Genomic DNA, 144179 nt, shown 5'->3' on the forward strand with positions numbered 1-144179 from the left:
AGCGTTATTTTAATGCTTCACTGAACTCAGTTCTGCTCTGTTAGAAAAACAGTTATATGCAAATGTTTGGGGACGCCTGGTGAAATCATAATGTTCTGTAGATGTTTGTAAGTGAAAACTCTGTAATATTTAATGAAACTGAAATCCTCCTCTGAATGTAATTGTAAATATGAGTTTATATGTGAAAGTGGTTGAGTTGAAGGTTGTAATTAGAGTGTGATTTTTACTGCATCACTGAAGTCATTTGTGCTGTGTTAGAAATAAGGGAAATGAAACTGTGTGTGTGTGTGTGTGTCCTAGCTCCGACCCGCCCCACCCTCACAGTCCTGCCCTCCTCCAGTCTGGGGCAGGGGAAGACCACACTGGTGTGTTTGGCCAACAAGGGCTTCCCCTCAGACTGGAAGCTGAGCTGGAAGGTGGGTGGAAACCCTCTGACCTCTGGGTTGAGCTGGAGCAGCACCCTGACCCTCCAGGAGGACGAGTGGATGAAGAAGACAGTGACCTGTGAGGCCACCAAAGGAGGCCAGACTACTGTCAGTGAAACACTGAAGAGAGATCAGTGCACTGGACAGTGAGGGTCCACACCTGTGTTGGAGCTGATAGGGCTCCTCTTCATCTTCAGTGTGTTCAAACATGTCTCTGATTAATGCTCAGATCTTCACATCAGCTTCTGGAGCAGCTCAGTACAGAGTTACACTCTCTATATATACACTCTTACACTGTTTGTTGATTATTGTTCCTGCTCTAACCCTATCCCTGGCCTATCTTTCTTTTAAAAATGTTATATTCATTTGTAAAAAATAAAGCTTTGAAAGATCTGTAACTGTTCATTTTTTGGCTCTATTAGTAACTCTAATGTGTTTAATAAAAGTTCAGACTTCCCAAATGTTCTCTCATCATAAAAAGTAAGAAATATGATCAATGGCCTACGACCAGAAAATAATATTGACATCAGTTAATTGATGAGAGTTAAAAGGTCTCCCTATTTTGAAATTCTGTCTAGTGCAGACCTGGCCACTGTATGGCCCCCGGGCCACATCCAGGCCTTTGTCTGTTTCTCCTCCGGCTGCGTGAGGTCAGTGCTAATTATAAGCGTACTCAGGATAAGATGTAAAATATCCTTTGCCAATCAATTAGAGATTCACACAGGACACACCCCTCTTCCTACCTGCAGCCACAACATGTCTGTTGTTTAAATCCTACACCTAAATACTAAGGTTACTGTGGCCATTTATGATCCTATCAGCTGCCAGCTGTCCTTAACAACTATGTAGGCATCTCCCCCTAGAAATTAAACATAAATCAGTGAACATTATGCAAGAACTACAACCAAACTGCTTTTATTTTGAAGAGGTTGCTTATTCCAGGTCACATAAGTCGTACATTCTTGCATGTGTGAGTGTATAGGAGAGATGTGAATCAGCTGTTAGCTCACAAAAAATGTCAGCTCATGATACAAAAACAAAGGTTGATACAGAATGTAGGGTTTTTAACAACACATTGAGTTCTAAGTATTTTACTAATGTCAAAGTCAAAGTCTCTGTTTAAGGATTACAACTTGAATCCCCATTACAAGACTAAACATGCAGAGAAATACAATTTCTCTTTGGCTCTGGACGAGAGCTATGATGTCCATGACACTATGCAGTTGCTCATCTTTGTACGTGGAATCACAAAAGACTTTGATATTACAGAGGAGCTGGCAGCAATGGGACAGACTGGCAGGTGTTACAATTGATGACTGCAACCTGATATCATGGCTGAAACGTACCTATGCTACTAAAAGACCACACCAGCTAAAACATACATTTAACTACGTTTAACTTGATATGCGTCCCCTAGACCACAGATATCATTGTTAAGGGAAAGTGGTGTGTAACATTTCTGAAGAATAAAATGACTCTCACATATCCTTAGGCCCTTGTGAACACTGACTACTGAATGGATCTAGGCAAGGCAAGGTGAGTTTATTTATAGAGCACTTTCATGCAAAAGCAATTCAAAGTGCTTTATAGAAAAAAAAACTGTTAAATTAAAAGAAAGAATACAAATCATAAAAGTCCAATAAATCAATAAAAATATTGCAATAAAAGGAAATAAATAAAAAGAGTAACAGAACATCTGTGTGATCATCTGACAGATGAATACCGATTTATGATGATGCCTTTTGGCCTCCAAGTGGCACCAGCCACATTTCAGTATAAGGTAGGTGGATGATAACATACCAGACACAGCCTTTGTCATGAATGACGTCTCTGATAAATGTATGGGTGAATCTTTAAATTGCAGCCCACTGTAAGCAGCCCACAGAGTAAGTGCCTGTTTAATAATTAGTAAGAAAATAGAAGTACAGAAGAAATAAAGAGTATGTTAGAATATGTACATGGTTATTACCAAGTTTCCTATGTTGTTTATTTACTGTATTGTGAAGACAGGCGATGGAAAAGAATCTCCGCAGACACGGTTAAAGGTGTAAATACACATACACAGAACAGTGAACATCTTTTAATGCTGCACTTAAGACCCTATGTTTAAAATATACGTCAGCTACAAACGTTTTAAACATACATTAAACTAAAGTACCTGTTAATTGCCATACACAAAGTTAAGTTAAGATAAAGTAAATTGTATGTTAAGAGAAGTAATGATTAAGTGGATGTTATCTTCCCACATGGGTACGACAGGGCATATGCATCAAGATTGTTTTCCCTTTTTCCTGCTTACACCCACACAATAGATTTTCTTCATATATCACCCCTCTTATATAAGGTGCTTTTAAAGACCCAGAAAATAAATGAGAGCTCTGCTGACTTTAAACTTTTAGCAGGGAACCGGTATGTTCTGAAATTAAACTAAACACCCTGTGTGGTGTAAATGTAGCTTAAACTCTCTTCTTTCTTCAAAGCAACCACTACGTGTGGTGTTAGTATAGCTTAGGTAATCTAAAGTGAAGCTCTTTAATAATAATAATAATAATAATAATAATACATTTTATTTATAAAGTCAATATAAATAAAACAAAATTAAGACACAGGACAAAATATATCAAAGGACAAACAGGGCAGTACAAAAAGATACAAAACAACTCAGACAAAAAGTAAAACAAGGGTGCACAGAGGCTAACGAGCAGCATCAAGCCGCAGGGTTAAACTGAGTCCCAAGATTGAGAGTCATTGCTGTAGATGTATTAATGGCTGGTAGCCGGAAGTGGAATAGTACCAGAGTCCACAAACACGAGGAGCACATCCTCCATCCCAAGAGCCTTTTGAACATTTTGAAATGTGAGGGAAAGAAGTATTGTTTGGTGGGAGTGGACATGTTCCCCAAATGGGTGGAATGTTTCCCCTCCAGCAAGAAAGATGCACAGGCTGTGGCAAAGATTCTAGTGCAACACATTATTCCACATTGGGGTATTCCCCGACACAATCCCTGTGGGAAGACTCATTCCACCATGGTTAAAAGAGCTTGAAAGCTGGTGGGTGGACGTAGCTAGGTCCCAGGGGCAGTTTCAGAGCACCAAATGAGTGACCAATGGAGATTCAATGTGAGCACCTTCTTCTAAGACCCTCCCACATGTGAAATTTGTTTCAGAAGTCAAAATCAAAGAGAAGCAAAGAGAGATACCAGAAGCAAAGGACCTTACCCGAAAAAAAAAAAAAAAAAAAATATATATATATATATATAATTTACCACCATGCCAACTGTGAAGGCATCAAATGTAACAGCTTTTTCACCATTGATCTTGTACTAAGACACAACAGAATGCGGATGAAGCAACTGTACAGAGTACTCTCTGACCGCAACTCAGAAGGGGTCAAGGAGCAAAGAGTCCAGTATGTACAGGTAGGTGTTCAATACTGCAGTCTACTCCACAGCACAAGTCTATCTTTCTGTACCACTTACATTCAGAAAGATTTTTTCATAGAGAATGTTTCAAATGGATTCCTCAGACCGTCCACATGAATATATTTATATAGATGAAGCTGGGTTCAATCTCACCAAAAGGAGGAGGAGAAGCAGGAACGTGATTGGTCAACAAGCCATTGTTGCAGTCCCTGGCCAGTGTGGTGGCAATGTCAAGTTATGTGCTGCCATCAGCAATCATGGGGTTCTCCACCATCATGCCACATTGGGGCCATACAACACTCACCATCTCTTGGCATTTTTGAGTGATCTTTCATATATTGTGTTAGGGAGTGAGCAGCAGGATCATGAACACACAGGGCATACTGTCTATGTCATTGTGTGAGACAATGTGAGTTTTCACCATGACGTCCAGGTCAGACAATGGTTCAATATCAACCAAGATTTCCTAAATGTTTATCTTCCACCATACTCCCCTTTCCTCAACCCAACAGAGGAGTTCTGTCCTGTAATGACATAGGGGCTATGGAAGTGTCCTGTAATGACATAGAGGTAGATGCATGCCAAGCATGGATCCGGCATACTAGGAGTTATTTCCCACACTGCCTGGCCAGGGAGAATGTGGCTTGTGATGTAGATGAAGTCCTGTGGCCTGACCCAGCACATCGACATGATGCTGCATCATTTGTACACAGTACATAAATACTCATTTTTGTTAAACAAGAGTTTTGTTTTGAAACTGCATTTTCCTTTGTGGATATTATTTCTACAGCTTCATGATCTGATCATTATGTTTTCCTTTTTTTTTGGTGTTGTGTATGATGACTATTCAGTGCTGTTTTTCATTTTGATTGACTCGAGGCTTGATTTGACAGCATTGTTTGGTTTTGAGCACTGCTTGAATGGTTTTGAGGTAATAGCTTGATTTGCTGGAAGAGTCAGAGGTTTGGTGAATTTAGTGTGTAGGTTTTGTGTTTATAGTTTGGAGAAATGGATGCATGGTTTCAGGAAATGTGTCTTGGCAATTGAGAAAATCTGTAATAAAGATTAGATTTTAAAAAGTTCAAATGTCAGAGATAAAATTTCATCATTCACACAATGTTCCTTTTTAAAAACATTTGGAGTGTATATTTGTATATTTGGAGTGACAACCATTGTCAGAGCTATGGAAGAGCAAGCTTATTTTGATATGAATCTGTAGTGTGTTGTGGGTCTGAGTGAGATTTGGAGGAGGAATTAGATTAACCCTTTGGCTGAGGCCTACATTGGTAATGCAGTCTGTGTAAACAGTATTTAAATGACTACAATTGTCACAAACTCTATTTAAAAAATGTAACTTGAGGGGTACAGTTTGGGTACAAACTTTACAAAAAAAATGTAGATGAGTGTTTGTGCATGTTATGTTTGTAAAATTTTGAGGTATTTGTGTTGTGTGTCTGTGGAGTGTGCACTGATTGTGTTGTTTGTGAAGTGTGCAGTATGTGTTTGTGATTTGTTTGTGTTATGTGCATTGTTTGTGTAGTGTGCTGTGGTTTTGAGGTGATTGTGTTTTGTGTAGTGTGCAGTGTTTGTGTGGTGTATGTTTGTGCAGTTTGCAGTGATTGTAGAGTGTGCAATGTTTATGTGGTGTGTGTCTGTGTTATTTGCTGTGTTTGGATTATTATGTTTAGTTTGTGATGAAGTCAAGTGGCATTGATTATCACCAAGATGGTGGACACATAATACACCCTAACATTGAATACTATTAAATAAGAACATACAGATATTGGAGTACTTACCTCTGGTCCTATAGGGGTAGACACGCTGCTGGGTGAGCCTTTCTCTGGTGGCTAGAAGTTTCCATGATTGTCCTGGGTAAGGTTGGAGGGGTAATCACCTGAAAGAAACCTATAGGAAAGAGAAAGAGTAATTAACCCTCTGAAGTCAGAAGCCTTTCAGCAATGTCTGGGGTGATGTAACATGCCTTGACATTTTAACAAATTTCACCTACCTAAAAATGTCTGTTCCCAAAAACTTACACATGCTAATATTCAGCACAAACCCAGTAACAAAAATATACGACAAATATGTATGTCAGTCTTCAGTTTTTTGTTCATTTCCACACGTTGTGTTGTGGTCATAATCCTGCTGGACTAGCATGTTATTATCATATGAATATGAATGGATGGGGGTCTGTGTCTGTGCCTATAGCAACAACCAGAGGGTCCAGTCAGATTAATTTGGCTCTCTGATCCAGCAAACTAACAGCACAGCAGTGATTGTAGAACACTTGTGTGACGTGGTCCAAAACATTGTAAAAGCACAAGAGGAAAGGGGGAAGATTTCCAGAGACAGGCAGTGAAGCAGGAACAGAGGTATGGCTCACTGCAACACATATTTGGACTAATGCAATCAGAAATGCAGTGCAACCAAAGCGAGTTTTCAGCAGGGTAAAATGAAGCACTGGAAGTGTAAGCAGACAAGGACATTTGAGAAACCTCTCCTTCATCTCTCTGAATAAATAACATGATTTGTGTTAGTGAGACCTTTGCTAATTGTGACCAGTGCTGAGAGGAAGGCTCTTTTAACAGCATCTTATGGTAACGGTTCTTTTGCTTATCAAGATAAGTTAAGTTTCATATCTTCAGTGAATGAAAGCAACTGTGGAGAACTCCACCATGACTCTTCTAGTGTATGTCAGGCTGTAGCAGAAATATATTCATGCCATCTGGAGCCATAGATTTTTTGGAAGTTGTTAGCCTGTTTACAGTTTTTTTTTTCCATTTCCTTCAATGGAGGCACTGCTTTCAACAAGCATGGCAATCCTGTTCAAGCTGTGTCCGAGTTTTACAGCCACACTTGGTGATTCATATTTGTCCGTGTCTTTGTGGTAACCAGCTGTGTGCTTAACTGCACTGACTATGTACTTGAAATGTTAAGGAAGATTGAGATCTTTAACACATTTAAGAGGTGTAAACTCTTGTGTGCATATAAGAAGTCATCTAAGCTCCCTGAGCTTTTGAATGTATTCATGCATTTTATGTGTGATCCATACTTATTATACAGATGCATTCCAAACACAATAATACACTGGTCATTCTTGACTACAAGTGACACTTTATCTTGATTCATGGCATTTTTAAGTTTCCAAACATCAGTTACACCTGATGAGGGAGGTGTTGTGAAAGAGCACAGACTCAGGACTCTGTTTTTTCCAGGTTTAGGTTTGGTTCCTCCTAGATTGAATTTGCATAATTTAACATGTCCCACAATGTTTTCTTTGAAAACAATCCCTGGCAGTATATACAAGAAATGAAATCTTCACCTTCTGAGAGTGATTTTTGTAACTTGAGAAGAATAAGTTTTCCTTTCCCTGCTTTCAACACATCAGAATTGTGCTCAAAATTACTTTTGTTATGCACATACTTTAATTGCTTTTGCCTTTCTCTGGAAGACTTAGTGCCTTTGCTACCTCTATTTCATTGGAATGTTTACACTCCAGGTGTCTTGCAAGTTTTGAAAAAGCTAAGCCACATAACAAGCAATGCTGTTTTTTGTAGTACATTCTCCCAGCATTACTCTTTTTGCTTATAGCATGAATACCCACAAAGTGAGTAGTTCTTTCTTGGTCAACAAATGACGTAGTGTCAGAAGGAAGTGAATCATGGATGAGAGAGAGCTGAGTGCTCCTTACTAGAGCTGTGATATATGACCTACATATCAGAGTTTGGATCATCTCTGTAAAGGGCTGGTTAACCTGTACATGTAATGTCTTAACACCTGTTCACAAAGTTGTGGTATGACTGACAAAGCACTCTACAATGAGAATAGTCTGGAGCTTAGCTTGGAGTTACAAATTAAACAGCGGACAAAGCCACTGATGTGCTTTCATCGCTGGCATCAGATGCAGATAGAGCAGAATTGCCAGATTATTTAGGGAGAGTTTGGTATCTTTCACCACTTGGCCAAGAACCACCTACTACTGCAGGAAAAGAAAATTGACTGAAACACAGAAGGACCAGTTGTAAGTCGTGTATTTTGTATTTTGGCATGACGTGTAGGAAGAAGCAGTTTTTGATTCACATCAGAGCTTCACAAGAGCCAGAACAAAACCACACATAGACAGATAGCCAGGCACAGGCAGAATACTGACAGTCAGGCCAGCTTAATGCACAGAAGGTATCAGACTGTCTACTTATGGGTGGAGTGTCTGTGGCTGAGACTAATCATCACTCACAAACAGAGCTAAAATGAAAAACTAGGCTTAAATTAAATATTTTAAAGAAAATTATACATTTATGAGAAGATATACAATTTTGGGGAAATAAGTATTTTGAAAGAAATATAAACATGAAGAGAGGTCACATTAATATGGGCTTTAAGAGACTATAAATGACAACAGTGAGCCACTTGAAGCAGGTCACAGCAGCTCTCTTCACTTGTAGCAGTAGGTGAAGGAGACGCCTACTGTGTTTGAGGACTCTAATGACTGGATGATTGGACACATCATTTTCCTGTTTATACCTCTAGATATAGCCCTTCTGGGCTGTAGAGTATTTCATTGGCTGGGTCTCAGTTTTTCCTTGTTTCCACTTTACCATTTTTTGCAATAAAATCCAGTTACTCACATCTGTCTCTAGCATTTTCTTTCTAGCATTCATTTAAAACTAGGTTATATATTCATGGATTTTGCAAATTACTGGCAGATCGCATGCTCACCCTAGAAATAAGAATCAGGGGAAAGCTGCACTAGCCCTTCCCTTACAGACTGAATATCATTTCTTTTGAGCTTATTTTTTCTTACACAAACTACATTTACAGAAACTAAGCTTAAATATGAAAATAGTGAACCATTATGTAGTTTACACATAAATATATTTCAGTTTCAGCTATTTATTAATGCTTAAATTAAATAGTAATTTTTTCGAGGTCACATGACCACCACTTGCTGCTTCATGTACCACTAGTTGTACCCGTACCACCCCAGACAGTGAGGATATATTGGTCCACTGGTGTAAAATTGTTGACTGTAATCACTGACTGTAAACCACTGCTGGCCCACCATCGAACCACTAAGATTACTGTCCTGTACATTCATCCATTCATCCATTCATTCATTATCTGTAACCGCTTATCCAGTTCAGGGTCGAGGAGGGTCCAGAGCCTACCTGGAATCATTGGGCGCAAGGCGGGAATACACCCTGGAGGGGGCACCAGTCCATCACAGGGCAACACAGACACACATTCACTCACACATACAGACACTTTTTTGAGGCGTCAATCCCCCTACCAACGTGTGTTTTTGGATTGTGGGAGGAAACCGGAGCACCCAGAGGAAACCCACGCGGACACGGGGAGAACACACCAACTCCTCAAAGACAGTCACCTGGAGCGGGAATCAAAGCCACAACCTCCAGGCCCCTGGAGCTGTGTGACTGCGACACTACCTGCTGCACCACCGTGCCGCCCTCTGTCCTGTACAGGATATAACTTTTTTCATATACACATACATATTTTAAACTCAAAGAGACTTTTACTCTGGAAAACAAACTAATACAAATATTATTAACAAATATGAGATATATAATAATGCCTGATATAAAATGATTATGTTCAAAATGTTGATACTGTCCTAGATTAATATTATTTACTAATCTAATTTATAAAGAATAACGACATAATCAAATGAAGGAAAAATGTGTAAATTGGACTGTAAATGGAAAATGCAGTAGTATGTCTAAAATTCTGTTTAATCACCTGTGGTCCGCCCAGAAAATGCTGTGCAAAACATCAGTGGACCTCCAATTTTGCCCTCAGTGGGCCAAATGTGGTCCACCCTCTCCTTGCTATCAGGGACAGTTTGAGAACCACTGGATTTGAGTAAAACCACACAATTGACTAACTTTATTAGTTTGAGGTTGCACTGATTTGATACAATACTACAGCCATTTCAGATTATTTTTGAGGTACAAAGTATTATTAATAGACAGGACGTGCCAAGGAAAACTAGTGATTAGACTACCTTACTTAGATATTTAAGCAAAATCATACATTGACATACTTTTTACATATAGTAAACCTGTTCTGTCATATTTTTGATTATATAAGTTTATGATAAAAATGTTTTAACAGACGCCAAACCAACAGCTGCCAAACACTGCAAATTGACACATTTTTTGTCCAACAGAAGAATATAAAAACCCTACATACAAATACACCTGTGGATATGAGGATATTAATGGCTGACTAGGCAGTACATGCAAGTGAACAACTCCCTGCTGTGCCACCTGAATACAAAATTGCCATGCATGGTATTGACATCGGCAGTTGACATAAAGAGTGACCTAGTTAGCCTATATGAGCTCTATTCTCACTCTTATTATCCTTCCAAGATATCAGTCCTGAGATAACTTCAAATGACCACAATGAGCTGCAGCACTACCATTACTATTTCAATCACTATATGGATATGAAAGCAATTTTAAATACCTCCAAGTCAGAAGCACTGTGGCTGATAACAGGACTAGAACTTGAGTGGCTTTTATGTACCGTATTATGGAAGCAAATCTGTCCCATCACACTTTGAAATATTACCACCTTTGAAATTGTAGCACTGAATTTGTTTTGCACTGGAATTATGCATAGAACCCGTGAATTTCAAGAACACATTTTCACTGTTATTATTCAAGGTTAATAAATTCAGATAAAAAAATTCAAGCTCAAAAAAATTCAAACAATATATTTTGAAGTTGCTCAAATCCGGTAAACAAAATTCAGATACCAAAATACGACTTACAAATTCAGATACACATCTGGGACACCAAGGATGAGCAATCGATTCATTTGGATTTTCTCTTTCACCTTAAATGCTGCACTATTTGCATTCTGTCGCCGCTAGATGGCAAAATACGAACACAACTTCCACATCGTGGAAAAACTACACATTTAGATTATTCCGCGGATATTATCTCTTTATTTTCAAAGTGTCTCAAAAATCTGAAAGGTTCACTAAAGACACAATATAACAGACTATTGATATCCTGAAGACGAAGAAATTTTTTACATTTTTAAAAAATAAGTGCTACAAATTCAAAGGTGGTAATATTTCAAAATCCGATGAGACAGATTTGCTTCCGTACCGTATCCATCACGTCAGCATTGTCTTCACATGCAGGCTACAGAGATTTCAAACACCACAGTTAAATGTTTCAATAAACATATCGCTCAAGTACATCATTACAAATTCAACTAGATCCTCAGTGACATCAGTCATGAAGTAACATGTGCTGTAGTTCAGAAACACTGTCTGTATGTTGACCTGTGAGTACTTATTCATGACAGCACACATAGGATCTGTGGCCTTAAGCCTATGATGAGTGATACCCAGTGTCCTGTGGTTGTCACACCCCAACGTTTGGAACCAGTACCCAAGCTGAGATTGTTGGAAACCGTTGGTTGGTTAACACCCCCTTAAGTAAATGTAGAGTTTCACCTTAAACATTGACGCAGTTTCATTTAGGTGCTTGTGGCTACTGCAACATTTAAGTTGGAACTGGAAATTGTAATTAAAGTTGTAAAATAAGCAAATGTATTCAGCTTCATATAACGGAGTTGATGTGTGATAATGTGATTGGTACCTTACATTTAGCTTCATTAAAACTCTCTCAGTAAAAGAACATGATTAGGGAGTGAATATGCTAGAGTAGATGAGCAGGACAGGGGGCATGATCACAGAATGGATGTTGTTAAGTGATATATGAATATATTATCTCTTTTGCATAAAATGATTTTTGAATGGATGTACTGAATATAACTGTTTAAATAATGCCTTCTTGGCCTCCAGTGGGCAGCAGCAACATTTCAGGAGGAGACTAATTAAAAAAATACTAAATATGGCCATTGGTCTGAATAATAAAACAATCCATATCTTTAGGGAACTCTCACAGAAACTCATGTGGCTGAACTGGACATCCATCTGGAGAAAGATCTGCACATCTCTGGACTTACATCTTGGACTCTCTTAATGAGGTGTGTGTGTGTGTGTGTGTGTGTGTGTGTGTGTGTGTGTGTGTGTGTGTGGAGGTGTGTGTTAGTGAGGTGTGTGTCTCTCCTCCACAGAGTGTGTTATTGTGTGTGGAGGTGTGTGTTAGTGAGGTGTCTCTCCTCCACAGAGTGTGTTATTGTGTGTATCATCCTCCCCCTCAGCACCTGCAGTAGGGTACAGCTGCAGCAGTGCAGTCTCTGACTGAGGGAGGTTTTTGTACGACTCTATTTCACTGTGTGAACACTGGTCCACTGTGATCACTCTGACAGTAATAATCTCCTGCATCTTCAGTCTGGATGTTACTGATGGTCAGAGTGAAGACAGATCCAGATCCACTGCCACTGAAACGATATGAAATACCTGACTGTCTCCTGTTAGCCAAGTAGATCAGGCGTTTAGGAGCTTCTCCAGATTTCTGCTGATACCAGGTAAGATAGTCACCATTAGAATCAGTGTAGACATTAGAGCTGGTTCTACAGTTGATGGTGACTGATTGTCCTGTAGAAACAGTTTTCACTGGAGGAGTCTGAGTCACAGTCACCTGACCACTGGATCCTAAAAGAAAATTAAATAAAATGTGTAAACAAATTGTAATAATAATAATAATAAAACACTTTACAATAAACTTCGACCCTGAAATGGAAAAGCGGGAAAAAAAGATGATAATATAATAATATAAGTTGAATTTTTATTTCATTTAAAAGTATATTTATTTTTTAAAAAATATAATTAAAATAATTAGGTTTAGGATTTCTTTTTAAGTTTTGTATTGAAGTTGATTTATATGAAATCAAAAGAACGATTTAAATTACAACTATTATCCTCATATTAGACATATAATATCTTCACAAAACATGTGTCTCACCTCTCGTCCAGAGCGCCAGTGTCCAGATGAAGATGGAGACCAAAGTCATGGTTGCTGTGGGTGAAGTTTGTGGGGCAGCAGCTCTCAGTCATGAAGTGTTAAACTCACAGGACTATAAACACTAGCAGAGCACTGAAGCATGGGCTCATGATGCAAAGTGGACCCTCTCTATGGAAATCATCTTTCTAACAACACTGAGGAAAGATCATCATATTTATTTGATATTGTTTGATCAAACATTTCTGCTCAGTGTGGAGTCTCATGTTTAAAATCCTAAACTCTAACTGTCTCTGCCTTTCATTTGAGGTTTTCTGCAGCTGCTACTGCGGCTCCATCTGTCTGGATCAGGGCTGGAGGACTTTTGGGTGGAGGAAACACAATGATAACAGTAAGAATCTTTTAAACTATTAATGAACGTTGAACAGTTTTCAACAGCAGCTCTAATTTTTACTGATTGAATTATTTATGAACACTTCTGATGAAAGTGAACATATAATCACCAACACAGAGAGTGGAGCATGTTTTTATTATTGTCATTAATTGGATCTGGTGTTAATATTAGTTGATATGATTGTATCTGTGATTGTAATTGGAATCTGAGATGAAAACATGTTTCTACATGTAGTTTTATACTTTTATATCAAGTGTTTGTCTGTTGTGGAAATACAAAAGAACAAAGTGTGTCCTGGGTTTAGATATTTTAATGTTTATAAAATAATCCTTGTTGAGAATCTGTAGCTTCTACAGTTTGGGAGTGTTTTCCATTATTAATAGCTGCAGAATCCATTAATATTGTGTTCTAGTTCAGAAATAGTGTGTGTAAAGGCTGAAGAGAGGGGTGTGTTTAGAGCAGGAGGTTTTTGTACGGCCAGTAAACGAGTTTGTATCACTGTGGTGGACTTTTGGTGGAGGAACAAAACTGGATGTTGGAAGTAAGTCCACTTTTACTCTTTATTCAAAAGGAATCTTTAATTAAAATGATTCTGGACAACAGTAGAGATGCACTTGATGATCTTCTGAATAAATGATAATCCAAATGTGAATGTATTTAATTAGAACTGCTCTGAAGTGTGGAGAGTGTGGAGCTTTAGGTTTCACCACCAGCTCCTGTTTCTGAACTGGATTTCTTTTCTTTAAAATACAAATATTTCCTAAAGGTTTCCTGTGAAGTGTTCAGTGATGACATTTCTTTTTAAAAAGATCAAATGTAAAGCTGGATTGTAGAGTCAGTGTTGGGTGATTAGAGCCGTTCTGTCTCCATCTGGACGCCACAATGTGGAGGTTATTATGAGCAGTGTTTTCTGTTCTAAAGCTTTGAAGACGTAGTACATGGAGACTGCAGCTTGATTTAGTTATTGATTATTTACTGTTTTGGAGGAAATCAAATCATGTTTTAAACTTTCACATCATGGGATGTGTGTAATGTTACAATTATAATGAATTAAATGAAAGAAATAGTTTTAAAAGTATTCTGAATGAAATGTATCTATTAATGTAATTGTAAATATTAGTTCATATTTGAAGCGGTTCAGTTTAAGGTTATAATTAGAGCGTTATTTTAATGCTTCACTGAACTCAGTTCTGCTCTGTTAGAAAAACAGTTATATGCAAATGTTTGGGGACGCCTGGTGAAATCATAATGTTCTGTAGATGTTTGTAAGTGAAAACTCTGTAATATTTAATGAAACTGAAATCCTCCTCTGAATGTAATTGTAAATATGAGTTTATTTGTGAAAGTGGTTGAGTTGAAGGTTGTAATTAGAGTGTGATTTTTACTGCATCACTGAAGTCATTTGTGCTGTGTTAGAAATAAGGGAAATGAAACTGTGTGTATGTGTGTGTGTGTGTGTGTGTGTGTGTGTCCTAGCTGTGACCCGCCCCACCCTCACAGTCCTGCCCTCCTCCAGTCTGGGGCAGAAGGAGACCACACTGGTGTGTTTGGCCAACAAGGGCTTCCCCTCAGACTGGAAGCTGAGCTGGAAGGTGGATGGAAACCCTCTGACCTCTGGGTTTAGTCAGAGTCCTGGGCTTCTGCAGAAGGACACTGGCCTCTACAGCTGGAGCAGCACCCTGACCCTCCAGGAGGACGAGTGGATGAAGAAGACAGTGGCCTGTGAGGCCACCAAAGGAGGCCAGACTACTGTCAGTGAAACACTGAAGGGAGATCAGTGCACTGGACAGTGAGGGTCCACACCTGTGTTGGAGCTGATAGAGCTCCTCTTCATCTTCAGTGTGTTCAAACATGTCTCTGATTAATGCTCAGATCTTCACATCAGCTTCTGGAGCAGCTCAGTACAGAGTTACACTCTCTATATATACACTCTTACACTGTTTGTTGATGATTTGTCTGTCTTCATCTGCAATTATTAATTTTTCTTTTTAACAAAACAATGCTACATTCTTTTAGGAAAATAAAGCATTTAAATCAACACAAAATGTGTGATTTTCCACTCTTTAAACTTTTACTGAAACAGGTGAGTGTTAATGTCCACTTTGAACTGACAGAAGGGGGAGACTGATAAAGTTATTTCAATAACTCACTAATTAATGAAAGTTCAGAATTCCTGAATGTTCCTTAACCATCAAAAGTGAGAAATATGATCAAACGCCAAAGACCAGAAAATAATAGTGATATAAATGAACAGATATCAGTTCAAAAGTCTGCTTCCCTCTGTTCTGAAATACATTTACTACCAGAGCCACAGGCTGTGCATTTACACAAATCTGTCTGCACACAGCTACCAGTCCTACAGCAACTACACCTTCTCACGTCAATCACAAACAGAGACTGAGTCGACTCCAAGAGTTCAGATTCTCTGAATGATTCACTAAGATTTGATCCTGACTCCCAGACACTTGTAGGATTGATTCTTTGGGAGTCGATTCCTCTTCATTAAATCTGTTCATTTTGACTCTATTCCACCACTCTCACTGTGTACAGAGACACTACTCAGCAGGACGGCTTTAGAACTATAATCTGAATATAATTGTGGATATTTCAGAGCAGTATCTGCCCCATGTCGTTAGAAAGAGTCGACAGAAATGAAGAGTTGACTCCAGACGTTTAAGAGCAGAATCTCCTCACACTCCTAAAAGAAAACCCTGTTTCTTCCCCATAATCCTTCAACACACTGGGGCTGGGTCTTTGTGCTGTGTGTAAAATGATTTCAGACTGTGACTCTAGAGCTGTCCTTCTTAGCAGCAGCTCTGTGAACAGAGAGAGGAGTGACCACAGCCCCAGAAACAGACGGAGCACTCTCCTGATTCTTATTAAGATTTTCTGTTTACAAATCAGAGATCAGATCACGGGTTGTTTTCCTTTTTCCTTTTTCCATTTAAACATGAAAATCAAATGGAGAAAAGGTACACAGACCCAACAAACATATAGCTGTAATTTAATTATGAATATAAGGGTCACACTTGTACAGACACAGAGTCTCGGGTTGTCCAGCCCTTTAATCTTGAGCAGTGTCTTGGTGAGGAATAAAATCTCAGTGATTCTTCATCATACAGTTCACTAAAAAGTACAATCTCTGTTGTTAAAATTGGGAGTAGCTGTAGATTCAGTGCGGTGCTGAGTGATGTGCTTGAGTGTGACTGACTGAAACAAGCTGAACATTTTTGGACAGATGCAGAATCATCATGAACCCCAGACAGACAGCTTTAAGGATGGATAGAAATGGACAGGTTTTGGAAGAAAAATGTTTCTAATATTATACAAAAACACACAGATTAAGAAGATCTAACTGTAGAAGAACTGACATAATGTTAGACCAGAGCAAAGGTCACTGTAGGTCAGTGGTGTAACATCATTACATTATTCGGTTAAGTTAATATTAACATTTAATTCAGTAAATTTACATGATGCAGTGTGAATAGATTAAAGAATGACGCTGAAAGTCAAGCTCTAATGTAATTAGTAACGGTGTGTAGAGCTTGTGAAGATTGTGTGTAGTGTGTACAGTGTGTTTATCTGCTGCTGCTCCTAGTGAGATACTCCATCTCCTGATGTAAATCCCTGTTCCACAGTGAGGAAAACTCCCCAAAGAGAGAACACTCTTCACTACTGTAGTGTTCTGGAGCTGATGAGTTCAGTTGAGTGCAGCTTTAGCAGCTGTTCACAGATCAGTGAGTGTTTCTGACTCAGAGCAGTTCCTCTACAGCTGAAGGAGGTTTTTGTACGACGCTCTAACACTGTGTGAACGGATAGCTGTAACCCTGCTGACAGTAATAATCTCCTGCATCTTCAGGCTTTACTCCAGTGATTTTTAGAGTAAAGTCTGTACCAGATCCACTCCCACTGAAATGATCTGAGACTCCAGACTGACGGGTGGATGCTCTATAGATCAGGAGTTTAGGAGCTTCTCCAGGTTTCTGCTGATACCAGACGAGCCAGTCACTGATGCTCTGACTGGATCTGCAGCTGATAGAAACAGTGTCTCCTGGAGAAACAGACTGAGATCCTGGAGAGTCATTATTATATCTCCAAAGGAACCTAATCAAATCAAATCAAATCAAATTTATTTATATAGCGCTTTTCACAACTGATGTTGTCACAAAGCAGCTTCACAGAATTCCAGTAAGACAAGATTTGACATGAAATGTAAAGACAAATGTAAAACCCTCAAGTGAGCAAGCCAGGGGCGACAGTGGCAAGGAAAAACTCCCCCAGCTGAGGAAGAAACCTTGGGAGGAACCAAGGCTCACAAGGGGTGACCCATCCTCCTCTGGTCAATCTACTGGTGATGATAGTTAGTAGTCCATGAGAACTTCAGTGTAGGGACAGCTTCAAGGCACTTGGTGGTTGCTGGAGCGTGGGCAGCTGGTCTGAAGCGTGGAGGAGGATCTCGACAGTCATCCATCAGTGTCCAGACAGACAGGTGGGCAGTCGTTTACTCGGAAAGATGTAAAGGGATGGAATTAGTTTTGGACTGTTTTGTGTTTGTAAAGTAGAAAATATGAAAATTTCCAGAGTGTGGCTAATGACTCCGGCAGATCTGACTATGACAGCATTAACTAAAAGGAGAGAACCAGGAGGACACACAGAAAACGGGAGCATCCTGAAACACTGGCATCCCTCCGCTCCACCGTCAACAAACCTGAGTGATCGCGAGAAGCGGCGGGACGACAGCACCAGCGTCTCAGTTTACTATAATTCCCTGTGTCCATGGACCCCCCGGATCTGCCGCCTTTATCTATGGGGGAGCATTAGCTACCAAATGATAAACTAAACAAATGAGTTTTTAGCCTACATTTGAAGATTGTGACTGTGTCTGAGTCCCGAACATTTTCTGGAAGATCATTCCAGAGTTGGGGGGCTTTATAAGAAAAGGCTCTTCCCCCAGCTGAGGCCTTCTGAATTCTGGGAACATTTAAAAATCCAGTATTCTGTGATCTGAGTGAACGTGGAGGCTCATAATAGGAAATTGTATCTTGAAGATATTCAGGAGCAAGCCCATGTAGAGCTTTATATGTTAATAACAAAATTTTGTAGTCAATGTGGAATTTAACGGGCAGCCAATGAAGTGATGATAGAACTGGGCTGATATGTTCAAATTTTCTAGTTTTAGTGAGGACCCTTGCTGCAGCATTTTGAACTAGTTGAAGTTTTCTTAAATTGCTGCTGGTGCATCCTGACAGTAGTGCGTTACAGTAGTCAAGCCTTGAAGTAATAAAGGCATGTACTAATGTTTCTGCGTCCTGGAGGGATAAGGCATTTCTAATCTTAGCAATATTGCGAAGATGTAAAAAAGCTGTCCTAGTGATACTACCTATGTGTTGATCAAATGATAAATCCGGGTCAATTATGACACCAAGATTTTTTGCTGCTGAACCAGGTTTAACTGGAAAGTTAGCTAGATTTAAAATTAAGTCTGATAATTTATTTCTTGTCACTTTTGGACCCAAAAGCAGGACCTCTGTTTTGTTGCTGTTTAGAAGGAGGAAGTTACGCAACATCCAGCCTTTCACGTCTTTTACACAGTCCTCTATTTTCTTTAATCTGTGTTTGTCATCGGGCTTGGCTGAAATATACAATTGTGTGTCGTCTGCGTAACAGTGAAAGTTAATGTCATGGTTTCTTATAACTGTGCCTAGCGGTAACATGTATAATGTAAATAATAATGGTCCTAAAATAGAGCCTTGTGGAATTCCAAATCTTACTTTAGAATAATTTGAATTTAGATTGTTTACTTTTACGAATTGATAACGTTCCGTTAAGTAAGATTTGAACCATAATAGGGCTGTCCCTGTGATTCCAACCATGTTTTCTAACCTTTCTATGAGAATATTGTGGTCTATTGTATCGAAGGCTGCGCTTAGGTCAAGAAGCACCAACAGGGATACGTGGCCTTGATCAGAGGCAAGAAGAAGATCATTTGTTATCTTGACTAGAGCTGTCTCTGTACTATGATGTTGCCTGAATCCAGATTGGAATTTTTCATATATATGATTCTTATGTAGATATGAACTAAGTTGTTGGGCCACAGCTTTTTCTAAGATCTTAGACAGAAATGGCAAATTAGAAATAGGCCTGTAATTAGACAGCGTACTAGCATCAAGATTTGGTTTCTTGATCATAGGTTTAATAGAGAGAGAGAAATATATATCAATGTTAAATTGTATACACACAAAAATAAAGCAATTCAATCTATTGTAATTTTAAAATGAAATAATTCAAGAAAGTGTTTCAATGTTGATCTTCAAAACTGAAATATAGCCCCACATTTCTACCTCTCGTCCAGAGAACCAGTGTCCAGATGAAGATGGAGACCAAAGTCATGGTTGCTGTGGGTGAAGTTTGTGGGGCAGCAGCTCTCAGTCATGAAGTGTTAAACTCACAGGACTATAAACACTAGCAGAGCACTGAAGCATGGGCTCATGATGCAAAGTGGACCCTCTCTATGGAAATGAATGTATTTCCTCTATTTTAGTGTATCATGAGGGGAATGTTAAAAATATAACTGAATTATTAGGAAAGAATATTATTTATAATATTTATATATATATATATATATATATATATTTATAATTAAATATAGACTACAAAAAATAACTATTTTAAACGTGCGTGCGTGCGTGTGTGTGTGTGTGTGTGTGTTTTGAAGGACAACTTATTTGAAGTTACCGAATGTAAAATGAGTCATTTGTCTTCACTGAATATTAAATGTGAATATTTTCATAAGCAGAAGCCACACAACTGTAATTTAATACTAGTGTCACAGTTGATCTGAGCTGTGTTACTGAGTAAATACACACAGTTTAATGTTCATTATGAAGAGTTTTTACAGTATTCCTTAAACTCACACACCACAGCTTTAAATCAGTGAAGAACATGTACTTTTCCTCTGAGGTAATGTTGAGCTTAGTGTTGTCCCTTATTTACTCATGGGCTACTGCATTTAGCTCATTCACTTCCAACACCAAATGATACGATCCAGATGTTACACATTTACAAGCACTGTGCTGAGAGGCCCTTGAGGGAATGTGTGGCCAGCTGTGCTCCATTAAGACTGCCTTCGTAGTCCACACTGGACCATGTGAATGTAACAGTGGATCCTAGTGAATGAACAGAACTGAGAGAAATGGAGCGGAGCTTGCAGACAGTGTTTAATGCTGTATATGGGTTTTCTGTTCATTAGCTCCAATGATGAAGCTTTCTGTGGCTTTACATTCCCCCTCCTCTCTGCAGCTGTCTGAGGGACCCTTCTCTTTGCTCTGTCTGCTGTCTGGATCCTCTCCACAGGGGGTGCTACTGATCTGGACATTGGACAGGTCACAGGTGAAGGAGGGGGTTCTGACCAGTGCAGAAAGAGGAGAATGGACACTAGAGTCACAGCAGCAGCCAGACCCTCAGCAAGGCACTCTGGGTAAGGGGGTAAGGTGTGTGTGGAGGTGTGTGTTAGTGAGGTGTGTGTCTCTCCTCCACAGAGTGAGTTATTGTGTGTGGAGGTGTGTGTTAGTGAGGTGTGTGTCTCTCCTCCACAGAGTGTGTTATTGTGTGTATCATCCTCCCCCTCAGCACCTGCAGTAGGGTGCAGCTGCAGCAGTGCAGTCTCTGACTGAGGGAGGTTTTTGTACGACTCTATTTCACTGTGTGAACCAGCTACCAGTGATACTGTGTTCACTTTGACAGTAATAATCTCCTGCATCTTCAGTCTGGACGTTACTGATGGTCAGAGTGAAGTCAGATCCAGATCCACTGCCACTGAAACGATCTGAAATACCTGACTGTCTAGTGTTAGTCCTGTAGATCAGGAGTTTAGGAGCTTCTCCAGGTTTCTGCTGATACCAGGCCACACACGGAGGGGAACATGCTGGTGAAGGGTTGAATTTACAGTTGATGGTGACTGATCGTCCTGTAGAAACTGTGTGTCCTGAAGGACTCTGAGTCACAGTCACCTGACCACTGGATCCTGAGAAACATAAATTAGATAAAAATCACATTGTAAATTGGAAATTTTAAAATATATAAGTTAATATGCAAATTATTAAATTATTAATTAAATTATTAAAATATGCTTTTCAATTTAAAAAATGATTTTCTATAATTAATGGTTTAGATTATTTTCATATTTATTACTTTATATTTTGCTCGTTTTTTTTTTTTTTTTTAATTATATGTGAATGTGTTTGTTCAGTTATGTCACCTCTCGTCCAGAGCGCCAGTGTCCAGATGAAGATGGAGACCAAAGTCATGGTTGCTGTGGGTGAAGTTTGTGGGGCAGCAGCTCTCAGTCATGAAGTGTTAAACTCACAGGACTATAAACACTAGCAGAGCACTGAAGCATGGGCTCATGATGCAAAGTGGACCCTCTCTATGGAAATGAGGAAAACTACCTACATTTTTTATTAATATCATGAATTAGCTGTGTATCATTAGTTCTTTCCACATTCAACTGAAAAAAAGAAATTAGAAAAAATATATATATTATTATTTTATTGTTCCTTCATTAATCTGGTGTCAAAAATCTAATAACGGGTGGTGATATGTATTTCTGTCTCTATGATCTGATCACAATGAACAAATGCAACAATAATGTAATTGAAGCTGAGGTCTCAGTGGGACGTGTCGTTGTAAAAGTGGATCCCAAAGAGCTCCAAGACAGAACTGACCACAGAGCTGCTCTCACCTGCTTCTACTGTAGAGTTTAAATTCTCCACAGAGCTGATATTTCTGTCTGTTCTCTGTTCAGTGTCCTGTTGCTGGACCTGAGACTTTACTGCACTGAAATAAAGCTTCAATCTGGACACTGTGTGTGTCCCTGAGTGAGTTTGACTGAATGAAACTGAACATCTGGTGAAAGTGCTGCTCTATTCTGGGAGAAAGAGGACGACTCAGGACTGTTCATGTAAATCTGAGTTTCACCTCACTGCTGTCTCTCTCTCTCTCTCTCTCTTTGCTTCATTAAATAATGAAGATTATTTCTGCATCTATAGATATTCCTCAAATTTTAGTTAGAGGAGGAGATGTTTAACCTTCAGAGAGTGCTGCTGGTTTGATAGACACTGATTCAATGTATAGTCAAGGCAGACTGTCCAGTGATAAGTGTTTAATGCAAGAAAAGGACACAGCTACAGTCACTCTCTGTGTGGGTAGGATGACCACTCTCTCCCATCAACACCAGCAGGAGGCTGGCCTGCATTTTTCAGCTGGGCAGTCACAGTTCTCCTGCAAGTGTACTGAGCTCTCCAGGAGCTATTTGTAAGCAATAGATCAAAAAGAAATAGTACTTGGCTTATCCTTTTCTCAATGACACATTATTGTTAAGAAATTTGGCTACATAAAAACAGCAAATTATATATATATATTTAAAGTACAAATAAAAAGTGTTGCAAACTAGAGATTAGTGACAATGTACCTTTTAATAATTTATATATTTTTTCATTATATGTTTGGAATAGGTTTACATTTCAGAGGAAGCATATCCTGATTTTGTTGTGTTTTGATTTTCATAAATGTTGTATAGCATTTTGCTTTACTGTATATTTTTGCTTTTTCAAGAGAGGTCAAAGTTCAGCGATGAGTGAAACAGCAGAGCATAGCAGATTAGAATTGGAGAGTGAGAGTTCAGTCTTGTTGAGTTCAGCCTCCCTGTTATATGTGTGCATGAATCCTGAAAGCTTTTTGAAAATGTAACTTCAACACCAAACTAGGAAGAATAATGCTGCAAAAAACAAGAACGCAGAGTCAGGTCTGTTCAAGGGTGCAACAAGAGCTTCCAAGGGATTATGGGCTGTGCCAGAGAGGTGTTTTATGGTGCTGAAGTTACCCTTAGGATAGCTATAGCACCTCCAAGACATGTATGTAGTTTATTTCAAGTTTTACGGTTTTAATGTGATAAATATAGTATAAAGTTGAATTTCATTCATTCATTCATTCATTCATTGTCTGTACCCCTTATCCAGTTCAAGTTGGTGGTGTGACCGAAGCCTACCCCGGCGCAGGGCAGGAACACATCCTAGAGGGTACACCTGTCCTTCACAGGGTGACACACACACACACACACAACACACACACACACATTCACTCACACCTATGGACACTTTTGAGTCACCAATCCACCTACCGATGTGTGTTTTTGGACCGTATGAGGAAACCAACGTGGACACAGGGAGAACACACTCCTCACAGAGCATCACCCAGAGCATGGTTTCAACCCACAACCTCCAGGTCCCTTAACCTGTGTTACTGTGACACTACCTGCTGCACCATTGTGCCGCCATAAATTTATATTTGTAAATATAAGTTAATATAAAAAAGAGGTGAAAATATGAAGCTAAAACAAATGAACTGAATAAGCCAATGGGAACAACACACATTGATCTTTTGACATTAAGTCCATGTCCTTAAATCCAGAGTGCATTTATTTTGTGACTTAGCTTCATGGAATCATTAGAGATTTCATAGAGGACAGTGTTTTACTAAATTAACATCCATGTGTAGACACTCAAACAAAAGGAATAGAGAGTAATGGTAAACCTAATGTTAATCAGACAAATGAAGGTGTAGAATGATTAGAGAGTGACGGTAAACCTGATGTTAATCAGTCTAATGAAGGTGTAGAAGGATTAGAGAGTGACGGTAAACCTGATGTTGATCAGTCTAATGAAAGTGTAGAAGGATTAGAGAGTGACGGTAAACGTGATGTTGATCAGACTAATGAAGGTGTAGAAGGATTAGAGAGTGACGGAAAACCTGATGTTAATCAGTCTAATGAAAGTGTAGAAGGATTAGAGAGTGACGGTGAACCTGATGTTGATCAGTCTAATGAAGGTGTAGAAGGATTAGAGAGTGACGGTAAACCTGATGTTGATCAGTCTAATGAAGGTGTAGAAGGATTAGAGAGTGACTGTAAACCTGATGTTAATCAGTCTAATGAAGGTGTAGAAGGATTAGAGAGTGACGGTAAACCTGATGTTAATCAGTCTAATGAAGGTATAGAAGGATTAGAGAGTGACGGTAAACCTGATGTTAATCAGTCTAATGAAGGTGTAGAAGCATTAGAGAGTGACGGTAAACCTGATGTTAATCAGTCTAATGAAGCTATAGAAGGATTAGAGAGTGACGGTAAACCTGATGTTAATCAGTCTAATGAAGGTGTAGAAGGATTAGAGAGTGACGGTAAACCTGATGTTAATCAGTCTAATGAAGGTGTAGAAGCATTAGAGAGTGACGGTAAACCTGATGTTAATCAGTCTAATGAAGCTATAGAAGGATTAGAGAGTGACGGTAAACCTGATGTTGATCAGTCTAATGAAGGTGTAGAAGGATTAGAGAGTGATGGTAAACCTGATGTTGATCAGTCTAATGAAGGTGTAGAAGGATTAGAGAGTGATGGTAAACCTGATGTTAATCAGTCTAATGAAGGTGTAGAAGGATTAGAGAATGATGGTAAACCTGATGTTGATCAGTCTAATGAAGGTGTAGAAGGATTAGAGAGTGACGGTAAACCTGATGTTGATCAGTCTAATGAAGGTGTAGAAGGATTAGAGAGTGACGATAATCCTGATGTTGATCAGTCTAATGAAGGTGTAGAAGGAATAGAGAGTGACGGTAAACCTGATGTTAATCAGTCTAATGAAAGTGTAGAAGGATTAGAGAGTGACGGTAAACCTGATGTTGATCAGTCTAATGAAGGTGTAGAAGGATTAGAGAATGATGGTAAACCTGATGTTGATCAGTCTAATGAAGGTGTAGAAGGATTAGAGAGTGACGGTAAACCTGATGTTGATCAGTCTAATGAAGGTGTAGAAGGATTAGAGAGTGACGATAATCCTGATGTTGATCAGTCTAATGAAGGTGTAGAAGGATTAGAGAGTGACGGTAAACCTGATGTTAATCAGTCTAATGAAGGTGTAGAAGGATTAGAGAGTGACGGTAAACCTGACGTTAATCAGTCTAATGAATGTGGAGAAGTATTAGAGAGTGACGATAATCCTGACGTTTATCAGTCTAATGAAGGTGTAGAAGGATTAGAGAATGATGGTAAACCTGATGTTGATCAGTCTAATGAAGGTGTAGAAGGATTAGAGAGTGACTGTAAACCTGATGTTAATCAGTCTAATGAAGGTGTAGAAGGATTAGAGAGTGACGGTAAACCTGACGTTAATCAGTCTAATTAATGTGGAGAAGTATTAGAGAGTGACGATAATCCTGACATTTATCAGTCTAATGAAGGTGTAGAAGGATTAGAGAATGATGGTAAACCTGATGTTGATCAGTGTAATGAAGGTGTAGAAGGATTAGAGAGTGACTGTAAACCTGATGTTAATCAGCCTAATGAAGGTGTAGAAGGATTAGAGAGTGACTGTAAACCTGATGTTAATCAGTCTAATGAAGGTGTAGAAGGATTAGAGAATGATGGTAAACCTGATGTTGATCAGTCTAATGAAGGTGTAGAAGGATTAGAGAGTGACGGTAAACCTGATGTTAATCAGTCTAATGAAGGTGTAGAAGGATTAGAGAGTGACTGTAAACCTGATGTTAATCAGTCTAATGAATGTGGAGAAGTATTAGAGAGTGACGATAATCCTGACGTTTATCAGTCTAATGAAGGTGTAGAAGGATTAGAGAATGATGGTAAACCTGATGTTGATCAGTCTAATGAAGGTGTAGAAGGATTAGAGAGTGACGGTAAACCTGATGTTGATCAGTCTAATGAAGGTGTAGAAGGATTAGAGAATGATGGTAAACCTGATGTTGATCAGTCTAATGAAGGTGTAGAAGGATTAGAGAGTGACGGTAAACCTGATGTTGATCAGTCTAATGAAGGTGTAGAAGGATTAGAGAGTGACGATAATCCTGATGTTGATCAGTCTAATGAAGGTGTAGAAGGATTAGAGAGTGACGGTAAACCTGATGTTAATCAGTCTAATGAAGGTGTAGAAGGATTAGAGAGTGACGGTAAACCTGACGTTAATCAGTCTAATGAATGTGGAGAAGTATTAGAGAGTGACGATAATCCTGACGTTTATCAGTCTAATGAAGGTGTAGAAGGATTAGAGAATGATGGTAAACCTGATGTTGATCAGTCTAATGAAGGTGTAGAAGGATTAGAGAGTGACTGTAAACCTGATGTTAATCAGTCTAATGAAGGTGTAGAAGGATTAGAGAGTGACGGTAAACCTGACGTTAATCAGTCTAATTAATGTGGAGAAGTATTAGAGAGTGACGATAATCCTGACATTTATCAGTCTAATGAAGGTGTAGAAGGATTAGAGAATGATGGTAAACCTGATGTTGATCAGTGTAATGAAGGTGTAGAAGGATTAGAGAGTGACTGTAAACCTGATGTTAATCAGCCTAATGAAGGTGTAGAAGGATTAGAGAGTGACTGTAAACCTGATGTTAATCAGTCTAATGAAGGTGTAGAAGGATTAGAGAATGATGGTAAACCTGATGTTGATCAGTCTAATGAAGGTGTAGAAGGATTAGAGAGTGACGGTAAACCTGATGTTAATCAGTCTAATGAAGGTGTAGAAGGATTAGAGAGTGACTGTAAACCTGATGTTAATCAGTCTAATGAATGTGGAGAAGTATTAGAGAGTGACGATAATCCTGACGTTTATCAGTCTAATGAAGGTGTAGAAGGATTAGAGAATGATGGTAAACCTGATGTTGATCAGTCTAATGAAGGTGTAGAAGGATTAGAGAGTGATGGTAAACCTGATGTTAATCAGTCTAATGAAGGTGTAGAAGGATTAGAGAGTGACGGTAAACCTGATGTTAATCAGTCTAATGAAGGTGTAGAAGGATTAGAGAGTGACGGTAAACCTGATGTTAATCAGTCTAATGAAGGTGTAGAAGGATTAGAGAGTGACGGTAAACCTGATGTTAATCAGTCTAATGAAGCTATAGAAGGATTAGAGAGTGACGGTAAACCTGATGTTAATCAGTCTAATGAAGGTGTAGAAGGATTAGAGAGTGACGGTAAACCTGATGTTAATCAGTCTAATGAAGGTGTAGAAGGATTAGAGAGTGACGGTAAACCTGATGTTAATCAGTCTAATGAAGGTGTAGAAGGATTAAAGAGTGACGGTAAACCTGACATTAATCAGTCTAATGAAGGTGTAGAAGGATTAGAGAGTGATGGTTAACCTGACATTAATCAGTCTAATGAAGGTGTAGAAGGATTAGAGAGTGACAGTAAACCTGATGTTAATCAGTCTAATGAAGGTGTAGAAGGATTAGAGAGTGACGGTAAACCTGATGTTAATCAGTCTAATGAAGGTGTAGAAGGATTAGAGAGTGACGATAATCCTGATGTTGATCAGTCTAATGAAGGTGTAGAAGGATTAGAGAGTGACGGTAAACCTGATGTTAATCAGTCTAATGAAGGTGTAGAAGGATTAGAGAGTGACGGTAAACCTGATGTTAATCAGTCTAATGAAGGTGTAGAAGGATTAGAGAGTGACGCTAAACCTGACATTAATCAGTCTAATGAAGGTGTAGAAGGATTAGAGAGTGATGGTTAACCTGACATTAATCAGTCTAATGAAGGTGTAGAAGGATTAGAGAGTGACGGTAAACCTGACGTTAATCAGTCTAATGAATGTGGAGAAGTATTAGAGAGTGACGATAATCCTGATGTTTATCAGTCTAATGAAGGTGTAGAAGGATTAGAGAGTGATGGTAAACCTGATGTTAATCAGTCTAATGAAGGTGTAGAAGGATTAGAGAGTGACAGTAAACCTGATGTTAATCAGTGTAATGAAGGTGTTCTAGAGAGGATTCCATGCACTGACTATTGTTTTGCTGGGGGACTTTATTGGTAATGACTGGGAAAATTGCAGAGGAGAGATTGGGAGGAACGGCCTGCCCGATCTGACCCTGAGTGGTGTGATGTTATTGGTCTTGTTTGCTAGTCATGGTTTGTCCATAACGAACAACATACTCAAACATAAGTCTGCTCATAAGTATACTTGGTACCAGAGCACCTTGGGCCAAAGGTCAATGATTGATTTTGTGGTCGTATTTTCTGATCTGGATCCATATGTTTTTGATACTCGGGAAAAGAGAGGGGCTGAGCTGTCAACTGATCACCATCTGTTGGTGAGTTGGATCCAATGACGGGGAAAGATGCCGGACAGACCTAGTAAGCCCAAATATATGCTGGGAAAAGCTGGCAGTGGACTCTGTCTGGATGGATTTCAACTCTCACCTCAGAGAGAACTTCTCACATGTTCTGGAGAAGGTAGGGAGAATGGAGCCTGAATGGACTCTGTTCCAGACTTTCATTGTGGAAGCAGCCGCATGTAGCTATGTTCATAAGCGTGTCGGTGCCTGTTATGGTGGCAACTCAAGAACCCACTGGTGGACACTGGGGGTGAGGGAAGCTGTCAAGCAGAAGAAGAAGGCTTTTCGGTCTTGGCTGGTTTAGGGAACTTCCGATTCTGCAGATGGGTACCGGCAAGCAAAAAGTGCTGCAGCTGTGGCAGTTGCTGAAGCAAAATCCAGAGCATGGGAGGAGTTTGGAGAGGCCATGGAAGATCACTACCAGGTGGCCTCAAAGAGGTTCTAGAAAACACTCAGCCAGCTCAGGAGGTGGAGAGGGGACACTGTCCAAGCGGTGCTCAGTAATGATGGTGAAACTAAACTTGACTGACAGACATGCCTCCTGTGCAGGAGGTAGGGCCAGAAGTTTCAGATCCCATTTCCTTGGCTGAAGTAACTGAGGTGGTGATGTGATGCAGTGGCAAAGCCCCAGGAGTAGATGAGATTTGCCCAGAGTCACTGAAGGCACTTGATACTGTGGAGCTGTCTTGGATGACATGCCTCTACAATATTGCATGGACCTCGGGAATGGTGCCTTTGGATTGGAAAACAGGGATAGTGGTTCCTGTTTTTAAAAAAAGTGGACCAGAGAAAGTGTGCCAATTATTGTGGCATCACACTTTTCAGCCTCCTTGGGAAAGTCTATGCCAAGGTGCTGGATTGGAGAATCTGTACGATAGTCGAACCTAGAATTTTGGAGGAAGAAGGTGTATGACCCTGTTCCCTGAGTGATTCTGAAGGAGGTGCTTTGTGAGTATTGCATGCCAGGGTCTTACTGTCCTTGTATTCTCAGATTTTGAGTTGTGTTCGCGTCCTCAGCAGTAAGTCAAACTTGTTCAATGTGGGCACTGAACTCTGTCAGGGCTGTGCCTTGTCTCCACTACTGTTCCTGATGTTCATGGACATGGTGGTGAGGCATAGCCTGGGACAGAAAGGCTTCTCATGAGGGGCCCGGGAGGTGGCATCTCTGCTGTTTGCAGACGATGTTGTTCTTCTGGCTTCTTTGCACAGAGGCCTCCAGCATTCACTTGCGTTTGCAGCAGAGTGTGAAGCCGTCAGTATGCAGATAAGCATCTCCAAGTCTGAGTCCAAGGTTATCTCCCAAAAACAGATGGCATGCTCCCTTCAGGTAGGGGGTGAACCTACCCCAAGTGAAGGAGTTTAAGTATCTCGGGTTCTTATTCACGAGTGATGGGAAGAGGGATTGTGAGATTGACCATAGGTTAGGTCCAGCGTCTACAGTAATACGGTCACTGTACCATTTACATTACATTTATGCATTTGGCAGACGCTTTTATCCAAAGCGACTTACAAAAGAGGAGCTAACATTCGAACTACAGCACAAATTATGCAAAATACCTTACATTAAGTGCAGTATGCCAGGAAGTAATAAGTGCATTATTAAGAAAGACATTCAGTGCAAAAGATACTCTCGGAAGAGCTGGGTTTTCAATGATTTCTTGAATGCAGAGAGGGTTTCTGTTGCTCTGATAGTGCTTGGAAGCTCGTTCCACCAGCGTGGTACCAGAGATGAGAATAGCCTCAACTGACCTGTACGGAGGGTTGGTCGTGTTAGTAGGCGCTCCTTTGAGGAACGGAGAGGGCGGGCGCTAACGTATGGTTTTAAGAGTCTATTGAGGTAGATGGGAGCAGAACCAGTGAATACTCTGAAGGCCATCATTAGTGATTTGAATTTGATGCGAGCAGCTAAGGGTAGCCAATGCAGCTCAACTAATAGGGGCGTGACATGTGCTCTTTTTGGTTGGTTGAAGACCAGGCGTGCTGCCGCATTCTGGATGATCTGTAGCGGTCTCACAGCACAGGTCGGAAGACCTGTCAGGAGGGCGTTGCAATAGTCTAGACGGGAGATTACTAACGTCTGAACGAGGAGCTGTGTTGTATGTTGAGTTAGGTATGGCCTAATCTTCCTTATGTTGAATAGGGAGAAGCGGCATGATCGAGCTACAGCGGTAACATGATCTGCGAAGGTCAGCTGTACCGGACCATCATGGTGAAGAGAGAGCTGAGCCATAAAGCAAAGCTCTCAATTTACCGGTCAGTCTCCGTACCCACTCTTACTTATGGTCATGAGCTACGGGTAATGACCGAAAGAACAAGATCATGGATACAAGTGGCCGAAATGAGCTTTCTCCAACAGGTTGCTGGGCATAATCTCCGAGATTGGGTAAGTAGCTCATTGATTAGAGAGGAGCTCGAAATAGAGTCACTGCTCCCTTGCGTTGAGAGGAGTCAGTTGAGGTGGGTGGGGCATCTGATAAAGATTCCACCTGGACGCCTCCCACTGGAGGTATACCAAGTATGTCCAACTGGAAGAAGGCTCAGAAGACTCAGGACACGCTGGAGGGATTACATCTCCAGGCTGGCCTGGAAATGCCTGGGGAAGCCCCTAGGAGGAGCTGGTGGAAGTTGTGGGGGACAGAGACATCTGGGATTTTTTATTCGCCCTGTTGCCAACCCGACACTGAAATGGATAAGCGGAAAAGACGATGATGTCTGGATGCTGACATTTGTCTGAAGAAATAATTTAGTCCTTCAGTAATCCACCATAAATAACTAACAGACAGAATTGTACACCTACCTGCAGATGTGACGTGTTTAGCACTGAACACTCTACTGAGAATCTGAGGTGATCATCTCAAAGTCCATAGTGTGTTATTGTGTGTGGTGTTGAGTGTGTTATTGTGTGGAGGTTTAGTGAGGTGTGTTTTTCTCCTCCATAGAGTATGTTATTGTGTGTATCATCCTCCCCCTCAGCACCTGCAGTAGGGTGCAGCTGCAGCAGTGCAGTCTCTGACTGAGGGAGGTTTTTGTACGAGTCTATTTCACTGTGTGAACACCCAGCTACCACTGACTGTTTGTGCGCTCTGACAGTAATAATCTCCTGCATCTTCAGTCTGGATGTTACTGATGGTCAGAGTGAAGTCAGATCCAGATCCACTGCCACTGAAACGATCTGAAATACCTGACTGTCTAGTGTTAACCCTGTAGATCAGCAGTTTAGGAGCTTCTCCAGGTTTCTGCTGATACCAGGAGATACAAGTACTACAACCTGAAGGTGTTGGGTTGAAATTGCAGCTAATAGAAACTGTTTCTTGGGAAGATCCTGTAGAAACAGTTTTCACTGCAGGAGTCTGTGTCACAGTCACCTGACCACTGGATCCTGGGACAGGACATAAATCAGTATATTTCACATTATACATTATTAGTCTCTTGGTAATTTTCATAATTTTTCATTATGTTTACACTTGAATTTACTATTTGGATTTGACAAGGACAGAATCTATTACATATGAAAACTACCATGAATCATAGGCTCAATGCAAATATTAACCCTATTTACAACATATACATCTTAACAAAATTACTTGTGTGTTACCTCTTGTCCAGAGCGCCAGTGTCCAGATGAATATGGAGACCAAAGTCATGGTTGCTGTGGGTGAAGTTTGTGGGGCAGCAGCTCTCAGTCATGAAGTGTTAAACTCACAGGACTATAAACACTAGCAGAGCACTGAAGCATGGGCTCATGATGCAAAGTGGACCCTCTCTATGGAAATGCCTCCATCAAACACCTCCATAATAAACACATAGAAATGTTTAGATTGTTTAGAAAACAAGGTTTAGTTCAGAGATAGATCTTCATTTAGAAATGTTAGAGTTTTATGAATAAATTTTGAGGGTAAAATGTGTAAACCCCTCACACACAGATTTTACAGTGTTATCACTAACAGTGTGATGAGTGATGTAGGTTTATGGACAATGACTCTTCACTGAAATGTAGCACTGTGTCACACATTCAGTGAAGGAGCAAAACTCAGTCTGAAAATGAAGGGATTTTATTCTGTTTAAACATGAGACTTATTTAATCTTTCTCATCACTTTTACTGAAAAAGACCCACATACAGTAAATTCAGACTAACACTATGTTACAATTGTATTTTAAGAGTTTTAAAGTTAAATATAAATAACAAATACAAACCAGAGTTATTTTTCTAAACTGAATGTGATTCATTGTTTTAGTTTGTAATTCAAATAATGTCACAGTTATATAAAACATAATGTAAATGAACAGACAGGTTTATTACATATAACATTAAAATTAGTGCTTGTGTCACAATAAGAGTCTGGATTTTATAAACATTGATATTCAGTAATAAGCTCCTTTCAAATTCACACTGATTTGTGCTGAGAGAAATATCCCCAGCACTGATTCAGATCATGATGGGCAGCTTGTTTGGGGTCAGTTTGATTCCTCCATATGAAGACATTAACATGTTTTAATTACAGTTTTAAAACCGTTCTGAAACATTAAGAGTTCAGAAAGTTCTCCCACAAATGTGACCACGAATGGACCAGTCACGTCCCAAGACATTCAGTACTGGTCCAGTCTAGCCTGACCTATATTTGTCCATAAAAAGACATTGTCAGACACGGTGGAGGACCATAGAGTCAGACATGTTGGAGAAGTGTTGAGTCGGACAGGTCTGAGAACCCTCAAGTCGGACAAGTTGACTAAATGAAGCTGAACATCTGGTGAAGGTGCTGCTCTGTTCATGTAAATCTGAGTTTCACCTCACTGCTCTCTCTCTCTCTCTCTCTCTCTCTCTCTCTCTCTCTTTACTGTTGTGTGTAAAATGCTGTGTTGAGTTCAGTTGTTTGGAGCTTGATTTCTGTTACTTAGTGCTGATGAGAAGTCTCACAGTGTCATAGTCCTAGTGTTTCGTTTGTTAATTCATTGTTAATTCAAGTCTTTCATGGGTGATGTCACCTTGTTACAGCAGTTATCCAGAACATGTGAAGCCTCAAGAATCCAGGATTAAACTTTAAATGGTTTTGATTGAATATTACAGAATAAACTGAGAAAATGTAGCAGATCAAATTTCTCTCTCTAAAACTGGTTCAAATTGAGTAGAAATAATTAGACTGTGGGTAGGCCTGGAGGTTGTGGGTTCGATTCCCGCTCTGGGTGACTGTCTGTGAGGAGTTGGTGTGTTCTCCCCGTGTCCGCGTGGGTTTCCTCCGGGTGCTCCGGTTTCCTCCCACAGTCCAAAAACACACGTTGGTAGGTGGATTGGCCACTCAAAAGTGTCTGTAGGTTGTGGGTTCGATTCCCGCTCTGGGTGACTGTCTGTGAGGAGTGTGGTGTGTTCTCCCCGTGTCGGCGTGGGTTTCCTCCGGGTGCTCCGGTTTCCTCCCACAGTCCAAAAACACACATTGGTAGGTGGATTGGCCACTCAAAAGTGTCTGTAGGTGTGAGTGTGTGAGTAAATGTGTGTGTGTTGCCCTGTGAAGGACTGGCACCCCCTCCAGGATGTATTCCCGCCTTGCACCCAATGATTCCAGGTAGGCTCTGGACCCACCGCGACCCTGAACTGCATAAGAGTTACAGATAATGAATGAATGAATAATTAGACAGTTCGGAATGAATCTCCTGTTGTTGAACCACTGTTTAGTTTTTAAAAATTCAGTTGAAGAAAAACAGACTGGTTTTATTCTAAGAAAATGTTAAAATAATAGTGCTAAACACACCACAATTTACAACATAATAAAATGAAACAGTCTGCAACTGGATACACCAATCTCTGTCTGTCAAGGTTCCGGTTGACTACGCCAAACCTGTGGCCACCAAGGGCTATCCAATATTTGCTCGTACGGACCACACCTGTAAAGGCTGAATCAGCGAGGTGAACTCAGATGTGTTTGGGAAGGAGTTCAGGGTGGCTTATGAATGTGTATGAAGATGAATACAAGAAAAATGGTTGAGACAGGGTGTAGGTGGGAGACACAATTTGTCAGACACAGACAAGATGCACCTGGACAGATAACGAGGGGGCAGGGTAACAAATGACACAGACGAGGAGGAGGAACAAAGGCCGGACTAGAATAACAACAAACATAGCCATGTGCTAATAGAGCACATGGCCGGAAAAACAGACTTGACGAGACGAGGGCGTGACAATGTGCTATATAAATAAAATATTACTATTATATATATTAGTAATATTATATAAATATATTCTTATTATATATTATTTGATCAAACATTTCTGCTCAGTGTGGAGTCTCATGTTTAAAATCCTAAACTCTAACTGTCTCTGCCTTTCATTTGAGGTTTTCTGCAGCTGCTACTGCGGCTCCATCTGTCTGGATCAGGGCTGAAGGACTTTTGGGTGGAGGAAACACAATGATAACAGTAAGAATCTTTTAAACTATTAATGAATGTTGAACAGTTTCCAACAGCAGCTCTAATTTTTATTGATTTAATTATTTATGAACACTTCTGATGAAAGTGAACATATAATCACCCACACAGAGAGTGGAGCATGTTTTTATTATTGTCATTAATTGGATCTGGTTTTAATATTAGTTGATATGATTGTATCTGTGATTGTAATTGGAATCTGAGATGAAAACATGTTTCTACATGTAGTTTTATACTTTTATATCAAGTGTTTGTCTGTTGTGGAAATACAAAAGAACAAAGTGTGTCCTGGGTTTAGATATTTTAATGTTTATAAAATAATCCTTGTTGAGAATCTGTAGCTTCTACAGTTTGGGAGTGTTTTCCATTATTAATCGCTGCAGAATCCATTAATATTGTGTTCTAGTTCAGAAATAGTGTGTGTAAAGGCTGAAGAGAGCGGTGTGTTTAGAGCAGGAGGTTTTTGTACGGTCAGTAAACGAGTTTGTATCACTGTGGAGGACTTTTGGTGGAGGAACAAAACTGGATGTTGGAAGTAAGTCCACTTTTACTCTTTATTCAAAAGGAATCTTTAATTAAAATGATTCTGGACAACAGTAGAGATGCACTTGATGATCTTCTGAATAAATGATAATCCAAATGTGAATGTATTTAATTAGAACTGCTCTGAAGTGTGGAGAGTGTGGAGCTTTAGGTTTCACCACCAGCTCCTGTTTCTGAACTGGATTTATTTTCTTTAAAATACAAATATTTCCTAAAGGTTTCCTGTGAAGTGTTCAGTGATGACATTTCTTTTTAAAAAGATCAAATGTAAAGCTGGATTGTAGAGTCAGTGTTGGGTGATTAGAGCCGTTCTGTCTCCATCTGGACGCCACAATGTGGAGGTCATTATGAGCAGTGTTTTCTGTTCTAAAGCTTTGAAGACGTAGTACATGGAGACTGCAGCTTGATTTAGTTATTGATTATTTACTGTTTTGGAGGAAATCAAATCATGTTTTAAACTTTCACATCATGGGATGTGTGTAATGTTACAATTATAATGAATTAAATGAAAGAAATAGTTTTAAAAGTATTCTGAATGAAATGTATCTATTAATGTAATTGTAAATATTAGTTCATATTTGAAGCGGTTCAGTTTAAGGTTATAATTAGAGCGTTATTTTAATGCTTCACTGAACTCAGTTCTGCTCTGTTAGAAAAACAGTTATATGCAAATGTTTGGGGACGCCTGGTGAAATCATAATGTTCTGTAGATGTTTGTAAGTGAAAACTCTGTAATATTTAATGAAACTGAAATCCTCCTCTGAATGTAATTGTAAATATGAGTTTATATGTGAAAGTGGTTGAGTTGAAGGTTGTAATTAGAGTGTGATTTTTACTGCATCACTGAAGTCATTTGTGCTGTGTTAGAAATAAGGGAAATGAAACTGTGTGTGTGTGTGTGTGTGTGTGTGTGTGTGTCCTAGCTCCGACCCGCCCCACCCTCACAGTCCTGCCCTCCTCCAGTCTGGGGCAGGGGAAGACCACACTGGTGTGTTTGGCCAACAAGGGCTTCCCCTCAGACTGGAAGCTGAGCTGGAAGGTGGGTGGAAACCCTCTGACCTCTGGGTTTAGTCAGAGTCCTGGGCTTCTGCAGAAGGACACTGGCCTCTACAGCTGGAGCAGCACCCTGACCCTCCAGGAGGACGAGTGGATGAAGAAGACAGTGACCTGTGAGGCCACCAAAGGAGGCCAGACTACTGTCAGTGAAACACTGAAGAGAGATCAGTGCACTGGACAGTGAGGGTCCACACCTGTGTTGGAGCTGATAGAGCTCCTCTTCATCTTCAGTGTGTTCAAACATGTCTCTGATTAATGCTCAGATCTTCACATCAGCTTCTGGAGCAGCTCAGTACAGAGTTACACTCTCTATATATACACTCTTACACTGTTTGTTGATGATTTGTCTTCCTTAAAGTCTAGTCATTAACTTTCTCTTGTAACACAAATGCTTTATTCTTTGGTGAAAATAAACCTTTATCAACACAATGTTTCACTGCTTTCTGACTCTTCATCAAAAATAAAATCAAATCATACTTCATTTATATAGCACTTTCTAAAACTGATTGTTGCAAAGCATCTTTACAGAATTGGTATCAGAGCAGATAGTGATCATGTGCATTCAATCTGACATTACAGGAGTAAGATGGGCTATATTTAGAAAGTCAGGAATTAATGGAAATATAGAGTCCCCAGCTGTACTTTTTTATGAAATATATATATATATTTCAGCCAATTTGTTTGGAAGACTGGTGTTCCCTAAAAATGTATCAGTAATAAAATGTGACACCCCCCCACACCACAACCCAGTGTTACTTTGTTTTCTCAGAGCAACAGTGTGCAACAGTTGTACTACAACACCAAGGATTTCTATATGTTTAATATGTGAAATAATATAGAAACATGCAATATATGCATTAGAATGTTTTATTACAACAAGCTTCATCCAGAATCTGTTAATCACCACAAAATAAAACATATACATCAAAACTGTAACATTGGAACTCTTTCTTTACTGTAGGTATTGTGTGTGTGTGTGTGCGTGTGTGTGTGTGTGTGTGTGTGTTGGAATTAGTTTTTTTGTGGGGCATTGTTTGAGGAAATGTTTTTCTAAATGTTTGAGGAAATTTTAGCTAACTGTGAATTCCTATTCTGTGTGGAACTTCAGGAAACTTTTGGCGTGCCTGTGCATCCTGGTACTTCACATGTCCCCTTCTTGTCTGACACAATCATCTAGTGTACTATGGTGTTCATCACAGCAGGACAGGGGACCTTGAGCTTTTGCTTGCCGTCCCACCTTTCAATCTCAGTGACTGGGTATGGTCCAATATAATCACTAAGCCAGGTCACAGAGCGATTATCATACCACTTCACAACACGTAAATTAGTTTCTCCAACCATGGCAGTGTTCTCTTGAAAAGCCCCTTGTCCTGTTTTCTTCTGTTCTTTATCACTCATCACATTGCTGCCTGGTAATCTGTTGCTACGGACAGTACCAATAGAACAAATCCCTTGTTGAGCGAGGGGGAGTACAAGAGGGACAATGGTAAATCAGTTGTCAAAGAAAAGCTTGTGGTTCTTGTGCTTTAGTACAGGTTTAGCCAGCCGGAGGACAACATTGCCGCTTGCTCCTACTTCTGCTAATTCAAGGGGTTGTACAACTCTCCCTGTATAAATCCCAAAGTTGTGTGGGACACCATCAGAGCTGGCCAAGAGAAGTACCATGTATCCCCATTTCCTTGGTTTTGCTGGCAGGTATTGCTTCAGTCTGTTTCTTCCCTTGAATGTAATCATCTGCTCATCTACAGCCAGCTTCTCACCCATTGGAATCATGTTCAGTTTTGAGGGCAGATGAGTAACTAGTGGGCGGATCTTATTCAGTGGATCAAATATTTCATCTGTTCTATCTTGATTGTTGCAGAAGTGCAGTTTTTTTATGGCCTTGCACCCAATGATTCCAGGTATGCTCTGGACGCACCTTGACCCTGAACTCAATGAGCGGTTACAGATAATGATTGCATGAATGAATGAACATTACAGTACCTAGAAACTGCTCCAGGTCTTTGAGAGTGAGATTCAGGGGCTTGTTGAAATCACATTGCATAGCATATACATTTGACTGCTCTACAATGACTTGCAAAATGTCTTCAGAAAATAAAAATTGCTTTAAGTACGTCAGGTGGGACTGGTTATCATCTGATATTGGAAGGTTGAGATCATTATTTTGCACCCTAGCACATATCCAAACATTCTGCATTGCATATAGCTCTAAAATATAGTCTAATTGCACAATGTTGCCTTGAGGCAACAAATAAAAACATGCAGTTTTAGCATATAAACAAATGATGTATTTAAACAATAAAATGTAGTTTATTAAATATTTATTTACATATAGATATTTTTTGTGAATTTATGTTTATTTAAAACATGAAAAACCAATGCTTTTTCTTACACTTTGCTAGCACTGTGTCCTATGCAGCACTGCTTGCTGAAAGGATTGCTCCACCCTCAGACAGACAATGACACGCACTTCAGCACCCCATGTTAATGGTCACTGACACATCATGTGACATTGGAATTATTTAAATATTTATTTTTATTTAAATACAAGATTTTAGGGACAAAATTGTAGATTGTTGCCTGAGGGCAACACTATGACATAGAGGGTTAAAAAATATTGTCAACAGCCTTTGATCAGAAAATGATACTGATATAAACTGATATCAGGTTAAAAGTTTGCATTCCAATGTTCTGAAATACATTCTAGGATCTTGTATGTCCACCCTTATTCTAAAGTTCTCCTATGAACACTCTGTTTGCTCTGAGCAGTGTTTTTATATTTCTGTGTAATTTGGGCCTTGTGTTACACATTTGCTCCAGTTCTACTGCACTGACGGACTGTCACAGGAACTGCCTTCTTCAAACCTGCAGACTGGGAAGGCCATGGCAAAACTTTCACCTTCTTTTTAAACCATACTTCAAGGGACTTCTCTTTATGGCAGGATCCATCAACACTTCATTTGTAGCTGATTTTAACTGATGGTAGGAGGCTTTTGTCTAAATGCTCTTGATCAATCTTCTAGTGTGTTTACATGTTCCTTACTGGCTTACTTCTTACTGTGATGTGTTTAGAAATGAGAAATGGAATTATGAAGGCTTTTCCCTTGAAGAATCCAGATTTTCCTGCTGAAGAAATAAGTTTTACTTGTTCAGAGTAATTTCACACACAAAGACATTACTGTCTCCAGTTAAAATCTCAAAGAACTGAACTGTTCTACAATCCTGAGAACTGTGTTGGTACAGTGCCATGCGAAAGTATTCGGCCCCCTTGAACTTTTCAACCTTTTGACACATTTCAGGCTTCAAACATAAAGATATAAAATTTACATTTTTTGTGAAGAATCAACAACAAGTGAGACACAATCGTGAAGTGGAATGAAATTTATTGGATGTGTCAAACTTTATTTAACAAATAAAAAACTGAAAAGTGGGGCGTGCATTATTATTCGGCCCCTTGCGTTAATACTTTGTAGCACCACCTTTTGCTGCAATTACAGCTGCAAGTCACTTGGGGTATGTCTCTATCAATTTTGCACATCGAGAGACTGGAATTCTTGCCCATTCTTCCTTGCAAAACAACTTGAGCTCAGTGAGGTCGGATGGAGAGCGTTTGTGAACAGCAGTCTTCAGCTCTTTCCACAGATTCTTGATTGGATTCAGGTCTGAACTTTGACTTGGCCATTCCAACACCTGGATACGTTTATTTGTGAACCATTCCATGGTAGATTTGGCTTTATGTTTTGGATCATTGTCTTGCTGGAAGATAAATCTCCATCCCAGTCTCAGGTCTCTTGCAGATTCCAACAGGTTTTCTTCCAGAATGGTCCTGTATTTGGCCCCATCCATCTTCCCATCAATTTTGACCATCATCCCTGTCCCTGCTGATGAAAAGCAGGCCCAAACCATGATGCCGCCACCACCATATTTGACAGTGGGGATAGTGTGTTCAGGGTGATGAACTGTGTTGCTTTTACTCCAAACATATTGTTTTGTATTGTGACTAAACAATTCTATTTTGGTTTCATCTGAACAGAGCAGCTTCTTCCACATGTTTGGTGTGTCTCCCAGGTGGCTTGTGGCAAACTTTAAACGAGACTTTTTATGGATATCTTTGAGAAATGGCTTTCTTCTTGCCACTCTTCCATAAAGGCCAGATTTGTGCAGTGTACAACTGTTAGTTGTCCTATGGACAGACTCTCCCACCTCAGCTGTAGATCTCTGCAGTTCATCCAGAGTGATCATGGGCCTCTTGGCTGCATCTCTGATCAGTCTTCTCCTTGTTCGAGATGAAAGTTTAGAGGGATGGACGGGTCTTGGTAGATTTTCAGTGGTCTGATACTCCTTCCATTTCAATATGATCGCTTGCACAGTGCTCCTTGGAATGTCTAAAGCTTGGGAAATGTTTTTGTATACAAATCCAGCTTTAAACTTCTCCACAACAGTATCTCGGACCTGCCTGGTATGTTCCTTGGTCTTCATGATGCTCTCTGCGCTTTGAACAGAACCCTGAGACTATCACAGAGCAGGTGCATTTATGCGGAGATTTAATTACACACAGGTGGATTCTATTTATAATCATCAGTCATTTGGGACAACACTGGATCATTCAGAGATCCTCACTGAACGTCTGGAGTGAGTTTGTTGCACTGAAAGTAAAGGGGCTGAATAATATTGCACGTCCCACTTTTCAGTTTTGTATTTGTTAAAAATGTTTGACACATCCAATAAATTGCATTCCACTTCACGATTGTGTCCCACTTGTTGTTGATTCTTCACAAAAAATTAAAATTTTATATCTTTATGTTTGAAGCCTGAAATGTGTCAAAAGGTTGAAAAGGGGGCCGAATACTTTCACAAGGCACTGTATATGTATGTCTGGAGTTGGCTCCAACGGCGGGATATAACTGAAATATATCTGCAAGATTTTATCCTAGAAAAAAAAATTCAACATACTTCGGAAACCTTGAAGGGTCTACTTTCAAACTATATATAGGTTGAAACGAAATATATTTTTATATTCTTGTGAGAGAAGCATAAACAACAAGAGGCACATTTTTGAGGGGCAAGCTTTTTTGTTCCGCACATAGATGCATTCTGCCATTCATACGTTAAAATGTGTGAGGTGTGAGTCTCTCCTCCACAGAGTGTGTTATTGTGTGTGGAGGTGTGTGTTAGTGAGGTGTGTCTCCTCCACAGAGTGTGTTATTGTGTGTGGAGGTGTGTGTTAGTGAGTTGTGTGTCTCTTCTCCACAGAGTGTGTTATTGTGTGTGGAGGTGTGTGTTAGTGAGGTGTGTGTCTCTCCTCCACAGAGTGTGTTATTGTGTGTGGAGGTGTGTGTTAGTGAGGTGTGTGTCTCTCCTCCACAGAGTGTGTTATTGTGTGTGGAGGTGTGTGTTAGTGAGGTGTGTGTGTCTCCTCCACAGAGTGTGTTATTGTGTGTGGAGGTGTGTGTTAGTGAGGGGTGTGTCTCCTCCACAGAGTGTGTTATTGTGTGTGGAGGTGTGTGTTAGTGAGGTGTGTGTCTCTCCTCCACAGAGTGTGTTATTGTGTGTGGAGGTGTGTGTTAGTGAGGTGTGTGTCTCTCCTCCACAGAGTGTGTTATTGTGTGTGGAGGTGTGTGTCTCCTCCACAGAGTGTGTTATTGTGTGTGGAGGTGTGTGTTAGTGAGGTGCGTGTCTCTCCTCCACAGAGTGTGTTATTGTGTGTGGAGGTGTATGTCTCTCCTCCACAGAGTGTGTTATTGTGTGTGGAGGTGTGTGTTAGTGAGGTGTGTGTCTCTCCTCCACAAAGTGTGTTATTGTGTGGAGGTGTGTGTTAGTGAGGTGTGTGTCTCTCCTCCACAGAGTGTGTTATTGTGTGTGGAGGTGTGTGTCTCCTTCACAGAGTGTGTTATTGTGTGTGTGGAGGTGTGTGTTAGTGAGGTGTGTGTCTCTCCTCCACAGAGTGTGTTATTGTGTGTGGAGGTGTGTGTTAGTGAGGTGCGTGTCTCTCCTCCACAGAGTGTGTTATTGTGTGTGGAGGTGTGTGTTAGTGAGGTGTGTGTCTCTCCTCCACAGAGTGTGTTATTGTGTGTGGAGGTGTGTGTTAGTGAGGTGCGTGTCTCTCCTCCACAGAGTGTGTTATTGTGTGTGGAGGTGTGTGTCTCCTTCACAGAGTGTGTTATTGTGTGTGGAGGTGTGTGTTAGTGAGGTGTGTGTCTCTCCTCCACAGACTGTGTTATTGTGTGGAGGTGTGTGTTAGTGAAGTGTGTGTCTCTCCTCCACAGAGTGTGTTATTGTGTGTGGAGGTGTGTGTTAGTGATGTGTGTGTCTCCTCCACAAAGTGTGTTATTGTGTGTGTGGAGGTGTGTGTTAGTGATGTGTGTGTCTCCTCCACAAAGTGTGTTATTGTGTGTGTGGAGGTGTGTGTTAGTGATGTGTGTGTCTCCTCCACAGAGTGTGTTATTGTGTGTGTGGAGGTGTGTGTTAGTGATGTGTGTGTCTCCTCCACAGAGTATGTTATTGTGTGTGTGGAGGTGTGTGTTAGTGATGTGTGTCTCTCCTCCACAGAGTGTGTTACTGTGTGTGTGGAGGTGTGTGTTAGTGAGGTGTGTGTCTCTCCTCTAAAGAGTGTGTTATTGTGTGTGGAGGTGTGTGTTAGTGAGGTGTGTGTCTCTCCTCCAGAGAGTGTGTTATTGTGTGTGGAGGTGTGTGTTAGTGAGGTGTGTGTCTCTCCTCCACAGAGTGTTTTATTGCGTGGAGGTGTGTGTTAGTGAGGTGTGTGTCTCTCCTCCACAGAGTGTGTTATTGTGTGTGGAGGTGTGTGTCTCCTCCACAGAGTGTGTTATTGTGTGTGGAGGTGTGTGTCTCCTCCACAGAGTGTGTTATTGTGTGTGGAGGTGTGTGTCTCCTCCACAGAGTGTGTTATTGTGTGTGGAGGTGTGTCTCCTCCACAGAGTGTGTTATTGTGTGTGGAGGTGTGTGTTAGTGAGGTGTGTGTCTCCTCCACAGAGTGTGTTATTGTGTGTGGAGGTGTGTGTTAGTGAGGGGTGTGTCTCCTCCACAGAGTGTGTTATTGTGTGTGGAGGTGTGTGTTAGTGAGGTGTGTGTCTCTCCTCCACAGAGTGTGTTATTGTGTGTGGAGGTGTGTGTTAGTGAGGTGTGTGTCTCTCCTCCACAGAGTGTGTTATTGTGTGTGGAGGTGTGTGTAAGTGAGGTGTGCGTCTCTCCTCCACAAAGTGTGTTATTGTGTGTGTGGAGGTGTGTGTTAGTGATGTGTGTGTCTCCTCCACAGAGTGTGTTATTGTGTGTGTGGAGGTGTGTGTTAGTGATGTGTGTGTCTCCTCCACAGAGTATGTTATTGTGTGTGTGGAGGTGTGTGTTAGTGATGTGTGTCTCTCCTCCACAGAGTGTGTTATTGTGTGTGGAGGTGTGTGTTAGTGAGGTGTGTGTCTCTCCTCCACAGAGTGTGTTATTGTGTGTGGAGGTGTGTGTAAGTGAGGTGTGCGTCTCTCCTCCACAAAGTGTGTTATTGTGTGTGTGGAGGTGTGTGTTAGTGATGTGTGTGTCTCCTCCACAGAGTGTGTTATTGTGTGTGTGGAGGTGTGTGTTAGTGATGTGTGTGTCTCCTCCACAGAGTATGTTATTGTGTGTGTGGAGGTGTGTGTTAGTGAGGTGTGTCTCTCCTCTACAGAGTGTGTTATTGTGTGTGGAGGTGTGTGTTAGTGATGTGTGTGTCTCTCCTCTACAGAGTGTGTTATTGTGTGTGGAGGTGTGTGTTAGTGAGGTGTGTGTCTCTCCTCCACAGAGTGTGTTATTGTGTGTGGAGGTGTGTGTTAGTGAGGTGTGTGTCTCTCCTCCACAGAGTGTGATATTGTGTGTGGAGGTGTGTGTCTCCTCCACAGAGTGTGTTATTGTGTGTGGAGGTGTGTGTTAGTGAGGTGTGTGTCTCTCCTCCACAGAGTGTGATATTGTGTGTGGAGGTGTGTGTCTCCTCCACAGAGTGTGTTATTGTGTGGAGGTGTGTGTTAGTGAGGTGTGTGTCTCTCCTCCACAGAGTGTGATATTGTGTGTGGAGGTGTGTGTCTCCTCCACAGAGTGTGTTATTGTGTGTGGAGGTGTGTGTTAGTGAGGGGTGTGTCTCCTCCACAGAGTGTGTTATTGTGTGTGGAGGTGTGTGTTAGTGAGGTGTGTGTCTCTCCTCCACAGAGTGTGTTATTGTGTGTGTAGGTGTGTGTTAGTGAGGTGTGTGTCTCTCCTCCACAGAGTGTGTTATTGTGTGTGGAGGTGTGTGTTAGTGAGGTGTGTGTCTCTCCTCCACAGAGTGTGTTATTGTGTGTGGAGGTGTGTGTTAGTGATGTGTGTGTCTCCTCCACAGAGTGTGTTATTGTGTGTGTGGAGGTGTGTGTTAGTGATGTGTGTGTCTCCTCCACAGAATGTGTTATTGTGTGTGTGGAGGTGTGTGTTAGTGATGTGTGTGTCTCCTCCACAGAGTGTGTTACTGTGTGTGTGGAGGTGTGTGTTAGTGAGGTGTGTGTCTCTCCTCCACAGAGTGTGTTATTGTGTGTGGAGATGTGTGTTAGTGAGGTGTGTGTCTCTCCTCTACAGAGTGTGTTATTGTGTGTGGAGGTGTGTGTTAGTGAGGTGTGTGTCTCTCCTCCACAGAGTGTGTTATTGTGTGTGTGGAGGTGTGTGTTAGTGAGGTGTGTGTCTCTCCTCTACAGAGTGTGTTATTGTGTGTGGAGGTGTGTGTTAGTGATGTGTGTGTCTCTCCTCTACAGAGTGTGTTATTGTGTGTGGAGGTGTGTGTTAGTGAGGTGTGTGTCTCTCCTCCACAGAGTGTGTTATTGTGTGTGTGGAGGTGTGTGTTAGTGAGGTGTGTGTCTCTCCTCCACAGAGTGTGTTATTGTGTGTGGAGGTGTGTGTAAGTGAGGTGTGCGTCTCTCCTCCACAAAGTGTGTTATTGTGTGTGTGGAGGTGTGTGTTAGTGATGTGTGTGTCTCCTTCACAGAGTGTGTTATTGTGTGTGTGGAGGTGTGTGTTAGTGATGTGTGTGTCTCCTCCACAGAGTGTGTTACTGTGTGTGTGGAGGTGTGTGTTAGTGAGGTGTGTGTCTCTCCTCTACAGAGTGTGTTATTGTGTGTGGAGGTGTGTGTTAGTGATGTGTGTGTCTCTCCTCTACAGAGTGTGTTATTGTGTGTGGAGGTGTGTGTTAGTGATGTGTGTGTCTCTCCTCTACAGAGTGTGTTATTGTGTGTGGAGGTGTGTGTTAGTGAGGTGTGTGTCTCTCCTCCACAGAGTGTGTTATTGAGTGTGGAGGTGTGTGTTAGTGATGTGTGTGTCTCTCCTCCACAGAGTGTGTTATTGTGTATGGAGGTGTGTGTTAGTGAGGTGTGTGTCTCTCCTCCACAGAGTGTGTTATTGTGTGTGGAGGTGTGTGTTAGTGAGGTGTGTGTCTCTCCTCTACAGAGTGTGTTATTGTGTGTGGAGGTGTGTGTTAGTGATGTGTGTGTCTCTCCTCTACAGAGTGTGTTATTGTGTGTGGAGGTGTGTGTTAGTGATGTGTGTGTCTCTCCTCCACAGAGTGTGTTATTGTGTGTGGAGGTGTGTGTTAGTGAGGTGCGTGTCTCTCCTCCACAGAGTGTGTTATTGTGTGTGGAGGTGTGTGTTAGTGAGGTGTGTGTCTCTCCTCCACAGAGTGTGTTATTGTGTGTGGAGGTGTGTGTTAGTGAGGTGTGTGTCTCTCCTCCACAGAGTGTGTTATTGTGTGTGGAGGTGTGTGTTAGTGAGGTGTGTGTCTCTCCTCTACAGAGTGTGTTATTGTGTGTGGAGGTGTGTGTTAGTGATGTGTGTGTCTCTCCTCTACAGAGTGTGTTATTGTGTGTGGAGGTGTGTGTTAGTGAGGTGTGTGTCTCTCCTCTACAGAGTGTGTTATTGTGTGTGGAGGTGTGTGTTAGTGATGTGTGTGTCTCTCCTCTACAGAGTGTGTTATTGTGTGTGGAGGTGTGTGTTAGTGAGGTGTGTGTCTCTCCTCCACAGAGTGTGTTATTGTGTGTGTGGAGGTGTGTGTTAGTGAGGTGTGTGTCTCTCCTCCACAGAGTGTGTTATTGTGTGTGGAGGTGTGTGTAAGTGAGGTGTGCGTCTCTCCTCCACAAAGTGTGTTATTGTGTGTGTGGAGGTGTGTGTTAGTGATGTGTGTGTCTCCTCCACAGAGTGTGTTATTGTGTGTGTGGAGGTGTGTGTTAGTGATGTGTGTGTCTCCTCCACAGAGTGTGTTACTGTGTGTGTGGAGGTGTGTGTTAGTGAGGTGTGTGTCTCTCCTCCACAGAGTGTGTTATTGTGTGTGGAGGTGTGTGTTAGTGAGGTGTGTGTCTCTCCTCCACAGAGTGTGTTATTGTGTGTGGAGGTGTGTGTTAGTGAGGTGTGTGTCTCTCCTCCACAGAGTGTGTTATTGTGTAGAGGTGTGTGTTAGTGAGGTGTGTGTCTCTCCTCCACAGAGTGTGATATTGTGTGTGGAGGTGTGTGTTAGTGAGGGGTGTGTCTCCTCCACAGAGTGTGTTATTGTGTGTGGAGGTGTGTGTTAGTGAGGTGTGTGTCTCTCCTCCACAGAGTGTGTTATTGTGTGTGGAGGTGTGTGTTAGTGAGGTGTGTGTCTCTCCTCCACAGAGTGTGTTATTGTGTGTGTGGAGGTGTGTGTTAGTGAGGTGTGTGTCTCTCCTCCACAGAGTGTGTTATTGTGTGTGTGGAGGTGTGTGTTAGTGAGGTGTGTGTCTCTCCTCCACAGAGTGTGTTATTGTGTGTGGAGGTGTGTGTAAGTGAGGTGTGCGTCTCTCCTCCACAAAGTGTGTTATTGTGTGTGTGGAGGTGTGTGTTAGTGATGTGTGTGTCTCCTTCACAGAGTGTGTTATTGTGTGTGTGGAGGTGTGTGTTAGTGATGTGTGTGTCTCCTCCACAGAGTGTGTTACTGTGTGTGTGGAGGTGTGTGTTAGTGAGGTGTGTGTCTCTCCTCTACAGAGTGTGTTATTGTGTGTGGAGGTGTGTGTTAGTGATGTGTGTGTCTCTCCTCTACAGAGTGTGTTATTGTGTGTGGAGGTGTGTGTTAGTGAGGTGTGTGTCTCTCCTCCACAGAGTGTGTTATTGTGTGTGGAGGTGTGTGTTAGTGATGTGTGTGTCTCTCCTCCACAGAGTGTGTTATTGTGTATGGAGGTGTGTGTTAGTGAGGTGTGTGTCTCTCCTCCACAGAGTGTGTTATTGTGTGTGGAGGTGTGTGTTAGTGAGGTGTGTGTCTCTCCTCTACAGAGTGTGTTATTGTGTGTGGAGGTGTGTGTTAGTGATTTGTGTGTCTCTCCTCTACAGAGTGTGTTATTGTGTGTGGAGGTGTGTGTTAGTGATGTGTGTGTCTCTCCTCCACAGAGTGTGTTATTGTGTGTGGAGGTGTGTGTTAGTGAGGTGCGTGTCTCTCCTCCACAGAGTGTGTTATTGTGTGTGGAGGTGTGTGTTAGTGAGGTGTGTGTCTCTCCTCCACAGAGTGTGTTATTGTGTGTGGAGGTGTGTGTTAGTGAGGTGTGTGTCTCTCCTCCACAGAGTGTGTTATTGTGTGTGGAGGTGTGTGTTAGTGAGGTGTGTGTCTCTCCTCTACAGAGTGTGTTATTGTGTGTGGAGGTGTGTGTTAGTGATGTGTGTGTCTCTCCTCTACAGAGTGTGTTATTGTGTGTGGAGGTGTGTGTTAGTGAGGTGTGTGTCTCTCCTCTACAGAGTGTGTTATTGTGTGTGGAGGTGTGTGTTAGTGATGTGTGTGTCTCTCCTCTACAGAGTGTGTTATTGTGTGTGGAGGTGTGTGTTAGTGAGGTGTGTGTCTCTCCTCCACAGAGTGTGTTATTGTGTGTGTGGAGGTGTGTGTTAGTGAGGTGTGTGTCCCTCCTCCACAGAGTGTGTTATTGTGTGTGGAGGTGTGTGTAAGTGAGGTGTGCGTCTCTCCTCCACAAAGTGTGTTATTGTGTGTGTGGAGGTGTGTGTTAGTGATGTGTGTGTCTCCTCCACAGAGTGTGTTATTGTGTGTGTGGAGGTGTGTGTTAGTGATGTGTGTGTCTCCTCCACAGAGTGTGTTACTGTGTGTGTGGAGGTGTGTGTTAGTGAGGTGTGTGTCTCTCCTCCACAGAGTGTGTTATTGTGTGTGGAGGTGTGTGTTAGTGAGGTGTGTGTCTCTCCTCCACAGAGTGTGTTATTATGTGTGGAGGTGTGTGTTAGTGAGGTGTGTGTCTCTCCTCCACAGAGTGTGTTATTGTGTATAGGTGTGTGTTAGTGAGGTGTGTGTCTCTCCTCCACAGAGTGTGATATTGTGTGTGGAGGTGTGTGTTAGTGAGGGGTGTGTCTCCTCCACAGAGTGTGTTATTGTGTGTGGAGGTGTGTGTTAGTGAGGTGTGTGTCTCTCCTCCACAGAGTGTGTTATTGTGTGTGGAGGTGTGTGTTAGTGAGGTGTGTGTCTCTCCTCCACAGAGTGTGTTATTGTGTGTGGAGGTGTGTGTTAGTGAGGTGTGTGTCTCTCCTCCACAGAGTGTGTTATTGTGTGTGGAGGTGTGTGTTAGTGAGGTGTGTGTCTCTCCTCCACAGAGTGTGTTATTGTGTGTGGAGGTGTGTGTTAGTGAGGTGTGTGTCTCTCCTCCACAGAGTGTGTTGTTGTGTGTGGAGGTGTGTGTTAGTGATGTGTGTGTCTCCTCCACAGAGTGTGTTATTGTGTGTGTGGAGGTGTGTGTTAGTGATGTGTGTCTCTCCTCCACAGAGTGTGTTACTGTGTGTGTGGAGGTGTGTGTTAGTGAGGTGTGTGTCTCTCCTCTACAGAGTGTGTTATTGTGTGTGGAGGTGTGTGTTAGTGATGTGTGTGTCTCTCCTCTACAGAGTGTGTTATTGTGTGTGGAGGTGTGTGTTAGTGAGGTGTGTGTCTCTCCTCCACAGAGTGTGTTATTGTGTGTGGAGGTGTGTGTTAGTGAGGTGTGTGTCTCTCCTCCACAGAGTGTGTTATTGTGTGTGGAGGTGTGTGTTAGTGAGGTGTGTGTCTCTCCTCCACAGAGTGTGTTATTGTGTGTGGAGGTGTGTGTTAGTGAGGTGTGTGTCTCTCCTCCACAGAGTTTGTTACTGTGTGTGTGGAGGTGTGTGTTAGTGATGTGTGTCTCTCCTCCACAGAGTGTGTTATTGTGTGTGGAGGTGTGTGTTAGTGAGGTGTGTGTCTCTCCTCTACAGAGTGTGTTATTGTGTGTGGAGGTGTGTGTTAGTGAGGTGTGTGTCTCTCCTCCACAGAGTGTGTTATTGTGTGGAGGTGTGTGTTAGTGAGGTGTGTGTCTCTTATCCACAGAGTGTGTTATTGTGTGGAGGTGTGTGTTAGTGAGGTGTGTGTCTCTCCTCCACAGAGTGTGTTATTGTGTGTGGAGGTGTGTGTTAGTGAGGTGTGTGTCTCTCCTCCACAGAGTGTGTTATTGTGTGGAGGTGTGTGTTAGTGAGGTGTGTGTCTCTCCTCCACAGAGTGTGTTATTGTGTGTGGAGGTGTGTGTTAGTGAGGTGCGTGTCTCTCCTCCACAGAGTGTGTTATTGTGTGTGGAGGTGTGTGTTAGTGAGGTGCGTGTCTCTCCTCCACAGAGTGTGTTATTGTGTGTGTGGAGGTGTGTGTTAGTGAGGTGTGTGTCTCTCCTCTACAGAGTGTGTTATTGTGTGTGGAGGTGTGTGTTAGTGATGTGTGTGTCTCTCCTCTACAGAGTGTGTTATTGTGTGTGGAGGTGTGTGTTAGTGAGGTGTGTGTCTCTCCTCCACAGAGTGTGTTATTGTGTGTGTGGAGGTGTGTGTTAGTGAGGTGTGTGTCTCTCCTCCACAGAGTGTGTTATTGTGTGTGGAGGTGTGTGTAAGTGAGGTGTGCGTCTCTCCTCCACAAAGTGTGTTATTGTGTGTGTGGAGGTGTGTGTTAGTGATGTGTGTGTCTCCTCCACAGAGTGTGTTATTGTGTGTGTGGAGGTGTGTGTTAGTGATGTGTGTGTCTCCTCCACAGAGTGTGTTACTGTGTGTGTGGAGGTGTGTGTTAGTGAGGTGTGTGTCTCTCCTCCACAGAGTGTGTTATTGTGTGTGGAGGTGTGTGTTAGTGAGGTGTGTGTCTCTCCTCCACAGAGTGTGTTATTGTGTGTGGAGGTGTGTGTTAGTGAGGTGTGTGTCTCTCCTCCACAGAGTGTGTTATTGTGTAGAGGTGTGTGTTAGTGAGGTGTGTGTCTCTCCTCCACAGAGTGTGATATTGTGTGTGGAGGTTTGTGTTAGTGAGGGGTGTGTCTCCTCCACAGAGTGTGTTATTGTGTGTGGAGGTGTGTGTTAGTGAGGTGTGTGTCTCTCCTCCACAGAGTGTGTTATTGTGTGTGGAGGTGTGTGTTAGTGAGGTGTGTGTCTCTCCTCCACAGAGTGTGTTATTGTGTGTGGAGGTGTGTGTTAGTGAGGTGTGTGTCTCTCCTCCACAGAGTGTGTTATTGTGTGTGGAGGTGTGTGTTAGTGAGGTGTGTGTCTCTCCTCCACAGAGTGTGTTATTGTGTGTGGAGGTGTGTGTTAGTGAGGTGTGTGTCTCTCCTCCACAGAGTGTGTTGTTGTGTGTGGAGGTGTGTGTTAGTGATGTGTGTGTCTCCTCCACAGAGTGTGTTATTGTGTGTGTGGAGGTGTGTGTTAGTGATGTTTGTCTCTCCTCCACAGAGTGTGTTACTGTGTGTGTGGAGGTGTGTGTTAGTGAGGTGTGTGTCTCTCCTCTACAGAGTGTGTTATTGTGTGTGGAGGTGTGTGTTAGTGATGTGTGTGTCTCTCCTCTACAGAGTGTGTTATTGTGTGTGGAGGTGTGTGTTAGTGAGGTGTGTGTCTCTCCTCCACAGAGTGTGTTATTGTGTGTGGAGGTGTGTGTTAGTGAGGTGTGTGTCTCTCCTCCACAGAGTGTGTTATTGTGTGTGGAGGTGTGTGTTAGTGAGGTGTGTGTCTCTCCTCCACAGAGTGTGTTATTGTGTGTGGAGGTGTGTGTTAGTGAGGTGTGTGTCTCTCCTCCACAGAGTTTGTTACTGTGTGTGTGGAGGTGTGTGTTAGTGATGTGTGTCTCTCCTCCACAGAGTGTGTTATTGTGTGTGGAGGTGTGTGTTAGTGAGGTGTGTGTCTCTCCTCTACAGAGTGTGTTATTGTGTGTGGAGGTGTGTGTTAGTGAGGTGTGTGTCTCTCCTCCACAGAGTGTGTTATTGTGTGGAGGTGTGTGTTAGTGAGGTGTGTGTCTCTCCTCCACAGAGTGTGTTATTGTGTGGAGGTGTGTGTTAGTGAGGTGTGTGTCTCTCCTCCACAGAGTGTGTTATTGTGTGGAGGTGTGTGTTAGTGAGGTGTGTGTCTCTCCTCCACAGAGTGTGTTATTGTGTGGAGGTGTGTGTTAGTGAGGTGTGTGTCTCTCCTCCACAGAGTGTGTTATTGTGTGTGGAGGTGTGTGTTAGTGAGGTGTGTGTCTCCTCCACAGAGTGTGTTATTGTGTGTGGAGGTGTGTGTTAGTGATGTGTGTGTACGTGTGTGTAAGTGTGTGTCTCCTCCACAGAGTGTGTTATTGTGTGTGGAGGTGTGTGTTAGTGAGGTGTGTGTCTCTCCTCCACAGAGTGTGTTATTGTGTGGAGGTGTGTGTTAGTGAGGTGTGTGTGTCTCCTCCACAGAGTATGTTATTGTGTGTGTGGAGGTGTGTGTTAGTGATGTGTGTGTCTCCTCCACAGAGTGTGTTATTGTGTGTGTGGAGGTGTGTGTTAGTGATGTGTGTTTCTCCTCCACAGAGTGTGTTACTGTGTGTGTGGAGGTGTGTGTTAGTGAGGTGTGTGTCTCTCCTCCACAGAGTGTGTTATTGTGTGGAGGTGTGTGTTAGTGAGGTGTGTGTCTCTCCTCTACAGAGTGTGTTATTGTGTGTGGAGGTGTGTGTTAGTGATGTGTGTGTCTCTCCTCTACAGAGTGTGTTATTGTGTGTGGAGGTGTGTGTTAGTGAGGTGTGTGTGTCTCCTCCACAGAGTATGTTATTGTGTGTGTGGAGGTGTGTGTTAGTGAGGTGTGTGTCTCCTCCACAGAGTGTGTTATTGTGTGTGGAGGTGTGTGTTAGTGAGGTGTGTGTCTCCTCCACAGAGTGTGTTATTGTGTGTGGAGGTGTGTGTTAGTGAGGTGTGTGTCTCTCCTCCACAGAGTGTGTTATTGTGTGGAGGTGTGTGTTAGTGAGGTGTGTGTCTCTCCTCTACAGAGTGTGTTATTGTGTGTGGAGGTGTGTGTTAGTGAGGTGTGTGTGTCTCCTCCACAGAGTGTGTTATTGTGTGTGTGGAGGTGTGTTAGTGAGGTGTGTGTCTCCTCCACAGAGTGTGTTATTGTGTGTGGAGGTGTGTGTTAGTGAGGTGTGTGTCTCATCCACAAAATGTGTTATTGTGTGTGGAGGTGTGTGTTAGTGAGGTGTGTGTCTCTCCTCCACAGAGTGTGTTATTGTGTGTGGAGGTGTGTGTTAGTGAGGTGTGTGTCTCCTCCACAGAGTGTGTTATTGTGTGTGGAGGTGTGTGTTAGTGAGGTGTGTGTCTCATCCACAGAGTGTGTTATTGTGTGTGGAGGTGTGTGTTAGTGAGGTGTGTGTCTCCTTCACAGAGTGTATTATTGTGTGTGGAAGTGTGTGTTAGTGAGGTGTGTGTCTCCTCCACAGAGTGTGTTATTGTGTGTGGAGGTGTGTGTTAGTGAGGTGTGTGTCTCATCCACAGAGTGTGTTATTGTGTGTGGAGGTGTGTGTTAGTGAGGTGTGCGTCTCTCCTCCACAGAGTGTGTTATTGTGTGTGGAGGTGTGTGTTAGTGATGTGTGTGTCTCCTCCACAGAGTGTGTTATTGTGTGTGTGGAGGTGTGTGTTAGTGATGTGTGTGTCTCCTCCACAGAGTGTGTTATTGTGTGTGTGGAGGTGTGTGTTAGTGATGTGTGTGTCTCCTCCACAGAGTGTGTTACTGTGTGTGTGGAGGTGTGTGTTAGTGAGGTGTGTGTCTCTCCTCCACAGAGTGTGTTATTGTGTGTGGAGGTGTGTGTTAGTGATGTGTGTGTCTCTCCTCTACAGAGTGTGTTATTGTGTGTGGAGGTGTGTGTTAGTGAGGTGTGTGTGTCTCCTCCACAGAGTGTGTTATTGTGTGTGGAGGTGTGTGCTAGTGAGGTGTGTGTCTCCTCCACAGAGTATGTTATTGTGTGTGTGGAGGTGTGTGTTAGTGATGTGTGTCTCTCCTCCACAGAGTGTGTTACTGTGTGTGTGGAGGTGTGTGTTAGTGAGGTGTGTGTCTCTCCTCTACAGAGTGTGTTATTGTGTGTGGAGGTGTGTGTTAGTGAGGTGTGTGTCTCTCCTCCAGAGAGTGGGTTATTGTGTGTGGAGGTGTGTGTTAGTGAGGTGTGTGTCTCTCCTCCACAGAGTGTGTTATTGTGTGTGGAGGTGTGTGTTAGTGAGGTGTGTGTCTCTCCTCTACAGAGTGTGTTATTGTGTGTGGAGGTGTGTGCTAGTGAGGTGTGTGTCTCTCCTCCACAGAGTGTGTTATTGTGTGTGGAGGTGTGTGTTAGTGAGGTGTGTGTGTCTCCTCCACAGAGTGTGTTATTGTGTGTGGAGGTGTGTGCTAGTGAGGTGTGTGTCTCCTCCACAGAGTGTGTTATTGTGTGGAGGTGTGTGTTAGTGAGGTGTGTGTGTCTCCTCCACAGAGTGTGTTATTGTGTGTGGAGGTGTGTGTTAGTGAGGTGTGTGTCTCTCCTCTACAGAGTGTGTTATTGTGTGTGGAGGTGTGTGTTAGTGAGGTGTGTGTCTCTCCTCCACAGAGTGTGTTATTGTGTGGAGGTGTGTGTTAGTGAGGTGTGTGTCTCTCCTCCACAGAGTGTGTTATTGTGTGGAGGTGTGTGTTAGTGAGGTGTGTGTCTCTCCTCCACAGAGTGTGTTATTGTGTGTGGAGGTGTGTGTTAGTGAGGTGTGTGTCTCCTCCACAGAGTGTGTTATTGTGTTTGGAGGTGTGTGTTAGTGATGTGTGTGTCTCCTCCACAGAGTGTGTTATTGTGTGTGGAGGTGTGTGTTAGTGAGGTGTGCGTCTCTCCTCCACAGAGTGTGTTATTGTGTGTGGAGGTGTGTGTTAGTGAGGTGTGTGTGTCTCCTCCACAGAGTGTGTTATTGTGTGTGGAGGTGTGTGCTAGTGAGGTGTGTGTCTCCTCCACAGAGTGTGTTATTGTGTGTGGAGGTGTGTGTTAGTGAGGTGTGTGTCTCCTCCACAGAGTGTGTTATTGTGTGGAGGTGTGTGTTAGTGAGGTGTGTGTCTCTCCTCCACAGAGTGTGTTATTGTGTGGAGGTGTGTGTTAGTGAGGTGTGTGTCTCTCCTCCACAGAGTGTGTTATTGTGTGTGGAGGTGTGTGTTAGTGAGGTGTGTGTCTCTCCTCCACAGAGTGTGTTATTGTGTGGAGGTGTGTGTTAGTGAGGTGTGTGTCTCTCCTCCACAGAGTGTGTTATTGTGTGGAGGTGTGTGTTAGTGAGGTGTGTGTCTCTCCTCCACAGAGTGTGTTATTGTGTGGAGGTGTGTGTTAGTGAGGTGTGTGTCTCTCCTCCACAGAGTGTGTTATTGTGTGTGGAGGTGTGTGTTAGTGAGGTGTGTGTCTCCTCCACAGAGTGTGTTATTGTGTGTGGAGGTGTGTGTTAGTGAGGTGTGTGTCTCTCCTCCACAGAGTGTGTTATTGTGTGTGGAGGTGTGTGTCTCTCCTCCACAGAGTGTGTTATTGTGTGTGTGGAGGTGTGTGTTAGTGATGTGTGTGTCTCCTCCACAGAGTGTGTTACTGTGTGTGTGGAGGTGTGTGTTAGTGAGGTGTGTGTCTCTCCTCCACAGAGTGTGTTATTGTGTGTGGAGGTGTGTGTTAGTGAGGTGTGTGTCTCTCCTCCACAGAGTGTGTTATTGTGTGTGGAGGTGTGTGTTAGTGAGGTGTGTGTCTCTCCTCCACAGAGTGTGATATTGTGTGTGGAGGTTTGTGTTAGTGAGGGGTGTGTCTCCTCCACAGAGTGTGTTATTGTGTAGAGGTGTGTGTTAGTGAGGTGTGTGTCTCTCCTCCACAGAGTGTGATATTGTGTGTGGAGGTTTGTGTTAGTGAGGGGTGTGTCTCCTCCACAGAGTGTGTTATTGTGTGTGGAGGTGTGTGTTAGTGAGGTGTGTGTCTCTCCTCCACAGAGTGTGTTATTGTGTGTGGAGGTGTGTGTTAGTGAGGTGTGTGTCTCTCCTCCACAGAGTGTGTTATTGTGTGTGGAGGTGTGTGTTAGTGAGGTGTGTGTCTCTCCTCCACAGAGTGTGTTATTGTGTGTGGAGGTGTGTGTTAGTGAGGTGTGTGTCTCTCCTCCACAGAGTGTGTTATTGTGTGTGGAGGTGTGTGTTAGTGAGGTGTGTGTCTCTCCTCCACAGAGTGTGTTGTTGTGTGTGGAGGTGTGTGTTAGTGATGTGTGTGTCTCCTCCACAGAGTGTGTTATTGTGTGTGTGGAGGTGTGTGTTAGTGATGTTTGTCTCTCCTCCACAGAGTGTGTTACTGTGTGTGTGGAGGTGTGTGTTAGTGAGGTGTGTGTCTCTCCTCTACAGAGTGTGTTATTGTGTGTGGAGGTGTGTGTTAGTGATGTGTGTGTCTCTCCTCTACAGAGTGTGTTATTGTGTGTGGAGGTGTGTGTTAGTGAGGTGTGTGTCTCTCCTCCACAGAGTGTGTTATTGTGTGTGGAGGTGTGTGTTAGTGAGGTGTGTGTCTCTCCTCCACAGAGTGTGTTATTGTGTGTGGAGGTGTGTGTTAGTGAGGTGTGTGTCTCTCCTCCACAGAGTGTGTTATTGTGTGTGGAGGTGTGTGTTAGTGAGGTGTGTGTCTCTCCTCCACAGAGTTTGTTACTGTGTGTGTGGAGGTGTGTGTTAGTGATGTGTGTCTCTCCTCCACAGAGTGTGTTATTGTGTGTGGAGGTGTGTGTTAGTGAGGTGTGTGTCTCTCCTCTACAGAGTGTGTTATTGTGTGTGGAGGTGTGTGTTAGTGAGGTGTGTGTCTCTCCTCCACAGAGTGTGTTATTGTGTGGAGGTGTGTGTTAGTGAGGTGTGTGTCTCTCCTCCACAGAGTGTGTTATTGTGTGGAGGTGTGTGTTAGTGAGGTGTGTGTCTCTCCTCCACAGAGTGTGTTATTGTGTGGAGGTGTGTGTTAGTGAGGTGTGTGTCTCTCCTCCACAGAGTGTGTTATTGTGTGGAGGTGTGTGTTAGTGAGGTGTGTGTCTCTCCTCCACAGAGTGTGTTATTGTGTGTGGAGGTGTGTGTTAGTGAGGTGTGTGTCTCCTCCACAGAGTGTGTTATTGTGTGTGGAGGTGTGTGTTAGTGATGTGTGTGTACGTGTGTGTAAGTGTGTGTCTCCTCCACAGAGTGTGTTATTGTGTGTGGAGGTGTGTGTTAGTGAGGTGTGTGTCTCTCCTCCACAGAGTGTGTTATTGTGTGGAGGTGTGTGTTAGTGAGGTGTGTGTGTCTCCTCCACAGAGTATGTTATTGTGTGTGTGGAGGTGTGTGTTAGTGATGTGTGTGTCTCCTCCACAGAGTGTGTTATTGTGTGTGTGGAGGTGTGTGTTAGTGATGTGTGTTTCTCCTCCACAGAGTGTGTTACTGTGTGTGTGGAGGTGTGTGTTAGTGAGGTGTGTGTCTCTCCTCCACAGAGTGTGTTATTGTGTGGAGGTGTGTGTTAGTGAGGTGTGTGTCTCTCCTCTACAGAGTGTGTTATTGTGTGTGGAGGTGTGTGTTAGTGATGTGTGTGTCTCTCCTCTACAGAGTGTGTTATTGTGTGTGGAGGTGTGTGTTAGTGAGGTGTGTGTGTCTCCTCCACAGAGTATGTTATTGTGTGTGTGGAGGTGTGTGTTAGTGAGGTGTGTGTCTCCTCCACAGAGTGTGTTATTGTGTGTGGAGGTGTGTGTTAGTGAGGTGTGTGTCTCCTCCACAGAGTGTGTTATTGTGTGTGGAGGTGTGTGTTAGTGAGGTGTGTGTCTCTCCTCCACAGAGTGTGTTATTGTGTGGAGGTGTGTGTTAGTGAGGTGTGTGTCTCTCCTCTACAGAGTGTGTTATTGTGTGTGGAGGTGTGTGTTAGTGAGGTGTGTGTGTCTCCTCCACAGAGTGTGTTATTGTGTGTGTGGAGGTGTGTTAGTGAGGTGTGTGTCTCCTCCACAGAGTGTGTTATTGTGTGTGGAGGTGTGTGTTAGTGAGGTGTGTGTCTCATCCACAGAGTGTGTTATTGTGTGTGGAGGTGTGTGTTAGTGAGGTGTGTGTCTCTCCTCCACAGAGTGTGTTATTGTGTGGAGGTGTGTGTTAGTGAGGTGTGTGTGTCTCCTCCACAGAGTATGTTATTGTGTGTGTGGAGGTGTGTGTTAGTGATGTGTGTGTCTCCTCCACAGAGTGTGTTATTGTGTGTGTGGAGGTGTGTGTTAGTGATGTGTGTTTCTCCTCCACAGAGTGTGTTACTGTGTGTGTGGAGGTGTGTGTTAGTGAGGTGTGTGTCTCTCCTCCACAGAGTGTGTTATTGTGTGGAGGTGTGTGTTAGTGAGGTGTGTGTCTCTCCTCTACAGAGTGTGTTATTGTGTGTGGAGGTGTGTGTTAGTGATGTGTGTGTCTCTCCTCTACAGAGTGTGTTATTGTGTGTGGAGGTGTGTGTTAGTGAGGTGTGTGTGTCTCCTCCACAGAGTATGTTATTGTGTGTGTGGAGGTGTGTGTTAGTGAGGTGTGTGTCTCCTCCACAGAGTGTGTTATTGTGTGTGGAGGTGTGTGTTAGTGAGGTGTGTGTCTCCTCCACAGAGTGTGTTATTGTGTGTGGAGGTGTGTGTTAGTGAGGTGTGTGTCTCTCCTCCACAGAGTGTGTTATTGTGTGGAGGTGTGTGTTAGTGAGGTGTGTGTCTCTCCTCTACAGAGTGTGTTATTGTGTGTGGAGGTGTGTGTTAGTGAGGTGTGTGTGTCTCCTCCACAGAGTGTGTTATTGTGTGTGTGGAGGTGTGTTAGTGAGGTGTGTGTCTCCTCCACAGAGTGTGTTATTGTGTGTGGAGGTGTGTGTTAGTGAGGTGTGTGTCTCATCCACAGAGTGTGTTATTGTGTGTGGAGGTGTGTGTTAGTGAGGTGTGTGTCTCTCCTCCACAGAGTGTGTTATTGTGTGTGGAGGTGTGTGTTAGTGAGGTGTGTGTCTCCTCCACAGAGTGTGTTATTGTGTGTGGAGGTGTGTGTTAGTGAGGTGTGTGTCTCATCCACAGAGTGTGTTATTGTGTGTGGAGGTGTGTGTTAGTGAGGTGTGTGTCTCCTTCACAGAGTGTATTATTGTGTGTGGAAGTGTGTGTTAGTGAGGTGTGTGTCTCCTCCACAGAGTGTGTTATTGTGTGTGGAGGTGTGTGTTAGTGAGGTGTGTGTCTCATCCACAGAGTGTGTTATTGTGTGTGGAGGTGTGTGTTAGTGAGGTGTGCGTCTCTCCTCCACAGAGTGTGTTATTGTGTGTGGAGGTGTGTGTTAGTGATGTGTGTCTCTCCTCCACAGAGTGTGTTACTGTGTGTGTGGAGGTGTGTGTTAGTGAGGTGTGTGTCTCTCCTCTACAGAGTGTGTTATTGTGTGTGGAGGTGTGTGTTAGTGAGGTGTGTGTCTCTCCTCCAGAGAGTGGGTTATTGTGTGTGGAGGTGTGTGTTAGTGAGGTGTGTGTCTCTCCTCCACAGAGTGTGTTATTGTGTGTGGAGGTGTGTGTTAGTGAGGTGTGTGTCTCTCCTCTACAGAGTGTGTTATTGTGTGTGGAGGTGTGTGCTAGTGAGGTGTGTGTCTCTCCTCCACAGAGTGTGTTATTGTGTGTGGAGGTGTGTGTTAGTGAGGTGTGTGTGTCTCCTCCACAGAGTGTGTTATTGTGTGTGGAGGTGTGTGCTAGTGAGGTGTGTGTCTCCTCCACAGAGTGTGTTATTGTGTGGAGGTGTGTGTTAGTGAGGTGTGTGTGTCTCCTCCACAGAGTGTGTTATTGTGTGTGGAGGTGTGTGTTAGTGAGGTGTGTGTCTCTCCTCTACAGAGTGTGTTATTGTGTGTGGAGGTGTGTGTTAGTGAGGTGTGTGTCTCTCCTCCACAGAGTGTGTTATTGTGTGGAGGTGTGTGTTAGTGAGGTGTGTGTCTCTCCTCCACAGAGTGTGTTATTGTGTGGAGGTGTGTGTTAGTGAGGTGTGTGTCTCTCCTCCACAGAGTGTGTTATTGTGTGTGGAGGTGTGTGTTAGTGAGGTGTGTGTCTCCTCCACAGAGTGTGTTATTGTGTTTGGAGGTGTGTGTTAGTGATGTGTGTGTCTCCTCCACAGAGTGTGTTATTGTGTGTGGAGGTGTGTGTTAGTGAGGTGTGCGTCTCTCCTCCACAGAGTGTGTTATTGTGTGTGGAGGTGTGTGTTAGTGAGGTGTGTGTGTCTCCTCCACAGAGTGTGTTATTGTGTGTGGAGGTGTGTGCTAGTGAGGTGTGTGTCTCCTCCACAGAGTGTGTTATTGTGTGTGGAGGTGTGTGTTAGTGAGGTGTGTGTCTCCTCCACAGAGTGTGTTATTGTGTGTGGAGGTGTGTGTTAGTGAGGTGTGTGTCTCCTCCACAGAGTGTGTTATTGTGTGTGGAGGTGTGTGTTAGTGAGGTGTGTGTCTCTCCTCCACAGAGTGTGTTATTGTGTGTGTGGAGGTGTGTGTTAGTGAGGTGTGTGTCTCTCCTCCACAGAGTGTGTTATTGTGTGTGGAGGTGTGTGTTAGTGAGGTGTGTGTCTCTCCTCCACAGAGTGTGTTATTGAGTGTGGAGGTGTGTGTTAGTGAGGTGTGTGTCTCTCCTCCACAGAGTGTGTTATTGTGTGTGGAGGTGTGTGTTAGTGAGGTGTGTGTCTCTCCTCCACAGAGTGTTTTACTGTGTGTGTGGAGGTGTGTGTTAGTGATGTGTGTCTCTCCTCCACAGAGTGTGTTATTGTGTGGAGGTGTGTGTTAGTGAGGTGTGTGTCTCTCCTCCACAGAGTGTGTTATTGTGTGGAGGTGTGTGTTAGTGAGGTGTGTGTCTCTCCTCCACAGAGTGTGTTATTGTGTGTGGAGGTGTGTGTTAGTGAGGTGTGTGTCTCTCCTCCACAGAGTGTGTTATTGTGTGGAGGTGTGTGTTAGTGAGGTGTGTGTCTCTCCTCCACAGAGTGTGTTATTGTGTGGAGGTGTGTGTTAGTGAGGTGTGTGTCTCTCCTCCACAGAGTGTGTTATTGTGTGGAGGTGTGTGTTAGTGAGGTGTGTGTCTCTCCTCCACAGAGTGTGTTATTGTGTGTGGAGGTGTGTGTTAGTGAGGTGTGTGTCTCCTCCACAGAGTGTGTTATTGTGTGTGGAGGTGTGTGTTAGTGAGGTGTGTGTCTCTCCTCCACAGAGTGTGTTATTGTGTGTGGAGGTGTGTGTCTCTCCTCCACAGAGTGTGTTATTGTGTGTGGACGTGTGTGTAAGTGAGGTGTGTGTCTCTCCTCCACAGAGTGTGTTATTGTGTGGAGGTGTGTGTTAGTGAGGTGTGTGTCTCTCCTCCACAGAGTGTGTTATTGTGTGTGGAGGTGTGTGTTAGTGAGGTGTGTGTCTCTCCTCCACAGAGTGTGTTATTGTGTGGAGGTGTGTGTTAGTGAGGTGTGTGTCTCTCCTCTACAGAGTGTGTTATTGTGTGTGGAGGTGTGTGTTAGTGAGGTGTGTGTCTCTCCTCCACAGAGTGTGTTATTGTGTGGAGGTGTGTGTTAGTGAGGTGTGTGTCTCTCCTCCACAGAGTGTGTTATTGTGTGGAGGTGTGTGTTAGTGAGTTGTGTGTCTCTCCTCCACAGAGTGTGTTATTGTGTGTGGAGGTGTGTGTTAGTGAGGTGTGTGTCTCCTCCACAGAGTGTGTTATTGTGTTTGGAGGTGTGTGTTAGTGATGTGTGTGTCTCCTCCACAGAGTGTGTTATTGTGTGTGGAGGTGTGTGTTAGTGAGGTGTGTGTCTCTCCTCCACAGAGTGTGTTATTGTGTGGTGGTTTGTGTTAGTGAGGTGTGTGTCTCTCCTCCACAGAGTGTGTTACTGTGTGTGGAGGTGTGTGTCTCTCCTCCACAGAGTGTGTTATTGTGTGTGGAGGTGTGTGTTAGTGATGTGTGTGTCTCCTCCACAGAGTGTGTTATTGTGTGTGGAGGTGTGTGTTAGTGAGGTGTGTGTCTCTCCTCCACAGAGTGTTTTATTGTGTGTGGAGGTGTGTGTTAGTGAGGTGTGTGTCTCTCCTCCACAGAGTGTGTTATTGTGTGTGTGGAGGTGTGTGTTAGTGAGGTGTGTGTCTCTCCTCCACAGAGTGTGTTATTGTGTGTGTGGAGGTGTGTGTTCGTGAGGTGTGTGTCTCTCCTCCACAGAGTGTGTTATTGTGTGTGGAGATGTGTGTTAGTGAGGTGTGTGTCTCTCCTCCACAGAGTGTGTTATTTTGTGTGGAGGTGTGTGTCTCCTCCACAGAGTGTGTTATTGTGTGTGGAGGTGTGTGTTAGTGAGGTGTTTGTCTCCTCCACAGAGTGTGTTATTGTGTGTGGAGGTGTGTGTTAGTGAGGTGTGTGTCTCTCCTCCACAGAGCGTGTTATTGTGTGTGTGGAGGTGTGTGTTAGTGAGGTGCGTGTCTCTCCTCCACAGAGTGTGTTATTGTGTGTGGAGGTGTGTGTCTCCTCCACAGAGTGTGTTATTGTGTGTGGAGGTGTGTGTTAGTGAGGTGTGTGTCTCTCCTCCACAGAGTGTGTTATTGTGTGTGTGGAGGTGTGTGTTAGTGAGGCGTGTGTCTCTCCTCCACAGAGTGTGTTATTGTGTGTGGAGGTGTGTGTTAGTGAGGCGTGTGTCTCTCCTCCACAGAGTGTGTTATTGTGTGTGGAGGTGTGTGTTAGTGAGGTGTGTGTCTCTCCTCCACAGAGTGTGTTATTGTGTGTGGAGGTGTGTGTTAGTGAGGTGTGTGTCTCTCCTCCACAGAGTGTGTTATTGTGTGTGGAGGTGTGTGTTAGTGAGGTGTGTGTCTCTCCTCCACAGAGTGTGTTATTTTGTGTGGAGGTGTGTGTTAGTGAGGTGTGTGTCTCTCCTCCACAGAGTGTGTTACTGTGTGTGGAGATGTGTGTGTTAGTGAGGTGTGTGTCTCTCCTCCACAGAGTGTGTTATTGTGTGTGGAGGTGTGTGTTAGTGAGGTGTGTGTCTCTCCTCCACAGAGTGTGTTATTGTGTGTGTTAGTGAGGTGTGTGTCTCTCCTCCACAGAGTGTGTTATTGTGTGTGGAGGTGTGTGTTAGTGAGGTGTGTGTCTCTCCTCCACAGAGTGTGTTATTGTGTGTGTGGAGGTGTGTGTTAGTGAGGTGTGTGTCTCTCCTCCACAGAGTGTGTTATTGTGTGTGGAGGTGTGTGTTAGTGAGGTGTGTGTCTCTCCTCCACAGAGTGTGTTACTGTGTGTGTTAGTGAGGTGTGTGTCTCTCCTCCACAGACTGTGTTATTGTGTGTGTGGAGGTGTGTGTTAGTGAGGTGTGTGTCTCTCCTCCACAGAGTGTGTTATTGTGTGTGGAGGTGTGTGTTAGTGAGGTGTGTGTCTCTCCTCCACAGAGTGTGTTATTGTGTGTGTGGAGGTGTGTGTTAGTGAGGTGTGTGTCTCTCCTCCACAGAGTGTGTTATTGTGTGTGGAGGTGTTTGTTAGTGAGGTGTGTGTCTCTCCTCCACAGAGTGTGTTACTGTGTGTGTTAGTGAGGTGTGTATCTCTCCTCCACAGAGTGTGTTATTGTGTGTATCATCCTCCCCCTCAGCACCTGCAGTAGGGTGCAGCTGCAGCAGTGCAGTCTCTGTGCAGTCTCTGACTGAGGGAGGTTTTTGTACGACTCTATTTCACTGTGTGAACACTGGTCCACTGTGGTAACTCTGACAGTAATAATCTCCTGCATCTTCAGTCTGGACGTTACTGATGGTCAGAGTGAAGTCAGATCCAGATCCACTGCCACTGAAACGATCTGAAATACCTGACTCTAACTGATCAGCAGCGTATATCAGGAGTTTAGGAGCTTCTCCAGGTTTCTGCTGATACCAGGCAAGATAGTCACTGAAAAGAAGGCTATAGACATCAGAGCTGGTTTTACAGTTGATGGTGACTGATTTTCCTGTAGAAACACTTATTTCTGCTGGACTTTGAGTCACAGTCACCTGGCCACTGGATCCTGAAGTAAAAATTAACATATTGGTTTCTGAGGAAGATAATACATAATAATGTGTTTTAACGATTATTTTAACGTGTGTTTTCAGTTGAAATTCTTATATTGCCTACAATTAATGCTGTGCATTTTACATGTGAAAGTATCTTATTAAATATATATCTGCATCTCATAAATCTATAATTACAAACACAATAGTCTTACATCAGACATAAATCTCCTCAAACTGAAGTTGAGTGTGTTACCTCTCGTCCAGAGCGCCAGTGTCCAGATGAAGATGGAGACCAAAGTCATGGTTGCTGTGGGTGAAGTTTGTGGGGCAGCAGCTCTCAGTCATGAAGTGTTAAACTCACAGGACTATAAACACTAGCAGAGCACTGAAGCATGGGCTCATGATGCAAAGTGGACCCTCTCTATGGAAATCATCTTTCTAACAACACTGAGGAAAGATCATCATATTTATTTGATATTGTTTGATCAAACATTTCTGCTCAGTGTGGAGTCTCATGTTTAAAATCCTAAACTCTAACTGTCTCTGCCTTTCATTTGAGGTTTTCTGCAGCTGCTACTGCGGCTCCATCTGTCTGGATCAGGGCTGGAGGACTTTTGGGTGGAGGAAACACAATGATAACAGTAAGAATCTTTTAAACTATTAATGAATGTTGAACAGTTTTCAACAGCAGCTCTAATTTTTACTGATTGAATTATTTATGAACACTTCTGATGAAAGTGAACATATAATCACCCACACAGAGAGTGGAGCATGTTTTTATTATTGTCATTAATTGGATCTGGTTTTAATATTAGTTGATATGATTGTATCTGTGATTGTAATTGGAATCTGAGATGAAAACATGTTTCTACATGTAGTTATATACTTTTATATCAAGTGTTTGTCTGTTGTGGAAATACAAAAGAACAAAGTGTGTCCTGGGTTTAGATATTTTAATGTTTATAAAATAATCCTTGTTGAGAATCTGTAGCTTCTACAGTTTGGGAGTGTTTTCCATTATTAATAGCTGCAGAATCCATTAATATTGTGTTCTAGTTCAGAAATAGTGTGTGTAAAGGCTGAAGAGAGCGGTGTGTTTAGAGCAGGAGGTTTTTGTACGGCCAGTAAACGAGTTTGTATCACTGTGGTGGACTTTTGGTGGAGGAACAAAACTGGATGTTGGAAGTAAGTCCACTTTTACTCTTTATTCAAAAGGAATCTTTAATTAAAATGATTCTGGACAACAGTAGAGATGCACTTGATGATCTTCTGAATAAATGATAATCCAAATGTGAATGTATTTAATTAGAACTGCTCTGAAGTGTGGAGAGTGTGGAGCTTTAGGTTTCACCACCAGCTCCTGTTTCTGAACTGGATTTCTTTTCTTTAAAATACAAATATTTCCTAAAGGTTTCCTGTGAAGTGTTCAGTGATGACATTTCTTTTTAAAAAGATCAAATGTAAAGCTGGATTGTAGAGTCAGTGTTGGGTGATTAGAGCCGTTCTGTCTCCATCTGGACGCCACAATGTGGAGGTTATTATGAGCAGTGTTTTCTGTTCTAAAGCTTTGAAGACGTAGTACATGGAGACTGCAGCTTGATTTAGTTATTGATTATTCACTGTTTTGGAGGAAATCAAATCATGTTTTAAACTTTCACATCATGGGATGTGTGTAATGTTACAATTATAATGAATTAAATGAAAGAAATAGTTTTAAAAGTATTCTGAATGAAATGTATCTATTAATGTAATTGTAAATATTAGTTCATATTTGAAGCGGTTCAGTTTAAGGTTATAATTAGAGCGTTATTTTAATGCTTCACTGAACTCAGTTCTGCTCTGTTAGAAAAACAGTTAGAAAAAGTTATATGCAAATGTTTGGGGACGCCTGGTGAAATCATAATGTTCTGTAGATGTTTGTAAGTGAAAACTCTTTAATATTTAATGAAACTGAAATCCTCCTCTGAATGTAATTGTAAATATGAGTTTATATGTGAAAGTGGTTGAGTTTAAGGTTGTAATTAGAGTGTGATTTTTACTGCATCACTGAAGTCATTTGTGCTGTGTTAGAAATAAGGGAAATGACACTGTGTGTGTGTGTGTGTCCTAGCTCCGACCCGCCCCACCCTCACAGTCCTGCCCTCCTCCAGTCTGGGGCAGAAGGAGACCACACTGGTGTGTTTGGCCAACAAGGGCTTCCCCTCAGACTGGAAGCTGAGCTGGAAGGTGGGTGGAAACCCTCTGACCTCTGGGTTTAGTCAGAGTCCTGGGCTTCTGCAGAAGGACACTGGCCTCTACAGCTGGAGCAGCACCCTGACCCTCCAGGAGGACGAGTGGATGAAGAAGACAGTGACCTGTGAGGCCACCAAAGGAGGCCAGACTACTGTCAGTGAAACACTGAAGAGAGATCAGTGCACTGGACAGTGAGGGTCCACACCTGTGTTGGAGCTGATAGAGCTCCTCTTCATCTTCAGTGTGTTCAAACATGTCTCTGATTAATGCTCAGATCTTCACATCAACTTCTGACATGATACAGTCTGAAGAGTTAGTGTCTCAGTAAATACAGTCCTGTACTGTTTATTACTTTTTTAATTTTTCAGCTGTATTAATTTCACTTTTCAATGTTCATTATTTCAAATAAATTGTTGATGTGTCCTCAAAATAAAGCAATTTTATCAATAACCAACCATTTTTGTTCATTAATTCTTTGACTGTCTTTGTCTAGACATGAAGCAAAGAATTTATAATTATGGTAAATCTTGAAAATGAACCATAATAAACAATGATACAGAATGTAAGGTTTTTAAGAAGACATGGAGTTCAAAGTATTTTACTGATGTCAAAGTCAAAGCTGTGTGCTTAGTTTGTGGAGAACAGGTCACTGTATTTAATGATTACAACTTGAATCGACATTACGAGACTAAACATGCAAAGAAATACAAGAACTTTACTGATGCTGAGTGTGCACGGACACTGCAAGCTTTCTAGCTAAAATGAAAATGAAAAAAAAAAAAAGACATTTACCAAGCTTCACACGTCCTGGGACGCAGCAGTCAAGACAAGCTTTGTGATATCCCACAAAATCAGAAAAAAAGGTGAGCTTTCCTCTGATGGGGAATTTGTTAAAGAGTTTATTGGTGAACATTGCTCCGCTAATCTGCCCTGAGATAAAAGAAGCATTTGAGAATGTGTCCATCTGAAGGTGAGCCATAGCGAGAAAGACTGAGGAAATTGCAGAAAATCTGGAGCTACAGCTGCAAAAGAAATCAAACAGTTTGACTTTTTCTCTTTGGCTCTGGACCAGAGCTATGATGTCCATGACACTGTGCAGTTACTCATCTTCATACATGAAATCACAAAAGACTTTGAGATTACGGAGGAGCTGGCAGCAATTTGGTCAATGAAAGGGACAACAATTAACAGTGATGTGTTCACAGAGGTAAATGCACAAAGTTTTGTGACAAGAAAGGCAAAGACATCCCAGAGCCCTCAGGTGCAGACTGGATTGCAGATCTTGCATTTGATGTTGATATGACTGCACGAATGAATGAACTAAATGCATCCTCAGAAGATGCTGGTTCTCTTTGGATCTACCTACATATGTGAACAAACATTCTCAGTGATGAAGTTGAACAAATCCAGATACAGAGCCCAAAGCAGACTAGATACCTCTCACTGAACAAGATGAAAATGAACTGAAAAACAGCAAAAGAGGTAGTAAGACATTTTTTTTTCCACAATGTTTCTTGAGTGTTTATTAAATAGTGATTTGATGTTGCCATTTTCAAAATACCTCATATTGTCACTGACTAATTCATCTCTAATCAGTAACAGCTTGCTCTTTGCCCCACTTTGGAGGTGTTTGATTCGTGTCATGTTGTCGATCTGCTTTTGATAGTGGATTTCTTTTCTGTTAGTGTCTCTCGCTCTGCTCCAAAACGGGAGATTAAGGAGGCCTTGGAGACCCAGTTAGTTAGCAGGGGAATTTTGCCTGAGAGGTGGGGTTCTCCGGGTGTTGCTTTAAGTCCAGCTTGGAGTACGGACGCGGCGGAGGCCGTGTTCAGGCACAGACCACACCACCGGTTCCTAAGCTCCACTCTCCAGCTCGCCCATCGGCCATTAGTACAGCGTGGGATTTTGATGTGAGTCGGCAGATCGGTCTGGTTCCTGCTTTCAGGGAAAATGAGGTGGACGCTTATTTTCTGAATTTTGAGCGGATTGCTACCACTCTTAGTTGGCCTAAAGGCCTGTGGTCTCTGCTGCTTCAGTGTAAGTTAGTGGGCAAGGCTCAGGAGGTTTCTTGTCTCTGTTGCTGGAGCAGAGCTTGGATTATGACGTCGTGAAAAGTACTATTCTTCGGGCGTATGAGTTGGTTCCAGAAGCCTACAGGCAGAATTTCAGACGTCTTACAAAAACCCCCAGCCAGACGTATGTAGAATTTGCCAGAGAAAAGTCTCTGTTGTTTGATAGATGGTGTGCGGCTAGTAATGTTACGACATTCAAGCAGCTTAAGGAGTTGGTGCTCCTGGAAAATTTTAAAAACAATCTTCTGGATAAACTTGTAGTTTGATGAATGAATCTGTCTGTTGCCGCTACTTTATCTGATGAATTCATTCTCACACACAAAACAAACTTTTTCCCGAGATCTCAGCGTGAAATGTCTCGCCGCACCCCCACTTCACAACCTGGTGTTAGTTCCTCCCAGTCTAATGTTTCTGTTTCTGAAAATAGAGAATGTTTCTATTGCCATGCTGTTGGTCATTTAATTGCTGCTTGTCCCATTTTAAAATGTAAAGAAACCCACACTTTAGCTCCAAAGAAAGTTAACACTGTTAGTTTGTTGCAGACCCCTGATAGTGACGGTTCGTTTGAACAGCCCTCGGTAGAAACGCTGTTTAAACCGTTTACTTTTTCTGGGTTTGTTTCTTTTAGTGATACGGGAGATAAACAGTCTATTCAGATTTTAAGAGACACTGGTGCTGCACAGTCTCTTATATTAAACTGTGTTTTACCTTTTTCTGGCTCTAGTTATTGTGGTAGGTGGATTGGCGACTCAAAAGTGTCCGTAGGTGTGAGTGAATGTGTGTGTGTCTGTGTAGCCCTGTGAAGGACTGGCGCCCCCTCCAGGGTGTATTCCCGCCTTGCGCCCAATGATTCCAGGTAGGCTCTGGACCCCCCACGACCCTGAACTGGATAAGCGGTTACAGATAATGAATGAATGAATGAATAGTTATTGTGGTAGTGAAGTTTTAAGCAAAGTTTTGTTCGACCTATTGATCCGGACCTTCACAACAGATTCTCATGTGGCCCATTGGGAAGATTAATGGCCCACCCCTGGTCTAGTGTCATGTATCTCCACTCTGACCTCCTCCAACCTCATTGATTGTGCTGTGAGCGGTGGTTTTATATTCTCAGGTTTAATTTTGCCCTGTAATCAAATGTTTAACTAAACTGCATTAACATACACTGATGGCAATAACAGATTTGTAAAATTACATTGTCCATGAGTTTAGTTTTTCAGTTCAAACTCACTGTGCCATGCCTTAGGTCAAGTGTCAGTGTACTCATTCTAGCACTAGGATAGGGGTCCTTCCTCATGAACAGACTAACACAGGTTTAGAGACCATCGACCACAGATATCATTGCTAAGTGGAAGTGGTGTGTAAAATGTATGGCCTGAAATATAGTTTCAGAAATAGAAATCATTTGAGATTGCAATTTTGTCAAACTCTATTCACATTGACTGAGATGAACATACACTGAATTACTTCTGTACAGTCATTATAAAGTTTAGTGTCCTTACAATACAAAAGCTGTGTCCTACACAACCCTGAACACACACACACACACTGCAGCTCCACTGCACATTGAAGTCCTGAAGAATAAAATGACTCAAGAATGGATCTAGAGTGTATAAACCACACTGAGCTTTAACAGTAACTATCATGTAAATCTGTTTGTCACACCTTGCTCACAGGTGAGGGTAGTGTGTCTCAACAAGGTTATGGGTTAAGAAAATAAATAACTATACATTTATTAATTGACGGCAAACCACAATAGCACCTTCAGTGCAAGGGTGCTTTATTTAGTGAAATGTAAAAAAATACAAATAAAATAAAAAACTAGTTACAAATTACATACAGGGGATTAGAGGCAACAATCTTTTCTCTTCCAATATAAAGACAATTTCTTGGCACAACTAATCAGGCATCTCTCCAACCTTTGCTCCTCCTTCTGTCCTCAAAATGAGTCCTTATATAGACTCCTAGTGGCTTAAATAATTCAGTATGTACCACTCCTCCTCTTCTACAGGGGGAGACAGCTACAATCAAAGGATAATACAAAAAAAAAAAAAACAACAACATGCAATTGTACTCTGCAAACCCCTTGTTCAAAATGTGACTACTTGATACTAATCAAACTACAAACACACATCATGAACAAGGTTAAATCTAAAATGAAAATAAAAGAAAAAATATTTCCAATCATACAACCCCCCCACCCAAATGGACCAACCCAACCTGACTCCAACAGGCAGGTCTGAATTTGCTCAGGCATTATTTAAGGACACCTAAAACTCAGTTTGGGTCTTTTTTTGAACAGGAAGGTGCAGTAAGTCCTATGTAAGTACGAAATATCTGTTTTACAACTCAGTAGTATATTTTAACTGAAAGTGTGAGATTGTTTACCAAGCTAGCAATATGGATGTACAATTATAAAAAGTATAATGTATGTGTGGGCTACTGGGAGATAAAACGGGGACAGAAAGGGCTATGAGGAATAACAGGGGAACAAAAATATTTATCTAGTAGTCATGTATTGTCCGTTCTGTCACACTGTTGTTGACAGAAACAAGTATAAACAGGTTTTAGAGCAGATTTGTTATATCACATTGTACATTTCACATTTATTGTTTTTCAGTGTACAGCCACCATCATGGGAAAATGAAGTAGTTGAGGATGTCTGTCCACCACCACTGCGCTTTTTTCCTGCAAGGGAGCCTGGTGTTCAACTGAGGAAAGGGGATTGCTACACACCCCTATCTCTCTTCAAGTTGTTCTTTCCAAAGGATGCTGTGGAAGTCCTCTGCCGGAACACAAACAAGCAAGCTGCAAAGAACATTGCAAGAGGTGCAAAATACTGATGGCTGGACGTTGACGTTGCTGAATTTTACAAGTACATTGGACTCATAATCTACATGTCCATGGTCAATTTGAAGCACATCTCTGACTTCTGGTGTAAAAGCAATATCTTCTCCATCCTTTTCCCATCAAAAGTGATGTCAAGGGACAGGTACCGGTCAATATCCTGGAACGGTTATTCCCAATATCCCCAAAGCTTTTTAAAGACTTGTATGCCTGTAAGTTTGGTGCTTGTGGAACATAGAGAGTCCAGGAAAGACTGCCCTCATACTACTGTCAATGCCCTAACAAAGAAGTCACCAAGAGGAACTTTCCGCTGGATAAGAGATGGTCATCTTCTCTTTGTGAAGTGGATGGACATGCGAGAGGTAGCAATTTGCTCTACCATCCACACAGCTTTTAAAGGGGATACAGTTCAAAGGAGAGTAAAATCCAAACTGGGAATCTGGACCACAGAGTTCTTTCCATGCCCAACACCATTGATTGAATACAACAAGTTCATGGGAGGTGTGGATTTGTCAGACCAGCTGATCCAGTATTACACAACTCAGCACAAATACTAAAGTGGTACAGAAAACTGTTTCTTCACTTCGACATTGCTGCTACCAATGCCTACATTCTCCACAAACAACTTATGCAGCAGGACAGCCTAACCCACAAGGCATTCATGCAAGAGCTTGTTGAACAGCTGTGGTATGGAAAATGAGCCCCCTGCAAAACCAGCCAGTGGTCTTAATTTGCCGATTCCTGGGAGTGATGTCACTAACCAAAGTATGAAAGCTACTGCTGGCCGAAAGACCTGTGCATACTGCAGGAAGCACAGGGAAAAGCAAACAAAAACTCCATGGAAGTGTGAACAGTGTGATGTCTACCTTTGCATGCAGCCAGACAGAAACTGTTTTAGAGACTGGCATCTTTTGTTGAACTGACTCATACATATATACACACAAGGATATGTATCTCAGTATGACTATCTTTAGTATATTATCACTATCTTTACATTTATTTTGCCAGTTATTTATTTATTTATTTTGTTTTTATTGCTTGTTTAGTTTTTTTTTTTTTTTTTTTTTTTTTTTTTTTTTTTTTTTTAAATAAACTGTGATAAACTGTGACCATCTGCCTTTGGTCTCTTCTCTTTTGACAGCTGTGGCGGTGACAGCTAATGGGCCATTCATTAGGCAGTGGGGTGGGGACCTCGCACCTTGGTTTTCGCGCCCATCTTCATGCATATGCAATGTAGGAACCAGTGACTGAGAAAAACTGTGTCACCTCACATTTGTTATGCCCTAAGTATAAAATTACATACAATTTATGAAAAGTAGAATCAGCAGTGTGTTGCCAAGACCCGTGTTCACAAAGTTTTGACCTCAAAGGTCCTGGTGAGAAATGTTTAGAATGTGTTTTTTCACAGTATATCAGCACTTCTGAAAATAGGTTTTTGGAAAGTCTAAGTTTAGAGTAAATTTAATCAAAATATAGATGTATGACACTCTTACTGATTCAACATTGTTGTTGCAGAGATAGTTCTGAAAAATGCATGTGTAACACTTTGAGAAAAAATAATTTCAGATGCGTACAATTTGTAAAACAATCAAGGCATGTCAGACTACACCAGAGTGTCTGAAAACCCCTCAGACTCCAGGGGGTTAACAACAACAGTTACTCACTGAGCCCATCTCATGAGTACCCAAACCATCCACTACATCACTAGCTCTTCACAGGGGTCATCAGGTAGCCACCTCCACCTAGGAATTAAACATAAATAATGGTACATTATGCACAAACTGAACTGCTTTCATTTTGAAGGGTCTGCTTTTTCCAGGTTACATAAAATCATATATTCTTGCACGAGTGAGCGTATAAACTCACACATGATAAATAAGAAAGGTTGATACAGAATGTAGGGTTTTTACCAATATATGGAATTCTAAGTATTTTACTAATGTCAAAGGCAAAACTGTGTGCTTTGTTTGTCGAGAAATGGTCACTGTGCTTAAGGGTTACAACTTGAATCATTATTATGAGACTAAACATGCAGAGAAATACAAGAACTTCACTGATGAAGAGCAAACATGGACACGGGAAGCTCTCTAGCTAAACTGCAAAAGCAACAAGGTTGTTTACCAAGCTTAACACATCCAGGGAAGCAGCTGTCAAGACCAGCTTTGTGATTTCCCACAAAACTGCAAAAAACCGTAAGCCTTTCTCTGAAGGGGAATTCTGTACAGAGTGTTTCGTAAACATTGCTCAATAATCTACCCTGGGAATAAAGAAGCATTTGCGAATGTGTGCCTCTCATGGTGAGCCATAGTGAGAAATTGCAAGACAGCTGCAAAAGACAGCAGACAGTTTTGATTTTTCTCTTTGACTCTGGATGAGAGCTGCGATGTCCATGACACTGTGAAGTTGCTCATCTTTGTACGTGGAATCACAAAAGACTTAGAAATTATGGAGGAGCTGGCAGCAATTTGTTCAATGAAAGGAACAATGACTGAGAGTGATTTGTTCACAGAGGTAATTGCAAGCTTGGACAAACTGGGACTGAAATGGGACAGACTGGCAGGTGTTACAACCAATGGTTCTCCAAATCTGACAGGGAAAAATGTCGGAATTTTGAATAATAACAATACATTACATTTATATAGTGCTTTTCAAGAACCCAAAGACGCTTACAGTAGTTAATACATAGAACACATTCAAAGACATACAAAACAGAGAAAATACAGAATACAAAACATTAACAAACAGTACAAGCATGAAAAGATTAAATTTGAGGAGTATTATAAGCAAGGGAGAAAAGATCTTTTCTGAGGTTTGATTTGAATATAGAGAGAGTTGGAGAATGTTGGACTGAAGGGGGAAGAGAGTTCCAGAGTCGCGGAGCAGATCTAGAGAAAGCGCGATCACCGTAGCTCTGAAGGTTGGAAGGAGGGACAGTGAGCAGCCCGGCTGAGGAAGACCTGAGTGTTCGCATTGGTCTGTAGGGATGCAGAAGAGCAGACTGGTATGAAGGAGCAAGGTTATTCAGAGCTTTGTATGTGAGAAGAAGTATTTTGAATTGAATACGGTACTTTATGGGAAGCCAGTGAAGATGTTAAAGAACAGGGGTGATGTGTTGGTGAGAGCAAGTGCGAGTGAGAAGGCGGGGAGCAGAATTCAGAACAATCTGAGGTCTGTGGACAGAGAAAGAGCTGATGCCAAAGAGAAGAGAGTTGCAGTAGTCTAAATGGGTGGAGCTGAAGATGTGGTAGATTGTGTTTTATTTATTTCCATTTGATACTGATGTAAGGGTAATGTCAAGGGTTAATTGTGGGATGTCACTGTAGCCCTGTAAGAAGGGGGAGTAGGAGGACTTAGTGATTCGTTTTAACCTGCTTGGCTCCCCCCCTTTTTCCGGTGAACTTGACCCTCCTGTTGTTGGCTTGGCGTGTGGTGTGGCGTGGTGGATTCAGTAGTGTTTGCTGTGGGTGTTGTGCTCCTGCACTTGTGGTGCTGCTGTTTTTCTCCACGTCTTGGCAAAGTCGTGCTGCTGCGCTGTTATAGATTCGTATCACTTGCAGGTCTGTTAAATTGTTTTGTTTGTTTTTGGTTATTTTCTTTTTTGTTTTTTTTTTTTCAAGGTGCAGTTTATTCTGCGACAGTTGTATTTCTTTTGGAAATTGTGGATTTTCTTGTGTTAAGTATTCGTTTCTATTTTGTTAGATTATTTGTGTCAATTTTTGAGTTTAGTTAGTGGGTTATATCCCAATTTTGGGCTTGCTCATTTTCTTTTATTATTTTTTTTGTCTTATTCTTTATTGATTTTCATTTGTTTGTTTTGGTTTTGTTGTAATTAGTTATTTCTTGAGTTTGTCAATTTGTTTTTTTTTTTTTTTGTTAGAGTCCTTCTCTCTTTCTCCCTCTCTCTCTTTCTTTCTCTCTACTTGTGGCAGCTAGTTTATCGCACCTTGTTGTCATTTTAAAATAGTAGTTTTGACTGATTTTTAATGAATGTTGATGTATTAATTTAAAAGCTGCAGCTAAAGTCTTTTAGTGTTTTAGGGTGATGTTTGAATGTGTATTGAAATAAAATTTTATTGTGAAAATAAAATTGAGTGTGGACCACGAGCCTCTGTCTCCAACAAACGAACCTGGGTTGCCTGGCTAGTTTTACTAGTCTTATTTCCTGAGGTGAAATTCCTCAGGTGGCATAGTCGGACTATAATCACAGAGTATTTCTTTTAATATATAACCCATTCTGTTCGTGGGTATTATCCCTCTTATGACCATTAGGGTGTGGTGATTCAATGGGTAGGAGGTAGGCCACGTCACAAAGACATGGATAAGGATTTCAGCAGCAGATTGAGAAAGAGATGGCCTGATTTTGACAATATTATGCAGGTGAAAATAAGACGTTTTGATTATAGAAGTGATGTGAGCACTAAGTGAAAGAGTTGAGTCGAGGATGACACCCAGATTATGAACCAGGAAAGAAGGAGATACACTTGAATTATCAATAGAGAGAGAAAGGGAACCAACTTTTTTGAGGATTGATTTGGAACAGATTAGCAAGAGTTCAGTCTTGTTACTGTTTAACAACGATGTGATTCATCCATTTCCTGATTTCTGATAGACAGGTTTCTAACTGGTCAAGAGGTGGGTTATTAATGGATATAGTACAAAAACAAATCTGGATGTCATCTGCATAGCAGTGAAAGTTGAGATTAAAATGGCTCAAGATAAAGTTGAGATTAAAATGATGCAAGATATGTCCAAGGGGAAGCATGTATACAATGAAGAGAAGGAGCTCAAGAACTGATCCTTGAGGTACCCCTTGAGTAACAGATGAAGTGCAAGAAGTGTGAGCAGAAAGGGTAATGAACTGTTTTCTGTCAGTTAGATAGGATGTGAACCAATCCAGGGAGGAACCATCAACACCCAGCTCCCGCAGCCTGGATAGAAGAATGGGGTGGCATACTGTGCCGAATGCTGCACTCAGATCTAATAGTAATAAGATACAGAGAGAGCCAGAATCCACAGCTAAAAGAAGATCATTCAATATTTTTATTAAGTCAGTTTCAGTGCTGTTGGAGGGATGGAATCCGGACTGGAATTGTTCAAAAAGATTTTTAGTTTCAAGAGAATGGAAGGTTGACGTTGTTAAGTTGTGAAATTCTGCATTGAAGAGTCAGGAGACTGGAGTTCGACGTTGACTGGAGTTTATTTACACATACACAGGATCATGCAACTGGGTGATTGCATTCTATCTCAGGATGATCTGAAGTTTGGAAACTGGATGTTCAGAGGTTTCTTCACGTGCATGCAGAAAAGCACAGGCACAGCCTGGTCATCAGTTTGTCACCAGTTCAGTCTATAGCCAGTTCATTCTGTACCTAATCCAGTCTGTTCTCAGTCCATTCTGTGACAGCTGCCAGTCCAGTCTGTTCCCAATCCAGTCTAACACCAAATATTTTATAATGGCCTTATATAAATTGGAATAGTGGGGGAAGGGAATTGGAGGAAGAAGAGGAATTTAAGGAGGGGTAAAGGGGATGATGAAGATGATCAAGGAAACAAAGAGATAAGATAGAGGAAGGAAGGGTATGATGTAAGTGGGGGAATGATTGATGGGAATGGGGGATGGGACTATGAGGGGGATAACAAAAGGTCACACAAAGATGCAAAAAGGCCATATAGTTTCTCTCAGCGTCGAAAGTGGAGAGTCATTAGCAGCGGAAGACACAAGATCACTGTTGATCTTCACAACTTTAGATTCAAAGAAATGTAGAAATTAATCACAAAGAGCCAGAGAAGCAGCTATAGCACTGTCAGGAGGTTTAAATTGTTTGGTGATTGTTGAAAAAAGATGTGGAGTATTTGTATTAGCATTGTTAATAAGGCTGGACAGATAGGATGATTTGGCAGCATGTAAGGCATCTCTGTAGGCTTTTTATAGGCCTCAGCATGAACAAAAAGCTTAGATTTCCTGCAGAGTCTCTCCAGCTGACGGCGAGTCTGCTTCATGGTGCGTAATTCATTAGTGTACCAGGGAGAAGAAGAAATAAACATCACCATTCTAGATTTCACATGGTCTAGGGTATTAAGAATCTCAAAGAGTGTAGAATTTAACAGTGTGGCATGTTCCTCAGGAGAAGGTGGGGGGGGGGGGCAGAATCAATAGGAAAATTACTGGTAATAGAATGGTTAATAATAGGACGATCTACAGAATGTATCTTACGAAAGAAAATGCATCTTGAAGCGGATGCAAGATAAATTGGAATTGGTATTTTTGCATTGTATCATACATCAGGAGGTGTTGTGTAATTCAGTGCTATAAAGGAACTATGTTACTGATATGTAACTAAAATAGTTCACTTCATCAGGGCAAGAGCACAGAATCACAGACAATTTGAAGCAGTTGTGGAGGAGCATGAGACTGAACATGGTGACATAGGCTACCACACAGCTGTCAGATGGCTCTGTCTGGGCAAGGTGAATAAAAGAGTGTGGGACCTGAGAGCAGAGATTCTAGAGTGTTGTGACAAGAAAGGCAAAGACATCCCAGAGCTCTCAGATGCAGACTGGATGGCAGATCTCACATTTGACTTCAAAACAACTGAGAGTGAAATGTATATTTCTTCTCCTTTTACTTGCAGTGTGGATAACACACACATTGATGTTCAGCTTGATCTCATCGATTGTCTGACACACTACTGGCAGAGCACTTCAAGTCAGTATCACTTTTGGATATTTATTCTTCTCCCAAAGTAGTTTTCTCAAAATAGAGCACATGGAGGAAACCCACGCGGACACAGGGAGAACCCACCAAACTCCTTAAGGACTGTCACCCAGAGCGGGGCTCGAACCCATAACCCCCAGACCCTGGAGCTATGACAGAGACACTACCTGTTGTTTTGGGGTTTTATCTCTACTGTGATTGTTTACATTTTACATTATCATCATTATGGAGGCACGGTGGAGCAGCAGGTAGTGTCACTATCACACAGCTTCAGGGTCCTGGAGGTTGTGGATTCAAGTCCCGCTCCGGGTGACTATCTGTGAGGAGTGTGGTGTGTTCTCCCTGTGTCGGCGTGGGTTTCCTCCAGGTGACTGTCTGTGAGGAGTGTGGTGTGTTCTCCCTGTGTCTGCGTGGGTTTCCTCCGGGTGACTGTCTGTGAGGAGTGTAGTGTGTTCTACCTGTGTCTGCGTGGGTTTCCTCCGGGTGAGTGTCTGTGAGGAGTGTGGTGTGTTCTCCCTGTGTCTGTGTGGGTTTCCTCCGGGTGACTGTCTGTGAGGAGTGTGGTGTGTTCTCCATGTGTCTGCGTGGGTTTCCTCCAGGTGACTGACTGTGAGGAGTGTGGTGTGTTCTCCCTGTGTCTGCGTGGGTTTCCTCCAGGTGACTGTCTGTGAGGAGTGTGGTGTGTTCTCCCTGTGTCTGTGTGGGTTTCCTCCGGGTGACTGTCTGTGAGGTGTGAGATGTGTTCTCCCCATGTCCGCAAGGGTTTTCTCCGGGTGCTTCCTGCCACGGTCCAAAAACACACATTGGTTAGTGGATTGGTGACTCAAAAGTATCCCTAGGACTGAGTGAATGTGTGAGTGTGTATCACCCTGTGAAGGACTGGCACCCCAGCTCTGGGCCCACCACAACCCTGAACTGGATAAGCAGTTACAGATAATGAATGAATTAATTATCATTATTAATTATTAATAAAGAGTCATCACTGATCAGCATCATCACTAAACCAGAACAATGAGACAGAACTAATAACGTTTGGTACAAGAACTAGATCCAAGCCCATAGGTAGTTATTTTAAAATTAATATTTCTGCATGTACTCATGTAGTAAAGCTAAAGAAGAATGAAATACTATAAAAAGGACAAGAGGTTTCCACTGTGATGGAATTCAAAGATGAAATGATATACAAAGTTAGAGCTCTACAATTCAAAGATGAACACTTACAGTGAATAATGATATACATGCCGTCAGCGTTCACACTCACTTTGATTATTAGTTCCCCTCTGTGTTCCAATAGAATATCACACTTATCAAAAAAGACAGCTCTGGACTCTCCACAACCTTCAGGAGAAATCACATGGTTTTTAACAGTCCTAGGTCTGCTGTGGCTAATGGCAAATGGGGCAAAAATAAAATAAATAAAGAATATGTAAATAAATGTTTAAATAAGAGTCTCTTCCACAGAGTGTGTTATTGTGTGTGAAGGAGTGGGTAGCACTTTAAAATACAGCCTGCGTCTTAATGTGTACTTACCCAGAACTTACAATGTACCTTCACACATTTTATGGTGTACTTTCTCGTGATTTAAAGTGTATTTACTCAGTAGTTACAGTGTACCTTCCCATAACTTCCTTATATGTGTCAGTACATCTAAAACACTTACCAGCCCGCGTTTTAACGTGTACTTCCCTGACACTTACAGTGCATCTCCCTGTGTTTTATGGTGTACATTCTGGTATTTTAAAGGGAAATGTACCTCATACTTATAGTGCACCTTCACATCATTTACGGATTGTTTATGTGCATCGGTAAATTTAAAATACTTACAGGTTCTTTCTGGTACTTAAATATTGGGGAGTATAAGTGTAATTTCTCTGAATTTATGGTGTACATTCTCTGTGCATGACAGTCATTGTTTATGTGTTTATTCAGAGGGCGAGCTTCACTCACATTCCAGGTATTTATTATGATTCTAATAAATGATATCTTGTACTTCACTGAGTGGACTATATAATGTAGTTCACTACAGTGAATAAATAAATAAATAAGCTTATTAGAGAAAGCTGTCAAAAGGGGCGGAGTTTCAATAGCCCTACCATGTGGGAAGTAGGCCGTTTCCCCACCTCTCGTTATAACATCGTGTTCAGAGCAGGTTTGGTGCCGCTCCTTAATTTTAGACCTGAAAATATATTATATGTTCTAACTGTCGACATAAATCACCTTAACACACTTATTTCCAACATCTAGGTATATACTGAGTATGTTTTGTGCAATTAAAAGGTGGTTTTATGTGTTTTAAATATGTTTAATCTCACTCGCGATGGAGTCTGAGGTGAGTTAAGGTGTCATTTAAGGTGGAATGTAAATTATCAAGTGAGATTACAGGTACTGATTGTTCATAGAACATTGTTTTGTGGATTTTGTTGAATATAATTATCTTAAATTGATACTTACTGACATTGTTTAACCGTCTTTTGTGCACTTTGTGTAGACAAGGAAAATGAATGTTCCACATTACTGATGTGGGGTGTCTTTAATCCATTGGCAGAGCAAATCTTGAACACCACAACACAGAAGTAAAGCTCACTCCCTGTTGTTTCCCTGTATTTACAGAGTAAAATGGGATAATAGTTGTCCACTACATAATCCAACCCACTCCCTGTAGTTTCACTGTAGTTACAATGTAAGAAGCAGAGAAGTGTGAGGAACTACATAATCCAGCCCACTCCCCATTGTTTCCCTGTATTTACAATGTAAGAAGGAGGGAAATGTGAGGAACTACATAATCCAGCCCACTCCCCATTGTTTCCCTGTATTTACAGTGTAAGAAGGAGGGAAATGTGAGGAACTACATAATCCAGCCCGTTCCCCATTGTTTCCCTGTATTTACAATGTAAGAAGGAGGGAACTGTGAGGAACTACATAATCCAGCCCATTCCCTGTTGTTTCCCTGTGCATTCAGTTATTTGTCTTTGGATGACAAGCCTTCCATAGAGGTAACTTCTTTCTACTCGTCCTGTCATAAGCTGCTGCAGGACTGAACCTACAGACCTGGGAGGACATTTCAAAAGTACAGAGCCAATGCTCATCATATTAATCAGAACCATACAATGAAGTACAAGACAATTAGAAGCATAATAAGAACCTGGAATGTGAGTGAAGCTTGCCTGCTGAATAAAAGCATAAAACAAAGTCCCCAATAGTTAAAGTACCAGTAGGAACAGGTAAGTATTTTATACTGATTCATATCAGTCTTAATCTGTACGTTATGGAAAGGTACACTGTAAGTACCAGTTAAATCCGCCTTTAAAACGCTGAGAAGACACACTGAGGTGTGTGTGTCTCCTCCACAGAGTGTGTTATTGTGTGTGGAGGTGTGTGTTAGTGAGGTGTGTGTCTCTCCTCCACAGAGTGTGTTATTGTGTGTGGAGGTGTGTGTTAGTGAGGTGTGTGTCTCTCCTCCACAGAGTGTGTTATTGTGTGTATCATCCTCCCCCTCAGCACCTGCAGTAGGGTGCAGCTGCAGCAGTGCAGTCTCTGTGCAGTCTCTGACTGAGGGAGGTTTTTGTACGACTCTATTTCACTGTGTGAACACACCACTACCACTGATGATATGGTAACTCTGACAGTAATAATCTCCTGCATCTTCAGTCTGGACGTTACTGATGGTCAGAGTGAAGTCAGATCCTGATCCACTGCCACTGAAACGATCTGAAATACCTGACTGTCTCCTGTTAGCAAAGTAGATCAGGAGTTTAGGAGCTTCTCCAGGTTTCTGCTGATACCAGGCAAGATAGTCACCATTAGAATTAGTGTGGACATTAGAGCTGGTTCTACAGTTGATGGTGACTGATTGTCCTGTAGAAACAGTTTTCACTGAAGGAGTCTGAGTCACAGTCACCTGACCACTGGACCCTAAAGGAAAATTAAATAAAATGTGTAAACAAATTATAATAATAATAAAACTATTTACAATAATATAAGTATTTTTTTATTTAATTAAAAAGTATATTTTAAATAATATACAAGTTGGGTACTTTAGATGAAGTAGAATTTAAATTATTTCATAATCTTTTAAATTATTTATGTTTGAGTTTAATTATTTAATAAATTGAACTGCTATGTTCTAAAGTTTGTTTACTGTAATTTCTAAAGGTAAATACATATACTATTTCACCTCAGATGTATACATCTCTTGAAAAGGTAACTGAGTGTGTTACCTCTCGTCCAGAGCGCCAGTGTCCAGATGAAGATGGAGACCAAAGTCATGGTTGCTGTGGGTGAAGTTTGTGGGGCAGCAGCTCTCAGTCATGAAGTGTTAAACTCACAGGACTATAAACACTAGCAGAGCACTGAAGCATGGGCTCATGATGCAAAGTGGACCCTCTCTATGGAAATGCCTCCATCAAACACCTCCATAATAAACACATAGAAATGTTTAGATTGTTTAGAAAACAAGGTTTAGTTCAGAGATAGATCTTCATTTAGAAATGTTAGAGTTTTATGAATAAGTTTTGAGGGTAAAGTGTGTAAACCCCTCACACACAGATTTTACAGTGTTATCACTAACAGTGTGATGAGTGATGTAGGTTTATGGACAATGACTCTTCACTGAAATGTAGCACTGTGTCACACATTCAGTGAAGGAGCTAAACTCAGTCTGAAAATGAAGGGATTTTATTCTGTTTAAACATGAGACTTATTTAATCTTTCTCATCACTTTTACTGAAAAAGACCCACATACAGTAAATTCAGACTAACACTGTGTTACAATTGTATTTTAAGAGTTTTAAAGTTAAATATAAATAACAAATACAAACCAGAGTTATTTTTCTAAACTGAATGTGATTCATTGTTTTAGTTTGTAATTCAAATAATGTCATATTTATATAAAACATAATGTAAATGAAGAGACAGGTTTATTACATATAACATTAAAATTAGTGCTTGTGTCACAATAAGAGTCTGGATTTTATAAACATTGATATTCAGTAATAAACTCCTTTCAAATTCACACTGATTTGTGCTGAGAGAAATATCCCCAGCACTGATTCAGATCATGATGGGCAGCTTGTTTGGGGTCAGTTTGATTCCTCCGTATGAAGACATTAACATGTTTTAATAACAGTTTTAAAACAGTTCTGAAACAGTTTTAAAAACTCTTCATCTGATGATAGTTAAATTAAGAGTTAGGAAAGTTCTCCCAGTGACCACGAATGGACCAGTCACGTCCCAAGATGTTCAGTACTGGTCCAGTCTGGCCTGACCTATATTAGTCCATAAAAATACATTGTCAGACACGGTGGAGGACCATAGAGTCGAACATGTTGGAGAAGTGTTGAGTCGGACAGGTCTGAGAACCCTCAAGTCGGACAAGTTGACTAAATGAAGCTGAACATCTGGTGAAGGTGCTGCTCTATTCTGGGAGAAAGAGGACGACTCAGGACTGTTCATGTAAATCTGAGTTTCACCTCACTGCTCTCTCTCTCTCTCTCTCTCTCTCTCTCTCTCTCTCTCTCTCTCTCTCTATCTATCTATCTCTCTCACTCTCTCTTTACTGGTGTGTGTAAAATGCTGTGTTGAGATCAGTTGTTTGGAGCTTGTTTCAGTTCCTTAGTGCTTTTAATTCATTGTTCAGCAGGTGATGATCTACATAAAAGTTAAAGACCACTCTCAGAGGGAAACCCACCAGGGTGTAACAAAGGTGGATTATGAGTGATGTTAAATAAGAGAAAACAACAACACAGCTAACCTGCCTGGCAAGTGATAACTAAACCTGAACCAAAATTACATTGGTTGGTTATCGCCCCTTACCTCGTTTGTGTAAACATAGTAGTCTAACTAACTGGACGTATAGGTGCACCCTAAATGTCCCCGTCCACACAGTGCTTGAAAACAGAGATGGAGGAGATATCTCACAGTGAGTCTGTACATTACGTCCTTTATACTTATTAATCATTAAACAAAGGCAGAGTAAAGAAACAAATAAGGAAACTGAAGAGAAACAGAATAAGAAAAAACAACCAAACCACACACTACTAGTGATTGCACCCTTGAATCTAAAGCTTTGAGTCATGTTTCAAAAAACCACACCCATTGCTTTGAATCACTGTGTATGTGCTAGATTCATTCTGCAATGATCATGTGACCAAAGACGTCTAAAGCTTCATTTCGGTACACAACCATGGGACTACAAATACCAACCTGCAACAGTGTGAATGTAATTACAAAAGTATAGTTTTTCAAAAGTGCCTTGTCATGGAGTGTTATTAGTTTATTCTACATTTATTTTTAATATATTACTGTTTTATGCATTGCAACAGATTACCTTTTTCATCCATCAACCTTTTCTGCCAAACCCTGGATGTGTGCCCAAATCAGAAATGAGATATTGATACAGAAGACGCACACAACAATTTAGTTTTATTGGTTTATTTCATTTAAACAACAAATACCATGGTTGTAATGCACTCAAACACAGTAAAACGGATGTTCCCCAGATACACAAAGCACTTTGAGGTTTGGCCACCAATGGCACTAATGTGTACTTTGTCATGAAGCTCTGAGTAATGAACCATTTTTCGACACAGGAGGAAAGCTTCAGAAAGCTTCGGTTTGCCATCACTAAACACTACAAAACACCCCAACCAAACAATGAGCTGTGCTCCTTCAGCATATCTCACAGAATCAAGAATCAGAACTCAGCTGCCTGCGGTCTCTCTGGTAGGTCTTTGTTCCAGAAACCCCACCCCTTCCTCAGCCAGGGCAACTCTGATTGGCTAAAACTGCACCCCTCTCCTCAATCAGCAGATTAACTTGACTAATACAGCACACCTGTAGAGCAAAGGAAAGGGAGAGAAGGATAAAGAATATTAAACGTGTAGTCCTCTGTGTAACACTGTCCAAGATTGGTTCAGAGAGAGTAGAAATAATTAGACACTGAAGGATGAATACTCCTGTATTTGAACCAGTGTCCAGTTTAAGAAAGTTCAGTTTAAAGTAAACATACACAGAGTCTTAGTAAGAGATGGAGCTGTGAAGGTAATTGAAACACATGAAGTTTAAGCTCCATGAATTTAGACTGATGTCTATTTTTCTCAGTGAAACAGAGTGAAGGGCTACAGTGATTAAAGTTCCTGCCCCCTGCTGGACTAACACTAACACTGGACTATTCCTCACAGTACACTAAGACCAACACTGGAGTAACACTGACTTTAACACTACATTTGAAATATCACACACATTACACTTTCTCTAACATTACTCTTCCATTAACTCTCACAGTAAAGGACATGTCTGGGGAAGACTGGATGTGGTGAGGGGGCTGAGCAGGACAGAGACATGATCACAGAATGGCTCTCTGATTAAGTGGTAGATTCATACTCTCCAAGGGGCACCATTTACATTTCAGTGTGAGGTACATTACTGTTCAGCCTTTTGTCAAAGATCAAGTTTAGTATCTGTTTTTATCTCACAGCTCCTCGATATGATTTTAAATAGATTTTTAGAGCAGGGAGATGGACAAGAGGCTTATTCCCCCCCCTCCACACTGATACACGGTATTGCAGAACCTGTTGGAACAGTGCACCTCCTTCTCAGGTGGGCAGCCAAGGTCTAATGTTAGAGAAGAGATCATCAGCAGAATTGGGGTCAGTGGGACAGAGTTATAACTTACACCCCACTGCTCCCCAGTTTTTGGATACAGGTGCCTGCTGCTGCAGGTGTGTGTTTGCTCAATTCCCAATAGTGTAGTAATGTGTGAGTGTGTGTTCACAATATGGGTTAAACACCAAAGAAAAATGTAATTGTATCTTGTACAATGACATATAGGCTACCTTCACACAGCAGGTAAAAGTGGCCCAAATCTGATTTTTTGTTCCGCTGTTCACACTGTCTATATAATGTCACCTATATCTAGTATCAGTCTGAACAGTTCACACACCTACAGTGACTCACATGCACAAAAGACAATGTTTCAGGTGCTGAACAGATGCTGTGCTCCGGAGCCTGACTGTGTGCTGCTAGTGGTCTCCCTGTGCTGCTGCATTGGAGGTACTGCAGCTTCATGGCACTGAGGTTTGTGGCCTTCTTTATTATTGCTGGACCACCTACCGGGCCGGCCTAGAAGAGGCATTTCCACTTACTGACTGACTGACTGACTAACACCTAATGACATTGTTGAAAGGTGAGCAGAAGGCATGAAGGTTGAGGTGCTCAAGGTGTCAGAGAGTTTCGACCCTGAAATGGAAAAGCGGAAAAAAAGATGATAATGATTAACTTACAATAATATAAGTGCAATTTTTATTTAATTTAAAAGTATATTTTAAATAACATACAAGTGGGGTACTTTAGATGAAGTAAAATTTAAATTATTTCATATTCTTTTAAATTATTTATATTTAAAAGATTTTTAATTTGAGTTTAATTATTTAATAAATTGAACTACTATGTTCTAAGGTGTGTTTACTGTAATTTCTAAAGGTAAATACATATACTATTTAATAAAACTATTTACAATAGAGTAAGTAATATTTTTATTTAATTGAAAAGTATATTTTAAATAATGTACAAGTTGGGTACTTTAGATGAAGTTATGATTATTTCATAATCTTTAAAATTATTTACGTTTAATTATTTAATAAATTGAACTGCTATGTTCTAAAGTTTGTTCACTGTAATTTCTAAAGGTAAATACATATACTATTTCTCCTCAGATGTATACATCTCTTGAAAAGGTAACTGAGTGTCTTACCTCTCGTCCAGAGCGCCAGTGTCCAGATGAAGATGGAGACCAAAGTCATGGTTGCTGTGGGTGAAGTTTGTGGGGCAGCAGCTCTCAGTCATGAAGTGTTAAACTCACAGGACTATAAACACTAGCAGAGCACTGAAGCATGGGCTCATGATGCAAAGTGGACCCTCTCTATGGAAATCATCTTTCTAACAACACTGAGGAAAGATCATCATATTTATTTGGGTTGAGGAAACAACGATAACAATAAAAATCTTTGATAACCCTTTATTTTAAGGGCCCATTCTTAAAGGTTGATTAACTATTAGCAAGCAGTGTATTAACAAGCAATTACAGTCACTTATTTCAGATTAATATTATTTGAAAAAGAGCATATAAACTTGTTATAAATGTATTAATAAAATGTGTTGAATACTGGCAACTAAACACACATTCAGAGTAACCACTTTATTACAGTGATATTTATTAAGCTGCATTTAACATTCAGTATTATTGTAGATATCAAGGAGCATATTGTGTGTTTACAGCAGTTTCTTTTATCTTCATGATGCAAATGTCACTGGCCATTAGACTAAATGTCTTTATTCAGCAATTGCAAAGCTAAGTTAGAATGTACACATCCTGAATTATAAGCACTTATTAATGTTGTGGAAGTAGTTCATAACGAGCAACCTACATTAATGAAGTATTATTAAAGAAATTTAAGAAAACTTCAGCTAGTTCAAAATGCTGCAGCCAGGGTCCTCACTAAAACTAGAACATTTGAACATATCAGCCCAGTTCTATCATCACTTCATTGGCTGCCTGTAAAATCGACTACAAAATTCTGTTACTAACATATAAAGCTCTACATGGGCTCGCTCCTGAATACCTTCAAGATACTATTTCATATTATGAGCCTCCACGTTCACTCAGATCACAGAATACTGCATTTTTAATTGTTCTCAGAATTCAGAAGGCCTCAGCTGGGGGAAGAGCCTTTTCTTATAAAGCCCCCCACCTCTGGAATGATCTTCCAGAAAATGTTCGGGACTCAGACACAGTCACAATCTTCAAATCTAGGCTAAAAACTCATTTCTTTAGTTTATCATTTGGTAGCTAATGCTCCCCCATAGATAAAGGCGGCAGATCCGGTGGGTCCATGGACACAGGGAATTATAGTAAACTGAAACGCTGGTGTCGTCCCGCCGCTTCTCGCGATCACTCAGGTTTGTTGACGGTGGAGTGGAGGGATGCCAGTGTTTCAGGATGCTCCCGTGTCTGTGTGTCCTTCTGGTTCTCTACTTTTAGTTAAAGCTGTCATAGTCAGATCTGCTGGAGTCATTAGCCACACTCTGTAAATGTTCACATTTTCTGCTTTACAAACACCAAACAGTTCAAAACTAATTCCATCCCTTTACCTTTTTCCAAGTAAACAACTGCCCACCTGTCTGTCTGGACACTGATGGATGACTGTTGAGATCCTCCTCCACGCTTCAGACCAGCTGCCCACGCTCCAGCAACCACCAAGTGCCTTGAAGTTGCCCCTACACTGAAGTTCTCACAGACTCCTAACTATTATTACCAGTAGATTGACCAGAGGAGGATAGGTCACCCCTTGTGAGCCTTGGTTCCTCCCAAGATTTCTTCCTCAGCTGAGAGAGTTTTTCCTTGCCACTGTCGCCCCTGGCCTCGCTCACTTGAGGGTTTTTACATTTCATGTCAAATCTTTGTCTTACTGGAATCCTGTGAAGCTGCTTTGTGACATAATCAGTTATAAAAAGCTCTATATAAATACATTTGATTTGATTAAAGATCTTAGAAGACCATAACTACACTTTTACTAAATCACTCTTTATAACTATACACTTCCTGACCTGCTCTTTTTTAAATGATTTATAGTGACTTCTGATCAACAGGACACCTGAATATACACTAATCCTACCATGTACAAGTACTGCAGATGAGTTCATTTACTAGCAATGACTACCACATTAGACCAGTCTGGATTTAAATATTTAACCTGTTTATATTGTAGGATCAGCATGCCATATCCAGACATTTGAGGTCTGCTTGGAACTGAACATTACTGCATAAAGGTTTAGGACATTACTATAGAAACAGTTAATAACATATTTAAACTTAAAATATATTAAATAAATACATAGCATTTTACAAATTAGTGAGTGCCTACAACTGATGTGTTACTCTCGGTGGTTTTGGTTATTTCCTTATTATTAGTGAGTTAACTGCTTGTTAAAAGTTAATTAACTGTTAAGAATAAACCTTAGAAATAGTGTAGCCAAATCTTGTAGCTCATAAGAACCCGTGGTGACATATTTGTCACAAACACTTTGAGGTCTGGAAACTTCCCTATACAGCTCTATCCTTGACGTATATTTTATATGCATATGTTATTAAGTGTGTGCAGCAAATAGAAATGTCTTAGAAGGGAATGTTTAGGTTAAGTTCCTGAAAGTTAGAGAGAAGCTATAATTCTTTTAGTGTCCTCAGTCCCAGAGCAGGGAATAATGTAAACAAGACACTATACCATTACCTTATATAGACACAAAATAACCTATATAAACAAGTGGCCTTTGGGGTGAAGTCAGAAGTGCATTGGCTAATGTGACAACCCCAGATTTGTCTCAAGGATTTGGAACTTCTGATTGAACGAGAGAAAAGGGAAACACAAGGTTTGAAAGTGTGTGAGTTGGAGCTACAGCACCTTCACAGAGGTGAACAGGTTGCTCAGCTACCATCGTCTCTTGTGCAGCAACATGAAGTTCAACCTGCTCCCGTTCCTGTCCCTGTGTTTTCTCCTGCTCCTGCTTCTGCTTCTGCAGCTTCTGTGATTTTGATATGAGTAAATGCTTTGGTTTAGTTCCTCAGTTTCGGGAGTCTGAAATTGATTTGTATTTTATCACATTTGATTGTGTGACTACAGCTTTGCTGTGGTCATTGTTATTGCAATGTAATTTAGTTGGTAACGCTCAGGTCTTTGTATTAAAGCATGGGGTATGACTCCGTGAAAGCTTCTGTTTTACAAGCTTCTGTCGTAGAGTCACTACTTTCAATAAGTTGAGAAAACTGATTTTAATGGAAGGGTTTAAAGGTAGTTTGACAAAGAGAATTGTTAATTTGAACGAATGAAAGGTTTTGTAATTAGCAGATGCTGCTGTTTGATGAAAAAGTTTCGACACATAAGTCAGCTTTTTCATCATCAGCACAGTGACAGAGTCACTACATCACAGGTTGCTCCAGTGACTAGAGCTCAACATATTAATGCACAGAGAACTGAACCTATAGAGATTTTTTAGTTTTAAAGGAACATCTTTATTTGGATAGTGGTGTATTGATGCATACATGGTGCTCATCAAATCCAGGTGATTTTGATTGGAATTATGCAAATCAGGTTGTAGTTCCTAAAGCTTATAGAGAACAGATTTTTAGTCTGGTTATGAGTATTGTTTGTCCACTCATTTGGACATAAGAAAACATATAACCACATTGTAAAGTATTTTTATTGGCCGGGTTTGAAGTCTGATGTTTCAAAATTTTGCCGTTCATGCCATATCTCTCAAATGGTAGAAAAGCCTAACCAGTGTATTCCACCTGCTCCACTTTATCCAATGCCTGTAATGAGTTTCAGCAAATAATTTTAGATTGTGTAGGGCTACTATCTAAAACAAAATCTGGAAATCAGTGTTTATTGACATTGATGTGCATTTCTACATGTTATCCAGAAGCTTTTCCATTGTGCTCGTACAATCAAATGGTATCATCAAGGCTTTAGTAAGGTTTAGCTCAACTTTTGGTTTACCAGAATTTATTCAAACAGATCAAGGTTCTAATTGAATGTCATGTGTGTTTTGTCAAGTTTTGGAACAGTTGTCTATTAAACATAATGTATCAAGTGCTTACCACCCAGAGTCCCAGGGAGTAGTTGTCTGGAGTCAGGTCGTGATTGGGATGAGGGCATTCTGTGGTCTTTAGGTTTTAGTCATTCTGACCTTGTTTTCATGCACTTTTTCATGGACCTTTGAGACTATTGAAAGAGCAATAAAATGAAAATTTGCTATGATCAGAAATCTTGTTGTGGGCAATTTAAATCTGGAGATCAGGCTTTAGCTTTGTTGGCAGTTCCAGGTTCTGCACTACAAGCTAAGTTTATGGGTCCTTATGACATTGAAAAAAAAAAAATGATTGAGATGGATTATGTTGTACACACTCCGGAATGAAGATGTAAATTCCGCGTTTGTCATGGTAACATGTTGAAACGTTATGTCCCTTGGGAAGAGACCAAATGTGTTGCTATGTCCTCTGTTGTATCTGTAACCCCTACCACACAGAGTCCTGAAAGAGATGTTTTAACCTTAAAAAATTCTCCTTTGGTGTGTCCTCGACTACAAAACTCTGAGATTTTGGTAAATTTGGAAGAGTATTTAAAGCATTTGTCTAGTGAAGCCCAGCAGGATATAATTCACCTGATTGGTGGTCATGTGGCTCTATTCTCAGATATTCCAGTGTACAACCACTGTACTGCAGCATGATATAGATGTGAATAACCATCCTCCAATCAAACAACATGCATATCATGTTAATCCATATAAATGTGCTATAATGTGCGAGGAGATGGAGTATTCACTGAAAAACTGTTTTGTGGTCCAGAGTTTAAGTGCTTGGAGATCACCCTGTATTTTACTTCCAAAGCTGGATGGTACATTTAGATTTTGTACAGATTTTAGGAAATGAAATGCTGTTACTGTTTCAGATTCATTTCCACTTCCACGAATGGATGATTGTGTTGATAATGTAGGTTCAGCACAATTTGTAACACAATTAGACCTTCTTAAAGATTATTGGCCAGTTCCTCTCACTCCCTGTGCATCTCAGTTTTCTGTGTGTGTTAGTCCGGATGATTTTTTAAAAATACATGTTTATGTCTTTTGGATTAAAGAATGTCCATGCCTCTTTTCAGCGATTAATAAACTATGCTTTAGCTGGTGTAAGCAACTGTGAAGCATATCTGGATGGTGATTTATTCTGCTAGTTGGGCTGAACAAGTTGCAGCGTTGAAAATGGTATTTGGTCATTTAAAAAGCAGCATCACTTACATTAAATCTTGCAAAATGTGGCTTTCGAAAAGCTACTATCACCTACATGGGTAAACAGGTTTGACAGGGTCAGGTGCGTCCTATTGATTAAAAAATATCTGCCATCATGGAATTTCCTATTCCAAGTTCTAAGTGGGACATCATTTTCTTGGCATGGATGGTGAAGATAAAAATGTTTCTTTGGACCATTCTCAAAGTATTTAAAATTTACCAACTCATGAGAAAATAACATAAAGGTCCAAAATACACCCTCCCTCTTCGGGGGAGGCATGTCCATTACGAGAGAGTCGCAGACACCAGTCGAGTGAAGTACAAAGCAAATCAAAGTATTTATTTACCAAAATACTGGATCCAGGAGAATTCACACATTGAGAACAGTCTAATACCCCTCCCAAGTGAAAATTCTGACCTCCCATGATCTGACTCCAAGTTATACCCCAGATGACGTATAGCCTGTGGTGAGGCGTTTCTGGCTGATTAGCGTATATTAATATGCATAATTTCACGTGTTAGTACTCAGCTCTTTACGTGCAATATTCAGGTGCCTGTTGTGACCCTGAAGACATTCTTTCTGGCCAGGCTGACAATGGGCCTCTCTTCTCAGCACTTTTTCCCTAGAGACTAAAATTTAGGGAGTCAGAAATACACTTCAAGGCCACAAACAGAAGCTACAGATCAGCGCCTCAGTGCCCAACACTATGATGTCAGTGTGTTACAATTCTGGAGTGCACATCTGTTCAAGGTTAGACGTTAAGAATTAAAACTGTGTGTAAATATCAAGTTATCATACCATATAGTGAAGTTAGCTTATAATATGTCTTTAGGAGTAATTATCATATGAATTAGTAGTGCAGAATCAAGCAAAAATGTTTAACTACATGTGTAAGTAATTCATAATGTAAATACTGGTTAGTCATTCATATAAATGCATATAGGGTACAGGATTTCACACAATTATAAATGCTTAATTTTAACTAATCATTTAAGGATATTTGTCCACTAACACAAAGTAATAAAATTATTTTTCACAACAATGGGTATTATCCGGTTTTTGTAAAACTTTTTCTGATGTTGCATTACCTCTGACATCTTTACTGTGAACATGCTTTTAATTCAATAAAGGCACTGTTATGCCATGTTCCTGTGCTAAGTGCTCCAAAATTTACTTTGCCGTTTCAGCTAGAGGTGGATGCTAGTCACACTGGGGTTGGAGCAGTATTGTTGCAGGAAACTGAGCTGGGATTACAGCAACTTGTGTGTAAGACGTTAGTGAAAGATCAATTAAATTACAGCACAATTGAAAAGGAGGCTCATTCACTTGATGGCTCTGCAACATTTTTGGGTTATTCTGTGTTCTAGCCCCTTCGCAGTTGTAGTGTATACTGATCATAATCCTCTGGTGTATTTGAATCACGTGTATAATTCAAACTAATGATTAATGCTATGGGCCTTGTTGGTACAAGATTTTGACTTGGATATTCATCATAAAAAGGGCTCAAAGAATGTAGAAATAGCTCTGCATTTTTTTTTTTATATTTTTTCTTTCTGTCATCCTCCCAGAGCTCAGTCTGATGTATTCTGATTGGTTGCAGTAGGTGGCCCTCAAACAATAAAAGTGGGAGGGATGACGGCAGTAGGAAGAGGCTGTTCCAGTGGTCGCATTTGTGCCATCAGTCCTTCCACCAACCAGACCAGTCCTACCTACCCATCTTTGTAGAGTACTCATGTGTTAGCTTTAACTTAAGTATATGTCCTTTAGAAAACTGTGATTTTTTGTTATTCAACTTTTCTCCTGGTTTTGGAGTACGGAGAATGGGTAGTTATTGTAATTTTAATTTGGGAATAAGGTGAGTTAATTGATCTTGTTTATTTTTAGTCTCACCCCTGGAGTTGTTACTTCTTCTTTACCATCACTGAATAACTGATGCAAATGGTCTTCATAAAATCACTTTTATTTCATTTGAGGTCGTAACACTAAACTTCTCAACAAGCAGTCCATTGGTGCTTGTTCAATGCTGTTCTGTTCATTGTAATAAAACCTTTTTATTCACAACGTAGGAATGGTGTCAGCAAAAAAGTCTTCTTCATCATCTTCTTCACAACATTGAAAATGAACAACACCTTCACTTTAAATCATGACGTCCCTAAGTGACATTTACTGAACATCCTGGATGCAGTCACGTGACAGTGTGTGAATTTGTGTTTGTTTGACCTCATTTACAGAATCACTGTGTGATTGGTGAATACATAGAGACCATAGAAATGCTTATTTTAAAAAGGGTATTTGTGTTAATAAAAGGTGTGTTCCAAACATTTTAACAGTGGAAATGTCACCTGTCCTGTGTTACATAGTGTACGACCCACTCTGATCACTTTTCAAAAAAGTTCTGAAATAGTGTGTGTAAAGACTGAAGAAAGTGGTGTGTTTGGAGCAGGAGGTGTTTGTATCCAATGTAAAGCTGGATTGTAGAGTCAGTGCTGGTTGATTAGAGCAGTTCTGTCTCCATCTGGACAGTGATCCTTTCCTTCCCAATGCGCTGAACAAATTCTACACATGGTTTGAGGTGCAGAACGACACAATGCTGAGGAAGACCACCCCTCCTCCCAATGAAGAGTTAATGTGAGGAAAACTCTATGTAAAATGAACCCAGGAAAAGCTGCTGGAGCAGACTACATTCATGGCTGAGTGTTCAGAGGATGTGCAGACCAGCTAACATATCTTCACTGACCATCATCAACACCTCCCAGAGCAGTGCCATCATCCCAATGTGCTTCAAGCCAACCACCATCATCCTCGTGTCAAAGATGTCTCCTGTGTCCTGCCTCAGTGAATACTGTCCCAATGCACTCACTCCCATCATCATGAAGTGTTCCAGATGATTGTCATGAGGCAATCCTCTAGCATCTAGCGTTGTTGCACATGTTGCCCTTGTGCACTTTAGCCCTGTGTGAGATGTTCTGTGTTTGTCGGTCATGGAGGAAAGTTGTGTCATTTCACTGTGTACTGTAAACTGTGTCATTGGAGTGATATTAAAATACATTTGACCTGAGTTGACTCATATGGCTTATGGTTTTACTGTTACATAAGTCTGAGAACCCTCAAGTCGGACAAATTGACTAAATGAAGCTGAACATCTGGTGAAGGTGCTGCTCTATTCTGAGAGAAAGAGGACAACTCAGGACTGTTCATGTAAATCTGAGTTACACCTCACTGCTCTCTCTCTCTCTCTCTCTCTCTCTCTCTCTCTCTCTACTGGTGTGTGTAAAATGCTGTGTATAGTTCAGTTGTTTGGAGCTTGGTTTCAGTTCCTTAGTGCTGATGAGAACTGTCACAGTGTCATAGTCCTAGTGTTTCATTTGTTAATCCATTGTTCAGCAGGTGGTGATCAAGTCTTTCATGGGTGACACCACTGTGCTACAGCAATGTTACAGAATATGAAAAGCCTTCAGTGTCCAAGATAAAGCTTGAAACAGCTCTGAGTGAATCTTAGAGAATAAACTGAGAGATGGGGTCAGATCAAATGTCTGTCCAAGACTGGCTCAGAGTGGGTAGAAATAACCAAACACAGATGAAGTGTCCTGTTGCTGTGTCAGAGTTTAGTTTAGAGATAACAGCCATGGTTTTTAATTTTAGAACATGGTACTGCTGCTGTTAGGAGTTGAGAAGTTTATAGGAACAGATGATGTGTAAGGTCCATGATGAATGTATTAGTTTGCACTGATGTATTTCAGTCTCAGAGAAACACATCATAATGTAGCCACAAGCTGTGATTTACGGGCTCTTCACAGTCTGTGTGTAAATTGTGCTTACATATGCAAGTACAAGGCCTTATTCACCTTTGCAATGTCATTGGGTATTTTCTTATATGCAGCATTTCTGAGTGTGATCTCTATGTGGGCCCCTCCTTCAGCGTTTGCTGAGAAGCAGAGAGTGGAGCAGAATAAATTGGAGGTTATTGTGAGTGTGAATCATGAATGTGAAATGAGTGGATCATACAAAGCAGTGATGCTGGAGTTTTAAATCACTGTGTCCACTCACTGTCCGCTTTGTTAAACACACACCTTGTTGGTCCACATTGCCGTTGTAAAGTCAAAGACAGTAGCTCATCTGCTGCTGCACAGTGTGTGTTGGTCATGCTCTAGTCCTTCATCAGTGGACACAAGATGCTGCTGGCTGGATGTTCTTGGTTGGTGGACTATTCTTATTCCAGCACTGACACTGCTGTATTTAAAACCTCCACCACCCAAATCATACATGCCCTGTGTGGGTACTGACCATTGATCATTGGGGTGAAAGAGAGCAATCAAAGTATGTAGATCAAGAGGTGGACTCCAGTGTATAACAATAGAACTACAAACTGCTCCTGTGGTCAGTGGAGCTGAGTTAATGAACGGTGAATGAATAAACAAGGAGGTGTTCATAATGATATAATGTTATATTGTGGTCCTTTTTATCACTCAGTGTAGAGAGTGAGAGAAAGAGAGAGTGTCAGCGACCCACAGCATAAATGGATCCTGACCAAGTACCTGGCCAAGAGAGGAGAGAGTGTGTGATCACCGTGAGAGTGTAGAGGTGGAGACACAGATGCACGTCCTCCTTCAGGGTCAGAAATTCAGAATAACTAGAGAACACTATACACACAGACCTTCAGAAATTAGAAATAATCCTGGGAGATGGGCACACAGCCCACTCACGCACACACACACACACACACACACACACACACAGTGTGTATAATGTGTGTGTTAGTGAGGTGTGTGTCTCTCCTCCACAGAGTGTGTTATTGTACATGTAAAATGTAATTATGTAAAATGTAAATAAATGTAATATAAAATAGTTTTTTTTTTATTAACTATAATTAATAGTTTTTCCATTAATTAAATGCTCTGAGCAAAAGAAAATGGTCAGTTTTATGTTTTTGCTTGGTTGTCTACCACAGATTTTAACACCATCACTTAATTACAGGTATTCAGCTGTAATAATTGATGGACATATCTGTAAAATAAGTATTTCTCTGCAGAACTTGTAGTTCCACCACTTTAGTGAAGGTGTTTAATCAGCTACAGTCTGCACTCAGTTTTTAACCTCCTGAGGTCTGCTATCCTGCTGAAATTAACTGAAATTACACCTAAACACGTACATAACTCTGAGATTTTATCCTAGAAAAAAAGTTCAACCTTGAAGGGTCTACTTTCCAACTATATATAGGTCAAAAACAAAATATATTTTTATATTCTTGTGAGAGAAGCATAAACTACAAGAGGCACATTTTTGAGGTGCAAGCTTTTTTTGTTCCGCCCATAGACACATTCTGCCATTCATATGTTAAAAACATTTAAATTATGTGGCTGCCACTGGAGGACTTTTTTCTTTTTCAATGCCGTGGTCCTAAAAGTCCATTGTAGTGCACCAATGGTTGGCCATAGACATCTGAAGAGTTAATTTTACATCCCCTGTCTAGAGTTGGATTTGGAGTGGACAGCATGGACACCACGGAGGAGGGAAGTGTGTTATTGTGTGTGTGGAGGTGTGTGTTAGTGAGGTGTGTGTCTCTCCTCCACAGAGTGAGTTATTGTGTGTGTGGAGGTGTGTGTTAGTGAGGTGTGTGTCTCTCCTCCACAGAGTGTGTTATTGTGTGTAGAGGTGTGTGTTAGTGAGGTGTGTGTCTCTCCTCCACAGAGTGTGTTATTGTGTGTGGAGTTGTGTGTTAGTGAGGTGTGTGTCTCTCCTCCACAGAGTGTGTTATTGTGTGTATCATCCTCCCCCTCAGCACCTGCAGTAGGGTGCAGCTGCAGCAGTGCAGTCTCTGTGCAGTCTCTGACTGAGGGAGGTTTTTGTACGACTCTATTTCACTGTGTGAACACATTGGTGCTACTGATCCAGTGGTAACTCTCACAGTAATAATCTCCTGCATCTTCAGTCTGGACGTTACTGATGGTCAGAGTGAAGTCAGATCCAGATCCACTGCCACTGAAACGATCTGAAATACCTGACTGTCTCCTGTTAGCCAAGTAGATCAGGAGTTTAGGAGCTTCTCCAGGTTTCTGCTGATACCAGTGAAGATATTCACCATTAGAATTAATGTGGACATTAGAGCTGGTTCTACAGTTGATGGTGACTGATTGTCCTGTAGAAACAGTTTTCACTGGAGTCTGAGTAACAGTCACCTGACCACTGGACCCTAAAGGAAAATAAAATAAAATGTGTAAACAAATTATAATAATATTAGTAATAAAACACTTAACAATAAACTGCAACCCTGAAATGGAAAAGCGGAAAAGAAGATGATAATGTTTAACTTACAATAATATAAGTGCAATTTTTATTTAATTTAAAAGTATATTTTAAATAACATACAAGTGGGGTACTTTAGATGAAGTAAAATTTAAATTATTTCATATTCTTTTAAATTATAATAAATTATTTATATTTAAAAGGTTTTTAATTTGAGTTTAATTATTTAATAAATTGAACTGCTATGTTCTAAGGTTTGTTTACTGTAATTTCTAAAGGTAAATACATATACTATTTCTCCTCAGATGTATACATCGCTTGAAAAGGTAACTGAGTGTGTTACCTCTGGTCCAGAGCGCCAGTGTCCAGATGAAGATGGAGACCAAAGTCATGGTTGCTGTGGGTGAAGTTTGTGGGGCAGCAGCTCTCAGTCATGAAGTGTTAAACTCACAGGACTATAAACACTAGCAGAGCACTGAAGCATGGGCTCATGATGCAAAGTGGACCCTCTCTATGGAAATCATCTTTCTAACAACACTGAGGAAAGATCATCATATTTATTTGGGTTGAGGAAACAATGATAACAATAAAAATCTTTGAGAACACTTTATTTTAAGGGCCAATTCTTAACGGTTGATTAACTATTAGCAAGCAGTGTATTAACAAGCAGTTAACAGTCATTTATTTAAGATCAATATTATTTGAAAGAGAGCATATAAACTTGTTATAAATGTATTAATAAAATGTGTTGAATACTGGCAAATAAACAGACATTCAGAGTAACCACTTTATTACAGTGATATTTATTAAGCTGCATTTAATATTCAGTATTATTGTAGATATCAAGGAGCATATTGTGTGTTTACAGCAGTTTCTTTTATCTTCATGATGCAAATGTCACTGGCCATTAGACTAAATGTTTTTATTCAGCAATTGCAAAGCTAAGTTAGAATGTACACATTCTGAATTATAAGCACTTATTAATGTTGTGGAAGTAGTTCATAGCGAGCAACCTACATTAATGAAGTAGTTATTAAAGAAATTTAAGAAAACTTCAACTAGTTCAAAATGCTGCAGCCAGGGTCCTCACTAAAACTAGAACATTTGAACATATCAGTCCAGTTCTATCACTTCATTGGCTGCCTGTAAAATCGACTATAATATTCTGTTACTAACATATAAAGCTCTACATGGGCTCGCTCCTGAATACCTTCAAGATACTATTTCATATTATGAGCCTCCACGTTTATTCACATCACAGAATACTGTTTTTTTTAATTGTTCCCAGAATTCAGAAGGCCTCAGCTGGGGGAAGAGCCTTTTCTTATAAAGCCCCCAGACTCTGGAATGATCTTCCAGAAAATGTTCAGGACTCAGACACAGTCACAATCTTCAAATCTAGGCTAAAAACTCATTTGTTTAGTTTATCTTTTGGTAGCTAATGCTCCCCCATAGATAAAGGCGGCAGATCCGGTGGGTCCATGGACACAGGGAATTATAGTAAACTGAAACGCTGGTGTCGTCCCGCCGCTTCTCGCGATCACTCAGGTTTGTTGACGGTGGAGCGGAGAGATGCCAGTGTTTCAGGATGCTCCCGTTTCTGTATGTCCTTCTAGTTCTCTCCTTTTAGTTAAAGCTGTCACATTTTCTACTGTACAAACACCAAACAGTTCAAAACTAATTCCATCCCTTTACCTTTTTCCAAGTAAACGACTCCCCACCTGTCCGTCTGGACACTGGTGGATGACTGTCGAGATCCTCCCCCACGCTTCAGACCAGCTGCCCACACTCCAGCAACCACCAAGTGCCTTGAAGCTGCCCCTACACTGAAGTTCTCACGGACTCCTAACTATTATCACCAGTAGATTGACCAGAGGAGGATAGGTCACCCCTTGTGAGCCTTGGTTCCTCCCAAGGTTTCTTCCTCAGCTGAGGGAGTTTTTCCTTGCCTCTGTCGCCCCTGGCCTCGCTCACTTGAGGTTTTTTACATTTCATGTCAAATTGTTGTCTTACTGGAATTCTGTGAAGCGGCTTTGTGACATCATCAGTTATAAAAAGCTCTATATAAATACATTTGATTTGATTAAAGATCTTAGAAGACCATAACTACAGTTTTACTAATTCACCCTTTATAACTATACACTTCCTGACCTGCTCTTTTTTAAATGGTTTATAGTGACTTCTGATCAACAGGACGCCTGAATATACACTAATCCTACCATGTACAAGTACTGCAGATGAGTTCATTTACTAGCAATGACTACCACATTAGACCAGTCTGGATTTAAATATTTAACCTGTTTATATTGTAGGATCAGCATGTCATATCCAGACAGTTGAGGTCTGCTTGGAACTGAACATTACTGCATAAATGTTTAGGTCATCGCTATAGAAACAGTTAATAACATATTTAAACCTAAAATAAATAAATATGTAGCATTTTACAAATTAGTGAGTGCCTACAACTGATGTGTTACTCTCGGTGGTTTTGGTTATTTCCTTATTATTATTGAGTTAACAGCTTGCTAAAAGTTAATTAACTGTTAAGAATAAACCTTAGAAAAAGTGTAGCCAAATCTTGTAGCCCATAAGAACCCGTGGTGACATATTTGTCACAAACACTTAGAGGTCTGGAAACTTCCCTATACAGCTTTATCCTTGACGTATATTTTATATGCATATGTTATTAAGTGTGTGCAGCACATAGAACTGTCTTAGAAGGGAATGTTTAGGTTAAGTTCCTGAAAGTTAGAGAGAAGCTATAATTCTTTTAGTGTCCTCAGTCCCAGAGCAGGGAATAATGTAAACAAGACACTATACCATTACCTTATATAGACACAAAATAACCTATATAAACACGTGGCCTTTGGGGTGAAGTCAGAAGTGCATTGGCTAATGTGACAACCCTCATATGTTCTACCTTTTTTTGTATGTTTTCTCTTTCTATCATCCTCCCAGAGCAGGTGGCGCTCTAACAATAAAAGGGGGAGAGATGATGGCAGAAGGAAGAGGCTGTTCCAATGATCGTGTTTGTGCTATCAGTCCTCCCAATGACCAGACCAGTCCTACCTACCCATCTGTGTAGAGTACTGTGTGTTAGCTTTAAGTCCTTTAGAAAATTGTTAATAATTCAGGGGTGAGTGTTCATTATGTGGCTGATGATTATCATATTTTAATTCTGATAAACTTCATAAAAACATGACCTTAAGCTTTTTTTTGCATCATCAGCTGATGGAGCGCCAAGTTTTGCCGTGGGACCCTGAGTTGGTCGCAGGTGTTGCTGTGGGCGTGGAGGAAGCAGAGGCCGGTGCGGAGGCAATGACTGTGGTTTCAGCTCCTTCACCTTCTCACAGAATAGATCCTGCTAAATCGTAAATCTTCATTGATACAAGAGAGCTGATTTGTCTCAAGGATTTGGAACTTCTGATTGAACGAGAGAAAAGGGAAACACAAGGTTTGAAAGTGTGTGAGTTGGAGCTACAGCACCTTCACAGAGATGAACAGGTTGCTTAGCTACCATCCTCTCTTGTGCAGCAACCTGAAGTTCAACCTGCTCCCGTTCCTGTCCCTGTGTTTTCTCCTGCTCCTGCTTCTGCTTCTGCAGCTTCTGTGATTTTGATGTGAGTAAATGCATTCCGTTAGTTCCTCAGTTTCGGGAGTCTGAAATTGATTTGTCTTTTATCACATTTGATTGTGTGACTACAGCTTTGTGGTGGTCATTGTTATTGCAATGTAATTTAGTTGGTAACACTCAGGTCTTTGTATTAAAGCATGGGGTATGACTCTGTGAAAGCTTCTGTTTTACGAGCTTCTGTCGTAGAGTCACTACTTTCAATAAGTTGAGAGAATTGATTTTAATGGAAGAGTTTAAAGGTAGTTTGCCAGAGAAAATTGTTAATTTGAATGGCTAAAAGGTTTTGTCATTAGCTGATGCTGCTGTTTGATGAAAAAGTTTCAACACATAAGTCAGCTTTTTCATCATCAGCACAGTGACAGAGTCATTATATCACAGGTTGCTCCAGTGACTAGAGCTCAACATATTAATGCACAGAGAACTGAATCTTCGTTAAAAACATATATAGATTTTTTTTGTTTTGTTTTAAAAGGAACATCTTGATAAACATTCTACAGCTTTTTATTTGGATTGTGGTGTATTGATGCACAAATGGTGCTCATCAAATCCAGGTGATTTTGATTGGAATTATGCATATCAGGTTGTAGTTCCTAAAGCTTATAGAGAACAGATTTTTAGTCTGGCTTATGAGTATTGTTTGTCCACTCATTTGGGCATGAAGAAAACATATAACCACATTGTAAAGTATTTTATTGGCCGGGTTTGAAGTCTGATGTTTCAAAATTTTGCCGTTCATGCCATATCTCTCCAATGGTAGAAAAGCCTAACCAGTGTATTCCACCTGCTCCACTTTATCCAATACCTGTAATGAGTTTCAGCAAATAATTTTAGATTGTGTAGGGCTACTATCTAAAACACAATCTGGAAATCAGTGTTTATTGACGTTGATGTGCATTTCTACATGTTATCCAGAAGCTTTTCCATTGTGCTCGTACATTCAAATGGTATCATCAAGGCTTTAGTAAAGTTTAGCTCAACTTTTGGTTTACCAGAATTTATTAAAACTAATCAAGGTTCTAATTTTATATCATGTGTGTTTTGTCAAGTTTTGGAACAATTGTCTATTAAACATAAAGCATCAAGTGCTTACCATCCAGAGTCCCAGGGAGTGATTGAGTGTTTCCATCAAACTTTGAAATCTATGCTCAGAAAATATTGTCTGGAATCAGGTTGTGATTGGGAAGAGGGCATTCCGTGGTCTTTAGGTTTTAGTCGTTCTGATCATGTTTCCGTGCACTTTTTCGTGGACCTTTGAGATTATTGAAAGAGCAATTTCTGGCTGATCAGTCAGACCAGGCAGGTCCTAAAAACATGCTGGATTATGTTAGTGATTTTCGATAACGCTTGCATCAAGCTTGTTCCATGGCTAAGGACATATTGTTGCTCCAGGTTCTGCACTACAAGCTAAGTTTATGGGTCCTTAGGAAATTAAAAAAAAAATGAGTGAGATGGATTATGTTGTACACACTCCAGAATGAAGATGTAAATTCCGTGTTTGTCATGTTAACTTGTTGAAACTTTATATCCCTTGGGAAGAGACCAAATGTGTTGCTATGTCCTCTGTTGTATCTGTAACCCCTACCTGAAGTCCTGAAAAAGATGGTTTAACCTTAAAAAATTCTCCTTTGGTGTGTCCTCAACTACAAAACTCTGAGATTTTGGTAAATTTGGAAGAGTATTTAAAGCATTTGTCTAGTGAAGCCCAACGGGATATTGTTCAAATGATTGGGGATCATGTGGCTCTATTCTCAGATATTCCAACACAAACCACTGTACTGCAAATGATATAGATGTGAATAACCATCCTCCAATCAAACAACATGCATATCAGGTTAATCCATTGAAACGTACTATAATGTGCGAGGAGACGGAGTATTCATTGAAAAACAGTTTTGTGGTCCTGAGTTTAAGTGCTTGGAGATCACCCTGTGTTTTACTGCCAAAGCTGGATGGTACATTTAGATTTTGTACAGATTTTAGGAAATAAAATGCTGTTACTGTTTCAGATTCTTTTCCACTTCCAGGAATGGATGATTGTGTTGATAATGTAGGTCAGGCGCAATTTGTAACACAATTAGACCTTCTTAAAGATTATTTGCAAGTTCCTCTCACTCCCTGTGCATCTCAGTTTTCTGTGTGTGTTAGTCCGGATGACTTTTGGATTAAAGAATGCCCCTGCCTCTTTTCAGTGATTAATAAACTATGCTTTAGCTGGTGTAAGCAACTGTGAAGCATATCTGGATGGTGATTTATTCTTTATTATATTTGGTCATTTAAAAGCCGCATCACTTACATTAAATCTTGCAAAATGTGGCTTTGGAAAAGCTACTATCACCTACATGGATAAACAGGTTTGACAGGGTCAGGTGCGTCCTATTGATTAAAAAATATCTGCCATCATGGGATTTCCTATTCCAGGTTCTAAGTGGGACATCATTTTCTTGGCATGGCTGGGTATTATCCGGTTTTTGTAAAACTTTTTCTGATGTTGCATTTCCTCTGACATATTTACTGTGAACATACTTTTAATTCAATAAAGGCACTGTTATGCCATGTTCCTGTGTTAACTGCTCCAAAATTTACTTTGCCATTTCAGCTAGAGGTGGATGCTAGTCACACTGGGGTTGGGGCAGTATTGTTGCAGGAAACTGAGCTGGAATTACAGCAACCTGTGTGTTATTTTTCTAAGAAGTTAGTGAAACATCAATTAAATTACAGCACAATTGAAAAGGTGGCCCATGCACTTTTTATGGCTCTGCGACATTTTTGAGTTAATCTGTGTTCTTGCCCCTTCGCAGTTGTAGTGTATACTGATCATAATCTTCTGGTGTATTTGAATCACGTGTATAATTCAAACTAATAATTAATGCTATGGGCCTTGTTGGTACAAGATTTTGACTTGAATATTCATCATAAAAAGGGATCAAAGAATGTAGAAATAGCTCAGCCTTTTTTTGTATATTTTCTCTTTCTGTCATCCTCCCAGATCTCAGTCTGATGTATTCTGATTGGTTGCAGTAGGTGGCCGTCCAACGATAAAAGTGGGAGAGATGACAGCAGTAGGAAGAGGCTGTTCAAGTGTTCGCATTTGTGCCATCAGTCCTTCCACCGACCTGACCAGTCCTACCTACCCATCTGTGTAGAGTACCCGTGTGTTCGCTTTAACTTATTTATATGTCCTTTAGAAAATTGTGATTTTAATTTTTTTATACTTTTTCTCCTGGTTTTGGAGTACAGAGGATGGGTAGTTATTATAATTTTATTTTGGGAATAAGGTGAGTTAATTGATCTTGTTTATTTTTAGTTATTTTTAGTCTCACCCCTGGAGTTGTTACTTCTTCTTTACCATCACTGAATAGCTGATGCAAATGGTCTTCATAAAATCACTTTTATTTCATTTGAGGTCGTAACACTAAACTTCTCAACAAGCAGTCCATTGGTGCTTGTTAAATGCTGTTCTGTTCATTGTAATAAAACCTTTTTATTCACAACGTAAGAATGGTGTCAGCAAAAAAGTCTTCTTCATCATCTTCTTCACAACATTGAAAATAAACAACACCTTCACTTTAAATCATGACGTCCCTAAACATGTTTAAACATGTTTAAAGTGACATTTACTGAACGTCCTGGATGCAGCCACGTGACAGTGTGTGAATTTGTGTTTGTTTGACCTCATTTACAGAATGACTGTGTGATTGGTGAATACATAGAGACCATAGAAATGCTTATTTTAAAAGGGTATTTGTGTTAATAAAAAGTGTGTTCCAAACCTTTTAACAGTGGAAATGTCACCTGTCCTGTGTTACATAGTGTACGACCCACTCTGATCCCTTTTCATGGACTAAATGTACAAATACAAGTTTAGAAAATGATTACTGTGATGTTTGTTATATTGCGATTTCAACCCAAAATTAATTAAAAATTACAGCAAGAAACATGAAAAAAATGTTCTATGTGATCACAGTTTGGCTTTATGGTGAACTGGGACTGGGCTGTTATGAGTTAAACTATAATGCATGTTTAAGAATCTGTAGCTTCTACAGTTTGTGAGTGTTTTCCATTATTAATAGCTACAGAATCCATTAATAATGTGCTCTACTTCAGAAATAGTGTGTGAAAAGACTGAAGAGAGCGGTGTGTTTGGAGCAGGAGGTGTTTGTATCCAATGTAAAGCTGGATTGTAGAGTCAGTGCTGGGTGATTAGAGCAGTTCTGTCTCCATCTGGACAGTGATCCTTTCCTTCCCAATGCACTGAACAAATTCTACACATGGTTTGAGGTGCAGAACGACACAATGCTGAGGAAGACCACACTTCCTCCCAGTGAATAGTTAATGTGAGGAAAACTCTATGTAAAATGAACCCAGGAAAAGCTGCTGGAGCAGACTACATTCATGGCTGAGTGTTCAGAGGATGTGCAGACCAGCTAACATATCTTCACTGACATCTTCAACACCTCCCAGAGCAGTGCCATCATCCCAATGTGCTTCAAGCCAACCACCATCATCCTCGTGTCAATGATGTCTCCTGTGTCCTGCCTCAGTGAATACTGTCCCAATGCACTCACTCCCATCATCATGAAGTGTTCCAGATGATTGTCATGAGGCAATCCTCTAGCATCTAGCGTTGTTGCACATGTTGCCCTCGTGCACTTTAGCCCTGTGTGAGATGTTCTGTGTTTGTTGGTCCTGGAGGAAACCTGTTTTGTTTCACTGTGTACTGTAAACTGTGTCATTGGAGTGATATTAAAATACATTTGACCTGAGTTGACTCATATGGCTCATGGTTTTACTGTTACATAAGTCTGAGAACCCTCAAGTCGTACAAGTTGACTAAATGAAGCTGAACATCTGGTGAAGGTGCTGCTCTTTTCTCGGAGAAAGAGGATGACTCAGGACTGTTCATGTAAATCTGAGTTTCATCTCACTGCTCTCTCTCTCTCATTCATTGTTCAGCAGGTGGTGATCAAGTCTTTCATGGGTGACACCACTGTGTTACAGCAATGTTACAGAATATGAAAAGCCTACAGTATCCAAGATAAAGCTTAAAACAGCTTTGAGTGAATCTTAGAGAATAAACTGAGAGATGGGGTCAGATCAAATGTCTGTCCAAGACTGGCTCAGAGTGGGTAGAAATAACCAAACACAGATGAAGTGTCCTGTTACTGTGTCAGAGTTTAGTTTAGAGATGACAGACATGGTTTTTAATTTTAGAACATGGTACTGCTGCTGTTAGGAGTTGAGAAGTTTATAGGAACAGATCATGTGTAAGGTCCATGATGAATGTATTAGTTTGCACTGATGTATTTCAGTCTCAGAGAAACACATCATAATGTAGCCACAAGCTGTGATTTACGGGCTCCTCACAGTCTGTGTGTAAATTGTGCTTACATATGCAAGTACAAGGCCTTATTCACCTTTGCAATGTTATTGGGTATTTTCTTATATGCAGCATTTCTGAGTGTGATCTCTATGTGGGCCCCTCCTTCAGCATTTGTTGAGAAGCAGAGAGTGGAGCAGAATAAATTGGAGAATATTGTGAGTGTGAATCATGAATGTGAAATGAGTGGATCATACAAAGCAGTGATGCTGGAGTTTTAAATCACTGTGTCCACTCCCTGTCCGCTTTGTTAAACACACACCTTGTTGGTCCACATTGCCGTTGTAAAGTCAGAGACAGTAGATCATCTGCTGCTGCACAGTGTGTGTTGGTCATGCTCTAGTCCTTCATCAGTGGACACAAGATGCTGCTGGCTGGATGTTCTTGGTTGGTGGACTATTCTTATTCCAGCACTGACACTGCAGCATTTAAAACCTCCACCACCCAAATCATACATGCCCTGTGTGGGTACTGACCATTGTTCATTGGGGTGAAAGAGAGCAATCAAAGTATGTAGATCAAGAGGTGGACTCCAGTGTATAACAATAGAACTACAAACTGCTCCTGTGTTCAGTGGAGCTGAGTTAATGAACGGTGAATGAATAAACAAGGAGGTGTTCATAATGATATAATGTTATGTTGTGGTCCTTTTTATCACTCAGTGTAGAGAGTGAGAGAAAGAGAGAGTGTCAGCGACCCACAGCAGAAATGGATCCTGACCAAGTACCTGGCCAAGAGTGGGAGAGAGTGTGTGGTCACCGTGGGAGTGTAGAGGTGGAGACACAGATGCACGTCCTCCTTCAGGGTCAGAAATTCAGAATAACTAGAGAACACTATATAGACAGGTTTAAACAGCTGATCCCAAACTATCACACACACACAGACCTTCAGAAATTAGAAATAATCCTGGGAGATGGGCACACAGCCCCACTCACACACACGCACACACACAGTGCCCACCCCCGTACTCGCTGCACAGTGGGCATGAGCCTAACACTGCCTGAGTGCCAAACACCCACCTCACCATACCCCACCTCTCACTACCTAGCACTAAACTTGGGTAAACATTAACATATTCAGTTATATATATAAATACATACATATTTGTAAATGTTGCCAAAACTTCTATTTTAATTATTGCTTTTATTCACTACTTATGTCACGTATTTGGTAACTATTGGCTGCTTTATTTTTCCTTTGTATTTTCTGTTACTGTTTCTCGTAATGCTCTGGCAATATAGTTCTAATAAGCCATTAAAGCTATTTGAATCTGAATCTGAGAGAAATCTGTTTGAAAAAGCTCCATTGTCACATACTTGACCTTTAAGAAAAGACTATGCACATTTTGAAAATAGTTGCATTTGCAATGTTGTGAGACACTAAGGAGAGTAAAGGCTGATAATATGAAGCTAATCTCATGTTGATATGTTCAGTCGTCACTTAGATATTTCATATTTTTGGTTAAAAACATGAATTGCGGCCCCTTGTGGCTATCACCATAAACCTATGTAGGCTCTTACACAGTGTGCCCATGGACATACCGTTCAAATTTCATGATGATTGGGTATTGTTAAGCCTGTCAAACACCTGATGAAATTTGATTGGCCAGTGACATTAATAATTTTGCCTGTATCTAGTTGTCCTTAATTTCCCATGTGTAGGCTTCCTCACTGAACCAGAATGCCAAACGTCAACTTGATACTCATTGTAGATGCTGAGATATTGGCACAAATATCTTATGGTTTGGACGATTAAAAATCTGAAGAATTACAACAGGTTTCTTTGCACTGTAGTGTGTGGACCCCTAATGACCAGTGAAAATGCTACAAGATTCAGTAATGTTTCTGCCCCCGCTGGACGATTACACTGGACTCTCCCTAAATAAATTACAGCACCGTATCATTGACATTACATAAAAGAAACAATACTTACACTAAGACTACACTTGAATTAACTCTCACAGGAAAATGACATGTCGATGGAGGACTGAATGTGGTGGGGGAGCTGAGCAGGATTGGTTCATGATCACAGCATGGCTTTGTGACTGATGAAAACTTAAAAATTATTATTTTGTTCCATGAATACTTTTGGACATATTTATAGTGATGCCTCTTGGCCTCCAACGGGCATTAGCCACCTTTAAGTGGGAGTCTGAAAATGTACAAGAGTGTGTTATTGTGTGTGGAGGTGTGTGTTAGTGAGGTGTGTGTCTCTCCTCCACAGAGTGTGTTATTGTGTGTGGAGGCGTGTGTTAGTGAGGTGTGTGTCTCTCCTCCACAGAGTGTGTTATTGTGTGTGGAGGTGTGTGTGTTAGTGAGGTGTGTGTCTCTCCTCCACAGAGTGTGTTATTGTGTGTGGAGGTGTGTGTTAGTGAGGCGTGTATCTCTCCTACACAGAGTGTGTTATTGTGTGTGGAGGTGTGTGTTAGTGAGGTGTGTGTCTCTCCTCCGCAGAGTGTGTTATTGTGTGTGGAGGTGTGTGTTAGTGAGGTGTGTCTCTCTCCTCCACAGAGTGTGTTATTGTGTGTATCATCCTCCCCCTCAGCACCTGCAGTAGGGTGCAGCTGCAGCAGTGCAGTCTCTGACTGAGGGAGGTTTTTGTACGATTCTATTTAGTCAGATCTAGTCAGATCCAGATCCACTGCCACTGAAACGATTTGAAATACCTGACTGTCTAGTGTCAGCACTGTGGATCAGGAGTTTAGGAGCTTCTCCAGGTTTCTGCTGATACCAGGCCAGAATATCAAGAACTACATCAGAGCTGGTTCTACAGTTGATGGCGACTGTGTCTCCAGGAGAAACAGTTTTCAGTACTGGACTCTGTGTCACAGTGACTTGACCATTTGATCCTAAAATAAATAAAACTTAAATTATTAAATATATATTTTTTTTTTACCCATTAGAATGTATATGTGAATGTATGGATATCCTTAATCCTTTATAAAGACCTTAATTACAATTACTAATCAGACATATAGATATCTCCACAAGAAATATTCATGTGTGTTACCTCTCGTCCAGAGCGCCAGTGTCCAGATGAAGATGGAGACCAAAGTCATGGTTGCTGTGGGTGAAGTTTGTGGGGCAGCAGCTCTCAGTCATGAAGTGTTAAACTCACAGGACTATAAACACTAGCAGAGCACTGAAGCATGGGCTCATGATGCAAAGTGGACCCTCTCTATGGAAATCATCTTTCTAACAACACTGAGGAAAGATCATCATATTTATTTGATATTGTTTGATCAAACATTTCTGCTCAGTGTGGAGTCTCATGTTTAAAATCCTAAACTCTAACTGTCTCTGCCTTTCATTTGAGGTTTTCTGCAGCTGCTACTGCGGCTCCATCTGTCTGGATCAGGGCTGGAGGACTTTTGGGTGGAGGAAACACAATGATAACAGTAAGAATCTTTTAAACTATTAATGAATGTTGAACAGTTTTCAACAGCAGCTCTAATTTTTACTGATTGAATTATTTATCAACACTTCTGATGAAAGTGAACATATAATCACCAACACAGAGAGTGGAGCATGTTTTTATTATTGTCATTAATTGGATCTGGTTTTAATATTATTTTTGATTGATTGTTGATATGATTGTATCTGTGGTTGTAATTGGAATCTGAGATGAAAACATGTTTCTACATGTAGTTTTATACTTTTATATCAAGTGTTTGTCTGTTGTGGAAATACAAAAGAACAAAGTGTGTCCTGGGTTTAGATATTTTAATGTTTATAAAATAATCCTTGTTGAGAATCTGTAGCTTCTACAGTTTGGGAGTGCTTTCCATTATTAATAGCTGCAGAATCCATTAATATTGTGTTCTAGTTCAGAAATAGTGTGTGTAAAGGCTGAAGAGAGGGGTGTGTTTAGAGCAGGAGGTTTTTGTACGGCCAGTAAACGAGTTTGTATCACTGTGGGAGACTTTTGGTGGAGGAACAAAACTGGATGTTGGAGGTAAGTCCACTTTTACTCTTTATTCAAAAGGAATCTAATTAAAATGATTCTGGACAACAGTAGAGATGCACTTGATGATCTTCTGAATAAATGATAATCCAAATGTGAATGTATTTAATTAGAACTGCTCTGAAGTGTGGAGAGTGTGGAGCTTTAGGTTTCACCACCAGCTCCTCTTTCTGAACTGGATTTCTTTTCTTTAAAATACAAATATTTCCTAAAGGTTTCCTGTGAAATGTTCAGTGATGACATTTCTTTTTAAAAAGATCAAATGTAAAGCTGGATTGTAGAGTCAGTGTTGGGTGATTAGAGCCGTTCTGTCTCCATCTGGACGCCACAATGTGGAGGTTATTATGAGCAGTGTTTTCTGTTCTAAAGCTTTGAAGACGTAGTACATGGAGACTGCAGCTTGATTTAGTTATTGATTATTCACTGTTTTGGAGGAAATCAAATCATGTTTTAAACTTTCACATCATGGGATGTGTGTAATGTTACAATTATAATGAATTAAATGAAAGAAATAGTTTTAAAAGTATTCTGAATGAAATGTATCTATTAATGTAATTGTAAATATTAGTTCATATTTGAAGCGGTTCAGTTTAAGGTTATAATTAGAGCGTTATTTTAATGCTTCACTGAACTCAGTTCTGCTCTGTTAGAAAAACAGTAATATGCAAATGTTTGGGGACGCCTGGTGAAATCATAATGTTCTGTAGATGTTTGTAAGTGAAAACTTTGTAATATTTAATGAAACTGAAATCCTCCTCTGAATGTAATTGTAAATATGAGTTTATATGTGAAAGTGGTTGAGTTGAAGGTTGTAATTAGAGTGTGATTTTTACTGCATCACTGAAGTCATTTTTGCTGTGTTAGAAATAAGGGAAATGAAACTGTGTGTGTGTGTGTGTGTGTGTGTGTGTGTGTCCTAGCTCCGACCCGCCCCACCCTCACAGTCCTGCCCTCCTCCAGTCTGGGGCAGAAGGAGACCACACTGGTGTGTTTGGCCAACAAGGGCTTCCCCTCAGACTGGAAGCTGAGCTGGAAGGTGGGTGGAAACCCTCTGACCTCTGGGTTTAGTCAGAGTCCTGGGCTTCTGCAGAAGGACACTGGCCTCTACAGCTGGAGCAGCACCCTGACCCTCCAGGAGGACGAGTGGATGAAGAAGACAGTGACCTGTGAGGCCACCAAAGGAGGCCAGACTACTGTCAGTGAAACACTGAAGAGAGATCAGTGCACTGGACAGTGAGGGTCCACACCTGTGTTGGAGCTGATAGAGCTCCTCTTCATCTTCAGTGTGTTCAAACATGTCTCTGATTAATGCTCAGATCTTCACATCAACTTCTGGAGCAGCTCAGTACAGAGATACACACTCTATATACACACTCTTACACTGTTTGTTGCTTCTGTTTCTTTACTTAAATTTGCATTTATTATATAACAAAAAGCTCTATAATTCTCTTTACTGTTCTAAGAATAAAGTTTTAAACCACAAAAAAAGGATTGTTTGTTTTGTGAACTCTCTATATAATTTTATGTGAAAATAATTAAATAATAAAGTACATTTAATTATGAGTCATACAGAGTAACAGCACACTGCAGACCAATTCTCATGTGGTTGCTTTGGCTTTTGAAGTGGTTGCTAAAGTGTTTCCAGGTCCTTGCTAGGGAATGATATGTCATTGATCAAGTAGTCTCAGCCATAGACACTCAAGTTAAATGAGTCTGCTACCTTCCGTACATGTATCTGACCTCACTGTCTGGATTCTGCCAGTTGTATTTTGATTGGCTATATGTAGCTCGGCATATACACACTTCTGTGTGTCCTTTTGTACTGGTTCTGGTATTTGTCCAATATGAAAGACTGCCTCTATATGTGTCAGTCAAATTCCTTTTTGTGCAGCAGTAGAAAGTTCTTGGCCACGTTTTTCAGATGTTCCTGACCTGAGTTTTGAATGAACAAACCTGTGAATCATTATCCCTTGTGTATATAAACAGTTTATTTCAGTCTAACCTTGTGGAGTTTTTCCATCTCTACACATTATTTACTGGGTGTTTTGTATTTGACTGTTTTCTTGTGCTTTAAGATTGGCTTGTTGCTTCGTTTCTCCCTCTTGGTTTTGGCTCTGGTTTGGTAATTTGTGTGTTTTGTTCTCCTGGATTTTGACTTTTTCTTTCTGTTCCTACCCAGGTCTGATGTGGTTGCTATCATTTTTGTACTATAACTAACATCTAGTCCAGTTAAATCCTGTAAACACTTGTATATTAAAACCTTCTTTAAGTTTTAAGTGCATGACCATGTGGTCTATACTTGCAACGTTATATAAAGATACACCTGCATTATTTTAACCTATACAAGTTGAAATACAGTACAATAAAGACATCCTAATGTAGCTAAAAGCTGTTACTAATCATAATCTTGTCTATAGCATTTTGTACATGTTTGTGTGCAAGTGTGTTTGAAGTCAGTGTTTCTGATGTATTAACCTTTATCTACTAAGCTTCATGAGATGAAAGATGTACAGATTTCTCCTCAACTATGTTGGGAAACATTTTTTAATTAACATCAGGCAAACGTAGGGCGGCACGGTGGCGCAGCAGGTAGTGTCTCAGTCACACAGCTCCAGGAACCTGGAGGTTGTGGGTTCGATTCCCGCTCCGGGTGACTGTCTGTGAGGAGTTGGTGTGTTCTCCCCGTGTCCGCGTGGGTTTCCTCCGGGTTCTCCGGTTTCCTCCCACAGTCCAAAAACACACGTTGCAGGTGGATTGGTGACTCGAAAGTGTCCGTAGGTGTGAGTGTGTGAGTGAATGTGTGTGTGTCAGTGTTGCCCTGTGAAGGACTGGCGTCCCCTCCAGGGTGTATTCCCGCCTTGCGCCCGATGATTCCAGGTAGGCTCTGGACCCCCCGCGACCCTAAAATTGGATAAGCGGTTACAGATAATGGATGGATGGATCAGGCAAACGTAAAACTTAGGTGTGTGGATTGTTGCAGGGTAAGGAGTGTTGAATGTGTTATCTTGACAGTCACAGAGGTGAGCAATAATTGCCCAGTATTACAAGCAGTTTTTTCACATCACACAGTGAATGACCGCGTGCCTTGGTGTTGCTAGAAAGAGTGCATAGTTGAAGATTCAGTGCAGTGCTGTGTGTTGTGCTTGGGTGAGTTTGACTAAATTAAGCTGAACATCTGTTGAAGATGCTGCCCTTTTCTTGGAGAAAGAGGATGCCTTTTCATGCAAATCTGAGTTTTACCCAGCTGCTTTTAAATGTCTGAATGTCTCACTCTTTACTGACCAAACAAAATGTTGCTGTGTACTAGGTGTTTGTGTGGCAGAATTGTTTTATTATTATTATTATTATTATTATTTGTTTGTAGGTTTGATTAGCTGGCTGAACTATATATGGGCCAAATGATTGCTAGCTGTGGGAGTGTCTTCTGTTTTTCCCACCCCCTTCATAGCATGTTCTGTGCTGCCAGCATGGTAGGTAGCTTGGCATAATCAGACTTTCATCAGAGTTTCATTCCTCAGCATTCTCAGTGATCGTGTGATTTGTGCCTCAGCTTATTTTATAAATTCAGGAGATGATTCCTCACCTTTTGTATATGTACTCGAAACTGGTCTAATGTTTTTACAATGCGCTGTTGTCAGGTATTTATATAAAAAACTCTCAGTCCAGTATGCTAGGCTTTCTTTCTCTCTCTGGTCATGGCACAGAAAATGCATCTGTCATTGTTTGTAGACAATGAAGAGACTCCAAATATCCAAGATGGGGCGGCACGGTGGCGCAGCAGGTAGTGTCACAGTTACACAGCTCCAGAGGACTGGAGGTTGTGGGTTTGATTCTGGCTCCAGGTGACTGTTTGTGAGGAGTTGGTGTGTCCACGTGGGTTTCCTCCCACAGTCCAAAAACACACGTTGGTAGGTGGATTGGCGACTCAAAAGTGTCCGTAGGTGTGAATGTGTCTGTGTTGCCCTGTGAAGGACTGGCACCCCCTCCATAGTGTATTCCCGCCTTGTGCCCAATGATTCCAGGTAGGCTCTGGACCCACTGCGACCCTGAATTGGATAAGCGGTTACAGATAATGAATGAATGAATGGACCAAGATGATCATGTTGCTCTATTCCTGTTCCATAGGAGGGTAATACTGACTAATTTTTGCTGTTTCAGATTACTTGAAGTGGCACTGTTTCCAAACTAAGGAGATGGCTAACTGTGGTAATTCAAACAGTGAATAAAAATTTACAGACAAGTTAAACTTCAGCTAAGTTCAAACAACAGTCATTTTTATTCCCAAACACCTCGTTTCACCTTGAAAAGTGTAAAGCTCTGGAATATAAACAAACCATAGAACTGCATTTCCCCACAATCATAGACATCCCCTTTTAGGAGAGTCTTTGCATTCAGTCATCTTCCATTTAAAAGTGAGAGGCTGAGATTTGTGGATGTTGCCTCGTCCTGTTGCAGCTTCTGCTCCCTTGTTGTTGGATGGTGACTCTGGATGGCAGGGTGGTAAAGGATGGAGGAACGTCAAGTTCACCTCTCTCTCTTCTCCCTTTTTGATGTGCCCTCCCTCCTGATGGTGCTATTGTATTTCTTCGTTTTTTTTTTTGTTTTTTTTTGTTCTTTTCGTTTATATATTTTGGTCTATTTTGTTAACCCGCATTTTGTAGGGTAATAGCACACCTTGTCTTCTCAGGAATGCCTCAAAACATTGTTGAAATGCACATCTGCTTAGAAATGGCAGAACATACCATTTCTACAAAACAGCACTGTCATCACAGTGTGGCAAAGCATCAGCAAGTAATCCTAACAAAATAAGTGCTCCTTCAAAATGCATGTTTTGTTCTGATAATATAAATCAATTTCTTTGCACTAAACAAATGAATTACAGTGTTTACCTTTTGTCTCAAATCTCTGAGTAAATGTTGTCATTGATTAATCAAAGAGCTGAAACAATTTCTGTGTTCCTAAAATATATGTAGGATATTTTAAATCAAATAATACACACAATATTGTCCACTGAAAAGCTTGAATTTTCAGCACTCAAACGATTGTTATACAACGGTGCACATGGCACCTCTCCAATGCAGTCTTGCTAAAGAGATGCGCAGCAGGCTTAAGTTGCTTCCCAGAGAGATTAACATATGCATCAGAATCACAGCTGTTCCGAGAAACAATTTATTTAATGTGCTTGGTATATATGCTATTTCTGAAATGCCACAGAAAAAGAAGTACTCAGGATGCCATTGAGGTGATTTTTGTCTCTAGTGATGAAAATGAAGGATCTGGGTTTGAAAATAGATTTAAGGACTACAAGATTTTCTTTATTTTTTGGAATTTAAACTGCATATGACAACCCCAAATACAGGTACAGTTTTAACTATTTATATGACTAATATTTATGGTGTAAATACATGTATGTGAACGTGAATTTGTATATGAAAGCACATGCAAAAAATCCCCCTCAGAATAGGGAGGGGGCAGTGAAGAGATTAATGACTGTTGGATTTGGCTACATATAAGCGTCCCAACATCAAACTGCCAGAAGAAATCAGGCCACTGATAGAGAGTATGAAGATTGCTTGTAATGCATTCTACCATCCAAGGAGGCATGTTTCCTTTGATACGCGAATGGTACCAGCAACAGCTAAAATAGGGCTGAAAATGTATATGAAGGACAAACCTCCTGCTGTGACTCAGCAAATGGTTAAAGTTGATTTTGCAGTTTACACAAGTAAAGGTGTATAAAGAATTGCCCGTGGACTTTGTAGTTATGATTTTATAGTTCCTCTCATGACACCTGAAATTCTTGGAACAGGATACAATGTGTAGTGTGACAGCTTTCACACAAGTGCCAGTCTGTTTAATGAGATGGGCCAGAGATGGTCCTCATTTGTTTGTGAAATGGCTGGACACAAGAGGTCTATTAGCTCCACTATCCACAAAGTCTATTCTCATAAAAAGGAGGCAGAAACAAGCAGATGGAACCTGGCAGGTCAGAGATTTTCAAATACTTGAGGCAGTGAAAGACTACAAGTACATGGGTGTAGTTGACTTCTCTGACCAAAGACTACATAGTTGTCTTATGTAAGTAGCACAATTGGTATAAAACATTCTTTTTCCATTTTCTTGACATGGGTGTTGTGAACTCCTACCTGCTTTCTTTTGCTGATCTGTGCCTATCTAGTGACTTCTCCAAGTGTGCCAGTGTCTCACCACATACTGGAACAGATTGCTTGGAATTGCAGCATGTGCAAACAATGCAGCAAATATGGGAAGGGGAGTGATATGTCGTGGTAATGTGCACTGTGTAGAGATGTTACAAGGGGTTGCTTCAATAAATTACATTTTCAGGTGCCATTTCCGGAGACCTACGGAGAAGAGCAAAATATATCACACTTAGTTCTGAAAGTTTATAATTATTATTGTTTTACATAAAATATTTTATTTGTAAAGTATTTATAATATTTTACTATTTTAACATGTTATTTTTTTAGTTTACAAGTTCATATTCATGTACATAGTTTTGCATTGTGTGAATTATAAATAAAGCAGTGTATATTTCATCATTATTTTGGAAAGACTATAGTAATAATGAAACATATTATTATTATTTACTGCTGATCGCCATATTGGCCCTGAACCAATTCTCAAAGGCTTGGCCTGCTATCAGAGGGTTATCAGTCATGGATCCTAGAGATGAGATTATCAAGAAAAGTAAGTCTGTCTGATGCTACTCTTAAATTTTGTTACATCAATAAGCCGTGTAATAAATTATGTTGCCCGTTTGGTGGGAACGAAAGATATGTTGAAACTCATATGCTGCTCAAATTGTTCTTTGAAGAAGGATATAAGCTTGAGGATGTGTGTTGGTTGTCAGCCTAATAGCAAAACAAGGAAGGATGCTTTTCCCTTACCACACATTCATGAATGTTTGGATGCTTTGGCTGGAGCTTGTTGATTCTCTAATTTGGACTTGGCCGGTGGTTATAACCAAGTGCCAGTTTCAGAGTGAGACAAACCTAGTCTTCTGTATGCTGTTTGGAAATTTTGAATGTAATCTGCTGCCTGTTGGTTTTTGCAATGCTCCCAGTACCTTTCAGAGTTTGATGCAAAGAATGTATGGGGACATGCAATGTCAGGTCTTTTGCACAATTTGATGGCAGAATTGACTGGTACTAAATCTAAAAGAGGATTAGGTAAGGCCTTGGTGTCACTTTAGATTCGTTAATTTTTTTTTAATCTTTTTTTACACTATGCCATATAAATTATGGCTGAGATATTTTCTCCATATTTGCTTTTTTATTGATTCCATCAATAAAATTCCATATTGTAGCCATCTATAAGCTTCTTGCACTTCTCAGCTGGTATTTTCTTTTACTCTTTCTTTGCAGTCTGGTCGAGTTCTTGAATGTTTGCAGGGTTCTTTTTCCCAGTGGCATATTTCAGCTCACCCCAAAGATTTTCAATGGGATTGAGATCAGGACTCGTTGCTGGCCATTTTAAAACTGTTCATTTTTTCCATTCCAACCATTCCTGAGTGCTTTTGGGTGTGTGATTTAGGTCTTTGTCTTGCTAGAGTACCCATGATCTTAGACTCAAACCAAGTTATCTTACACTGGGTAGGACATTTCACTCTAAAATGTCTTTGTAATTCTTTCATTTCATGATTCCTGTGATACAGTTAAGGGTAAAAATAAACCACGGATAATGCAGTTTATACACAATATGGCTCAGAAATTTAAAAACATCTTTATAGGAACCAATAGTTTCACATGTAAAAAAAAAAGTTTCATATGTTAAACGGGCTTGCGTGTATTTTAGACAGCACATATTGACAAATCAGCATATTTGTTCCTTACTGTGATATATATATATATATATATATATATATATATATATATATATATATTACTCTTATATATATATTTTTTTATATATATCTTTCTCTCTCTGAAAACACTTTCATCTCTGCTCTGCCTCATTTACATAAGAACAGGTAGCTAATACTCCAATACTGGGCTCTTCATTATGCCTCTCATCATGGGAACAAGACTGGGCTTCTAACCTGCCACAGGTTTTTTGTTATAATAGTACCCCTCATCAGAGCACGGGAGAGTCTCCTTTCTGTTTGGGTGGTAGCCAAGTCCCCCTGTGGATTTCCTCCTTGGTCAGGTTTATGACCCAGTTCTGGGAGATGTATGAAAGTGGATAGTTGAGCATAAGGCACAACTTTAAATGGTCTTTGATGGTGTGAGAGCTCTGTTTTTGGAGGATGCAGGATGCCAGAAAGAACGGCATAATCAGAGAATGTACAATGCACCTTTAACCTTTGGAGTCTAAGGCTTTTCAGCTCTGTCTGAGGTAATCTGACATAATCATCATCATTATCTTTTCTGCTTATCCATTTCAGGGTCGCGGTGGCAACAGGGCGAGCAAAGAAGCACAGACTCTCTGTCCCCTGCAACTCATATATTGACTATTCATGAGATAGGTGTGAAACACAAGTGAGAAATCCCTCCCTGCTGTCAGAGATAATGGCCCATTAGCCTCCACCCCATCAGTGAGACCAACTGAATTGTTTGTTTGTAAATTGTGATATTTTAGTTTAACAATGACACAGACTGCTTTGGAGCAACAAAGCCATAAATATGAGCTTCAGTGCTTGAGTGCTTGAAAGCAGCAGGGAGCATCCAAATTATACTATAAGCATTTTTCCCCCTCTATCAGCTGCACTCTGCACAATTACAAACCATTTACCACCAGCTTTACAAATTCCATTGCTGGATTATATACTGAACTAATGTAGCATCAATGCTAATCAGCACCAAGCATGCTTTAGAATATTGACTCAAATATATTTCACTTACTCATCACAAATTTAAGCCATTCCTCCGCAGGCAGCTGAAAAGCATGACTATACCGTCTTGAAGCTTGGTGCTCAGTGGGAAAACATGGCAATGTTTACATGACTAAAATGGGCATTTCCACATGTAGTTTTGCGGTCATAATTCTCCAATAAGAGCGGCCAGATTATCATATGAATATGAATGTGTGGGCTATTAAGGGTCACAAGTCCCAGAGAGATACATGCCTCTTGTTACTTAACATTCTATAACAAAAACAAGCTAAAATATTTTTTTTCTTTAAAAGTAGACCCTTTAAGGTTTCTTGGGGTATGTTTATTATGTTTCTAGGACAACAACTTGATGAGTTGCATTAGTGTTTTTGCATAAGTTTTGATTTATCCTGTCAGTGGGAGTACAGACTCCAGAGGTTTAAGCATGTGTATCATGAGCTGTTAAAGGCTCAGGTTTGTGCAGAGCCTCCAGTGAGCCTTTCTAGGTCTTCCCCTGCAGTATTGCCAGTGGAGGATGCTGGCTCCAGGGGTTGATTGGTGGTTCTCTGGGTCCTCTGCATCCCCTCCTGTAGTAATGCTCAGATGCAACACCTCCTGTAGTTTATTCAGATGCTGTGCAGCCCCTTGAGAGTTGTCCAGTAGATGCTGAGACTGGCATGGGGAGTCCAGCAAGTCCGGGGACTTTGTAATCTGAAGTTTATCCTTCAGTGGTGGTGGATCAGTCTAGTTCTAATCAGTCAGTAGTGCAGCTGAATGTATTGTCCACAACAGGACAGCATAAAAATATATATCACCTTTCATGTTCTGTCTTTGGGTTCCAGAACAGTTCCTCCATCCGGTCTTGTGTCAAGTGTTCAGGCTGTGTTGTTTCAACATTGACATTAGGATTTTCTTCTTTTTTAAAAAAAAATTATGGTCGATAATACAAAAGCAGGGTTAGATTGTGGCCTTGTTTGGTTCACCTGACTGTTGGCAGTTGGGGCCAATTTGTGTGTAGGCTGTTTCATTGGCCGCCTGGATACTATTGGGCTATATGTGGGCCAGGAGACTGCTACCTGTTGGCATGTCTTCTGTTGTTCCCACCCCACTTCATCGCATCTGTGCTGCCAGGATGGTGTGTATGCAGCGAGATGCAAGTGGTCTCATTCTTCAGGATGGTGAACCCCCACAACACCAAACACCAAGCCCAAACACACAAAAAAACCTGAAAACAACATTTAAACAACGTTCAATTGCCCCCTAAACAACAAAAACGATGGCCACTGATCATGCTGGAAGCTTCCCTGTGAGCTCCTCATCTCTTTCCCCACCACACTGTAATTAAATATCCAATTGTGTACAGTCTTAATATCATTCAAGTGTTCTATATTGAGGTCAGGGGTTCTATATAGAACGATTAACACTCAGAACCATTTGCATGCTTTAAAGTTTTCTTTGCATGATGATAAGTTTCTTCAGATAGATGGAGATTTTTTTTTTTTTTTTTTTGTATGGCATCAAGAGGTTTGTCTGTTAAATTCATAACAATAACAAAAAATAGAGAGTTAAAATGATATAATAGTAACAATAATAATATTAATAATAATGGAACGACAAAGCAGCTTCATTTATATACCACATTTAAAAGACAGTGATTTTCAACCAAAGTGTTTCACCATAAAAAATCAATCAAAGAAATGATAAAACAGGTATCTGGATGCAATTGCTAAAGCTCCTGCTTAGAGATTTATTGTGTCATACACTCTGGCCATTGTAAAACTGTGGGTAAAAACCTGGATCAAATGTCTGTCTTAGAAGTGCAGCTAGAGTTTGCAGCACACAATTCACAAGTTTTTAAAAAGCTTTTAACTTTTAACATAAGGAAATATTTCTGAAGTTTACAACAATTTTCAACCATTGCACTATTAATAGCTATACAAAGACTAATGGGACTAAATAATGGTGACTGCAGTTAAATTAACTTAATGACCTCAAGTAGGATTTTCCATTTGACAATGTTACATAATTACATAATTAAACTAATTTAATACTTAAAGGTTAAGGCTAATGACTGTCGTGGGAAACAATTTTATTACTTTGTGTTTGTTGACAAATATCCTTAAATGATGATTAGTTAAATTAGCATTTATAACTACATACTCATTGTGTGAAATCCTGTACCCTATATGCATTTATATGAATGACTAACCAGCATTTACATCATGTATCACTTACACATGTAGTTAAACATTTTTGCTTGATCCTGCACTACTAACTCATATGATAATTACTCTTAAAGACATATTATAAGCTAACTTCACTATATGGCATGATAACTTGATATTTACACATTCTTAACATCTAACCTTGAACAGATGTGCACTCCAGGCTTGTAACACACTGACATCATAGTGTTGGTCACGGAGGCGCTGATCTTTAGCTTCTGTTTGTGGCCTTGAAATGTATTTCTGACTCCCTAAATTTTAGTCTCTCGGGAAAAGAGGGCTGGGAAGAGAGGCCCATTGTCAGCCTGGCCAGATAATGAATGTCTTCAGGGTCACAACAGGCACCTGAATCTTGCACGTGAAGAGCTGAGTACTAACACGTGAAATTATGCATATTAATATACGCTAATCAGCCAGAAATGCCTCACCACCAGGCTATACGTCATCTGGGGTATAACTGTTGGAGTCAGATGGGGGAGAGGTCAGAGCTTTACTTGGGAGGGGTATCACACTGTTCTCAATGTGTTAGTTCTCCTGGATCCAGTATTTTGGTAAATAAATACTTTGATTTGCTTTGAACTTCACTCGACTGGTGTCTGCGACTCTCTCGTAATGGACATGCCTCCCCCGAAGAGGGAGGGTGTATTTTGGACCTTTTTGTTATTTTCTCATAAGTTGGTAAATTTTTAAATACTCTGAGAACGGTCCAAAGAACATTTTTATCTTCATGACATAAATAGAGTAAATATCACAGTAAACACAAGTGCTGAACATTTTGTCACCTTACAGCCACAAATGTAAATGCATTTTACTGAGCTTTTAAGTGATAGGCCAACACAAAGTAGCACTTAATTGTGAAGTGGAACAAAAACGATACATGTTTTTCAAAGTTTTAATCAATTAAAAACTGATAAGTATGATGTGCAAAAGTATCATAATACTTTGTACAGCCACCTTGAATGAATATTCTTAGATCTAAACCATTCCACTGTAGCTCTGGTTGTATGTATAGGGTCATTGTCTTGCTGGAAAGTGAATCTCCTTCCCAGTCTCAAGTCTTTTGCAGACTCTAACATGTTTTAATCCAGGATTGCCCTGTACTTAGCTCCATCCATCTTCCCATCAATTCTGACCAGCTTTCTCTGCAAAGAAAACCATCCCCACAGCATGATGCTGCCACCACCATGTTTCACAGTGGGCACGGTGTGTTCAAGGTGGTGAGCAGTATTATTTTCTGCCACACTGGTCTCATCTGACCAGAGCACCTTCTTCCACATGTTTGCTGTGTGCCTTACATGGTTTGTGGAAAACTGCAAATGGCACTACTTATGGCTTTCTTTCAACAATGTTTTTTTCCCATTTTTCCATAAAGGCCAGATATGTGGAGTGCATGACTTAGCCGTCCTGTGGACAGATTCTTCCACCTGAGCTGTGGATTTCTGCAGCTCCTCTTGGCTGCTTCTCTGACTAGTGCTCTCCTTGCTTAATCTATCAGTTTGGGTGCATGGCCATGTCTGGGTAGGTTTGCAGTTGTAGAATACTTTTTCCAGGTTTGGATGATGGATTGAACAGTGCTCCTTGGGATGCTCAAAGCTTGGGAAATGTTTTTTATAACCTAACCCAGCTTTAAACTTCTCCACAATTTTGTCTCTGATCTTTCTGGTAAGTTCCTTGGTCTTCATGATGCTGTTTGTTCACTAGTGTTCTCTAACAAACCACTGAGGCCTTCCCAGAACAGATGTATTTATACTGAGTCTAAATTACACACAGCTGGACTTCTGAAGACTATTGATTGGACTGGATGTTATTTAGGGAAATCAATGTGAAGGGGGCTGAATACTTTTGGATGTCACACTTTTCAGATTTTTATTTGACACCTCACAATTACGTGATACTTTGTGTTGGTCTAGCAGTTAAAATCTCAACAAAATAGATAAACAATGAATCAATAAACTATTCTGTGTTTTTCCAGGTTTTGAGACTCAAACGTTTTATGTTTAAATTACTTATTCACCAACATTCCACCTTGCCACATTTGCCATGTGTATTGTTTTCTATAATTAATTTTCTGACTTTTCCATCATCCACATACTTCAGCAAAAAATAAAAAAATAAAAAATCCAAGTGCAAAGTTGTACAAAGAAATCAATAATTCAATGCATGGGTTCTGAGGCCTGGTTTTAAACCATTGGTGCTGAAGCATTCAGTCAGTCAAGCAGTCTTAGCAGTTTTTGCAGTCAGTCAAGTGAGGCCTTTAGTGCCTGAAACGAAATGAATTGCAGTTCTGAAGACTGAGAAAATAGGCGCAGTTACTCGGAGAACCCAGAACCGAGAAAGAAAATGTAGAGAAAGGAGCAAAGAGGGGGATGATAAAGGAGTTAAAGGCAGAAATGGAAAGAAAGAAATGAGGAAGTTCAGCTAAAAGAGCCATTGCCTCAAGACAATAGAAATTCCAGCAGAAGTCTTACTTCTATTGTCTATTATCAATATTCTATTTCTATTGTCTGTTTCCTTTGACAAATCATCGATGGTGTGGTGGAAAATTGTGACAGAAATAAAAAAAGAGTCTCTGAGTCTTTATCACAGTGAGTAACAAATTTATTGGAGTAAGGAAATGCAATGCATAGACCCTTCTAATCTCCTTCTCCACTGGAACAGTTTCTCACAAAGCTTTTATACCCCTAGCCCCTCCCTAATTATACAACAACTATCATTCTCTTGTCTCATATGGCCATGAACAAAGTAACATTACGCAGGTTTTCACTCTGTTTCTAACTATCTATGATGTTCTGATGTATTCCGTTCCCAGAGTCCCCTTCCAGACTGTTTCAACTAGCTTCAGTTATCTCAACTCAGTACGGAGAGGAAAGGAACTGAAGGTCAAGATGTGCCAGCACACCGTTATCTGACACACATACACACATAAGCCTGCTGCCTTCACAGGGTGTTCAAGAAGGGACAACAACGTTAGTCACACAAGCATATATGGCAACTGCTCCTGTTGATTGTCTGTGAGGAGTTTGGTGTGTTCTCCCAGTGTCCATGTGGGTTTCCTCCGGGTGCTCCAGTTTCCTCCCACGCTTCAAAAACACACGTTGGTAGGTGGATTGGTGACTCAAAAGTGTCCATAGGTGTGAATGTGTGCGTGTGTGTCGCCCTGTGAAGGAAAGGTGACCCCCCAGAGTGTTTTCCCACTTTGTGCCCAGTAACTGTGGGTAGGATCTGGACCCACCACGACCCTGAACTGGATAAGCAGTTTCAGACAATGAATTAATGAATTTTTCTTGTGTCTATGTTGAACAGTTTTAGCTTTAATTATTTTTAGTTTAATGTTTATTCTGAGAATGTCTATGTATTTTATTTGGTTCTACTTCACATTTCCTTAACTCTTATTTTTGTTAATGTTTGTGGACAGTCATAAAAGCATTTCACTGCATGTTGTACCCTGTATAACTATGTATATGACAATTAAACTTTGATTGGATTTGATTTTGAAATGTGCACAGGGCTGTGTGTGTTTCTTGTTGCTGGTGTGTAAGCCTTGGCCGTAGTAGAACTATCTTCTAATGTGTATTCAGAGGTGTGTGTGTAGATTGTGTTCCTTACACATATGTCTGTGTAACTCACCTTGTGTTTAACACAAACTGTTACTGCACTTGTTGCAGAGCTGGTACTGTGTGTGTGTCAGGGATGATGTAGAACTTAAACTGTGGCGACCAGCACCAATAAGAAGCCTTACATTTCAGACCACACTCACTGACAATCAAACTACCCCATAGCACAAACAAGAGACAATCTCTAGCTCCCCCCCTGTACAGGACACAGTCCAATAGAAAACTGATAATGTTCTGGATACTGTAGGAATCTCTTAGACCTTCAAGAGACCACCATAAATATCCAGTGGACAGAAGTGGACACCTACCTGCAGATATGACGTGTTTAGCTCTGAACACTCTACTGAGAAACTGAGGTGATCATCTCTTACAAGTTCAATAAACAGAGCATTAGATTTAGAGAGAGATCATTAACTTTTCAGTGGTTCAACAAACTGTGAAACTGAACTGTGTGTGTGATCATGTTGGAGACATTCCTCCACAGAGTGTGTTATTGTGTGTGTGGAGGTGTGTTAGTGAGGTGTGTGTCTCTCCTCCACAGAGTGTGTTATTGTGTGTGGAGGTGTGTGTTAGTGAGGTGTGTGTCTCTCCTCCACAGAGTGTGTTATTGTGTGTATCATCCTCCCCCTCAGCACCTGCAGTAGGGTGCAGCTGCAGCAGTACAGTCTTTGTGCAGTCTCTGACTGAGGGAGGTTTTTGTACGACTCTATTTCACTGTGTGAACACATAGCTACCACTGATCTTGTGTCCACTCTGACAGTAATAATCTCCTGCATCTTCAGTCTGGATGTTACTGATGGTCAGAGTGAAGTCAGATCCAGATCCACTGCCACTGAAACGATCTGAAATACCTGACGGTCTAGTGTTAGCACTGTAGATCAGGAGTTTAGGAGCTTCCCCAGGTTTCTGCTGATACCAATGTAATCCTTATTTTCCATTACTCCAGCGATGCACGGCAGGGCTGGTTTTACAGTTGATGGTGACTGATTGTCCTGCAGAAACTGTTTTAACTGATGGAGTCTGAGTCACAGTCACCTGACCACTGGACCCTAAAGGAAAGCGTAAATATAAATAGTATAAATAAATTAATATTAATAAATACACTTAGAAAACTGTAAATAAATTGTTTTTTTTTTTAATTGTTAAAATAGTCTTGTCAAATTATTCAAAATATGCTCAGGTGTTTTAACTAATTAATGATTTATATGGTTGTTATTATTATTACTATTTATTTTGCTTGTATTTATTTAACTTTATATGTACATGTGTTCACTGTAACTGCAAATCATAAGATTTAAATACAATTATGTGTTTTATATCAGAAACAAATATCCATAAAGAAAATCAGTGATGTTACCTCTCGTCCAGAGCGCCAGTGTCCAGATGAAGATGGAGACCAAAGTCATGGTTGCTGTGGGTGAAGTTTGTGGGGCAGCAGCTCTCAGTCATGAAGTGTTAAACTCACAGGACTATAAACACTAGCAGAGCACTGAAGCATGGGCTCATGATGCAAAGTGGAGCCTCTCTATGGAAATCATCTTTCTAACAACACTGAGGAAAGATCATCATATTTATTTTGGTGAAGGAAACTATGATAACAATAAGAATATTTGGTAAAACTTGTTTTAAGGTCTGCTTCTTAACAGTCTATTAGCAAGCAGTTTATTAATGATTAATAAGTAGTTAATAGTCACAATTAGCATATTTTCTGAAAGAGAATTTACAAACATTATAAAGGTATTTATACAGTGTGTTGAATACTTTTAACTTAACAGACATTCAGAGTAATCACTTTATTACAGTTATAGTTTTTAAGCTGCAAGGAATATTCACTGTTATTGTAGATATCAAGGGGCACTGTGTGTTTACAGTTTCTTTTACCTTCATGGTGTAACATTTCACTGGATATTGGACTGAAAGTCTTTATTTAGCAATTGTAAAACTAAAGTAGAATGTACACATTCTCTTTCACAAGCATTTAATGTTGTGGAAGTAGTTCAAAATGAGTAACATACATTAACAAAGTATTTATTAAGGAACTTGCAAGACCATAACTACAGAGTTACTAATTCACCCTTTATAACTACAGACTTACCCTTAGGAAGTGCTTATTAAGGCTAGAATTCATAACAAAAATGCAGTGATGAAGTTCCATCCTGACCTGCTCTTTGTAAATGTATTACTGGTTTATAGTGACTTCTGATCAACAGGACACCTGAATATACACTAATCCTACCACGTACAAGTACGGCAGATGAGTTCATTTACCAGCAATGACTACCGCATTAGACCAGTCTGGATTTAAATATTTTAACATGTTTATATTGTAGGATCAGCATGTTACTCTTGGTTTTGGTTATTTATTTGTCATTAGTGAGTTACCTGCTTGTTAAAAGTTAATTAACTGTTAAGAAGCCAATGTTAGAAATAGTGTTACCAAATCTTTAGCCCGTAAGAACCCGAACACTTGATGAGGTCTGGAAAATTCCCTACACAGCTTTATCCTTCACTTTAAATCATGATGTCCCTAAGTGACATTTACTGAACATCCTGAATGCAGTCACGTGACAGTGTGTGAATTTGTGTTTGTTTGACCTCATTTATAGAATGACGGTGTGACTGGTGAATACATAGAAATGTTTATTTTAAAAACATACTTGTGTTTATAAAAGGTGTGTTCCAAACCTTTTAACATTTGAACTGCTTTAGTCACCTGTCCTGTGTTACATACTGTACGACCCGCTCGGATCACTTTTCAGGGACAAAATGTGCAAATACAAATTTAGAAAATGGTTGCTGTGATGTTTGTTATATTGTGATTTCAACCCAAAATTAATTACAAATTACAGAAAGAAATGTTAAAAAAATGTTCTATGTTGTTTCTTTGGCCTGTTTTATATTTCTCACAATTTGACTTTATGGTGAACTGGGTCTGGGCTGTTATGAGTTAAACTATAATGCATGTCTAATAACCCAACATTGACTCTACAATCCAGCTTTAGATTTAATACAAAAGCCTGCTCTAAACACAGCTCACTTCACACTTTACACACACTATTTCTGAAATATAACACAATATTAATGGATTCTGCAGCTATTAATAATGGAAAACACTCCCACACTGTAGAGGCTACAGATTCTTAGAGCAGTTCTGTCTCCATCTGGACAGTGATCCTTCCCTTCCCAACGCGCTGAACAAATTCTACACATGGTTTGAGGTGCAGAACGACACAATGCTGAGGAAGACCACCCCTCCTCCCAATGAAGAGTTAATGTGAGGAAAACTCTATGTAAAATGAACCCAGGAAAAGCTGCTGGAGCAGACTACATTCATGGCTGAGTGTTCAGAGGATGTGCAGACCAGCTAACATATCTTCACTGACATCTTCAACACCTCCCAGAGCAGCTCCATCATCCCAATGTGCTTCAAGCCAACCACCATCATTCTCGTGTCAAAGATGTTTCCTGTGTCCTGCCTCAGTGAATACTGTCCCAATGCACTCACTCCCATCATCAGGAAATGTTCCAGATGATTGTCATGAGGCAGTGGTCTAGCATCTAGCGTTGTTGCACATGTTGCCCTCGTGCACTTTAGCCCTGTGTGAGATGTTCTGTGTTTTTCGGTCCTGGAGGAAAGTTGTGTTGTTTCACTGTGTACTGTAAACTATATGTCACTGGAATGATAATAACATTCACTTGACTTGACTCATATGGTTTATGGTTTCACTGCTAATAGAAAAAACTGTGAATAAAACATCTGTAATTATAGCAAAAATAAAAATATAAGTTACTCAATACTGTTGCTGTTAGCAGTGTTTTAAGAAATTGTTTGATTTTTTGATGTCAAGCCACTTTAAATTTGATAGAACTACAACATCAGTAAAATGAAATATAGGGCAGCAATAGAAAAACTGTGTAAACACTTATTTCCCCTTAAAACACTATTGGTACTCGAGTATTTAAATAAGGTTTAGTTTAAAGCCTTTTCACAACTTGATGACTTCTTTGAAGAACATTAACGATGGTTACATGTGGCATGGTGTGGAAATATCATAATCTGACTTATCAGGCATTGAGAGCTCAGGGTGTGTACAAACTATCTACATTTTTTACCTGAAAACATATAGAAATCTGCAAATAGATTTAAAGTTAAATAAGTCTGAGAACCCTCAAGTCGGACAAGTTGACTAAATGAAGCTGAACATCTGGTGAAGGTGCTGCTCTATTCTGGGAGAAAGAGAACGACTCAGGACTGTTCATGTAAATCTGTTTTACCTCACTACTCTCTCTCTCTCTCTCTCTCTCTCTCTCTCTCTCTCTCTCTCTCTCTCTCTCTCTTTACTGGTGTGTGTAAAATGCTGTGTAGAGTTCAGTTGTTTGGAGCTTGGTTTCAGTTCCTTAGTGCTGATGAGAACTGTCACAGTGTCATAGTCCTAGTGTTTCATTTGTTAATTCATTGTTCAGCAGGTGATGATCAAGTCTTTCGTGGGTGACACCACTGTGTTACAGCAATGTTACAGAGTATGAAAAGTGTTAATTATTCAAAATTAAATGTAACAGTGTTTTGGGTGAATCTTAGAGAACACACTATGGGAGATGCCAGCAGATCTAATGTCTGTCCAAGACTGGTTCAGAGCAGGTGGAAATAATCAGACACTGAGTGGTTTCTTCTGCTATTGAAGCAGTGTCTAATTTAAGAAAGTTCAGTTGAAGAAAAACAGAAACAGAATCTTAGAAAATGGTGGTGCTGCTCTCACACATTGTGAAGGTGATTGAAACAGATGATGTTTAAGCTCCATGATGAATGTATCAGTTTACACTGATGTTTGTTTGTCTCAGTGAAAAAGACTAAACAACCAGTAAAAATGCCTCCTGCTGGTCTTACACTAACACTGGACTCTACACTAACACTGGGTGCCTAAGACTGCACCAAGAGAAACACTAGAGTAACACTAAATATACATTTCAATTTACAGGACACTCACAGTAACTGTACATTTATAATAACAATAAAATAACACTTACACCACACTTTTATTAACTCTATGTAAAAGGACATGTCTGGGGAGGACAGAATGTAGTGGGGGAGCTGAGCAGGACAGGGGCCTGATCACAGAATGGCTGTGTGATTATGTGTTAGATTGATATTGTCCACATTGCACCAGCTACATTTCAGTGGGAGGTTCATCACTACTCTGCCATTCAGCTAAGCTCAAGTTTAGTATCAGTTCTCTAGGTTTAATATTTGATACCTCCTCTATATTATCATTATGAAATAAATAGATTTTTAGAGCAAAGGGATGAAAGAGGGTCTTCATAGATCCATTCTTTTCATCTACACGTTATTACAGAACCTCCACAAACTCTGCACTTCTTTCTCTTGGGGGCAGCCATGCTGTAATGGTTAGAGAAGTGGGCTTGGGACAGGAATGTCCCTGATAATGGATGCAGCGTAGGTGTGGATTCATATAGAGGCTGGATTCAACACACCACTGGGATCCTTTGTCCATTTCTAATCAATGGAGAACACTGCCTGAGATGTAGAGGTCGTCCTGTGGCTTGACCCAGCCCAGAGACATGATGCTGAGGCAGAGGGAATAACTGACACTGCACACTGTAAATACAAATAAATATAGTCCAGTGTTTGTGCTTCTTTAGCATTGTTTGTGGTTCTGGTGAATTGCCAATAGATGTTTAGCCCCAAAATAGAACCTTTACTTGTTGGAGAATGAGTTTAGCTGTAGATTCAGTGCTGAGTGTTGTCCTTGAGTTTGACTGAGTCAAGATGAACATATTTACACAGATGATGAAGATAATGAACCCCACAAGGATGGCTTTAAAAAAGGATGAGCAGGTTTTGGAATAATAATAATAATAATAATAATAATAGTAATAATAATAATAGTAATAGTAAGAAGAAGAAGAGGAAGAAGAAGAAGAAGAAGATAATAATAATAAAACACTTCCTCTACAGAAGTTCTGTGTAGTTTAAACCGGTCTAATTTTAGAAGAACTGACTTGATCCACATGATAGACTTAAGCAAGACAGTACAGTTCAGGGACACAGTCTTTCCTTTTCATACTTAACTTTTAAAGTTCTACTTGAAACAAATGTAGTGATTTTACTGTGTGAATAAAGTAAAATACTATTTAAACAAATTGTGTAAAGTGTGTAATTAATGTGTGGAGACTGTATGTTGAATGTGTATAGTGTGTATAAAGTGTGTATACACTGTGTTTAGACTGGTTGTAAAGTGTGTAATGTGCTGAGTGTGTTAATCTGCTCCTGGTGAGATACTCCATCTCCTGATGTAAATCCCTGTTCCACAGTGAGGAAAACTCCCCAAAGAGAGAACACTCTTCACTACTGTAGTGTTCTGGAGCTGATGAGTTCAGTTGAGTGCAGCTTTAGCAGCTGTTCACAGATCAGTGAGTGTTTCTGACTCAGAGCAGTTCCTCTACAGCTGAAGGAGGTTTTTGTACGACGCTCTAACACTGTGTGAACGGAAGTGTGTCACCCTGCTGACAGTAATAATCTCCTGCATCTTCAGAATTTACTCCAGTGATTTTTAGAGTAAAGTCTGTACCAGATCCACTCCCACTGAAACGATCTGAGACTCCAGACTGACGGGTGGATGCGCTATAGATCAGGAGTTTAGGAGCTTCTCCAGGTTTCTGCTGATACCAGTGAAGCCAGATGCTTACACTCTCACTGGATCTGCAGCTGATAGTAACAGTGTCTCCTGGAGAAACAGACTGAGATCCTGGAGACTGTGTCAGGATTTTATCTCCAAATGAATCTGTAATGGAGAAATAAATTTATAGATATTAATGGACACAAACATTGTATTTCAGAGGTAAAAATAAAGGAAATATCATTAAAAGCCAAAATGTTGCCTTCAGATGTAAATAAAAACAATCACAATATTAACAGGTTTCCTCACTGAGAGCAGGAAGAGAAGAAGAGGGACTGAAAGTGACTGTTGTTTGTTTTGCGTTGAGAAGAAAAGCTGGTCATTTGGGGTGTGTTACAGTGTGTCATTCTGGTGTGTAAATAAAAGACCATTCAGACAAACTGCTGCTGCCCCCAGAGTCCTCCTTCCTACAGAGGCTTGGTCACTGACAAATATATTCTTTTTTATTCATAAATAATCAGTGCCTAAATATTTGTTTGCTATTCCTCAGTAAACTAAACTACCGTTATGGGAGATGTGTGATGATTTAGCATCAGATGATGAACCATTAGTTAAATATTCAGTTTGACAGAAACTGATGAACTAGTGACCAATCTGTAGAAATGCCTTCTGAGCGTCAGACTGAGTACTTAGGTGTAACAGTCTGCTCTTGGACTTTTACCATTGCTGTACAACCCCCTAAAGAAATTAGACACCAGACCTGCTGAGAATCTGAAGGGAGAAACCCTCAGCTGAAGTCCAGGTTGTTTTCACTCTCATGGTTCTGATGATGTGTGAAATCTCGAGGGTAGGACGAGATAACCAGAATGGAGCCTGTATTGTGATAATGTAGACCATATTACGAGAGAAATGTACAAACAAAACAACACAACACATGTTGGAGATGATGATGGAGACAGATTTAAACTGAACTGTGAGATTAGCAGCTATTGTCTTCTTCTCCAGACGTCCTTTAACTCAAAAACACTAATGAAAGATCACTGAAGTATTTAGACACACAACTTGGTTTTAGAAGTTCGGTCACTCCACAATGACTGGGGTGTGGTTCTCTTTTATCATCCAGTGTATTAAAGGAGCAACAAAAACAACCCGTGCTGCATCGCCTCTCAACATTAATGTTATGGTTGTTTACTTAAAGTAACTTTAGGTATTCAGTCCTTCACCAGTGACACACAGCTGCCACAGAACTCAGCAAAATAAAACACTCGCTCCTCACAGATCACACAATTAAATAAGCTTTCCATTCCACCTTAAATGATGCAGCAGGTGTATGGTGTATGCTCTAGTGTTTAAGGTGGAACGGGACACAGGTGAATTAAAGGTGACGGCAGCCTCATGCAGGTGTGAGAAGTGAGTGTGTGTTGTACACAGTTGTGTTGGTGCTGGGTCTGCGCTGGTGAGAGATTTAAAACAGACAAAACACAACTAAATTCCAACAAGAAGTTTCAGAACAGGAAGCTGTCTCAGTCTCGTCCTGAACACAGGCATTGGCTCATAAGCCTTTCTCAGTCACATTATTGCTTTTATTTGTCCCTCTTGAACAACAATGTTGGTATTTAATTTATGTTCCTCATGATTTATCAGTAAAAGTAACAATGATTATTGATTTATCAGATTTATTAGTGATTGTAGAGCTCCCTGTGTATGACATCACTTCCTGTCCTCCATCTGCAGATCAGGCAGTGACATGATGTCATCTTCAAACAACCTATAGGTGGTGATGAAGGATCAGAAAAGGTCAGATGGGACAGGGACATGGACTGTTTGATTCTGATTGAGTTGATTATATTGTAAATTATTGTGTAAGTTTAGAGAGTGAGAGGAAATGTTGATCAGTCTCCTCTCATTAGAGAGCAGTGTGACATGAAGTTAGATTAATTATCAGTAGCTGTGGTGCTCAGGTGTGGAGCCCAGGTGTTGGAGCTGTGTAAGTTCTGTACACTGATTATAGGACAGTGCACCAGTAGGTGGTGATAGACATCTGAACAATAATGAACTGATCAGCCATTTGACGTCCCCTGTGTCGACCTGGACTGGAGTGGACAGCATGGACCCCAAGCTGGAGGGAATGGACCTGTGGAGGTGTGTGTTAGTGAGGTGTATGTGTCTCTCCTCCACAGAGTGTGTTATTGTGTGTGGAGGTGTGTGTTAGTGAGGTGTGTGTCTCTCCTCCACAGAGTGTGTTATTGTGTGTGGAGGTGTGTGTTAGTGAGGTGTGTGTCTCTCCTCCACAGAGTGTGTTATTGTGTGTGGAGGTGTGTGTTAGTGAGGTGTGTGTGTCTCCTCCACAGAGTGTGTTATTGTGTGTGGAGGTGTGTGTTAGTGAGGTGTGTGTCTCTCCTCCACAGAGTGTGTTATTGTGTGTATCATCCTCCCCCTCAGCACCTGCAGTAGGGTGCAGCTGCAGCAGTGTGTAGCAGGTAGAGCTGTCACTGGGCCATTAGTTATTTTTGGGCTTGTGCAGCCACCGTAGTTCAGGAGCAGTCTTCCTCCGCCCCCCCCCCCCCCCCCTCCCCTTTCTCTCCTGGGTCATGCTGTTGCTCATTAGCTCCAGTGTATATATACACGCAGTTAGCATGTGGTAGGCTAAGCTCCCACTTTTTACTCTTTGGGTCGCGGTACTGCGGTGCTTGCTTCTGAGTGTCTTGGACGATCTTACTGGAAAGAAGACAGGTGTCACACCCCCTGTCGATTCACCACGTTGCTTGCTGTTAGCGGCAGCTCTAATCCGGGACAGTGCATATAAGGCAGTTGATGTATGTTGGTGTGCCTGAGAACGAGTGGGCTTTCAAGCTGCATCAAGGTGCTCTGGGGTGTCGCCATCGGAGGTGGCCCAGGTGGTGTGGAGCAGAGCTTCTCCTAGTCTCCTGCTGTTTTGCCTGTGTGGATACATTGTGGGGTCGAGCCACTTTTATCTTGTTTTATCTGGTTCTCTTTTATTTTGATTATTTGCCCTTGTGGGTTTTTCTTGTTTGTTATTGAGTTCTTTTGTTTTTCTTGCCTTTTAAATTACCCCTTTTATTTTGGTTATTATTTTGGATGGTGTTCGGGCTGTGGGTATTACAGTCCTTTTAAGCATGTGATCTGCCTGTTTAACGTACTTGTGTATTTTTACCTGTTCTTGCAGAGCAACCTGGTATATGAGTGTCCCTTTGGTTTACTGGTTATCCTTTTTGTACATTTTTTTCCTTTTTCTGGGCACTCGATCTGTTGTGTGTGAAGTCACTACCCCAAGGGGGTTCTTTTTGGTAACCTGTGTGTGGGTTTTATAGTCTCTAGTATTGGAACTCTGTATAGGATAGCGTCTGCTGGAACCCAGTTAAAATGTACGCAAATGGTAGGATCATTATGATGAGCGAATCTAGTTAATAACCTTGTAGGGGTTATTTTTAGTAGTCAGTAGGTAAAACCCCACTGTATTCTTTTGTTTTATTATTTTTTTTAAAACTTATTAATAAAATCGTTATTTTAAATGTTGCAAGACAACTGAGAGTAAAGGACTTTGTACGCTGAACTCCATTTCGTGTCTCTTCTTTTTTTTTTGGAACGTACCTGTGTGCTTTTGGGAAAGTACTTGGGGTTATTTCCTAGGGCGAAATTCCCTAGGTGGCGTAGTCGGGCTCACACTAATCTAAGCACTAGCCAAGGCCACATTTTTGGCGTAGTCGGCAGGATCCAGAAACAGAGACGTGTTTTGGAGTTCAGTTGTGTTGTCTTGTTGTTCTTATTCAAAGGCAAAACAGCAGTTGACGTTGGGTCACAAGGATTGTACTTGTGTGCCTGTAAGGAGGTGTTAAGCTAATTCATTTTCTTATTTGTTTCTTTCCCTTCTGTCCTTATGATGGCCAGTGAGCTTCAGGAAATGAGGGATTTGGTGCAACAGCTCCGGGCAGATAATGAGCGCCTTTTACAGGAAAGGGCTTCTTCCCAGTCTCAGCCAGGTCCCAGTAGTGGTGGTGAATCTCGAGGGCTGGTGAGTAACCCTACCCCAGTCGAAAGGGTGTTGTACCTTCCTCGTGAGCGTAAATGCCCAGTGTTTAGAGGCAGGGCTGGTATAGGTATAGAAGAGTGGAGTGAAGAGGTACAGGCAAGCATTCGGGCACGCCATTTGGCGCCTATTGATCAGGCTTATTTTATGTTAGATCATCTAGAAGGAGAAGCTAAGGATGAAATAAGGTATAGGCCTAGAATGGAAAAGGAGGATCCTCAGAAGATTCTATCTATCCTTAAAGAGCTATATGGGTGCTCGAAGTCATATATTGCCCTGCAGGAGAGTTTCTTTCACCGTAAGCAATGGGAAGGGGAATCTTTACAGGAGTACTCTCATGCCCTTTTAGCCCTTATGGAAAAAATAAAGCAGTGTGCACCTTCTGTAGTACCGGATGCTGATATGTTGGTTCGTGACCAGTTTGTGGAGAGTGTTCTAGACTCTGCCTTGTGTAGGGAGCTAAAGCAGTTGATTCGTCAGACACCAGCACTTTCTATGCTGCAGGTGCGGGCAGCGGCCATCCGATGGGAGCGTGAGAGTAGGTCAGCTGATAATGGGGGAGGTAGGAGCTATTCTGTCCCCTCTATGTGTGCACTGCAGATGTCTGGGGAGTCTTATCAGGCTCAGCATGCTGCAGATAATTTTAAATCTTCTGAGATGACAGAATTAAGGGCTATGCTGTTTAAACAGCAAGAACAGATTAATCAGTTAGCCCAGAGCATCGCTAAATTAGGTGCCTCTTCTCGGCCTACTGGTCCTAGCCGGCCTAATATTATCTGTAGACGCTGTCAAAAACCAGGGCATTACGCCAGCGACTGTGATAATGAACGTGTTTCAGTGCACCCAATAGGGACTCCTCCTCAGAGTCGTGCAGCCCCTAATTCTCAGCCGGCGGAAAACTAGCTCCCTTCCAGGTGCAGAGCCACACCGTGGGAGGGGACAGTATTGGCTCTACCTCACAGCCTGCTTTACTTCAGTTGACCAGTCCGTCCTTAGTTGGGCAGTGCCCAAAAGTGGCTATTCAATTGGGCGGTGTGGTGGTGAACTGTTTGCTTGATACAGGGTCGATGGTTTCAACCATAGTTGAGAGTTTCTTTCGTCAACACATTCAGGGTGATTTGCGTTCTTGCCGGTGGTTGCAGCTTCGTGCGGCTAATGGGCTAGAAATACCCTATGTGGGCTACGTTGAGTTAACCGTGGAGGTACTTGGAAAATCCCTCCCTAACCGTGGTTGGTTGGTAATTAAAGATCCCCCAGGTTGTAGTACCTCACCTATAGTCCCTGGCGTGTTGGGTATGAACGTCATTCGAGAGTGTTATCAGGAACTCTTCTGTCAGCATGGCCCTGCATTGTTTGACCTACCGCCAGTTGTGCACGCATCCCCACCTTGGCAGCAAGCCCTGCAGTATTGTCATCAGGTTTCTGATAGGTCCTCTATACAAGACACAGGGGTAGCTAGGGTTAGGGGGCGGAGACCTATTCATATACCAGCAGGTACATTCAAGATGGTTGCTGCCACCTGTTCCAGTCATCTCAGTGAGTGCACTACTGGGGTTTTGTTCGAACCTCCTGATACTTTAAGTGCCTTACCTGATGGCTTGTTGGTTGCTGTTTCTCTAGTCAAGGTAGTCGGAGGGACCGTGTATGTCCCCTTGGTAAATGTGGGTTGCTCTAGGGTTGTTTTGCCCCCACGCCGTCCCTTAGGATTGTTGACTAGCGCACAGGTTGTGAGTCTGCCTCTTGGAGTTACAGAGGAAATGAGTGAGCCCCCTACGGTGGTTGCCCAGGTTCAGTCTCAAACAGCTCAGCCCAGTTCAATTTTTGGAGCAAATTGACGCATTGGATCTGTCTGTTTTGTCCCCAATAGATCAGGGAAGGGTGCGGTCCCTTCTCTGTAGGTATGCTGCAGTGTTCTCTTCCTACGAAGGGGATATTGGCTGTACGGGTTTGATTTCCCATGACATCCCTTTGTTGGATGAGGTGCCAGTAAGACAGAGATACAGACGCATCCCGCCATCTGACTATGAGGCTGTTAAGGCTCACATTCAGCAGCTGCTTGAGAATCAGGTTATTCAGGAAAGCTGTAGTCCTTATGCCTCGCCTATTGTTCTGGTTAGAAAAAAAGATGGTACCCTCCGGATGTGTGTTGACTACCGTAAGCTTAACAGCAAAACCAGGAAGGATGCATTTCCATTGCCTAGGATTGAGGAGACTTTAGATGCCCTATCAGGTGCCCAGTGGTTTTCGACAATGGATTTAGCTAGTGGGTACAACCAAATTCCAGTTACGGAGGGTGATCGCCCAAAGACAGCTTTTTGTACCCCCTTTGGTCTATTCCAATATAATCGCATGCCTTTTGGGTTGTGTAATGCCCCTAGCACCTTTCAGAGACTGATGGAAAGGATATTCGGTGATCAGAATTGCCAATCAGTGTTGCTGTATCTGGATGACATTATTGTGTTCTCTTCTGACCTAGATCAGCACTTGAGTCGTTTGGAGTTGGTGCTAAATCGACTAGATCAAGCCGGGCTGAAGGCCAAGTTGGAGAAATGTTGTTTCTTCCGCCATCAAGTCCGGTACCTGGGTCATTTGGTGTCTGATAAGGGAGTATCCCCAGATTTTGAGAAGGTATCTGCTGTGGCTAACTGGCCCCGTCCCACGTCTGTTTCAGAGTTGCGTTCATTCCTGGGTTTTGCTAGTTATTACCGGCGGTTTATTAAGGGGTTTTCAAAAATGGCTGCTCCTTTGCACCGCTTAGTTGCTGAATTGGGTGGGACAAGGACTAGGAAGGGCCCTGGTTCCCAGTTGTCAGATTTCTGGTTAGAGCCATGTGAGACCAGCTTTCAGACCCTTAAGTCCAAGCTTGTGAACGCACCTACACTTGCCTTTGCCAACTTCTCGCTTCCATTTATTTTAGAGGTTGATGCTAGTCACCAGGGCTTGGGAGCAGTGCTCTCCCAGGAACAGGATGGTCGAGTGCGTCCCGTGGCCTATGCAAGTCGTAGCCTCAACCCTAATGAAAAGTTGTATAGCTCAATGAAGCTGGAGTTTTTGGGTTTGAAGTGGGCAATGACAGAAAAATTTCGTGAGTATCTTTGGGGTCAGGAGTGTGTTGTCTGGACTGACAATAACCCCCTGAGCCATTTGAATACTGCCAAGTTGGGTGCTACAGAGCAGCGTTGGGTTGCTCAGTTGTCAGCATTTAATTATATTATCCGTTATCGGCCAGGCCGTATAAATAAAAATGCTGATTCCTTATCTCGGCAGAGAATGCCCACGCCAGAAGAGCTGCAGGGTTCAGTAGTGGGTGGTGTGACATTGCCTCTGGCTCTTCGGCAGCCGGGTAGGGAGGCAGCCCCTTCATCAGTAGCTCAGTTTTTTATTTCTGCTTTTCCCTCCCGTGATTTTGGGGACCTGAAGTGTTTGCAGGAAGCCGATCCAGCTATCCGCAGTTTTAATTCTTTTTGGCAGGAGCATAGACTACCTAGTCGGAGTGTGAGGGAAGACTTGTCAACCCGGACTCAGGGGTTCCTTCGCCAATGGGATGGGATTGTCCAGCGTAATGACTTGTTGTACCGTAGGATTCTAAAGCCAGATGGTGGAGAAGAGATTATGCAGCTTTTGCTTCCAGAATGCCTGCAGGAGGAAGTGCTGCAGCAATTGCACAACCAGCATGGCCATCAAGGGGTAGAGCGTACTACAGCATTAGTAAGGGAGCGGTGTTATTGGCCTGGAATGGCTAATGATATTAAGCAGTGGTGTCAGCAATGTGAGAGGTGTACCATCGCTAAACCCCCACAGAGACAGTTGCGTGCTCCAATGGGACACCTTTTGGCTTCGAGACCAAATGAGGTAGTGGCCATTGACTTCTCTTTTCTGGAGCCTGCTAGGGATGGTACTGAACAGGTTTTAGTTATAACTGATGTTTTCTCTAAGTTTACTCAAGTGATTCCTACTCGAGATCAAAGGGCTCAGACAGTGGCCAGGGTGCTTGTTCAGCACTGGTTTTATCGTTATGGGGTCCCGGCCCGTTTACATTCAGATTGTGGTGCAAGCTTTGAGAGTTCTCTTGTCTATCAGCTCTGCGATTTGTATGGAATTCAGAAGACACGAACTACTCCATACCATCCACAAGGCAATGGCCAGTGTGAGCGATTTAATCGGACAATGCATAACCTGCTGCGCACATTATCCCAGGAACAGAAGAGCCATTGGCCAGATTATTTGCCTCAGTTAGTTTTTAACTATAATTCATCTGTTCATCAGTCTACAGGGGAATCACCATATTTTCTCTTGTTTGGCCAAGAACCCCAACTCCCAGTGGACTTCCTGTTGGGTAGGGTCCCAGAGACTGAGGGTAGAGCAGTTGGTGATTGGGTTCAGGAGCATCAGAGGCGTCTCCAGGTTGCTTTCAAAGGGGCAAGGGAGAGGTTGTTGGTAGCAGCACAGCGGCGCAAGGAACGTCATGATCAGGGTTTTTTAGCTGACCAGTTGCAGGTAGGCCAGTTGGTTTATCTTAGGAATCATTCTGTTCGTGGACGTAAGAAAATCCAGGATGCTTGGAGTGCCATTGTTCACCAGGTAGTAAAAGTACCTGAACCTGGGTGTGTGGTGTATTCAGTGGCCCCGTTGCAAGACTTGGGCCAGGTCCGGCAGGTACACCGGGTAATGTTAAAGTTAGTTTCTCCAAACTCTTCTGCAGCATCTCCTCCAGTAGGGAACCCAAACATAGAAGATGGTTCAGAGTCAGAGGAGGAAGAGTTAGGTCAGTGGCTAGTGGTAGGTTATCCTCAAGCTGGGTCCCAGGAGCCATTGCCCATTCCAGTTCCACCAGGGGTTAACCCAGTTGAAGCCAATCCTCCTCCCAGGGCTGGACCTAGTGGTCCGGGTTCCCCTGTTATATCTGAGGTAGAAGTTGCTGAGCAAGTGTTAGATAAGAGGCGACGAACAACTCGAGTAACAGCAGGCCAGCATAGGAACCCTCATCATCTACCAATGTCCATGGCAAGTGTAGCTCCTAACCCGGCACCTTTGGTATCTGATTCAGGTAGTATGGCTGTTGTACACTTCAGACCCTGGTGTTAGTCCATGTGTTGGGTAATATTTTGTCGACGGGACGCCGACACAAAATGTGGGGGTAGAATGTAGCAGGTAGAGCTGTCACTGGGCCATTAGTTATTTTTGGGCTTGTGCAGCCACCGTAGTTCAGGAGCAGTCTTCCTCCGCCCCCCCCCCGCCCCCCCCTCCCCTTTCTCTCCTGGGTCATGCTGTTGCTCATTAGCTCCAGTGTATATATACACGCAGTTAGCATGTGGTAGGCTAAGCTCCCACTTTTTACTCTTTGGGTCGCGGTACTGCGGTGCTTGCTTCTGAGTGTCTTGGACGATCTTACTGGAAAGAAGACAGGTGTCACACCCCCTGTCGATTCACCACGTTGCTTGCCGTTAGCGGCAGCTCTAATCCGGGACAGTGCATATAAGGCAGTTGATGTATGTTGGTGTGCCTGAGAACGAGTGGGCTTTCAAGCTGCATCAAGGTACAAATTCCATTCTTTTAGTTATGCTGGTGAATGTTTTTAGTTATAGATGGGTTTAAGAGTTTGAGGCACAGAGGGTATGTGTGCTTAGCACATGGCTAGCTTTATCCCACCTATTATTACGGTTTTATATTTTTATGATTAAAATGCTCCTTTTATTAGGTGCTCTGGGGTGTCGCCATCGGAGGTGGCCCAGGTGGTGTGGAGCAGAGCTTCTCCTAGTCTCCTGCTGTTTTGTCTGTGTGGATACATTGTGGGGTCGAACCACTTATCTTGTTTTATCTGGTTCTCTTTTATTTTGATTATTTGCCCTTGTGGGTTTTTCTTGTTTGTTATTGAGTTCTTTTGTTTTTCTTGCCTTTTAAATTACCCATTTTATTTTGGTTATTATTTTGGATGGTGTTCGGGCTGTGGGTATTACAGTCCTTTTAAGCATGTGATCTGCCTGTTTAACGTACTTGTGTATTTTTACCTGTTCTTGCAGAGCAACCTGGTATATGAGTGTCCCTTTGGTTTACTGGTTATCCTTTTTGTACATTTTTTTCCTTTTTCTGGGCACTCGATCTGTTGTGTGTGAAGTCACTACCCCAAGGGGGTTCTTTTTGGTAACCTGTGTGTGGGTTTTATAGTCTCTAGTATTGGAACTCTGTATAGGATAGCGTCTGCTGGAACCCAGTTAAAATGTACGCAAATGGTAGGATCATTATGATGAGCGAATCTAGTTAATAACCTTGTAGGGGTTATTTTTAGTAGTCAGTAGGTAAAACCCCACTGTATTCTTTTGTTTTATTATTTTTTTTAAAACTTATTAATAAAATCGTTATTTTAAATGTTGCAAGACAACTGAGAGTAAAGGACTTTGTACGCTGAACTCCATTTCGTGTCTCTTCTCTTTTTTTTGGAACGTACCTGTGTGCTTTTGGGAAAGTACTTGGGGTTATTTCCTAGGGCGAAATTCCCTAGGTGGCGTAGTCGGGCTCACACTAATCTAAGCACTAGCCAAGGCCACACTACATTTGTGTATGTTCTGAGCAGGGTTTTTATCCTTTAAGGCAGAGGTCACTAAAAGGCTGATCACGGTCCTGGTCTGGACCCAGATGTTGTCAAATGCGGGCCCCTACCGATAAACTATGAGAATGATTTAATTTTAACAGTGTTCATTTTCAGCGGCAGAACTCTTCCTGTTTTTATTGTAAAGGCTTTGTAGTGCAGTAAACTCACAGACCAATCAGATCTGTGCAGATGTATGAATGCAGTGCACACACAGACTGTAGTCCAGCTGTTGCTCTGCATACCTTGTTAGCCCCCTTTCACCCTGCTCTTCAGTGGTCAGGACCCCCTGATCATTGTTTGTTCATATAGTGACATCACATAGAAACACAGTATTGTTGTGTAGTTAAAAGCTCAATAATCTGAACTGTGCTTTAATCTTGAGCAGTGTCTTGGTGAGGAATAAAATCTCAGTGATTCTTCATCATACAGTTCACTAAAAAGTACAATCTCTGTTGTTAAAATTGGGAGTAGCTGTAGATTCAGTGCGGTGCTGAGTGATGTGTTGAGTGTGACTGACTGAAACAAGCTGAACATTTTTGGACAGATGCAGAATCATCATGAACCCCAGACAGACGGCTTTAAGGATGGATAGAAATGGACAGGTTTTGGAAGAAAAATGTTTCTAATATTATACAAAAACACACAGATTAAGAAGATCTAACTGTAGAAGAACTGACATAATGTTAGATCAGAGCAAAGGTCACTGTAGGTCAGTGGTGTAACATCATTACATTATTCGGTTAAGTTGATATTAACATTTAATTCAGTAAATTTACATGATGCAGTGTGAATAGATTAATGAATGAAGCTGAAAGTCAAGCTCTAATGTAATTAGTAACGGTGTGTAGAGCTTGTGAAGATTGTGTGTAGTGTGTACAGTGTGTAGTGTTTATCTGCTTCTGCTCCTAGTGAGATACTCCATCTCCTGATGTAAATCCCTGTTCCACAGTGAGGAAAACTCCCCAAAGAGAGAACACTCTTCACTACTGTAGTGTTCTGGAGCTGATGAGTTCAGTTGAGTGCAGCTTTAGCAGCTGTTCACAGATCAGTGAGTGTTTCTGACTCAGAGCAGTTCCTCTACAGCTGAAGGAGGTTATTGTACGACGCTCTAACACTGTGTGAACGGATAGCTGTAACCCTGCTGACAGTAATAATCTCCTGCATCTTCAGGCTTTACTCCAGTGATTTTTAGAGTAAAGTCTGTACCAGAATAACTCCCACTGAAACGATCTGAGACTCCAGACTGACGGATAGTGGAGTAATAGATCAGGTGTTTAGGAGCTTCTCCAGGTTTCTGCTGATACCAGGCAAGGTCATTGCTGATGCTCTGACTGGATCTGCAGCTGATAGTAACAGTGTCTCCTGGAGAAACAGACTGAGATTCTGGAGACTGAGTCATTATTATATCTCCAAAGGAACCTAATAGAGAGAGAGAAATAAATATCAATGTTAAATTGTATACACACAAAAATAAAGCAATTCAATCTATTGTAATTTCAAAATAAATCATTCAAGAAAGGGTTTCAATGTTGATCTTCAAAACTGAAATACAACCCCACATTTCTACCTCTCGTCCAGAGCGCCAGTGTCCAGATGAAGATGGAGACCAAAGTCATGGTTGCTGTGGGTGAAGTTTGTGGGGCAGCAGCTCTCAGTCATGAAGTGTTAAACTCACAGGACTATAAACACTAGCAGAGCACTGAAGCATGGGCTCATGATGCAAAGTGGACCCTCTCTATGGAAATGAATGTATTTCCTCTATTTTAGTGTATCATGAGGGGAATGTTAAAAATATAATTGAATTATAAAA

General features: G+C 41.2%; 1 protein-coding gene, 1 pseudogene and 6 gene segments (V, D, J or C); 4 read left to right on the forward strand and 4 right to left on the reverse strand.

The window, feature by feature from the left end:
• Positions 1-12116: 12116 nt before the first annotated feature.
• LOC136694860 (immunoglobulin kappa variable 4-1-like) lies at positions 12117-12801 on the reverse strand. The segment is given in 2 exon segments: positions 12117-12442; positions 12753-12801. Coding segments are annotated over 2 exon segments (375 nt in total).
• A 19965-nt stretch (positions 12802-32766) lies between these two features.
• On the forward strand, positions 32767-36530 carry LOC136694861 (Ig kappa chain b5 variant C region-like). The segment is given in 3 exon segments: positions 32767-32784; positions 34140-34209; positions 36214-36530. Coding segments are annotated over 3 exon segments (405 nt in total).
• A 26672-nt stretch (positions 36531-63202) lies between these two features.
• Positions 63203-63816, reverse strand: LOC136694862 (immunoglobulin kappa variable 4-1-like). The segment is given in 2 exon segments: positions 63203-63528; positions 63768-63816. Coding segments are annotated over 2 exon segments (375 nt in total).
• LOC136694864 (Ig kappa chain b5 variant C region-like) lies at positions 63815-65941 on the forward strand. The segment is given in 2 exon segments: positions 63815-63827; positions 65625-65941. Coding segments are annotated over 2 exon segments (330 nt in total).
• Positions 65942-72366: 6425 nt separating this feature from the next.
• On the reverse strand, positions 72367-81643 carry LOC136694865 (immunoglobulin kappa variable 4-1-like). The segment is given in 3 exon segments: positions 72367-72404; positions 80978-81289; positions 81595-81643. Coding segments are annotated over 3 exon segments (399 nt in total).
• A 3152-nt stretch (positions 81644-84795) lies between these two features.
• LOC136695764 (U2 spliceosomal RNA) lies at positions 84796-84965 on the forward strand (annotated as a pseudogene).
• Positions 84966-97069: 12104 nt separating this feature from the next.
• LOC136694866 (immunoglobulin kappa variable 4-1-like) lies at positions 97070-97870 on the reverse strand. The segment is given in 2 exon segments: positions 97070-97401; positions 97798-97870. Coding segments are annotated over 2 exon segments (381 nt in total).
• Positions 97871-137075: 39205 nt separating this feature from the next.
• The window catches only part of LOC136694867 (uncharacterized), a 16663-nt gene continuing 9559 nt past the window's right edge, over positions 137076-144179 (forward strand). The window contains exons 1-2 of the mRNA XM_066668704.1: positions 137076-137185; positions 137568-140827. Coding sequence (XP_066524801.1) covers positions 137076-137185; positions 137568-140827 — 3370 coding nt within the window. The remainder of the gene's footprint in view (positions 137186-137567; positions 140828-144179) is intronic.

This window comes from Hoplias malabaricus, chromosome 4 (genome assembly GCF_029633855.1).
Source record: "Hoplias malabaricus isolate fHopMal1 chromosome 4, fHopMal1.hap1, whole genome shotgun sequence".
In the NCBI taxonomy this organism is placed as follows: domain Eukaryota; kingdom Metazoa; phylum Chordata; class Actinopteri; order Characiformes; family Erythrinidae; genus Hoplias; species Hoplias malabaricus.